The sequence below is a fragment of the Hoplias malabaricus genome, chromosome Y, assembly GCF_029633855.1.
Source record: "Hoplias malabaricus isolate fHopMal1 chromosome Y, fHopMal1.hap1, whole genome shotgun sequence".
NCBI classification, from domain to species: Eukaryota; Metazoa; Chordata; class Actinopteri; order Characiformes; family Erythrinidae; genus Hoplias; species Hoplias malabaricus.
The window spans coordinates 18,628,439-18,740,782 of NC_089820.1; the positions used below are offsets into that span (position 1 = coordinate 18,628,439).

Here is a 112,344-nt window from a genome sequence, read left to right on the forward strand (position 1 = left end):
ACAGGGAAAACACACCAAACTCCTCACAGACAGTCACCTGGAGGAAACCCACGCAGACACAGGGAGAACACACTACACTCCTCACAGATAGTCACCCAGAGGAAACCCACGCAGACACAGTGAGAACACACCACACTCCTCACAAACAGTCACCCGGAGGAAACCCATGCAGACACAGGGAGAACACACCAAACTACTCACAGACATTCACCCGGAGGAAACCCACGCAGACACAGGGAGAACACACCAACTCCTCACAGACAGTCACCCGGAGGAAACCCACGCAGACACAGGGAGAACACACCAACTCCTCACAGACAGTCACCCGGAGCAGGACTCGAACCCACAACCTCCAGGTCCCTGGAGTTGTGTGACTGTGACACTACCTGCTGCGCCACCGTGCCGCCCACAAATTTAAACGGTGCTCAAAAAACAAGAGAGGAACAAGCTCCCAGCCACATTCGAAAAAACATCCCAGCTTTAACACTGGAGCGTACTGGAGTCACTGAACTACAAGCGTCAAAAATACAAAAGCAATTGAATCCTAATAACTGTTCATTCATTTAAATTCCCATTGACTTTTTGCCATTTGGTTTTAATGTGGTACAACTTTAGAATTACAACTAGTTTTTACTGAATTTTTAATGCCATCTCTTCATAAGGAATTATTTTAGTCTTTAAAAATCAGACTAGAAAATTACTTGCGATAAAAAATGTGACCTAATCATCGTTTAAGACCAATATATAGGATATATTCAGCATCATTTCTTTAGCATACTACATTTAAAAATATCACATTACAGGCCCACTGATGTGAATTAGGGCTGTTAAACTGCAGCACAGCACTCTCTGAACTCTGCTGCCATAAGGAGAGCGCTGAGCTAATGTCTGCCTCTAAACTCTGTAGCTGGGCTCTGCGTCTGCTTTTTTTTTTTAATATGGTTGAAGTGCTTAAACTCCTCGGTTCTTTTCTGACAGTGTTTTAAAACATGAATTATAACTTATTCCCGACTGTCTAGAGCAGGTCTATCTGGGGATATCAGTCCAGGAAGGGGTCAGATGTTAGAGTTTAGGATCCTGAAGGGGGCTTTAGTGTAAAGGCTGTTATGGATAAATGAGTAGTGGTATCTTTTCAGAATAAACACTGAATAAATAAATACGATATGTGGCAAATGATTGACTGAAGAAAAAAGGCTTTGTTGTGATGAGAAGTGACCCTGAGAGAGAGAAGGAGAAAGAGAGAGAGAGAGAGAGAGAGAGAGAGACTCAGAGAGAGTCCAGGTGCCCACGTATCAACATGAATCATCAAAACAATCCTTTAGCAAAGGACAAGAGAAACTCAGGCCACAGTCTTTCTGAAGAACCCGGGGTGGTGGTGGTGGGGGGGGGGGTCCTCACAGTCTGACAGCTGAGGGACCATGTATACGGGAAAAGAGAAGAGGTGGAGCAAGTTTTCCGTCATTGGAAGTTACTGTGGTGTTTTCCCTTCCTCCCAAGATCAGGATGAAAATGGAAGCATTTCTCATCCGAGCTCATTAAATGTAAGCACAGTTCCCTGATTAAACCTCTACTGAATGGTTATGCTCTACACTCATGCAGATGCCCACGCTGCTATAAGTAAATTCTACTCCACAGACGTGAACTCATTCTTCGTTTCCAGGAGACAGGCCCCTCCTCCTGTAGCTGACCGCAGAATCAAAACAGGTAAGACCCTTTACTCTCCACTACACCACTGTCCTAAAGAGTCGTAAAGAGCTCTACTCTTCAAACGGCCATTCAGAAATAAACATAGATATTCAGAATGAAATTGTGTATTGGAAACTGCTGGTGTTCTCAGAGCCATGGCCTGGCCGCCCCAGAGCCCCGATCTCAACGTCACTGAAGGAGTTTGAAGTAACTTGGACTTGGGGACACAGAAATCACAAAAGCTACGGGCATTCTTGGGACAACCATGTGGAGATGGTGTGTGTCCTGTATTCTTGGCATGGCTGTGTATCTCTGTAATCAGCACAGAACATTACATGCATGAATGATTCCTCAACGTCCACCATCTGCAGTTATTTCACTCAGTCACCGGCCACGCGGCTAATGGCAGAGTGAAATGAAACATTACACAGCACAGTGTGACGATGAGCAGGCGTCGGTGGAACTGTCTGAGTGTCAGCAGTGTGTACAAACAGTGTGTTAGAGCCAAAAGAATGGTGGTCCTGAGTGGACAAATAAGGGCAATTCTGTCTCCCTGCCACAGGCCGGAATGAGAGCCAGAAAACAGATGAGTGTGTAGTTTTGCTGCAGGCTGGATGTGGTCCTGAGCCTGGTCCCTCTAAAGCTGTGGAACAGTGGAGTGACAGGTGGAGCTCAACCTTTCAAGTTTTATAGATTGGTGTTGGGGGATGTTATATTGATCTTGTTGCTGTGGGCTGGAAACCTCCTCTGAGGTCATTACTGTGGAATTGGGCGCTTTCAAGGTGGTCCAGCAGATGGCACTGTAAGCCTTGATTGAGTAGCGCAGGGCTTATAAGGTTAAGACTCTCACTCGCTGCGGAATTTTCCCACCCGTATTCCGACAAACTCCAACTTTATACCCTATGATTGGCTGTCAGAGTCTCACCTCCTGCTCTATGATTGGCTGCTAATTCCTCACCTTCTGTTCTATGATTGGCTGCTAGTTCCTCACCCCCTGTTCTATGATTGGCTGCTAGTTCCTCACCTCCTGTTCTATGATTGGATGCTAGTCCCTCATCTCCTGCTCTGATTGGCTGTCAGTGTCTCAGTTCCTGCACTATGATTGGCTGCTAGTTCCTCACCTCTTGTACAGTGATTGGATGCTAGTGTTTTACTCTCTGCTATATGATTGGCAGTCAGACTCTCGCCTCGTGTGCTATGATTGGCAGACGATGTCCCATCTCCTGCTCTATTATTGGCTGAGTGTCTCACCTCCTGCACTATGATTGGCTGCTATTTCTTCACTTCCTGATTGGCTGCCAGTGTGTCACCATTTGCACTTTATCTGGCTGCTAGTTCCTCATAACCTGCTTTATGATTTGCTTAGTGTCTCACTTCCTGCACTGCGATTGGCTGCTACTTTCTAACCTCCTGCTGTATGATTGGCTGTCTGTATGTCACCTCTTGCACTATGATTGGCCGGCAAATGTTTCACATCCTGCACTATGATTGGCTGTCAGTGTCCCACATCCTGCAATATGATTGGCTAACAATACACATACACACATGTAAAGTGAGCAGTTAGTCGCAGCTGTCAGTCACTGGTGTCAGCTGCCAGGGTCTAGCTTATGGAAGATGCCCAAAGCCAGTTAACAGCCACTGATTAGTTGTGGCAGCTGCCAATTAACAACAATATGTGGCACCTGCCAATCCACCAGTTTCTGCTGCCATTAAGCATTTAGCCAGTGGTCAATTGTTAGTGACTCTTGTTGAGTTGCTGCCAGTGGCTAACTATTAGTTGTCTTTGGCGACTACTTCTTGCTGCCAGCTGCTGTTTGGAGAGTTAAAACTAGTACTGTTTCTGATCATACAATACAATCACCCAAAACTCAGTGTCATTTTAAAAGAGAGTTAATGATAGAGCAAATGCTGGCCATTCAGAGAGCGGGTGGGCGTGGCCGGGCTTAAAACGGGTGGGATGAGAAGAAACAGATAAATAATAAAAGAATATTATTGCCACTCACGCAGAGGTGACAGAGCAGGCAGCGAGGAGGCAGAGGGACCACTCGGGCTCGTTTTCCGGCACGTTTCAGCTCTCCTCTCGTTGTTCTAAGTGATGTAAAGCTGAGGTAGTGTCTCTAAGGGGTGGTCAGATGTCTGTGAGCAGGCTCATCTCAGCAGTGTGTTAAAGAGCGGAGAAAACGACGAGAAAACGAGGAGAGCATGAGGAGAAAGCGCGTGTGTGCTTCACTCAGAGCCGCTGGTAGAGGTGTATAGGAGTCGAGGTGATGCCGACCACACTGGCCTTAGCGGTGGGCTCGTCCGGGCTCTGGGCTCGTGCTCTCTGTCCGTCTCTGTGAGGAGGAGGAGGAGGAGGAGGAGGAGGGAGCAGTGCAGAGGACAGTCCTCAAAGGAACCTTACCTCGGGCTTTTTGGGGAAGATGTGTGGCGCTTGGCTCGCCAGCACAAGCTTGATTTACAATGATGGGACCGCGCACTCAGTCAGAACCAGGTAAACACCACGGCGTCCAAACATGTCGGGGTCTTATTTAGCTTATAGACAGCAATTCAGCACACACCTACCACTGCACTTACACCACGGGACTCAAAGTTTCTACACACCTCCTTTAACGGGGGATTGCAGCTACTTTAAGGTGGTACTGAGACACGGGGTCCAGATGCTTTGGGATGAGTTTGAACGGTGTCTATGATCCAGAACTAAACATCCAACATCAGTACCTGACCTCGCTGGTTACTTCTGCAAGAGGAGATCTCCTTATTGTTGCTTTATTTCAGAAGAAACATCAGGCAAGTGAGGGTCTACCTAGGTTTTGGTCGTAGAGTATTACAACTGATATCCGCTTTATCAGCCCTTGTTCATTACAGTATTTTTTGTGTATTCCCCTAAAACTTCACATATTTAATGACCTGGATGTATCACAATTATGTCCTAAATCTGAATTGCATTATAAAAATGGCCCCCTCCATATTGGGGACCCGCTCTATGGAGCAGAATAATAAATAAAAAAAAAAATTCCAATTTTTTTTTTAAATTCTCAATGTGGATATTAATGTTTAGTATAATTTTATAATATCACAAATACAATCAAATTGGAAAAATTAGGAACTTTTATGGCCATGTAACTGCAGCTATGTATCTATAACTGTGTCTATTAATTGTCTTACTGACATCAACCATTAAACAACTGTCAGCTACAGACATTTTTTTACATCCTGCCCTAACCCCCCCCCCCACCCCCCACCCCCATAGAGTATATGTGAAGTATTCTTCTCCTCACGGATCTTTGCCCAAACCACACATCATTAAAAAATATATAAAAGTGTATTTTCTTTTATTATGATAACGTTTACGTTTTTTATTGGTCCACTCAAGAGTCCGCCTGGAAATGTAAGTTGGAGACCCTCCGGTGACTGACTAAACATCTCATTAGGTGTCTGCTCATTAGGAATATTACATCATCATTAGTAGCTTTCCAGGAAAGAACTAAATTGAAATAATTGATTCTGCACAAAATACTTACTCTTCTATTTTTTTTGTTTCTTTCCCTTTTTAAAAGACACTTTGTAACAATTTTATTTTTAAAAATACTTCATGTTTTATTTGATTAAAGCAGTGTTCTATGTTTACAGTGTGAGTGATTAGTTCTCCTGTCTGTGTGCTCAGTATATGGAAACTGGGCTACAAAAAACAGCTCATTTTAAATTTGCATCTTTGTGATGTCACAAAACACATCACAGTTTTGTTAAAAAACACATTCCGTTTTCATGATTTCACTTGTGATTTCAGTGATATACACTGGGCTTTACAGAAAAACAAACTCCACATCAGTGCTCTGTCAGTTTCTGCAAAAATTTAACTGCACTGTTTCTATTAATCGGTTCGGCTTTAAAACAGTGTCATCAACCCACAGTAACAAAAGTCATCTCAGCTGAACAAAGCATAACTTCTAGTATATTCATTAATTCTGTTACACACATGTGCATTAAAATGTGGAGATGTGGGTTATTACTAATATCATTAGATGAAATGCACCTCATGAAATTGGGTTGTAACTCACTCACTCACTCATTCACTCACTCACTCATATACTAACACGTTCACTCACTCACTCATATACTCACACGTTCACTCTATCCCTCACACATATCCCTCATGTGGATGAAAAGGTTTTGTTTTGATAGTTTTGCAGTTGTTGGTGTCTGCCCTCAGAGCAGAACACAATCCACACAGTGCTTTTCACTCTTATTTACGCCTTTGCCATTACAGCCGCCCTACACCCACTCCTCTCTGATTTACAAACTAATAGCAGTGTGCAGAGAGCACACACACACACACACACACACACAAACACACACACACCTGAGGGTACTAAAAGGAGAGCATAGAGGGAATGTTCTAGTTGATATAGGCTGGCTGCTGTGTTGCTAGGTACATCGTGTCACAGAGGAGGTGTAATAACAGCGGGAATTTGGACGCACTTTTTTTTGCCCTTAAGGTTGAGCTTAGAACAAATGACTATAAGTGGTCTCTTTGACATTTTCTCATCTGTTAGACTGTCCTTTAAGTCGTATCTAGAGACGATGGACAGTAAAAAGCAGATGATCTGCTAATTGCAGGTGGTTCAACGGCTTCATATTTGCCTAGAAACCGAGATAGAGGCTGACTTCTGCTTCAACACACTGGCCCTGGCCAGAAGACACGGACGTGTCCTTTCACAATTTAACACTTGGACCAAACATGGAATAGATCTGATCCTGCATCTGAAGGTGTTTGCTTGGTTTATGAATGAATGAATGGCTGTTAGTGTACCAGGCACGGTGGCGCTGCAGGACATGTTGTTCCCACACAGCTTCAGGGTCCTGGGCTGAGATCTCTTTTGGGTCTCCGTCGGTGAGGAGTTTGATCTGTTGTCTCTGTGTGTGCATGGGTTTCCTCCTGGGGCTGTCATTTTCTCACACAGTAGAAAAACACACTTTGGTGGGTGGAGTGACTGTGTGAAACTGCCCACAGGCCTGAGTGTGTGAGTGATGCCTTGTCATGGACCTGTTCGGGGTAGGCTCTGGACCCTACAAGACCCTGATCAGGATGAAACAATTAAAGATGAATGAGTGAAAAATTGAATGAAGGAGTGAAAAAACATCCTCTTAGCTTCACGCTACGAAACATCATTATACTGATATTATACTGTTCCTAGTGTCCAGGACATTTCAAAGTGTATGTACTAAATTTGAAACATGTTTAAACATGGCTACCACATGTGGGGGGACCCACTCTATGGAACATAAACTGCTTCATTCTAGGACTGCAATGCACTGCATGCACCTCTGAGAGAAAACTGTAAATAATATTTAATAATCTGTAAAATTCCAGCTCACTAATGATTCTCTTTTCTTTCTTTCCCAATGTGGCTCAGAGGCGAGTATGACCCCTCCACACCGCTCCTCAAACCCTGCTGACAGGTACAGTCCCATTCCTGCTGCTTTCACATGACCTGTGAGTGCTCACAGTATCACACACAGCCAGTGGGCAGAATTCTAAACAACTGTTTACTTTTTTTTCTAACATTCAGGTTGAATTTTTTAAAATAATTCTTGCTCCTTCATCTGTAACATGATTAAAACCAAAAGGCACTCTGGTTAACGGCATCTGTCCAATGCAATGATAAAAATACATGTGAACAAAAGGGTTCTAAGCATCGAGGAATTGTTGTTAGTCTTTTCTAAAGAACGGTGTTTGTTCTGGAACACTAAGTTTATGCCAAGGACCTTTACAAAAGCAGTCAGTCATTTTCTCAAGTGAATCTTCTACATGTTAAATTTATTGACACCTAGGGGCCTGGATTTGTATTGAATTTTATTAAACATGGCCGCCACCATGCAGGGACTCGCTCTATGGAAATTAAAGTGGCTTATTCAAGGACTGCTAAATAATCAGATTTTTAAAATCTCATTACAACTGCACATAAAAGAACAAAAACAATAAAAATCACTTTCTCAAAACAGTGCTTTTGGAGGTGAATATTGTATTCTCTGCTGTGCTCCTTCAAGGATCCTATGTTTTTCAGAGTGTGGCTGATGTAGCAGCCAGGAGAAGGTTTCGTTTTTTTTTTCTATTTTGGAATACTGCTTCTCATTTGCATATTTTTCCTTAAGCATTTCAATTGGGGGGGTTCTCAACCTTTTCCACAATACAGTGCTTTATGGGGTGAAGAACATTTCACGACCCAACAATTGATTTAATAAGCCTTGCATTAAAGAGGAACTGATGAAATCTACATTGTAGGTCTAGAGCAGCAGAGACTGTTGTGCGAATATCAGTGCACTGATCAGAAACTGACCTGGTTTGGGGCTGCAGTACAGGAAAAAAACAACCTGGAAGGCTGGAATGAACACATGAAAACATCCACTGATAAAACAAGCACAGTTCAGTCAGAATGATTCTGATGTGGCAGGAGACAAACTTTTACAACAAATCAGCCACAATCTACCAACGCAGGAAACGTCTGCTGATGAGTCCGCTCATAAATCCCAGCAGTCAGCTCCCAGGTTCAAACCCCCTGTCATAAACATTATTAGAGCTGACCTCTGCAGTACACACATCAATCTGTTTATGAGGCGCAACTCTGTGTAAATGTGAATTTGAGCGTGCATTATCCAGAGGCTTTCCTTGATGAAATTGTGATGCAGTACAATAACAGAACATGGATCGATGGGAACTCATGTGCAAATACCTTGCCTCATATGTCACTGTCAGTTCCTGCACATGGTTCAGGCTGAGAATACAGAGCCCTGCTCATGCTGCACATACACAGTTTCTTCTCTCCTGCTCCCAGTGGCTCCTGTACTGCGCAAACCAATTACACACAGCTTGCCTGTGCACTCCTCGGTTAAGGATGTGGAAGTCATCCTTAATTCCGATTTAGGCAAATCTATTACAGTGATTTTGTATTAGAACGTCTTATAATATATTATCAGTATCATTCCGAGCCAGAGGCCACCGTTCATTTATTTAATTTCAAGTCAAAACAGCCATTAGGTTCAATTTATTCATTTTTCAGAAGCTGTTTCTGGCAAAATCCACTTGTATTAAAGCTTTCTCTGAGAAGGGAGAAAATCAATGTCCACTGTCCACACGTTTCTGTCCATCTGTCTGTTCTAGAAGCAGTTACTGGGGAAAAGGAAATGTGGAAAATTAATAATTAAATTGGAATTTAAAAACCTGCTGGTGTCCTCAGTGTCTTTAAACTTCTGATTTGATTTATGTTTTGTGTTTTACTGTGTTCTTACTGCACTCCATCTTTCATAAGTTTAATTTCATGTCTTAAAGGAACACTACGTAATATTTTCACCTGACTTTTACAGCTTTAAAACCACTGTGATGCTCCACTGAGCTGTAAAAGAGAGAGTGGAGCCTCTGTTGTTGCTACTTTGGGCTCAGCACTGCAGAAACTGCACTATGTGACTTTTGAAGGAGGGCAGGAAACCATCCATTTCTCTCCCCCTCTCTGCTGATTTCAGTACAGTGCTGTAAAACCCAAATCTTACCTAGTGTTCCTTTAAATTTTAACTTTAATTTTTAATTTTTGATTCTTATGACGCATATTCTCCTAGGCTTTATACATTTGTTGGAAGTTCAAAAACAATCCTAGCACGGCTATACCAAAGATTGATTAACAGCTTAGAAGTTGGTACTACTTCACAGTTAGATATTATTCAGCTAGAGCTGCTGTTCAGTGGGTGTAAATGAGTGAAACTGGCTGCTGGAAATCATTCGAGAAGACGTTCTAAGCTTTATCAACTCATGGAGGTTCTTAATTTGCTAGCATGGGGTATCCTAAGAATTGATTTCCAGCTTAGAAATGCCCTCAGAGGTGTCCTCAGGGTACTGGGAAACTCCAGACTTGAGTACAGACTCTTTGACTGTAAGTGGTCTTTTAATTGTAAGAATCTGTGCAAAAGCCTTTCCAAAGCGCTTAGATCTCAGGAATGTTCTAATGCTTTGATTTTACTTTAAACCTGAATAATTGTATTTATTTAAATCATCTTTGTTTTGTTACATTATCTAAGTATTTTCACATTTGTTAAGCACTTTGAATGACCACAGTGTATGAAAGGAGCTATACAAATAATATTGCTTTGCTTTGTAACGATGGACTGACCACCCCAGAGCCCACACCTCAGCATCATTGAATGTGTTTTGGATTATGCGGATAGTCAGTGTATCTTATATGATAATTCTGTACTAAACCAGGTCAGAACACTGTCATGTTTCAGTTTTTTCAAGCTTTTGCGATGCTCTGATCCCTGTCATAAAAAATGCCTGAATCCACTGACTGAGATCAGAGATGAGTAACTAGAAACTGTTCTGTGTGGGGTTACTTCAGGTCGTCTGTAGAGACCATCCAGAAGAACAGTGTCAGTAGCAGTAACAGTGGAGTTATACTGGACATCTCAGCACTGAAGATGACCGATGTGGACTCAGAGGTTCCTCCGCTACCTCCACGCTATCGTTTCAGAGATCTGCTGCTGGGAGACCAGTCTTTCCAGAATGACGACAGGTAAAGGGCTCTTCTGTTTGTTTATGGCTTTACACCGCTGAATATTACAGTGTGGTCACTATCGCCATGTCTGAGTGGAACAGGGTTTATCTGTGCTTCAGTTTTCAGTTTGCACAGGTTGATTAATATAAATGTGTATGTGTATTTTTGGAAGAGCATTTTATTTGTTCTGCTGTTGTACGCTGTAAAAAAACAAGGACATACAGCATCTCTGAATAGCAGTGCTTTGTGGAGCAGTTCCTAACCCCTGAGTAACAGAGTTACCTTGCAGATAGACAGGTGAGTGGATGAGTGAGAGAGTGAACATGTAAGTTAATGAGTGCATGATCGACTGAGGGAGCCAGTTCGATGAGGTGTTTTACATCTAAAAATATGTGTTAAAAATATCCCAGCAGAATCATCTCCAGTAGTTTTTTTTGCTTTTATTGATTTAGCATTCACTTAGAGACTGGATTATCTGTGAATTTACAGAAAATGCCTTTTTAATGTTATGCCATTATTAATTAATACACCTAAAGCAAAAGCCTTTTTAATGTACTATAAAACTACTGTACTGTCCATTCCATTATTGACTATTAGACTTCCTAAGAAATAAAACATAGCAGGCAAAGTTTCAGTGCAGTAATTACTTCACCTCACTGTTTTACTGCAGAGGTTTCGCAAACAGCCTCCAATATTTGTAAGAAAATAAAAATAGTAGAAGTCCATTAATGCCATGAAAATGAACAGAGTGCTTGTTTACAGAAGAACATCTGACTCTTTTTCTTACAGTGAGTTGTCTTTTACAACTGATCTTAGAATGATATTATTTTACACAGTTATAAAGTTTTGTAGGGGTTCATATCAAATTGTAATGCCTTTTATTGATCTAATTGCTTTAATATTAGCCAGTGCAGTTCTGTCTCGTTTAGTGTTAAATGTCAGTTTTGAAGCGTTCTGTTATAAATCAGTTTTATCCCCAGTTTGCAGTCAGTGGACACAGGGGAAAAAACCTTCTGAAATGAAGATTAATATTTGTTTAAGTACTTTTTTATCATGTCTTTGGACACCAAAATGTAATAAGTTTTCAGCCTGATGACATTTTCTCTGAAGTCTTTACACATACATCACAGAATTAACATTGTTGTTGTTGTTTAGATGCAAAGCCCCTCATTGAACTGAATTGTAACTAACTTTGTACACTTCCTGCAGCTCATACCTCAGGTACAATTTAAGCCACACCCACTTTATAAACCCTGGGTAAACAAAGAGACTGTTGACTTTTTTGTTTGCAGTCAGTGCTTTATCATAGTCACGTAAACAGTGAATGAGGACCGTGTGCCTGGTGCCAGGTGTGTTTGTGTAAGTATCTTATTACTTACTCCTGATACTAGAACTCATAAAGAAGAGTCTGTGGAATGATCATCGCTGCTGTGTGAAATGCAAAGCTGAATCTGTCTGAGAAAAGGCTTGAAAAATTGACTCTTTATAACAATGTATTTACAGCTGTGTATTGTGTGCTCCTATTTCTAAGGTTTTAATGCCCTTGTGCTTAATCGCTCCCATGTGCACTTTCCTCAGTTTGCCATTGTGCAAAGCTGAAATGTGCTCTGAAGGAGCTGTCCTCAGTGCTGGTGCTGAAATGTAGGAGAAAGAGGTTGAAAAAGCAGCAAGACTGAATAGAACAGCGTCTGAATGTACCTACGGCGTCTTGCTAAATGACTCAATCCTTTGTGACAGATTCAAGGCCATGGCATCCTGTCAGAACCGCCGGGGGCGTCCAAGACTTATCCAGTCTTATTTAAAAGCCTGAAAGCTCACGTACCTGTGATTACAGACTTTAAAGAGAAAAGGTAAAATAAGAAAAAAAAAAGAAGAAAAAAGTTTGGATTCAAGTGAGCATTAATATGAAGAAAGTCTGTGCAGCTGAACAGTGCTTTCAGATTTCATTACAATCACAAGTTCATTACCAGGCACAGCACTGTAAGCCATTCAGGTTGGTTCTGAATAAATGAGCGGCACGGTGGCTTTGTGGTTTGCCTCTCAAGCAATGGGTTTCCTCTGGGATCTCTGGTTTCTTCCCACAGTCCATAAACATGAAGGTTAAGTGAGTTAGTTTACCTGTGGCTGGATAACAAGTGAAGGCTATAGTTTCTGTGCCACACTCGAGGGCTAATGTTAGCGTTACGCTAGGTAGAGCGAGTTCAGGTTACCAATGTAAGATTACACATTTATTTGAAGCAAACACAAGCAATAAAATAAGAAATAATCACAGCAGATAAAGTTCCACTGAGGAAACCTCTGCCATTTCTAAGACGGCAAATCGTTTAAGGGATAAAGGATTCGACATGAACAGGTAAAAAGCGTTTCTGAACCAAACTTCTAACGGAGTTAATAAACAGGTGAAGTCTTGTTTATTTTTTATACCTTTCTTTTGCTGGTTGATTACAGTGATGATGTTTACACACTCCCAGGTAAATGTGCACTTCCAAAGCTGGCTGTTATCAGTTTGCTATCCATTTGGTTGCAAATGCCCTATTTAGAACACATTGCTGCTCTCTTTTTTTCTCTGATTAGTTGACCCTCTTTACACACCCTTGCAACACACACTGGTTTACAAGCATTTTTACTGCTCTTCTAGGACAGATCCCACTGTAGTTACAAACCCTAATACAGCCAGCATCTGCTAACTATAACACACTTGTTCTCTTACTATCAGTCCCACTTCTTAACAGCTCTTGTTCATTTCAGTTCGCCACTACACACTGGAACACACTTAAAAAAAAAAACAGGTATCAATTTCTATATTTCTGTTGATATTTATACCTCTTTATCCACCAGCTGACAGCATGGATGTGGCATCTACTCCTTACTTGGCTGCCAGTCTAAATGCAAATTTCTGCTTAAATACAAATGATCTGCCTGGGTAAATTAAAGGTTAATTAAAAAATCACAATAAAAATTGTGGAAGTGGCTCAGGTTCCCCGAAGATTTTACCCTCTGTTTCTCTGTAATTGTTTTGCTTTGTCTTTAGCTGAAACAGTGTCCAGTGCTCACGTCTGCATTATCCACTTATACTAAACACAAAAGGACATATTAAATATGTATACATTAAGTAAATGAGCAGTGCAGTGATTGCACAACATTGCCGTCCTCTCCTGGAGAGACTGCTTTACTCAAATTCCTGGGTGGCTTGTGCTTATGGATATCTCTGGGTATGCGTTGTGAACCACAAGTCACTGATAATTATCAGAGTCTGTGAAGATCCCAGCTCCATCTTCTCTCTGTTTCATGTGACTGCAGGGAGTGGAGAGCAGATGTTCACAGCGAGATTCATTACAGGTTTATTAACCAGGTTTAATGAACTAGCCCTGTTTATGACCCTGAGTTAATGACTTAGGTTTGATAACCAGCAAGTGGCGTAACATTCTCTTCACTCCAGGCAGATGGGCATTGTCTAATGTGGAATCATAAAGCGCAATGTCTGGGTTTGTGTATCACAAACAGTAAGTAATTGATCTTAAAACGACCAGTCTCCAACCTCCCTTTAACACTTTGAAATAAAAACGGGGTGTGGTTAAAACTAATCTATATAAATGACTTTTAATCTGATTGGCTGAAATGGACTTTCCTCACTGGAACACGTATAAAAGGGCAGAGATCATATTTATATATCATATTTCATATTTCATGAGAGTCTTTATTTCATAAAAGGAGAGGAGTCTTGTTCTTTAATTATGTCGCAGTTACACTGTTCCAGGGACCTGGAGGTTGTGGGTTCGATTCCCGCTCCGGGTGACTGTCTGTGAGGAGTTGTGTTCTCCCTGTGTCCGCATGAGTTTCCTCCGGGTGCTCCGGTTTCCTCCCACAGTCCAAAAACACACATTGGTGGGTGGATTGGCGACTCAAAAGTGGCCGTAGGTGTGAGTGAATGTGTGAATGTGTGTTGCCCTGTGAAGGACTGGCGCCCCCTCCAGGGTGTGTTCCCACCTTGCGCCCAATGATTCCAGGCTCTGGACCCACTGCGACCCGTAACTAGATAAGCGCTTGCAGATAATGGATGGATGGATAGATATTAAGGACAGTATTTCTCAGAACTGCATTTATTATCACTGCCTGAGACCTTCCCTGTGGTCAGAAGTGATCACATGACCACACACATAAAAGCATACTGCTGTCAGCGTGTTTCAAATCTAGCCTGCTCTCATCACTCCTGTGGTCCGGAGGGGGTAAATAATGTAGCTTGTCTTGCTTCAACTGAGCAGAGAGGCCTAAAAAGGCAAAGCCAGGTCAGACAGAGGTTAGGACTGCTCTCTGGAGATACAGGCCACTGTAAATCTGTGCTGTGACGGGTCAAAGGAAAGTTTTTCACTCAATTCAAATCCAGTGAGTTCAGTAAACTGCTCTGTGGCAGGGCAAGTGTAATCCCACAGTGGAATGAAAGGCAAAGTGAGTGACTGCTATAGTTGAGGCTTTTTTTTTTCCATAAGCATTAGCAAGAGCATGTGTGTGTGTGTGTGTGTCTGGTGTAATCAGCAGCTCATTGTGTGGTGTGATTATGGCTGTTTAGTATCATTATTGTCTGAGTCTATGAGGAGATGTATTCATGCCGGATCTTGAGTGTCATTAAGGTGGAGAGCACTTGACAATCATCATCCACAGTCGGGTTTCTGACGTCAGACCTATTAATATTTTAATGTTTGTGTGTGTAGGCGTCTTAAAAAAAAGGAATAAAAGAAAAAAACAAAACAACTTGCATATTTAAAAAAAAAAACTGTATGAATTCTGAATAAGCTCCGCTCAGAAACACATTCCTTCATAGAAACAGCTGCACGTTTTACAACAGTGACAAAGACATTATATTAGAATGATCAAACTGCAGATTAGATTACTTTACTTATTACCTGCCAGAAAAAAATGATCTCATTACTCTTTATCTCATTACGTCTACACAAGCCTCTGCAACTTCAAAACACAAGTCTGTACTAACTGGAAAGTCACTTCACCTGCAACCTGACAGTTAAGTCTCTTCACCCGCCACCTATTCATATTTAAAATTAATATAGAGTAATAATAATCTATAAATATTAAAATAATGAATGAGGGTGGCACTGTGGTGCAGCAGGTAGTGTCGCAGTCACACAGCTCCAGGGACCTGGAGGTTGTGGGTTCAATTCCCGCTCTGGGTGACTGTCTGTGAGGAGTTGGTGTGTTCTCCCTGTGTCTGCATGGGTTTCCGCCAGGTGCTCCGGTTTCCTCCCACGGTCCAAAAACACACATTGGTAGATGGATTGGCGACTCAAAATTGTCCGTGTGTGTGTGTGTTGCCCTGTGAAGGGACTGGCACCCCCTCCAGGGTGTATTCCCACCTTGTGCCCAATGATCTCAGGTAGGCTCTGGACCCACCGTGACCCTGAACTGGATAAGGGGTTACAGATAATGAATGAATGAATGAATGAATGAATAACTAAAATAAATAGAAACTTTTTTGACACCAAAACTAATGCCTGACTTACCACATACTGAAACCTGCTCCACAAGGGGGCCAGAATATGCTTCAGGCCTTCAATTCTGTTTATTAATATAAAGCAAACAAAAAAATAGTGAAAAATTATTTGGGTGAAATCAATTCACTTTCCGTTTGCTCAGGTGTGTTAAATTGGGAGGAAGTACAGTTTGGCAGAAACATTTTATGGATTCAACTGTGATCAGAAAAAGGTTCATGACATAATTTCTGGAAAAAAAGACAAAGTGGAGATGAAAAGAACTGAATCTTCCACCTTCATATCAAGGGTGTAAATGTGTGTTTGTAATGCGTTGGTAATCTTATAAAAATTCAAAAACGGGACAAAACAGATTTTTTTTCTGATGGATTTCACCACTTTCAGGCAGTTTTTTAAGACATTACTTGAACTAATTTGGAACAGACATTTGAAATAAGTTAATACCTGCTGCTTTGTTTTGTTCCGAGTGCATCAGCTCTGATTAATGTTGAGGAACACTGTTCTTTGTGCCCGAGTGATTTGGAGACGTTTTCAAGTGCAGAGTCTAGCTGCTCTCTCCACCTCTGCTCAGTTGGTGTGTGGGAGTTCAGAGAGGGAATCTCCACATGCCATTATGCCAAGTGTTCTTTCAGTGTGTGTGTGTGTGTGGTGTGTGTGTGTGTGTGTGTGGTGTGTGTGTTTGTGTGTGTGTGTGTGTGCAGTTTCTTCATTGAAAAGGTGAAGTGGATGAACTGAGGTGGGAGATGTCTGGTTTCGAGGAACGAGCAGTGTCCCTGAGAGAGAGAGTGAGAAAGAGAGAGAGTATGTGTGTGTGTGTGTGTGTGTGTGCGTATTTGGGATTAAGTGGACTGTGAAAAGCCAACCCCCATCCACTCACGCACACACACACACAAAACACACTTGGGATATAAGGCACGAAATGACTATTATTACTACAAAGTACCTTATACACCACATGTAAGTACACAGATATTTAATACATACAGAAGACACGAATGCCCCCACACTCTGACCTTGTATAAATACATGTGTGGTGTGTCTACTGTGATCATCTCCAGGGATCTGCTGCACAGACAAGTGGTTAGAGGTCTTTCCGTCTCCCTCCCTCTCGTTCTGTTTCTGTGAGGTCTGTGTGTATGTCTGTGTGTGTGTGTGTGTCAATGTTTAAGTGCGTGGGAGCTGAAGAGCCACAGAACTGAGGAGTGGAGAGGGAAAATCACTCCTGTCAAAATAACTCTGGGAACACCAGCAGCTTTTCTGTGCTTTCTCGCATCAATTAAATCAGTCCAAAGCACTGGGACATTATTCCAGCCAATCACGTCAGTTTTCTCCTTCTGAGGGTTTGTTCCTGAAGTGAAGCATCGTTTCAGCTGAGAGGACGCGGTGTCGTCTTTACTTTGTCTTGCCTTCAAAAGGAAATGGCTCAATCTTGCCATTGGGTTTGTGTTGAAAGGAATCTTTGCGCACAGAAGCAGGTGCTTGTTGGGATAATGATCCTGTAAGTTTGAAAAGTTGCCAGTGGCTTCATTTTCATTTTCCCATTTTATCAGGTACAGCTATTGTTTGCGTGCACATTGTAGGGATACAGTTAGAGATTGTACCCTGTAATCGATGACTACAAAGTGATCACACCTAAGCTCTTGTTTGTCAGCTTAAGGGACCACCACTGAGCATATTATTCCTGACTTATACGTCTACAATAATTACTGCATCATAGTGGGGTTACCCATGGCATAACATTTAGAGAAATGGGCTTAGCACTGGAAGGTTTCTGATTTGTTCCCCAGAAAATTATCCATATCTGATGTGCCTGAGCAAGGCCCCTAACCGTCAACTCAAATTTCCCAATGGGATTAATAATGAATCACACCTTCTTTTTAATAATAATATCATAAATAATGAGCTTAATCTATATAGAACATAAATAATACAGTAGAAAGTACAGAACGGCTCACATGAGAGCAGTGGTGAGAGTAGACAGACATACCAGCAAGCATCACTGTTCAAAGGGTTGAACAAAGGGTTCAAACATGCTCCCAAACTTGACAACCGCTGTAAATACCAGTAGTATTAGCTGGAGATAATTTCCTTCTGTCAACATTAGCAGCAGTGTTAGTGGCCACTAGCTGGAGAAAATCTCTCTCTGTTGACGTTAGCAGCAGTGTTAGCGGCCACTAGCTGGAGATAATCTCCCTCGGCTGACGTTAGCAGCAGTATTAGTGGCCGCTAACTGGAGACAATCTGCCTCTGTCGCCATTAGCAAAAGTGTTAGCGGCTGCTCACTAGAAATCTCTCTAATCTCCCTCTGTCGACATTAGCAGCAGTATTAGCTGCCACTACATAGAGACAGGCTCCCTCGGACAATGTTAGCAGCAGTTAGCCACCTGTGCTCCCTCAGTCAACTGTCTCTGGCAACAGAAGCACTGAAAGCAGGCAGGCAGCTGCTGTACAACAGTGAAGAAGACTGGCTCTCCTGGCCAACAGGCTCAGCCATTAGCATCTGTGATAGCAGGCAGTTGACATCCAATCTGTGATGAAGAAAAGGCTCAGCAAACTCCAGCACCAGATGAGTGGGGATATAGTCATAGATTATTAGAAAATAAACAAAAATTACTTAACAAGAAAACACGATTAAAACACAGGGAGAAGCATCAGTCAAACCGAGAGATGCAAGAGTATTCTCGTCTGGAACTGTTCTTCTTCTTGAATTATAGTTATTTTTCCTCAGTGCATTTGTTTCAGCTGAACAGTTACTCTGTACAGGTGATCCTTTGTACAACTTCTAAATGTACATTGCAGCTAAGAGTTAGTGTGTACTGGCTAAATGTTCATTAGGCAAACAATAACTTTTTCAGCCACTATGCTCAGTGACGGTCATAGGCCAGAGAATATAAACCCACCAGCAACTGGGCTCTACACTACACTTAACTCCTGTGACCCCAGGTTGTGCACTTAAATGGTAGGTGTTTCTAAAAGTGGCAAAAAGACATTTATTTGCCAACGATGTTTGTGCTTGACTGCAGTATTTCTTGAAGAAAGTTGGGCTTCTAAGTGACAGTGTCAGTGTCACTGAGATCTGCTGCACCACTGAAGCAGAATCAGCTCTCAAAGCTTGAGGATAGAGGAGCAAGTCTCCAGCGCTAGTCGTTCATCTAGAAAATCAAAATGACCACAGATGCGTGACGAGCCATGGGCTTGCTGCTGTCACTCAAAACATATTCCAGCAAATACGGGGTTAACAGCACCAATTAGATCCACTCCACTGAGCTTTACACTGAGACAATGGTACACATAATCCAAGTATCATTTCAGGACAGCTGGAAATGTGACTCAAGGCATTTAGACTGTGTTTGTCAGGTTATTATATTATAATTCATTCTCTTATTGTGTTGGGCCTGTGTTCTGGAGATGTCTGCTTTTTCTATAGATATAACTTCAGGCTAATCATCTCAGAATTGAAAAGGGATATGAACTCGATGACCCAACTCAAATGACAAGTCTTTAATGATTAAAATCAAGTCCTCGCTCTCAAGGCTACACTAGTGGGAAATAAAAAAAAAACATTGATTCTAGACATTGATTCTCATTTTAGATTGTTTGTTTTAAAGGAGCTCTGGTGTCCATGAGTGTGTGAGCGAACGTGTTCTGTGTGTGTAACCCTGTGAAGGACTGGAGCCCCCTACAGGGTGTATTCCGCCTTGAGTCCAGTGATTCCAGGTAGGCTCCGGATCCACCACATCCCTAAACTGGATAAGCAGTTACAGATAATGAATGAATGAATGTTTTAAAGGAATCTGTTTGGATGCGTCTCCACAAGCGTGGCATAGTAGTGTGAGTAGGTCCCTATGTGGTATGAAAACATTAGTTGCTTTATTTTTAGATGATTAAATATTCTTTTTTGTTTATTTCCTTTTTTCAGTAATCATTTTTCAACAGATACACAACCTTTAGAACCCACAGCATTGGCTTGTAGGAGTAGATGGATGGATAGAAACATCTGTAGATGTTTACCATTGACTCTCTCCCTACCTTGTGGAAGTGGGTTACATTATAACCTCTATGAATTTTCAAAAATAGACGTGAATATGAAATATCTGTTGCACAGCCTACAAGTTTAATGATGAGAAATATCTGTTTAATATCTACTTCTTCTGAAGTATTCCCTAGATTTGAGGGATGTCAGAAAATCAGAAATGTTATGAGAGTGATAAAAATTTAATTGTTTTTATTTATGACAGAGAATGCAATATTCATATCATGATAAGGCCAATAACAGTTTTAGGATAAAGGTTTTCAGACAGTTCTATAATTATGATATTAGCACTTTTTGTACAAAGGAAATGTAAGATTTGTAAAACTTTAGTTATGGAAAAAGGAAAATAAGAGGAAATATAAAACCTTATTTGTTTTGGCCTTTGACTAAACTAAACTGTGACTGGGGGCTCTGAAATGGATCATATCAAAAGATTTGCTTAGTTCTTTAACACAATGGTGCAAAATCTTATACATTAACACACTGCTGCCATCGTCACGTTAAAGAAAAACCTGCCAACTGCCAGCGGGCCACTAATGATGTATTCTTAAAAGTGATGCCGCGGGGCCAGACTTTGGACACCCCTGCTGTAGATGTCCCCTGCCATACCCACCCCCACCCCTCACTCAGTGAAATTCTAGCGGACTTGAATATCTGTCAGTAGCCATAACAGAACTGAGCAGTTAGCATTTCATGTGCTGAAATTGATCCTCCTGGTTTGGAGCCATGATGTTATTGGGGGAGACCTGTATGATTTAGGAAGCATTTAGCCCTCAGGCTCTCCCTGTATTTCTCTGTGTGGAATGTCACATACAGTGTGGATGTTTGTAAGTGTTTAAAATATATGTTTCTGGAAGTATTCTTTCAGTATATTTCACTTTCATTCTGGTGTTTAAACCCCTGTGTAGTGCCATATGAGACTGGAGGTGTTTAATGAGCCTGTGTGAGAACGATGCATTGCTAATGGGAGCCGAGTGGTCTGCTAGCAGTGCATGGCAGTTTCGGTGGTTTGTCATCTACTGCAGTCTAGACTAAAGGCCAGATTAGTCACTGATGTACAGTACAGTGAGTGGGTGAGCAACAGATCGGCCTCCTGTCAAAAAATCCATCTGTTGCTGTACGGCCACTGGCTACAGCCAGATCGCATAACAAGGGTGTTTTCAGAAATGAATAAATCAGTGCTTAGCATCACCGCCTGCAGACGGACCTCTCCCGGGACCTTCATGGCAAATCAATTTTAATTGTTTTGGTGCTGCACTGTGAGATTTAAAATATGGATCAAGGCTCAGTAAAGCCTCTTTCATCCATATGACTGACTGGAAACTTGGTTTGTCTAATTGCAAAAACTGCATTTAAGGAAAAGCTATGTCATTTATGTGGTGTATGTGATGATGGAGGTGTACGTCTCACAGATGCACAAACTTTTATGACTTTTTTTTACACTATTTGAAAATAACAGCTGTCTTTGACTAATTGACCAATAGAAATAATACAAAATGTCCAGGAATAAGTATCGTTACATTTGTACCATTGACCATTCTGAGTTATCACAACTTGTCATAGATTGTCAAAATTTCAGATACACGTTTTTTATTTACATGAATCAATAACTGCAAGTTTTTTTTACTCTCACTAAGGGATGTTACCATGGTAACTTGGGCATTTGGGGGCAGTTCTGCTATATCCAACGTGTTTTTTTAATGTAGATAACATGATACGGTCAGATCAGCTTATGAAATTTCTCTGCATGATATTTTCTGGCAGCGTCGCCAATGAGCCCTCAAGCCTTGCCTTGACAATTAAATTAGATGACATCAGTGAAGCTCTGGCTGTTGGGTGTAATAAGCCGGTTTAATGAAGGGAGAGATTCTGTGTGTGTGTCACTGTGCTCAGTGCAGTGTAAAGAGATGGTGTCTGGTGGCGGGGTGGGGGGGTTGGGTTAGAGCTGAAGATGGCAGAGAAGTGCAGGTGGAAACTGTGTCCTCTCATTAAACCAAACACCCACTGTCCTGTGCCAATCTCCATAGAAATCTGCTAATATCCTGGTTTATTCTAAACAGTATTTGTAACACTGTAGGTGTTGATGGCTGAATGCAGCCAAAGCTATTAAAATAATAATCAGAATGATGTTTTAGGTTCATAGCTATTTGCATGTCATTTCCATTGCCTTATACTGGCTCTATAGACTGTAGCACATTTACATGATGTTCTGTCAAACACCTGCCTACATTATGGCCAATGCATTTCAGCATGCAGGTTTTTTTTAGCTTTATGTAACATTTATTTTAATGTTACATTTTTATATTGGTAGCATTTTTAAAACAGGGATTTTACTCCGTAGCAACCCCTCGGAAACAAGCTGCAGGTGACATTGACAGGAAAATGGAATTCAGTAGTTTTTGTTGCTTGTTTATCCTTTGTTTGGTGCTCCTGATTATATGCACTGTCCCAGTGTTTAGCCAAGTACACCCTTTTGACCTAGCTGTGACTTACACTCACTGTTCTATTTGGGGGACCCTCACCACAAGGAAGAAGATTGGTGCTCAGTTAACTTGTGTGTCCTTTAGAATGGAGGAACATGTGAGTAAGTAGTTCCAAGGAAGGATTATATTTCGCTGTGCTTTGTACATTCTGTTCCTGCACTATACCAATGTTGTTCAGTTGCAAAAGACTATTAACATAAGAGCAGCTTCTTGGCATCAGACAGAAGAACCTCTGTACTCTGTGCATCATAGGAATTCTAAAGGGGTAAATAATCATTTTTCATAAAAAATTGTTCGATTGAAATCCGCCTCATGCAAAAAGGGTGGAATAGGATCTGCACTCTTCAATCCCCTCGTCCTATTAGACGAGGAAATGCCACTGAATTAGAGCAGACGTGGCTCGTTATTTTTGGGATGTTATGTTGATTGCTCAAATGTTCCAAGCCAAGCAATTCCCACTAAAATAATTAGCTGCAATCAACACGTCTGTTTAATATTCTCATTTCAGCAGCTTCCTCTTTACTCTCTGCCTCGAGTGCTTTGGTTTAGTTAAAAGCTCAAATAAGGGACCACCACCTGGATGGATCTGGCCTTGACTGCTGAGCAGTTTTCCACCTTGACATTCTTCGGAAGGGCTCCTTCATCGTTCTGTACTTTGATTTATTTCTCTGAGTTACACCTGGTCATTTGTGCTTGTATTGTATGTTTATAAAGTTCTAGGCCTTGAACATCAGGTTAAAGCCCTCAATGTAACTGCTGTACTGAGAAAAGTCCAGTCTAATAGAGTGGACAGTCAGTGGACATGGTGTGCAAAAACTCCAGCAGCACTGCTGTGTCTGATCCATTCATACCAGCGCAACACACACAAACACACCACTACCACCACGTCAGTGTCACTGCGGCGCTGAGAATGATCCACCACTTAAATCATACCTACCTTGTGGTGGTCCTGTGGGGGTCTTCATCGCCTAAGAAAAGGCTGAAATGGAGTGTAGAAACATGGAGGTCACTTAATGTTATGGTCACTTTACAAGAACAAGGAATTCAAAATGGACTGATTTTGCAGCTTCATTTCCTTTTAAAGGGCCCCTTATGTCAGAAACACCTTCCATGTCCAGGAGCCAATGTCAAGCTTCCAACAGCACAATGACAAACATGCTGAGACAGAAAATAACAGGATTTTTACCCTATTGTACTTTTAAATAAGCCCCCGAGCTCCTTAAAAAGCATGTTTTAGGCTTCCCATTATGTGGCCCTTATTCTATGTCTATTCTCTCCAATCAAATGCCGGCTGTGTGGAGGGACGCTCAGTGTGTGGGCAGTCTGGACATAAAACTGCCTGCTGACAGCTCAGTCCCCTGTTGCTTGACGTTGTCTGAGTGCTTCAGTGTGGCGAGGTACGTTGGAAATGAACCGTTTGTTTATGTCTAGAATTCTTTTTCTCACTCCTGGGATTGATATGTAAAACACGTAAATCAGCATTTACTTAAGAGGCAGGCGCTGTATGTATTACACCATTTTCCCTGTAGCCCTAATGAAACACTACATCACTACCATGACTTTCCATTTGCATAGTAATCATGCCTCCTAAAATCAAGCTGGTGGAAATCTGCTGCCATGTTAAGTCTTAATCTCCAGGGCACCTTTAAGGTATTAAACACTCCGGTCTTAGCAGCCGCTTAGCAGCTCCCAGGTTAGAAGAAGTTCATTACTCTCTGAGATCCGTTTATACTCTTTATCAGGAAAGGTCTGAGGAAATGTAATAGGGGACATATTATATCATTTTATACAAGTCTTGGGTCTTAAGGGCTGTGAAATGCATTGGCAAAAACACCACAAGGATCAAAGAATGCAGCACCATTGTTAACCTGTCTATACAGCCCTGGTAAGAAAGATTGATTTCAGTGCCTGTTCCTTTAAATAAGAATGAGCCTCTGTTTACTCACAGTGTGTGACATCCAGGAGTGAGGAGTGAGGAGCAAAAACACTGTCTTTTTTTTTTTTTGTCATGTTCACTTGGTTCTTTTTCTTGTCTGTTCATTTTTCACACACATTTAATCAGTAAACACATTTCTCTGCACTTTTTCTGTTTGTTTTTCGCTGTTTTACCTCATATTTACGTAAACACCTATCCTGCACTGTGATTGGAGAACCTTAGACTGCTCCAGTTCTGTGATTGGAGACACTAAAATGAGGAGGAGGGACAATACTAAGCTGCAGCACAAAATCAGAACAACTTGTTTTGGGCTGTTTTAGTTCACAGTGTGTGGGTTGGTAAGAGCTCCAGATTCCAAAGTTAATGTGTTAATGTCCTGGGTGAATTATTCTTTTCATAAAATATCCAGTTTAAGCCTTCATCTCCTGGGAAGACAAAGTCACTAACGCTTTCATACTGAGACAAAATAGCAGCTGTGTAATTAGGATAATTGCTCACTGCTATCATCGCTTTGCTTTTCATACATAAATAATGTGATATGCTAGTGCTCCTTTTAAAGGAACACAATGTAATTTTTTTTCTCCTGGGGCTCCCCCTAGTGTAATTCATATTTACAGCACTGTACAGAAATCAACTGGGACACCTGAAATTGTCGGGAGACTATATTATGTAGTGTTCCTTTTAAATAGCGACAGAAAATGTGGTACCATACAGAACACCTCCAGTTCCACTTGCTGATATGTTTCAGTGCCTGGTGTGAAATTGCATTTCATAGCTGTTTTGCTAGCATTTGTCTGAGCCCCCGTGAGGTTTCTGTGAGGAACATCAGGCATGAGAACACAAGGGGGGTCAGGTAATGACACTGGATGATGAGTTAGCATAAAAAAAAAATAATAATAAAAAACCTCACTTATTCAAAAATATACAGTTCCAAAGCTAGCGCTAAGCATGGTGACCTTTAGCTTGTCTGTAGCTGCATCACAGCATCCATTTCATTTCATGGTCTTGGAGATAATGCAAGTTCTGCATGCGCAGGTAAAAATAAAAATGGCTATAATGGATGCACCATTTTTTTATGATAAAGTGTAATGAAACATTCCCCCCACATATTAAATGTACATTATGTCTTTTTTCTTCTTTGAGAAAACACTCAAGCAATTCACAGGAGTGCATTTAAAAACAGCACAGTTTGTGGCAAGTGTCTGGAAGATTTGTGATTTGTACACCAGGCTTGTGTGTGTGTGTGTGTGTGTGTGTGTGTGTGTGTGTGTGTGTGTGTGTGTGTGTGTATGTGTGTGTGTATGTATTCTGGTTATCTTCCGTTCCCAAGCCTGCTTCTCTAGTCATCAGACCAAGGTTGCCTTTAGTTGCATCTGTGGGAAATGTTGTGCTTTGAAACTGATTTGAATCAGAGACCCTGCTCACATCTGGCACATTCATCCTGGGTGATCTGTGATCAGCAGGTACATGTGTAACGCTTCCTGGAGATGCATTGCAATCGGAACCTTCAGTGGTGGTCTGGGCCACATCAGACCCTGTCACATGTAGTGTGAACAGTAACTGCATCACTGCTTTGGTTTGTTTCAGCATCTCCTCTCCTGTTCTTTCGGAAGGTAGCCTGGCAGATCACATGATCAAAGTTCGTAACACTCTGCAGTGTGAGCAAGGATTCCTGGGTCGTTTCTCTCTGAAAATGCAGTGGAAGTGTCACGTTTGTGCTCAGCATTTTCTTCAGCAGAAATATTGTAGCCATATTACCACAAATGGTCTTGACAAATTAAAAAAAGCTATGTATTTTGGCAGTACCTCTTGAACACCCAAGACACACGTTAATGCCAGGTGTGAACAGTCAGATGAAACCACATGCTCATACGGACTGAACCTTAGTCTGAGGCTGCTGTTACACAGCAGTTCGGTGGTGACAGTGAAGTGGCTATTTCTCTCTGGACTTTCTGCTGCTGGCCATTGCCAGGCGTCCAGAGGGGCAGTGGCTGCTGGCCATGCGGGCATCTACCCGGGGCAGCCGCAGGGGCTCTGGGCCCTGAACTAATGCACAGTGACAGCAAAGCCACGACACAGCTCTCCACTTCCATCTGCCGTCTCCACTGGAGAACTGAAGCGTGACTGCTGATGCATTATCACACTTTCCACCCTCTGCCGCAGCTCCCAGCGCTTCTCACAGAGTTTACTGCTCTGCTGCTGGTGTGGAAGTGGTATGAAGTAGGACATAATAGGACATGCTTCGATGGTTTAGTGTAACCATTTGGGCTAGGCTCTGTATATTGGGCCTATGTATTTACATAGGGCGACATTTAAAGGGGACATTTGAATTCCTTTTCCACAATGCAACATAGTTTCTAAAACTTCTGTGACATGTTTTAGTCAAAATACCACAAGGCATCAGAACTGTAGGTTTCAAAGCCTGTTCCTTTAAAAGACAAGTGCAAGAGTCCAGGAGTGAGAAGAAAAAGACACTTTTCTAGCCACTTTTTGTGGCTCACTTTTGCACCATTTAAACTAACTTCTGCACTGCACTGTTTTAACATCAGCTTTGCACTGCACATAGTCATGTGTCCACTGCTTTGATTGAAGAGATTCGGATGAGGAGGCAGGACAGTTCTGAAGTGCCTGTCATCAGTGTAAGATGCAGCACAAAATCAGAAAATGTTTTTTTTTCTTCTCCCATGTTTTCAGAGATAGGCAGCCCACAAAAACTGACTGAGGTTGCTGTCGTGCAGTTTGTGGATTGGGAAGAGCTCCAGATCCCGCGAATAATGTGCTACTGTACTTCTTTAAACTGTTAAGGTTCTGAGTGATGTTGTGGTATTTAACGAAAGAAAATAAATTATTTGGGTGTAAATATCTCACTCTGTACAAACGGCTCAGGTATCCACATTGTGGGTGTTTACCAGGACTCACCTGTAAAAAGACAGCAGCTTAAAAGGCATAGGAAAGACAAAGGACAATAAGTGAAAAAAACAAGATGTTATTTGAAATACTACGAAGGATTAACAGACATAAGGACTCTGAGCAACAAACTGTCCACAACACTCTGGAAACAAATGAAACTTGTGAGAAAGGTGTGACATACTAGAAATAATGACGTCATATGGGATGGTATTTATTTTCTCCCAGACGCTGCACAATGCTTACGTTTCACTCACTGGCTGTTTAGACTGATATTGAATGAAGGGTGTTTGACAGCAGTGTCCTTATGTAAAATGAAGGGAGGGTTGCAGGGAGGGTATTTCTCGAACTGGCCACAGGGCGTCGCTGTGTGGTCTGACTTACGGTTCCTAGTGTCTTCACTTCGCTTCGTCGCTTCACACGTTACATAAGAACAGCGTTCAGTGCTGAGGCAGAGACACAACAGCATTCACACTGCACCCATCCAGATTCTCTCATCCTCCCAACCGCTACAGAACACACACACAAACATACACACACACACACATGCACACACAATTTTGTCATAATTACATTAAGGTAGTGGGCTTGCACTAATCTTAGCCCAGACCAGATCCCCAAATTAAAGTGCACATTCACAATAGCGCACGTTCATAATGTCTCCTTTATATATACAGCCCCAGACTAAAAAAAGTATCAAAATTAACAAATAATTTAAAAAATATATGTTCTTTTACATTTTTCAATAAAGTGCAGTCACATGAGATGGCCAATCAAACTGCATTGTTGTCTGTGAAAGAACCATATGCTTCATAGAGTGGGTCCCCAACATGGGGCCAGCCATTTGTAGTTCTTAGGACTTGTGCCATTTGTGCACAGTTTTTGTGCACTTCTGATATTACCTTTATACCACATCAAACAGTGTTTACTATGCCAGTGTTTGGTATCTTCTTTTTAGCTGTCTCCCTCCTTTGCGCTCTTTCTCTCTCTCGCCTCTGTCTGTCTCTTGCTTGTATTCAGCTTCTAGATCAGTAGATTACAGTCTTTTCCTGATTCTTTATAATACAGGAAATGGCAAAGATAGTACATTAAAGGCAATGCTTGTCCTATTCCATGTTGTACACTTGCATTCAGGCATGAGCACGATGTTGTTATCACATTTAAAGTGACATTAGGTAATAGTTTTACCTTAAAATTGCAGCTTCAAAATCAATGTGACATGTAATAGGAAAAATAGAGCGACCTGCTGTTGCTGCTCTGGAGTCAACACTGCAGAAACTGTACTATGTAAATTTTCAAGGAGGGTAGGAATCCCCTGCTCCCCCCAAACCCCGCACACCCACCCCAATTCTACATTTCTACTTTTTCCATTTCTGCTTTGTCTAACCACTTAAACAAAACCTAACAGAACTTGTACTTTTGACAGAAATGGTCAGCAATGCTAAACATGTCTCTTCTTGAACCAGTGATGAGATTTGATCATGCTGGTGTTATCAGCGACTCCTAAGGGTTAAAATGGTTTTAGTACTGAATCTCTTATAAAGCCAGGTAACTAGGTGTTTGTGTGTATATATATATATATATATATATATATATATATATATAATGGTTGTTTTGTAACATGAGGAAGAGCCACTGGAGAAAAGGGCTTATTGCTCTTTAAAGCCTACAAATGACCACAGTGTGAATCACTATTAAAGCCTTGTGATTAGCGCTAGTGTAAAATGAATGCACAAATCATGTTTATGGAGCCCCCTCTCTGCTTCTGCTGTTGTTACACTCTTAGCGACATGCTGCAGCTCCTAACTGTGGAAAGATCAGCCAATTCCATGGTAATACAACTTAAATGGCCAAACCTGCCTTTCCACAAGCTCTTCCTTCACTGAGAATTAGGTGACAGCCACATCAAGCTTTTCTTGGATGTCCCCTTTTAGACAGCCATCAATACACTTACACAGGGGGTTCCAGGGTGGGCAGCCATCTGCACAAATATTGCATTCAGTTTACCAGTATAAACTCTGAAAAAATAATTAAGCCATAGAGTCAGCTGGTGAATGTGAGAGTGAGTGTGTGAGTGTGTCGCCCTACGAAGGACTGACACCCCCTCCACGGTGTATTCCCACCTTGGGCCCAGTGACTCCTGGTAGGCTCCGGACCCACTGTTACCCGGAAATGGAGGAGTGGTTACAGACAATGAATGAATAGATGAATGAATGAATTCTTTAATATTTTCAGCTGTATGGCAGAGCAGTATTTGGGAGCTACCAGTAAGCAAATGCCAGCTGCTCCTAACAAGTTTGTGGCAACTGTTAATAGTTTAGTTGAAGCTACCAATCATACACTGACACTTATATTGACTATCTGGCAGACACTATGGGATGAATGGCAGAAGCCAACTGGTCAGTGGCTATTAGGTTGTGGCAGCTACCAGTCTTTCACTGCTACTGAATAAAGCCATCACTGACATTGCAGAAAGGGCACTGCATCCATTCTAAATGGTACCAGCTGACTGACAGACTGACTATATAGCTGCCAGTTACCAGTGAGTATCGGTGCCACTATCAGTAGCTGCCACAAACTGTGTAAAGCTACCAATAATTTAGTAGCAGCAGCTGTACCATTCATTCACTTACAGTGATCACCTAGTGATAGCTGCCAACTAGCCAGTGTCAATTGCTACTGACCACATAACTGTAGCTGCCACTGACGGCTCCACACTTGTTACTTTCTGGGAATATCAGTAAGGGCTGTGCCATATTGTATCATTTGCGATAATGTCTATAAATATTGTCGTAGTCACACAGCTCCAGGGACCTGGAGGTTGTGGGTTCATTACCGCTCTGGGTGACTGTCTTGGTATGTTGTCCACGTGGGTTTCCTCCAGGTGCTCCGGTTTCCTTCCACAGTCCAAAAACACATTGGTAGGTGGATTGGCAACTCAAAAGTGTCCGGAGGTGTGAATGTGTGAGTGTGTGTGTTGCCCTGTGAAGGACTGGCGCCCCCTCCAGGGTGTATTCCCGCCTTGCGCCCAATGACTCCAGGTAGGCTCTGGACCCACCATGACCCTGAACTGGATAAGCGCTTACAGATCATGAATGAATGATTTACAAAAAAACCCATATTGTGATAATAATATTTGAAATTGTTTACACAATGACACCACGAGGTTACACACAATACGACATATGTTCACTATGCAAATCATTTAGGCACAAGTATGGCTGAAGGGCTTGCTCCAAAAAGGGGAGCAACTTCAGTCGTGTGGAGGTGTTGTTTGTTTGTTTTTGCAAAATATCTGTTGTACAATAAACCATGGTAATAAGTATGAGGAAACTCCAAAATGCTGCATTTTGTAGAGATCCCTAAACCTAGCAGACTGACTACACTGACTCTGTACAGCATCTATTTTGTGTTTCTTTTGTTATTTACTGTGACCATCAGCTGTCAGTCATCAGTAGCAGAGAATGGTTGGAAGATTTTCTTGACTTGGCATTTCTTCATTGGCCGCCACAACCTGCTAATCCTGCTACCACCTACCAGTTAGAGATTGAACTTTTACAGCAATTCAACACATTTCGGTGTGTAAGGAGATCATTACTAGCAAAGGGTAGATTTACTTTGTGTAGTTCACTGAACAGCCATTACAGTAAATGTCATCTCAACATCCCCCTGCTGCGGGGAAACCAGCTTAATCGCCCTTAATGACCAGTAGATCCTATTTAAGAGTTACACAGTGGAAGCAGTGAAGTTTTAGCAGTGAATTAATGCCACATTAAAAAGAGGAAACTTAGAAACAGTCCTTTACCTGAGTCTATGTCTAATTACTACCTTGGCCTTTCATTATTGAGGAGGACCAAACTACGCAGATCATACTTCATTTTAAATGTTGAAAGGCCACTTTTTTTCACCACCATGATGAATTTATGGAGCATGTCAAAACAAACCACCCGAACTGACCTTCAATTGATTTAATTATGGAAAATTTTCTAAAATCTTTGAAGTTCTGTTTAACATACGATTATCACCAGTCCTGGAGGAAACATTATAAACTTTGAACATTTGCATGAATGAGGAGATATTCTGCTAAAATTAGGGCATTACTAACAAGCCATGTTTCTTAACTAGTTCACCATATTTCCATCTACAAAGCATGTGGATGTGAAGACTGTAATTACGGTCATGCACATGGGAAATGAGAGCATCAGAGAAACACATGAATAGACACCAGTCAGAGAGAGAGAGAGAGAGAGAGAGAGAGAGACTTCCACTCTTATGGCTTTTCCCTTAAGGCCAAAAGACCATTGAGACATATCTATAGATCCAGGCAGGTGTATGCTCATAAGAAGAGAAGTGCTCTGAGAAAGACGGAGAATGAAGGAAGAGTGGTAGAAAAGGATAGGAACTGCAGTATGATAGAAAAGAAGCAATAGATGGGGACATGCAGAAAAGGGAAGACAGATAGAGAAAAGTGAAGAGATGAAGTGAAGTTGACAGAAAGAATGGCATGAAAATGAGGCAGAAACAAAAAACAAGGTAGAGAAAGAGGCAGAGGAAAAAAATATGTATATACATATTTAAGAGGAGAGAGAGAGGTGGTAAATAGGATGAAAATGTGATGTACATTAAAGGAGACAGACAGAAAACAGTAAAAGAGCAGCACTGAGCTACAGTAAACAGCACAAGGTGGAGAAAGTGAAAGAGACAAAGTAGGACAGTGATAAAGGGAGAGACAGAGTCATCCTCAAAGGAGGAAGAGAGAGAGAGAGAGAGAGAGAGAGAGAGAGAGAGAGAGAGAGAGAACAGGAGATATCACTGTGATAGAGACAGAAAAGGAGGGGGCAGTAGCACTGATGGGAGAGAGAAATAGTAAAGGAGGGAGAAAGTGAACGCTACAGAGAAAGTGAGGAGAGAGGAAGGAGAGATAGAGATAGCGAGAGAGTGAGAGAAAGGTGTCTCTCTCTCCTCCTCCTCCTCTCTCATGGCTCGGTTCTCGGCGGTTTTCTTAGCTGCTCCTCGGCTGTGAGCTGTGACCGATGGCGGTGAGACTCAGCGAGTCTCCGGCGGATCCGGAGCCGGACTCGAGGAGCGTGAGAGCCGCGCCACCGCACAGACTCATGGGCTCCATCTGCAGCGACGGCGGACAGAGGTACCGCACAACCACCGGCCCCACACACACACACACACACACACACCCTCACAAACTGCATGCTCAAGCCCGCGGAAAAAAAAAAAACTGTCATGATGGTTTGGGACCTGCCACTTTTACCTCAGAGCGCAGCCACGCGCACACCAACATGGGCTCGTGCCACCTTTCGGCGCCAAAACAGCTTGTAAACACAGGCAGTGTGAGGTAGAAACAGAGCTAGTTTTATTAGCGTTTTAGCATCGGTTATTTGCTGCTGAAATTGGACTATTTATTCTCTCAGGTCCATAAGAAATGAGTTGAGACCAGGCACCAGTGCTAACCGCAGTGTTTTTAGTTTTAAACCAGCGCTGGTGCAGCTTCTCAGCAGCGAACCAAAGTGCACTGCACCACTTACACCACACACCGCCGTTATGAGCAAGACCTATAGTAACACTTCCGTACTGTTAGAACCACACTGCATATGTGGGCAATTTGGCTACTGTAGTTTACTGTAAGATAGAGGTGGGCAATATGGATATGTTATTGTTACCGTGATGCAGGAAATTATGGTACTGATGTACAAATGAGGAAGATTTGTCCAGTTTAATAGGATTGGGAAGATAGCACCAACCTCTAATATGATTTAGTAGCTGTCCAAAGAAACACATGTCTCCAAAATATTAATTTTCAAGAGAAGAAAAAAAAAACCTTTCTTAAGAACTGTCTTTAGAAGTCAATGTAAAAAATATATTCCAAATACTTTTTATTGCATTTCTAACGATCCATTTATCATACAATGTTTACACAATGTGAAAGACAGCTACACAGTAAATTCACCAGTGTTAAATCAACACTATTAGTGTACAGTGTTAAATTTAACACTAATAGTGATTTAACACTGGTGAATTTACTGTGTACTGTGCTCAAAAGATGTAGGAAACCTATAATCAACAAAAAGGGATATATAGGGTTTTCTTTATACATAGATGATATGCTCTAAATATATTGTAGCTCATGAAGCAAAAGGCTAGACTATATAATGAATTGCAGCATAACACTATAGGAATATTCTGAAATGTATCTAGACTGATTGAAAATGCACTGTAAGTAACATCATGGTTTTTTAGATATCATGTACAAGCCATAGTGTACTGCTGTGGTGTTATTTTTAATAGCTTTTATAAGCTAGACACATTCTAGCAGCAAAGCATTAAACAATTGCTAATGTGTTTTAGCATTGGAATTCGAAATCTATGTATGATCACAATGTCAGTTTTAGCTCAGTTATCTTCAGTAAATTCTTAATTGACCTGAACATATCTCTATTTCAGCCATTCTGTAAACGGCACTAAAAAGTTGCCTAGGGACAGTGATTGGTTTAGAATTTGATGTAGGTCTGCTCTCACACACTATTTCAGTATGTGACCAAAGGGGCAATGCAGGTCAAATGTTGTTTAGACACAACTGAGCATATCATCTACGTTTTTATGTGCTAAAGTAGAAACCTAGTAATGGTTAGTTGCAGTGGGTAGTTACCAAGCAACCAGTCTTCTGCAGAGTTATGTACTTAAATATGTGCTGTTAACAAACAATATACCTCAGCTAATCCTATTTTCCCTTCAGAACTCACTACTGTGATATATAAAAGTATATGGCACCAAAAAATTTTCATGGTATTACTATAGACCTTTTTATAAGTGGAAATGTCTGCATCTCTTTTCTCCAGCAGCTCGCTGTGATGTAGGGAAGAAAGTTAATAATTAATGATAATATGTTTGTGAAAGTTCTGAAATTAATATGAGAACTCATGCCAGGGGGTTGTTTTGTTTTGAACAGCCATAAAACAAATAGCTCCAGCAGCAACCTGAGTTCCCATTGCTTTATATGGCCGTCAAATAAGACGCTTGCTGACAATTGTGCTGTTTCCCTAGAGACAAGGGACACTTTTGCCTTTGCCAGCCAAAAAAACCTCACCATCAGCAATCACTAAATATATTTGTTACTAACAAATTTATATGATTTATATGTTTTCATCAAACCTCCAGCTTCTTCACCACATCACATCTCATATTCAGATATTGTTCTTTGAAATACCAGCCAGTGGGTTCATTATAATTGCACATGAACACAGCTGTACTCAGGAGAGCCTTGGAGCGGAGATATGTCTGAGGCTGACAGAAGTCATTCTGCATATTCATTTTGTGGTGGATATTGGTTAAAAAGTAATATTTAGGGTACATGGAAAATCTGTGATAACACATGTGGCTTTATAAATCAAATAACTTCTTGGGGAATTTGATTAGTATTTCAGACCTGCATAACTCAGTGTTTGAGATGTAAACATAGTTTTAAGCTGTACTGATGGACAGTTATTAATTGTTGAGATATAAAGGTTACATTGCCTTTCAGTGGTAGTTACTATGTTTACAGTGTAGCCATTTTATTATTATCCAAAATAACAAGCAAATGTGTGTTTTGATATGAAATGGTGACTGTGTTACATCTGAAAATAAATATATTTTATTCTGGATATTAAAGCCATATCTTTTATAATATTAAAGAAAAATATGTATGACAAACTGTTCAAAGTGCTGGGTATTTACAGTTCAGACTCAAGCCACATGCTGTTTATTCACAGTGCTGTTTTTCACTGCTGGAGGTGTGGGTTTCTGACTGAATCATTACAGTGACACTTTCTCAGCTGTGTGCTTATTTATCTCATCCTGATTTCGACCGATTGAGGACAGCTAGAAGGTGATTTAAGTTTGCTTTGATATTTGGTCCTCACAATGATACGAGTCATCTGCTGGGCTAAATATATTTGAACAGCTAGCGAGCTGTGTTGTGTTGTGTAATGATGGTTGAAGAGAAGCCCAGAGCTTCTCAACAGGAAAACATTGTGGTTTTGAGGCCTAGATTTTTAAGAGGTTCAGAGGGTACTAGATTATTATTAAAGGTTCCTATTTAGTGTCAAGGCTCTGATGATATTACAGCTGAATGCAGCTCTCTTAATGTTTGATTTGGTGGCGCTAATATAAATATTAAACAAGCAGCTTAGCTAAAAATATCAGCTTTCTTCTTGCATTTAAACTGGCTGTTCTCTCTAAGGCAACATCACAATTTTTTGTTTGTAATATGCAGCAGAGCCCTCAGTCTGAATGCAGTGTTATTTCATAGTGATGCGAGCATCTTGACCAATCAGTGGTCCAGATAAATATTCCTGTGGGTGTTTTAAGCCAATTATTCATGTATTCAGACAAAAGCAATTGAATCAGATAAGTATTTAAACATATCACGTTATTTTTGTCAGTAGAATACTCACCCTGTAATTGTGTCAGCAAGTCATCATCAATGTATAGAACATGTAAAATTATTGAAAATATTGCTCTTTCACATTTAATCCAGTGTTATATTTACATACATTTTCAATCAAAAAGTATCATACAAACATGTCATTAAAAACAGTTAATATTTTACAGTGTATAAAACCAGACCCATTCACAAGACACATGACCTTTTATGTGATCTCCTAACCGCCGTTTATGAGCTACATTCCATTTCCCCCTTAGAAAAGTGATGCACAAAAGCCTCTGCCCACAGACATAGGCCGGCACTTCGTATGTTGTGACGGTTTCTCAGGGCTTCATTGGCGCTGTTTGCCAGAGTGGATGAAATGTGATGAGAATTTTACAGGTCTCCAAGGCTTGGGAAGCGATAGATGATTGATTCTGCTGTCTCTTGCCATCGATCAGAACACACTAGCTATGTTTACAGTGCTAAATTATTGATACCGTTTATAATCATTCACTCAGGAGTTCCTAAACTGGAAACATTAGAAGCTCTCATGGGAGTTGATGAAAAACAAAACAATTAAGCATTCACATTATTGTCTTATTTGCATGTGTCAACCCAAATCAGTAAATGAAATGTTTCCTAAGGATCTGGCTGAGCTCTGTGACAGCATTATGGCAGGGCTTGTAGGCGTAGAGGGGGATGGAAGATGGAGGAATAAGCTGTACCTGAAACTTGGCTGACTGGATGCATGTCAGTGAAGAAACCTGGCTTGCCAAGGCTGTAGTGTCCAGCAGGATGTGAAATACCAACCCAGAGAAGGACATTTGCCTCAGGCAGTCTTAAGGGGAAACGTCAGCTCCTCTGGAAGAGTAGGGAAGAGGTCGTGTGAGTAGAAAACATCTCCAACCAATAAAATCTCACGTATTGATTAATCTGGAGCAATGCTATTGACCAACAAAATTCAGAGTTCTGAGTGAATGAGTCACTGTATAATGTCCTGTGATGGACTGATGACCTGTCCAGGGTGTGTTCCTGCCTTGGGCCTAGTAATTTGAACAGGAAAGATGTGGGATTTAATAATAAGAGTGAAAACCAATAAACATACAAGGGGCTTTATTTTTGAAGTGCTCATACATTTTCAGTCTGAAAGTTGTATACAACATGGACTGTTTTTTGGAGTTCGAAATTGCTGCCATTGTACTCTCTGTTGCGTTTCCTGTAGACTCGCTTAATTAAAAATTGCTGGCATGAACTTGCTTTTCCATTTGTTTGAATGCACTTGTTGTTTTAGTCGCTGGAAAAGTTTGTCTTAAAGCACTTTTGTGCAATTACTTGGATGATTCAGAAGTCTCTGAAAAATGTAATGAGTCACATCTTAGCTCCAGTGTCTCTGTGGCCATTAGTTGCTCCTCAATTAACTCGAGTGCTGTTGGACTTTGCAAAGCATTGTTTATTTGGGTTTAGCATCTTGCAGTTTGGAGTCCTGGGGGGTGACTTACAATCAACCAATGAAAAAGCAATTTAAACAGTATTTTCTCATGATTCAGTTCAGCCATTTTAAAATGCACCTGTTCTTTTACTGGTGCCACAGGAGACTCACTTTGGGTTCCATTAAGAACCATGTTTGTTTAAGGGATGTTTGAGTGTGAAGTACCTTTTAAAGGTTTAAAATCTCTCATGTGATTTTAAGGTTGTTTTCCCATTTAAAGATATTAGCAAATACGATTCTTTATGGAAGTAAAAGTGGTTCTTCTATGGCATTACGCAAGCAACCTTTTGTAGCACCTCTATTTTTAACTCTTAGTCGGCATGATCAATACTCATGACAATCTCTGTCGAAAGAACAGGCTCTATGTTTGTTTGATGAGGACAAACAAAGTAGAAATGGTGATATCCTTGAAATGTGATTAAAAATATAATTATCCCACATGAGTAAAATTAGGAAAAATGTATTTTTTAAATAAACAGGAAAAAAGTTGGTATCTATTGACTCTTTGCTTCAAGCTGAACACAGTAAGGCTGGTGTGGGATGGGGTGAACTTGCTGGAACAGAGAAAGATAGAATGTGCCAAAGAGAGACAGAACCAGGCATGGTTCAATGTGGCTTTTAAACTCAGAATTATACAAAAATGACCAAAATAAGCCAAGACTCCTAAGGGCTACGAGTGTGGTGTTTCTGATCCAGAACTAATCTGGACATCCATATCTGCCTGATGCTGGTGTTTGAATACAAATTCACAAATAAAGATACATATTTCTACTAACAGCAACACAATGTCAGAAAAAACAATTGCACTCTTACATATTTACAGTGAACCATTAGAGTTTAGCCACTTTCAGTCTTATTTGAGAGAAGAAAATCAGAGATTACAAATTGAAAAACCTCTCCCCATGCTCACAAATCTGTAAAATGTTGGTAAAACGGTTTTGTCAGCTCGAGATAAGTTCCACTGATTGATTTGAAGTGACTGCCTCGTAGAGCTGCTTCTCTCCAGAGCACTTAGAGTGTCCTGTCACATCTCCTCAGGGCTCAGGACTCAGGAGAGTAAAGTGAGGAAGAGCGCAGGTCCTTTTTCTACTGGGACTACACACACTAACCTTACGTCTCAAACTCTAAAATGCCATTAAGAGACAAATGATATGTAGCTAATCAGTGTTAGCCTTTATCTCTGTCATTATTTTAAGTAAATTGGATATAACATGAAAAAAAAAAACCCTCTACTGAGTCTGGAATAGCCCAAACAGCACAGTTTCCGGCATCAGTTCTGTTCTAAACCTGGTTTGTGTGCATTGAATTAAAATTAGAATTGAAATCATCTTAGTCATTTAAATCTTCCTCACATTCACACCTCATTAACATCAACGGGTATTTAACCCAGTTTTTCCTCCCCATTTTATAAATTGCAGGTTCCTCTCGCAAACCAGGGATAATAAGGGTTAGCACATGCTTCCACCAAGATTTAGAGCCAGCCACCACTTCTTTTTAAACTGCTGCAAACTCTACATAATTGGAGAGAGCGTATTACAATTGAAGGAGAACAGTAATTGTCTGATTCTTTTATGTAAGCCAACAAACATCTGCATCGGATTGGGCATCTCATCTCATGTGAGACTGAGCCATTTCAGAACTCGACCAATATAGTTTCACTGCAAGGTCCTTTAGGGAACTAGAAGTGGTTCCTCTATGGCATTTATTAAAGGATCTTTATATTTAAGAGCATGTGAATACCACCATATTGTGGGTCAGAATACAACTCCTCTTTGTGTGAAATAAAGAAGTGTGATGTCCCTCTGCCCTGTGCTTTCAGCTTTATGTGAATTGGCAGGTGTGCTGCAGTGTTGATCTAAACTCTGAGTGTGCTCTCACTGCCTCTGACAGTGGGAGGGTTCCATGGAGGAGAGAGAGGCCAGAGTGTGGGATGAGGGCAAGAGAGCACCGACTGAGGAACGAGGGGTTAGGAAAGAAACCAAAACACCACAAACTGCTTCCACTTATTTGTCCTAGTTTATTACTGTCTTCCTTCAGTTTTGTTCATTTTGTAGATCTTTGTTCTGAATGAGAACTTGTTTGAAAGTTGTTAAACTGACCATGCCATTTAAAATGATATTAATTCCAATAAATTTGTCTGATTTTCTTTAAGGGTTTTAAAGTTTTCTCATATTATTATTAACCATCCATGCAAAGCAGAAAGTCTCAGGAAATTGCATTTATAAATGAAGTACCCAGTTGCAATAACTGCTATTTGTATGTAATTTCTGACATTTTAAAGAAAGACCAGAGGTTCGATGAAATGCTACTTGTGTACTACCTGAAGTCAAAGTTTTTCAGTGTGTAACAGTGCTTTCTAGACAGGGTTAGTATATGTTAACATTCATTTGATTCATTATCTGTAACCGCTGTAATTTCAACCGCTATCGGTTAGAGCCTACCTGGAATCAATGGGCGCAAGGCAGGAATACACCCTGGAGGGGGCGCCAGTCCTTCACAGGGCAACACAGACACACACACACATTCACTCACACACTCACACCTACGGACACTTTTGAGTCACCAATCCACCTACCAACGTGTGTTTTTGGACTGTGGGAGGAAACGGAGCACTTGGAGGAAACCCACGCGGACACAGGGAGAACACACCAACTCCTCATAGACAGTCACCCGGAGCGGGAATCAAACTCACAACCTCCAGGCCCCTGGAGCTGTGTGACTGCGACACTACCTGCTGCAACACCGTGCCGCCCTTATATGTTAACAATACTATGACAATTCACAGGCGTAGATGACATTGTACATCAATACATTTTATCAGGTACAGGGTACATGCAAATAAATGATATTATCATTATGTAAATTGAGTTATGAAACACTTCAGTTACAGACTTGAGTGTTACAGAGCCTTGGGTTTACCTTGATGGCAGTTCTAGTAGTATATTCTTACATTTGAGACACCACTTATAACTAGTAGCTCTATGTAGGACACAGATGTTCTGTTGTAAATGAACATTTTTATCATTTTCATAGAAAAGTATGAAATGCAATGAGACGTTCTGTAATAACTGCACAATTCTATGGCCACAAAGCTGTATAACTCACTCCAACATTTAGATGTTGAGCAGTGACTCTGTGTTCTCAGGAGTGATACAGCGATGTTCAGAACCTTGGAGATGAGCTGGAGTGAAGTTAGTGATGCAGAACTCATCATTCAACATTGGGCCCGTTTTAACAATAAAATCCATTCCCTTGTTCCAAGCTGAGCACAAACTCATAAAATGTTAAAGCAGGCAGCTCAGAAAAGCAGGTGTCTCCCACACTGGCACTTTTCTTTCGACTGTGTAAACAGAGAATCAATAAAGAAGGAGAGGATCTAAGGACAGAGGTGAGAGAGAAATGCAGAGATGGTCCCTGATTTGCCAACAGAGTCTAGGCAGACTTCAACTCAGAGTGTGTTTTTGTTGTGGAGCTGTAAACATGGCTGCCCTTACAGAGTTTGTTGACTTCCAGCTCCTACATACACAGCACACGCACACACATATGGTCATCCCATATGGTCCTTCACACTCTGTACACTAATTGGTCATGTGCTGTTCTGCCCCGTGGAGTTTCACTGGCCTGGGACACGGCCACATTCTTGGCTTTGTAGTGTGTGAGTAACTTTAATCCTAATTAAAACTGGTCACATCAATAGGAAGCTGCTGTGCCTGGTGTACTCACACCAGCAGAAGACACACACACACTATCATATCACTGCTGTGACCGCAGTACTGCGAGTGGTCCACCCCTCAGATTATATCTGGTCAGTGGTGGTCCCTGTCCCTGTCCCTGGGCAGCAGTTGACAGGCTACCTGCAGTGCCTCTATATTTACAAAATTCAGAAAGGAAAATATGTATATAAAAATATAGGAAAAAGAACTGTGCGATCTGGTAGAGCACCACGTCCGTCACGATCAGATAAAGAGTCCGTAAACTGCCCGTAAACTGTCCGTAAAATTCTTGGATGAGCTTTCTTAGTCCAGCCTTCCCCTTTGTGAAGGACACTATGGGTCTGAAAGGATGTGTAGATATGCCAAAATGTCATTAAAAAAAAAAAGGGCAGCAGACAACAAAATATTGTCACTGTACAAAGAAAACAATGTGCCTTCAAAATAGGACATTTATAGGAGTTATATATTAATTTTGAATGGAAGTCAGGGTAAAAAGGTTTTATTCTGAAATAATTTTGCGGCAATTATATTTGTCCATTGATCAGGAAATTTTCACATAATGTGAAGGGCATATGCTCCTTTTAAATATTGTAAGTTGAAACTTGAAAACTGGGCGGCACGGTGGTGCAGCAGGTAGTGTTGCAGTCACACAGCTCCAGGGGCCTGGAGGTTGTGGGTTCGATTCCTGCTCCGGGTGACTGTCTGTGAGAAGTTGGTGTGTTGTGTCCGTGTGGGTTTCCTCCGGGTGCTCCATTTTCCTCCCACAGTACAAAAACACACGTTGGTAGGTGGATTGGCGACTCAAAAGTGTCCGTAGGTGTGAGTGAGTGTGTGTGTCTGTGTTGCCCTGTGAAGGACTGGCGCCCCCTCCAGGGTGTGTTCCCGCCTTGCGCCCAATGATTCCAGGTAGGCTCTGGACCCACCATGACCCTGATTTGGGTAAGTGGTTACAGAGAATGAATGAATTAATGAATGAATGAACTTGAAGACTGAGATACTTCTCTTTGGCAAGAGATATATACTAAAGAAACTGCTAGAGTTCTCAGAAAATGGACTCCATGCCAGAGTCAGACCTGTGACATGAGAAGAAGGGAATACAGTCAGCGTCTAAGACTGAACTTAAAATATCTACGCACACCCAGTGAGAAGAACTGAGCTTGTAAAGAAGTGATAAGGGATTAAACATTATGCTACGCTACATGTAATTGTTGCTATGTTGATGATTGTATATGATGCTAAACTTAGTTGAGCGACTGTAGTTGGGGGAAGGGGGAAATGATGTAAATGTAAAGTTTAGCCGGACCATCTCTGTGCCTGTTTTCTTTTGCGACACTGTTAAGCTCTGGCCCCTACAGCAGAAAGCGAAGAATAAAGCCGGAGATCCAGCCTGGTGATCGTGAAATGTCTTGGGGGCTGCTTATGTAGCAGTGGTTCCCAGTCGCAGTTCTTGCGGACCCCTACTTAGAGTTTTGTGTTTTCCCCTCTCCAACACACCTGATTCAACACATCGGCTAATTAGCCAGGCCTTTGTGTGTTGAATCAGATGTGTCAGAGCAGGGAAAACAAACAGAAAACACTGCGGCCCAGGGGTCCCTCCGGCCAGAGAGCCACAAACACTGATCCGAGACCTGTTTTCCTTACTTAGATAACTATAAACAGGACATGGTTTTGTCCTAGTTCTGCCAATCTGGAGTTCTTCTTTTCATGTCCCTGTCTGCATGTCCTCAACTCCACAGCCTTCTTGGAGAGATTAGCAGAGAGTGGACTGGAACGCAGCAGGGGGTCCAGTGTTCCGTGGGACCCTTAGGAAATCCATCTTCAAGCTGCTTGCCTCTGTATCCCACGTAACTGAGAGGAAAGTGATTTCACTACCTCAGCTTCTGCATTTAAAACATGTTTGAAGAAAAGTATACATGTGATTTCGTTTATTTCAGCTTTCTTGCATCATTAGTCATCACCTGTTCCATCCGTTAGCTAGCAAGGACTTCCCCTGTCACACTCAAGGCCACCAACCAGGGCGGGTGCTTTCCTTTGAGACGTGAAACTCGCCACCACCTTTTTTCTGAACTAGAGCTAATGAAATGTCAGCGAACAGACACCCACACTCACCAGCACCGTGCTTGTGTGACGGGGGAGAAGTGGTTCATCCTACCCACCCAGAGTGTACGGCCTTATAGGTTAGATAAATTACTTTTACTTAATCAGTTCATGGTCGTGGTGGGTCCATAGCCTACCCGGAATCACTGGGCACAAAGTGGGAACACACCCTGGAACATGCCAGTCCTTTACAGGGCGACACACACTCACACCTATGGACAATTTGAGTCACCAATCCACCTACCAACGTGTGTTTTTTGGACTGTGGAAGGAAACCAGAGCACCCGGAAGAGACCCACACGGACACAGGGAGAACACATCAAACTCCTCACAGACAGTCACCCAGAGTGGGACTCGAACCCACTGTGTGACAGCGATATGTGCTTGTATGAAATCAAATACAATTTGAATAAACTCAAAAACATAAAATAAAAAAGTAGTAGTAGATGCATTGTGAGCGAGATGTTCTCCAGATGTTCTCCTTGATCCTATGAATCTGTTAAATGAACAGCACGCTTGATTTAACATAATAAAGTATTTATTAACCAGTAAAAGATAGGTATGTTAACCTCAAATAAAACTGCTGCCATGAGGAGAGATTTGAAAAGAGTTAACGAACGATGTATACAGAGCAACCAATGTACTTCCATCTGTAAGTGTAGAACTACAAAGAGATCTTGTGGACAGTGGAGTCGAGAGAATGGACAGTGAATGTAGAAACAAGTAGGTGGTCATAATTTGATTTTCACCACAGATATGACATATGACTATATTATCTTTGGGATTACCATATCTTGGTTCTCCATATACAGCCACTTGCTTGCTATGCCTGAGTTTCCAGCAGAAGTGAAAGAAAATGTGGGCTGGAGGTGCAGGTCTGACATTTCTGACTTTTCTAAATCATTGCAAAGAGGTTAATCTCTTCTGCTGACGTTAAAGTATATGTTCATTTCATGTGCGACAACTCTCTTACCTCTGAATCAGCAGAAACACCACTTATAGACATTCAATTATTCTGAGCATCCTCCAGAAAGAAGATCTATGGGGGATGAAGCCATGGGCTCAGTGATCTTTACCCTCATTACCAGATAATGAGAAGAGCTCTGTTTCTCCATCAAACTAATTGCAGTCTCAGAGACAGAGTTCAGCTCTTTGAGAATTTTTAATGCTATTCGCCTCAGAGAAATGGAAGCTGTTCATTGATAATCTTCGTATTTTGGAATTGAATGGAAGAGCTCTTATCTCCAGCGTCCTAGTACAGAGCCATAAGGAGAAGTACTAGAGAACTATAAAGTCCCTCTGCTGATTAAGACTTATACCCCTATATACCCTCTCAGATATAGCGTTAACAGAGCATAGCAATAAAACTGTTTTATCAGCTCCACTGACCATTAAAGAACACTTTATATTTCTGCAATTACAGACTGTAGTCCATCTGTTGCTCTGCATACTTGGTTAACCCCTTTTCATCCGGTCCTTCACAACACATGATGGATCATTCTCAGCACTGAAGTGACGCTGACTTGGGGGTGTGTCCATCAGGTATGGGAGGTATCCACATTTTTCATACCGTCATACCATCTCAAAATATTACTACGGTATACGGTATTTCCATGAGGTGGGGGTTGGGGGTGTACTGTCGGGATGCCTGAGCCTCATATCTGTGACTGTAAGTCGAGTAAAGGGTTTTCGGCACTGTGCAGTTCAGCTCAGGGCAGCCGGACAGTGTAGACGATGCACGTTGACGATAAAAAAAAACCTTTACTGAGAGCAAATGCTGTATGTAGGGCTAAGAATGTTTCATCAACCAAAGATTTCTCGTGGTCATGTGGAGGTACATTGAGGAACAAAAAAAGAAGAATCACTGGGCGCAAGGCAGGAACACACGCTGTATGGGCACATCCAATATCACTCTGCTTTAAACTACACATATGGAGTAGTAGATCTTTTATGTATATATTGTTTCAGTCTCAGAGCCATAGCTGGTATTTGAGCCTCTGAGACAGGGGTAGAGAAACCGCTACACTGGACAGAGCTGTGGTCACTCAGGATTTTTTAGCTCTGTTTCAGAGTGCTGGCTCCTAATGGAGAGGTAGAGTGTGTTTTTCCCATGTGGTTAGGTTGTGTGTATGTGTGCTTCTCTGGATGAACAGATGCTTTAATGAAAGTCATAGATTTCTTCAGCCTGCGATTTTGGTGGGAATCCACAGAGTGTCTGTAAACTGGAGATAGCCTGTAATACTGTAGACAATTTATTAGACAAAATGATTGTATAATAACTATTGGACCGATGTATAGGGCTACTACACTGGGCTACTATCTTAAAACATTTATTTTACTAATGTTACTATTTGAAAAGGACATATAAACATTAAATGTTGGTAATGCTTCTGTGGGTGGGTGTAGTCCATTTCTAAATATTTCAACATATTTACGTATCAGCATGGGCATAAACATTTATGTCTGCATTTTGGCCTCCCATCCACATGAAAACAGTGTTTTAGGTCAGGGAAAACTAAGGTTTTCAAAAGCTCTCTCCAAGGTTGAGATTTTGAAAATTGTCACTGTTTTCATGTGGACGAAAAAAAAAAACTATTGTCTCTGGCTGAAATGCAAATACCTCCTCACTCCCTACATAGTAAAGTACATAAGTCAGTACACTACAATGTACATGCAACTAGTACTAGATTTCAGATTCCCACATATGAATAAATGATGATGCTGTATTAGAAATATATAAAGTACTATTAAGATCTAGATTCAGTCAGTTCATGACTTGCATAGTGCACTACATAGGGAGTATGGAGTGTTTTGGGATAAACACCTCTGTTTCTCTACTGCTTGGTGGTGTTTTGGTGCCACTCTTTAAGAGGTACTTGGGTACTATGGCCCCCCACTGGACTGGCATGGTAATGCAGCCATTTCATACTCGTTTGGACGGAAATATTTTCAAAAACGGAAATCTCTATTTTTAAAAATAAACATATCTGTGTGGATGGGGCCTAGATCATATGAATTTTTCCTGTTGGACCTTGTGTAAAAATAATCCCGTTCAACTGGATCAAAGAATTTCTGTTTTTGAACAGAAGGTAATAACCTTGATGCCTTGCTGCCCATAATGTTTCATAAGTCTGCTTTAGAATGCATGGTGATGGATTCATGTTAGAGAATTGCTTCAAAGGCAGCAATGAACTACATCATGATGGTGCCAGTCATGATAGCTACCAGTCAGTTAGCTACATCAAGTATGCTAACAGTCATTGGTCAGAATACTTACAGCTTTTAGAAATAACAGTGAGAATTTTTCTGTTATCTCTTTTTAGGAGATTTCTGCTCAGAAATAATACATTAAAATAAAATTAACTTAAATTTGCCCAGAAACTTAACAAGATCTCTCATATTACTGTTAAATGCTTCCACCATTCTCTGCTGACCGGTGCTGCGTACTTTGCTGACCCACAGGAGGATACATATTCAGTGTCCTATAAAATCCAGCCAAACCCAAGAACCTAAGCCAGAATTATATACATTAAATAAACATTCAGTTCAGACACAACTCTGTGCCTTCCTTCCTCAGAGACCTGCCTGTAGACAGCATTTATGGCATTTCAGACACAGTCAGTATTACATTGGAATAAGAATAAAGGGAATTCAGTGGCCGATCTCAGAAGACTACGATGATTACAGCTCTTTGTGAAATGTGAATACCCAGTTTCATGTTGTACAAAAATAGCCAATTTGTAAGTTACATTGTTATGACGAAGGAAACACAGAGGCCATATATTCTCTGTGATAGTCTTAGCAGGCACAACCTGCCGAGCCCAGAGAAAGCAGTGAAATTGCTTTGAGCCACTGAGGCCCAGCTTCAACATAATGAACCTGTGTTATGCCTGGTGTAGTTCAGTGGGAATATTTACCACGGTCGTTGTCTCAGAGCAGCGTGCTGGACTCAGGCCATTCAGAGAGAATATTTGGTTCAGGAATTCAGAGGGAATATTTAGTTCACACTCTCCACAGAAGGAATATTCATGGAGCTCTGTCCTGGGGATCTATAATCTCTCGCTTGGTCATTAAAAGTTGTACGGGTGGCTGTTTATTGCGCAGCTGCTTCTACAGCCAGGACATGTCTGTTCTGGGCTTGTGCCTGTGCCAGGTAGAAGAAGTGCAGAGTGGGAAGGTGTGAGGTGGCAAACCTTATAATTAGGCCCTGTGATATTCACAGCACTGTGCAAATCCAGAGTCCACGCTTAATTTATTTAATTTCCATTCAAAATGGGCATTAAGTACATAAAGTTATTACCACTTTGCAGAAAACTCTACCCAGCAGACAGAGTACTTCAAGAGTCTTAAAAATATTAAAGAGAAAATACACAGCTCTGGAAAAAACCTTGTGTTTCAAAGGCTCAAAATGAAATATTTGTTAAAACAAAATCACATTTTGAAAGAGTGCAAAGAGTTCCAGTTTTCAAATCTCAAGAGCTGCAATTTTAATTCTAGCCTGCATTATCAAGAAGAGTGTTTATGTTTTAAATTTAGTTTCTGTATAACAGTTAGACCAAACAGACACAAATTGGACAAATTGGACGCTCTGGACACACTGCGACCCTGAACTACAGCTTCAAAATCATTGTGATGCTCTGCTGACCTGTAATAGGGAGAACAGAGCCTCTGTCATTGCTACTCTGGGCTCAGCACTGCAGAAGCTGCACTATGTAACATTTGGAGGAGGGTAGGAAACCACTCGCACTTCCTCCCCTTTCTCCCTTAAAGGCTAAGCACCACTTAATGGACCTCCATGAATATTTCACATTATTGTAGTTACTGACATATATAAGTATGAATTAAAATGAAAATAGCAGCTTAATTTGCTTTAAAACTGACAATTTTATTAAATTGACAGAAAAACCTGAGCTCGCTACGGAAATTCTTGACCATGACGTCACTGGTGGAGAACAGCTGAACAACGCCGTGGTAAAACACCGTTATGACTGACTGTTATGACAGTATCTAGCTAGCTAAATAACCAACATTATTCATGACAATAGCCTAGTGAATTACACACTGCAACCGTAGGGGGAGCCCAGGAGCAAAAATACCAGTTCTTACCTAGTGTACCTAGTATCTTTAAATTTCCTAAATTGTTCAGTCCTAGACACTCAGAACTTTGGGTGTGAACGAATTTATAATGAATCATCTGTTAATGAGGAAAAGTCACAAACAGGAAATCAAAGGATGTGGTTTTCTCAACACTGGGTTCAGCAAAACTGTTCTAGAGAAGTAGAGAACGTCTAAGTTCGCACAGTGATATGTGGAAAGATGTTCCTCAGGAAGAGAAAAGTGAAAGCAAGTTTCTTGAAATGGATGGAAGCTGTAATGCATTAAAATGTACTTGTAGATGTAAATCTACACTTTTGCCTTCATTCACTATGTGCAGATCTATGAATAAGCAATTGGTTTCTGCCTCTTTACCCACTGCTCCACTGCAGATTAAAACTCTGTCCCGTAGGTTGACAGGGCTGGTTCCTTGGGTTTATGATGTAAGAAATCCTGGCTGCTTGAATTTGCCCATTTGGGACACTGCAATTTTAAAGCATAAATGTATAAACACATAAAATCTTCATTGAGTGATATTACTAAGTTTAAAATGCGTGGGATCTCTGATATTTGCAAAGTACACTGTATGTCTGCTGCATATGTAGTATAGAGTATTCTTATCGACAATAACATTGACATATTTGCCTTTACTTATTAGAGGAACTGATCATTGACTTCTGACATAAATGTGTAAAGAAAGAATGGAAGGCTTTGAACCTGAAACACCTGCCCATTGACTTCTATTATGAGTGTGTTCTGAGTCAGGAGTTTCCTATTCTTCTCTCGGTGCCGACAAATTACACTCGGTAGTAATAGATCAAAATGCCACAGATGATTCAGATAGAGATTTGGTTGAAAACAAGGAGTATTCCTTTAAATCATCCATCAAACGCCCATCATAGCCCTTACCTGTGACCTGGCTTTGATAGCAGTGCTCATAGGTCAATCACCTGACACCCTCAGCTGAGTGCTGTTATTATGTTGCAGCCAACAAAGAGATCCAGCCCCATGAATCACACTCATTCTCTCTCCAGCATCCATCCATCATCACATGTGCAGTTCTGCTTACTGTTTTCTGTGGTTTTCATTCTCACATTTCTTTTTCTGAGTATGTCTGCATGTGTTTACCTCAAGGCAAAGTGTCTTCACTTCAGAACTTTTATTAGCAACACACCAATGTAATTGAGTTATGGATTATTCAGATTCGCCCCCTCCAGGGTGTGTTCCCACCTTGTGCCCAATGATTCCAGGTAGGCTCCGGACCCACCGCGACCCTGAACTGGATAAGCGGTTTCAGACAATGAATGAATGAATGAATTATTTAAATTCATAACTAAACACCTGCCTGCTTCTGCACAACCCAGCACAAAGCAGAGATTCAGAAGTTTGGAATCACACTTTTTATGTAATAAAACCACTTTGGGTGTATATATGTTTCTAGTCTATTATGGTGTTTAACTTCACATTAATCCGGACCAAGTTTGGAAACCCTCTCATTATCCACAAGCTTTCTAGTACTTTGCAGTCAGTGGATTCAGATTTACTAATATTTTCACCAGTGCAAACCCTATTTAGGTGTTAAACTGTGGCTGTTATGAATTTCTAAACAGACACATCAGTGCTTTAATGCCCATAATAAGATCAAAGTGTCAGTCCTTGCTATTTTGTGTTTTTGCCACTTTGATTATGCATTTGAAGGACTCTCCCACCCAGAGCTCAAAATAATGACAGTATAATGAAGGTCCTCACTTGGACCTTCTGAGCATAAGAGTACAGAAAAATAGTGTGTTTTTAAATGTATTATATAATTATGATTATAGGGCTGGGCAATTAATCGAAAATGAATTGAAATCGACATTCAGAACTTCTAATCAACATAATCTTGTCTATATCGATTATATTGATTACTTTTATTGTGTTATGTCCTCACTGTGTGTTCATGTACTGTCCCCTTAGTACCATGCTACCAAGCAGTAGTCACGTAATTCTGCCCCCTATCTGCCACAGGGAAGCAAACTAAACACAGCCCAGTAAACAAGGAACGTCCCTGGACATCAAGGACATTATTTTAAACGTCATTGAACGTCCAAAATCCATCTTAATAAGTTAGTTAAGTGGGGACCAATTGATAACCTCAGTGGACGTCCAAAACGCGTTTTATACAAGTAATTTATTTCGGGACCAATTAATAACGTCAATGAACGTCCAAAATACGTCTAATAGTCGTCTTTTCAATGTCTGTGTTTGGACGTCTTTTCCACTTTCATTTTCAACCTTAAGAGAACGTTGATTAGACGGCAGTCATTACGTTATTTCAACGTTGAATCAATGGCTAATTATTTACTGGGAGAGGCCAGCTGAGCGAATCAAGCCGTTCGTACCAAAGAAAAACACAGCATCTGTGGTTTGGACGTGTTGTGTTTTGACTATATTTAATACGACACTGAACAAAAATAAGTCAAATGTAAACACTGATAAAAAACAGTTTCAGCGATCAAAGCACAATCACACACCAAATATAAACAGTGCTCAAAAAACAAGAGAGGAACAAGCTCCCAGCGACATTAGAAAAATAGCCCATATTTAATACTGGAGCATATTTACAGCACAAGCATTGACACTGAACTATGAGTCAAAAATACAAAAACAAAATAACTGCTCATTAATCATAGTCGTGGTAAACAATTAATCGTGATATTGATTTGCGCTCATATCGCCCAGCACTATATGATTATATGTATAAACATGATAAGTATCACTACTATATAGTTTGTAATGCTATACCACTAGTACCCATTATTTATCATCTTGAAAATTAGCATGACATATACAGTTGTTAGCGCTACTGTGTTACTTTATCCACAGTTTATTACAGGAACAATAATGAATCAGGACTTATTATCAATTAGAGTTTTATGTGTTATAAGTATTATTATATTATTACACACATATTTCCTATCTATAAAGAGAGGTTTTTATCCAACATAAATAGATAAATAAATAAAAAGGTAAATAGGCTCAGCACTGCAGAAACCACACTATGTAACTTTTGGAGGAGGGTAGGACACCTTCACCGCCCCCCACCCTAGCCACTGTATTTCAAGACGGTGCTGTAAAAGTGAATTATACTCTGCAACTGAAGGGGAAGCAAATCTCACCTTGAGTTCCTTTAGTTGTTATTGTATGTAATAAAAAAGTGATTCCAAACTTTTGAAACGTGTTATACTCTATTCAGGGAATCTCAGTTCACACCTCCCTGGCATGTGTAATGCATGTGTGCTGCCTCTGCCTCTGCATGAATCTGGAACCATAACCTCTCTCTGTCCTCTGCTGTGTATGTGCACGTGTTTTGTGTGTGTGTGTGTGTGTGTGTGTATGTGTGTGTATGTGTGTGTGCTCTTCCCAGGTATTCTGAAGAATACAGCATGGATTCCACTAACGCACAGTAAGTCCAGAAAACACAGAGCTGGATTATTGTCATTATGGGCCAGTGATCCCTGACTGGAAGCCCACCTCTCTGGAAATGTCAGCTATTTTTTCACTAAGCTGTTATGTTTTGTAGCCTTCAGAATAAATCCCTGTGGAGTGTTCAGCAATTGATGTGTAATAGCTTGGAGTGTCTCAGTGTGACTCGGCTTTGTTTTGTTTGTGATCTGGACACATAATGGTGCACTACAAGTCACTGTAATATGACAAACTAGCAGCTAGAACACTGACATCCGCTACACTGATTGTTCTCTGTGTGTGTGTGTGCATAGATCAGAGCTGTCTGAGTATTTATGATTTCTGTGTTTTGACTTTGAATGTTGAAATTATATGCTATTTTTTCATATATGTTTAATTACAATCAGTTATTGTTCTGTTGTTTTTAGCTCAGGGCGGCACGGTGGTGCAGCAGGTAGTGTCGCAGTCACACAGCTGCAGGGACCTGGAGGTTGTGGGTTCGATTCCCGCTCCGGGTGACTGTCTGTGAGGAGTTGGTGTGTTCTCCCCGTGTCCGCGTGGGTTTCCTCCAGGTGCTCGGTTTCCTCCCACAGTCCAAAAACACATGTTAGTAGGTGGATTGGTGACTCAAAAGTGTCCGTAGGTGTGAATGTGTGTTGCCCTGTAAAGGACTGGCGCCCCCTCCAGGGTGTATTTCCGCCTTACGCCCAATGATTCCAGGTAGGCTCTGGACCCACCGCGACCGTGAATTGGATAAGTGGTTACAGATAATGAATGAATGAATGTTTTGAGTGGTATTGAGGGGCTGAGTGTGAGTGTCCACCCCCTGCATCTCATCACAAACTAAGCCCAAATACGGACTGTTACCTTGCTCCTTTCTGCACTACACCCAGTATAAACTATACCTATTCTCACTATGGCTTTGTCTCCATCCTTATGTTTATCAGAGCTTATTGTTAATGTTAATTGTATGGCAAAACATTTTCTTTCTTTTTGTGATTGTAAATAATGAGAGAGGTTTTTTTTAATGTAGCAGCATTAGCGACATATTAATCTTTGCCTCTGTGTAGACAGTGTAGCTATAGCTAGTTTATAGACTGTCAGACAAACCTCTACATCCACTTTACCTATAGCTCCACGCATATCAACAACCTACTGGTTCACTGAATCCACCTCTTACAAAACTCCAGAGTCTCCAGAATTTACAAAATAATTCAGTACCACACTGCCATCTTAGAAAACAGATTCTGTAGAAATGTACATTAGAAAGCTGCCTTTAGAGAGTTGCTACATTGTGTTCTAGATTACTAGACTAGAATCGGTCTTGTCTTTGATCATTTTGACTGTTTCAAAGACAATATTGACTGACGTGGGTCAGACTGTCTGATCTGTTCTGTAGAAGATGTTGGTTCAGGTTCTTTTTTCTAAAACTGCTACTGTGTGATTGAGCCACTAATCTGATTTGAATTGTTTGGTCCTGTAGACATGAATGTGTTACATTCCAGGAGGGGTGTTTGTGGTGTTGTTTAAGTACCTACTGTCCTCATATCCCTCTTCCTGAATTGTGTCCCCAGTTCCTCCTCATTCCCATGTGTTTGGGCATGCATTGTGTGGGACAGTTCTATACAGTGTTATTGGATGCAGTTAAGACTGTTCAGTGTCTAGTGATGTGCCCAACATCAATATATATGTAAAATGCGTTCCCATAAACATTCCATTCGATCATTAATTTTAACGGTAAAGTTTGGCATTGCTTTTGTAGCATTTCATAAGGAAGTCATCCACTGCTTTCAACCACTCAACAGCTTGTGTGGGGGGTGTTCCAGTCTTTAAAGGACATTAATATGTATGTATTTTATACTCGCCCTATCACGCAATCTCACAGCTTGGGAAATGTGAGAAAACCTCTCAGCTGCATCTGCATGCATTCAATTATAGATGAACGTGTAGGATTTTAAGTAATGTGTTGCTGGATGTTGCTTTATGAAAAACATTATTGTACAGTCACGCTCCATAATCACCAATGTATGTGGTTCTTGGCCTGGATGTGTGGTTCTAGATAGAACATTAATTGTTTTAAAATCTTTACATTTATTTTACTTTATAAAATAGCTCCTTAACCCATGTGTGTAGCACCGTGCAAAATCAGAGACCACATCATTTATTTAATTCCCACTCAAAGTGGCCATTAAATATAAGTTATTCATTTTCAGTGTGTGGAAAAAGCAGAAAACACTGTACGTTTTACAGAAATTACACAGAAGCCTCTAAAATATCTAACAAATATACATAAATATTCATATAAAAGTGTTGCTTATTTCTTTTTCCAATTTTCTAATTTATTATAGATTTCTTTTTTTCAGAAAGAATCAAAGGAATCTACAAGGACATTTTCTGCTTCTACTGATCCAGATAATGCTGAACACAGGGCTCTGGGGAGGCCATTTTGAAACCGTTACTCTGAAATTGCCAGCCTCTTTTCTTGATTTGTTTATTTTTTCTCTTTGTTGTCTATTTCCTGTTCTTACTTCTTGAAAGCTCCTTATCCATTCAGAACCATAGGGTTATGGATTCTTCTGACAGGGGCAGGAAGGACAGAAACACTTGTGGGCTTCTTTCCTATGACTCTCAAATGCATGTCCTGGGTGATTGGGGCATAAGTGGCTAGCACTAAGTGCAAGTGTGAGCAGGGTTTCAGTGGCTCTCAGAAACACACTAATTCATCACTGAAAAACCCCCTCGGAGGTGATCTGGGACACATTAGGCCTCATCACATCTGTAGTGTGAGTGGTCTTCTGATTCCTCTATTACAGCTACATAGTACTGCTCATATCAACTGCATGACTGCCCTCGTTTCTTTCTCTATCCCCTTTCACACATCCACGGCAACCCAGAAATATCGTGGAGTTTACCCAGAGAGGCTGTAAGTGGGAATACAAACATCTTGTATTCTTTTGCCCAGGACTTTACACTGGCTTTATTCTGTTAGTATCCTAGTACAAACTCCATTAAAGATCGAGTGAGTGCGAGTGAAATGTGTCTGAATAGAGCTCCTGGAGAATCATGCTGTATTACTTGTTGGATTTTCCCTTCTTTATGCAAGTGAATTACTTTATATCTGACTCTCATAGAAAAGGGAGTAACCTGTGGTTAATAAATATTTATATATGAGTAGTTTTGTGCACAGTTCTGCATTTCATTTACCAAAATAATTAAAAAAAGAACCCTCCACTGAATAGGAAATTACAAGTGCACTTTTTTCAATGGATTTGCTCCAAAGAAGTGTGTTAGGCACTGTTTTGTTTTTAAGAGTGCAAAAGAGCACCTTCACCCAGTGACTAACAGTGCGCAGGTATTCAGACCGTGCCAAGAGAGCTAGTTTAAAGTTTGAAGTGTCATTAAAGTATGAATACTTTGCTGTAATTATTGCTTTCAATGGCAAAGTGCTGCCGTTGGCTCGAATTGAAGCCAGAGTACAATAGATTCTGTTCTTTAATGACAGCGTAGGCTCAGCTAGCGTCACCCTTCAGCGCTAACTCTCTTTTTTCCTCAGCTCTAAGGCTAAAGTAGGTTGACGTGCGCTTGCTGATGGGAGAGTGCTCCACAGCTTCAATATTCATGTCCCTAACACTATTTATAGAGCCTGCACTGTATCTGCCTGGTGTTTCTCAGCCTTGTGTGGGTGGGATGGAGATATACAAAGAGCTGTTGTCATCAGACGAAGGGTTTTTTGAGGATACTGAGCTAAATTGAGAAAACCCAGTGTTACCTGTGAGTAGCAGTAGCAGATAAAAGCCAAGGTGTTTTGACTCTGTCACTTTTGACCTGTTATTGGCTTGTCTTTAGCATGTTTCTGGCTTGTTTTGACGGGATCTTGACTCCATGTACTTCAGTCTTATTCAGATGGGATTGACTTGAGGATCCTGGGGTCTTGTCCTCTTAGACAGCTGCTCTACTGTGATATTTTTGCCTTATGTATGAGACATGTCCGTTTTTCCTCCTCTGAGAAATGACTACAGCATTTCACCAATCTCAGTGGTACTCTGGTGATTTTAGACCTGTCCAGATACACACCTGCCTCCTGTTGGAAAGAATTAAGAGTTTTTTGATAGCTAGCTGCTTCAGCTTTATTTAGTCTTCCCCTATCGCCAAATATTAACATTTGCAGCTTGTATGCGGCTCATTTCTGGCTCATTTGTGGCTTATTTTGACCAGATCCGGCCTCCATGTTGTCGAGAGCTAGAGTTCAGTGTGCGTTTCACATGTGTTGTTCCTGCTACTTTGACAGATGGAGCTGAAGACTGGCTGGAGCTTTGAGAGATTGGCAGATCAGCAGTGATGCTGTAACGGCTGTGTGTGTTGGTGTGTGTGAAGTCTGGTGATTAGCAGTGTTGTAAAGTGCCAGCCTCACATTTCAGTTGTGATTTAGTAAACTTTCCTCCTGAACTCTCAAATTTCACCTCGACTGGTTTTGATTTGATTTGATTAGTTTAGCATTGAATAATATGAGCTTAAAAAGACACTGGATACAAAAACCTAACAGTGCATTATGAGCAATAAAAAAGGTTTATAATCAAATTTTTTGCCCAGAAATCAGTGTATACTTCAATGAGTATTTAGTAAAAGTACAATCTGTGACTGAAATATGACCTGTAGTTAATCCTGTGTTCTTTTGATTTTCATTAACATCTGATGACAAGATGTGATAGACATTTCGGGGTCGTGTTTTTTTTAAATCAGGTGTTGTGATGTCAGTGGATCCTAGCTGCATGGCCCAGGCACATGCTCGGCAGCCAAAAGATGTCTTTGTAAATGTTATGTTTGCGGTCGGCTGTTACTTAGACTTGCAACTAACTTCGAAGAACTCTGGTGGTGTAAAAATAAAAAAGTCTATTATAAAGCATAGAAGCTGTATACATTCATTCACTCATTCATTGTCTGTAACCACTTATCCAGTTCAGGGTCGGGGTGGGCCCGGAGCCTACCCGGAATCACTGGGTGCAAGGCAGGAACACACTGTTCACAGGGTGAAGCTTTATATAAATATCGAATAAAAATCTTGATATGTATTCCTGCCTTGCGCCTCATGATTCCAGGTAGGCTCTGGACCCACCACGACCCTGAACTGGATAAGCGCTTACAGATAATGAATGAATGAATGAAATGATATTGCTTCCTCACATTTTCCATTCCTGATGCTGATTAAAAAAAATGCTGTTCCTAATGGCGGTTTAAAAAGGTGAATCTCCACCATCAGATCGATGCATTCTGATTGGTCTGTGCAGTTTTACTCATTGTGTTTTGTGTTTTTTAAAATGACCTTTAATGTAAAACAGGCTGAGATTATGTGCTGCAGTAGTGTTGCTACTGTGGAATGTTTATATGTGCCACCGCTGCATGGTTTTTAATGCCATCACCATAGTGACAGAGAGCAGGAAAATGGGAAATCTCTCTCTTTCTCTTTCTCTCTCTCTCTCTCTGGGTCAAATCTACATCTAGCCCACATCTGGCTCAAACAAAACACATGCCATAACCCAAGTCAAGCCCGGCTCATGACTGTTAGCCACCATCCAGGACACAAAACTGGCCAGTGCCATAAATGAGCCATAACTCTGACTCTCGTTGGTTCATATCGTCAGTCGGAATAAAGCAATTTGACTTTGTGAAATATAGCTGTGATTTATTGGAGTATACAGTATGTTTTGAAGTGAACAACAATGTGAGTCTTTGAACAATTGACTGTATCGTGAAACACAAGCAGATACAATTATAAAAACCAACAGAGTACCATTTGAAAAAGCTCATCAACTGTAGACGTACAGTACCCACTGCTGTAGCATTTATACCGTACTGAGTGACACAGAGACATGAGGTTTGTCCTGCTGTGTCGAAAAATAATCCTGGTTTGTTTTCACTGTGTTTAGGGAATGTTGGAAATAAAATCCATGAGGAGGCCATGATTGTATGTATTTGGAAGATGCTGGTTCAGTCTCTTGAAGAACAAATGGTTGACACTGTATAGTGTTATATGCAATTAAATATATTGCAGTTCACATGTTTCTTTATTTTATGCTCTTTTTTGGGACACACCACTCACACACCCTTCACACTCACTTTTCACCCTCCTACCATATGGAAAAATGAGTCGGATTCGGGCCCTCACATACAGACTGTGCAACAGCTTCTGAAACTGACGATCAACTGCTATTCCATCTGCTGCTAAATTACTATTTACACTAGTGTACCAAGCTCACATATTTGTTCCCTCTAACAATGTGAATATAGTACACTGCATTTCATTTCACTAACATTACTCTCACTGTGAATTGTGATGGGTCTAAACTACATGATTTCCTCTCTCTAGTATTTACTGTTGCTTGTTATTGTTACTCAGTCTTGCACTGTTACACGTTTGTACTGGTGTATTTTATGTAGTGTTTAGCAGGCGAGTCGTATTTCATAGCACCTTGGTCCTGGAGGAAGGGTGTTTTATTTCGATTTGTACTGTATACGCTGTATATGGTTATAATGACAAATATATATATAAGACACTTGTTTACAAGTTTACAAATGTTTAAACACTCATTTCCTCAAAACTTGAAGAGAAAACTCTCTTTTAAAATGAAAATCAGCGCTCAAACCCAAGTTCTCTCTTCCCATACCTGATTCTTCCACCAGAACAATGCATGAAGAACACATGAAACTATCATATGCGGTCATATCTCTCACAGAGCATTAAATAAACACATAAACACTACTATCAGAAGTGTTTACTATCATTTATGTTTCGGATCTTTGAGGCCATGTTACATTTGCACAAATGCAAATGTGTTTTTTTGCATTTACAGTACTATATTATGCAGCAGAAATGTTACTTATTTTTCTAAGTATGTATCACAACTCATCTGGGTAATAACTAGGGTTGGCCCCAAATATTTGGATATTTGGATATTACTTTGTAGGGTACGTGTTCAGGATTGAATTTTGAGATTGTATTATTTATTTTGAGGATAAATTTAGGCTATCAATAAAGGAAACGCTTCACACTGCCGATATGTTTGCTCTCCAGCCTTTAATAATGTAATCCATCTCTATTCAGGTTTGTACAATTCTTGTATGAATGAAACCTAAAACAGCTTGTCACATTATAGCAACCTAACACTCACAACTAAGCGTGGCAGAACCACAGTTCTTTTTGTCAGCTTCGTACCAGAAATTGGAACACCTCCACTAAGATGTGGTTAACGCTGACTGAAGATTCTAAGCCCTAAAATGGATGTCGTCACAGCCATAGTAAGATCAACGAGAAACACTACATTGGAAATCAATGCTAAGGTTAACAAAATAGATTTTCATTCACTGCAGTAAGAAGTTTTCAGCTGAAATAGAATATAATGAAATATATATTTAAAAAGAATAAGTAAAACACAATGAAACAGATCACTCTGCATCCTGCCTGCTGATGCTGGTAAAGCCAGAGGACCTCATCCACATCGACTGTGATGTTCTCTCCTCCCTGGCCAAAGCAGTGGGGGAAAAATGCCTGGTATGGAGGATACATCCCTGGCACCCTTCTGCATGGATATCATCACATGCCTCCTCCATTGCCTGGAGCAGTGCCACACGCTTGTGGTGTCTGCCTTTGAACACTTTCCACTGTCATGCTGAGAAAAGTTTCTCTATTGGATTTAGAAATGGGGAATATGCTGGAAGGTGCAGCGCTACAAAATGTGTGTCGTTGAGCAGAGTGGCCTCGTGGAATGGTACCTTCCTCTTCCTGTTGGAGGATGATGGCACGTTTCCAGGTTGGTCTAGGAATGTTATAGTGTAATAGGGACCAGGTTCTGCATGGTGTTGAATGACCCCCACACTGACCTTTAGCAGTGCACATGGTGACATTTCCACCACGTGCCCTAGGCATTTTGTCAATGGCACAGTTGCCAGTGATGTTCCTCCCTGCCCCGGTCCTCTGCAGGTTGGACCCTGCCTCGTCAGTGAAGATATATTCATAGGGGACAGCACTTGATTTGCACTCAAATGAAACATGATATTGTTGTTTCATCCTCACTCAGCTGGTGTTGATTCAAGACACGATCGATTGTAGACTGCCTGACTGTAAGTGCTGTGAAATGGACATTTCTTCCAGGACTGGCATCTACCACATTTGCTGACCATCTTTCTGTTCTGATATACATATTGTGTTTTTTTGTTTGTTTGTTTGTTTTTTGACAATCATTTGAATATATTGATATTTGTTGAATAATAATTTGAAGATGAGAACTATGACAATGTTTTGTTTTTACTTTTTTTTAAACAATAACGTTAAAAACTGCTTTATTTCTGATTTGAAAACAGAAAATTACAACAAAAAGTTGTAAAATATTACAACTAAAATAGTAAAACTATAAAATACAGATTAAAATTAGTCTTTTTAACTCGTGGATTAGTTGTAATCGACTCAAACTCAAATTAAAGAAACAATATTTATATGACTAAACTAATACACATTTAAATCAAAAGACTCATCCTTGCCTCATTGATTTCAGAAGAACCCATAGTTTCAGAAGAAATCTCTCTCTCTCTCTCTCTCTCTCTCTCTCTCATGGTAGTAATTAGAGTCTTGTCCACCATATTCCTCAAGCTATTAGGTCATAGGCGCACACACCACATATATATACTTTTTTGTTTTTATTTTTAACTGCAGCTTTTAAAATTAAACCCAGTAGTGTAATAACATCCACATGAATTATTCATTATTCATCATTTTTATGCAGAATACACACAATTTTATCTTTATTCAGTGTTCTCATCACTGCATGCATAATGGATAACCCCACAATGATTTTATCTTTCTAGCATTTTCTTAGAAAGCCTGTGTTTGTACATAGTGTCCCACTGATCTGATTTGCAGAGCTACAGGGCATGTTCTCTATGATTCTATCACAATAAATTACTATAATGTATGAGGTGAGAAGCATGAACATAGCTGAGCAGGGCACTTTATACATTCTCTATGTTACAAGCACACTCTCGATCCCACAATAATACAGTGCCCATTAAAAATAAAAGCACAAGACCATAGCACACTGTACTGACCATTCAACCAAAGACACATTATCAGCTGAAATATTTATGCTGAAACCACAGAAAGCTGCTGTAGTGTTTCTCATACATGGAGCACAACTGGCTGTAACCTCTCTGACTGGTCTAAAAAGAGCTGTCTTTTCTCCCGTGATTCTTCTTCATGTTACATGAGCAGATATTATACTGAACGCATACATATTATTGACTTCATAGTGGTCTGGATGTATTAGAGACTCTGCCGCTGTGTGGTGGCACCTTCTCTGTACTGAGAATGAACCGGTTCATTCAGGGACTACAGAACCCTTTGTTTGTTTATCTCATGTGAGTTGCACTTTAAAGAAAATACCAGCACAAATGTTTTGGGAACAATTTACTTGAATTCTCTGGAGTAATGGGTCTCTATCCCTTACGTTTAGAATGATTTGGGGTGGTCCTTGTGTTTTAAAACTTATCACTCCACTTCTGTGCTTTTCTAACGGATTTTTCATGACTAAATACAATCAGACCCTTACAGCTTTGTTCCAACATGTAGTGTAAAGACTACACAGACAAGCAGAGGCTGTTACTGCAGCAAAGAGTGACAAAATCCCTGTTAAATGCAATAATTTATTAATTGTTATTAAAGCGGTATCTTCATTTCATAAGAAAGTTGGCTGATCTGGTGTCCACAAATCTCTTGACATGTAATGAGTGAGTGAGTGAGTAAGTTAATGAGTGAGAGAGTGAGTGAGTGAGTGAGTGAGTGAGTGAATGAGTTAATGGGTGAGTGAGTGAGTGAGTAAGTAAATGAGTGAGTGAGTGAGTAAGTTAATGAGTGAGTGAGTAAAAGAGTGAGTAAGTTAATGAGTGAGTGAGTGAGTAAGTAAATGAGTGAGTGAGTAAGTTAATGAGTGAGAGAGTGAGTGAGTGAGTGAGTGAGTGAATGAGTTAATGGGTGAGTGAGTGAGTGAGTAAGTAAATGAGTGAGTGAGTGAGTAAGTTAATGAGTGAGTGAGTGAAAGAGTGAGTAAGTTAATGAGTGAGTGAGTGAGTAAGTAAATGAGTGAGTGAGTGAGTAAGTTAATGAGTGAGTGAGTGAGTAAGTTAATGAGTGAGTGAGTAAGTAAATGAGTGAGTGAGTGAGTGAGTTAATGAGTGAGTGAGCGAGTGAGTTAATGAGTGAGCGAGTAAATTAATGAGTGAGTGAGTGAGTAAGCTCATGAGTGAGTGAGTATGTTAATGAGTGAGTGAGTGAGTGAGTGAGTAAGTTAGTGAGTAAGTTAATGAGTGAGTGAGTAAGTTAATTAGTGATTAAGTTAATGAATGAGTGAGTAAGTTAATGAGTAAGTGAGTGAGTAAGATAATGAGTGAGTAAGTTAATGAGTGGGTGAGTAAGTTAATGAGTGAGTGAGTAAGTAAATGAGTGAGTAAGTTAATGAGTGAGTGAGTAAGATAATGAGTGAGTAAGTTAATGAGTGAGTGAGTAAGTAAATGAGTGAGTAAGTTAATGAGTGAGTGAGTGAGTATGTGACAGTAACGCCTGCAGCTGCTTGAGTTTGGATCTCCGTGTCCACTCACTCTCCACTCTGTTAGACATACCTACCCCTTTGGTCCACTCTGTAGGTGTAAAGTCAGAGACAGTAGCTGCACAGTTTGCGTTGATCATCCTTGCGTTGGTGGTGCTTCATCAGTGGACGCAGGACGCTGTTGGCTGGATATTTTTGGTTGGTGGTCTATTCTCAGTCTACTATCCTCAGTGACACTGATGGTTTTAAATACTCCAGCAGCACTGCTGTATCTGATCCACTCGTACCAGCACAACACACACTAACACTAACACTCCCACGTCAGTGTCACTGCAGCACTGAGAATGTTGGTTAAGTTGTTGTCCACAAACCTTTGGCGTTCTGTTGTAGTTCCTGATTCTAGGGTAAATAAGCATTCCACCCTCTTAATGCATCCACTTTATTGTGGTGTGAATTCCTTAGCAGTGTTTCTGAATTTGCAGCATGTTTTCTTAGTTCCTGTGTTTGGTGTTCTCACCTAAGCACCGTATAATACGCATCATTCTGCATTTTAAAAGAGCATGCGTGAATCCTAGTGTTTTTCAAGGAGACATTCATTTAATCTCTGTGTATCACATAGAGTACATCAGTGATTTCATCTAACGCAGCTCTTTCTTGGTAATTACACAACAGCAGCTATGCTCAGCTGCTCAATGCCAGTAGGCTCAGCATAGTCAGTGTCTCTTTCTGAGCCTTATCACACTCACATAAAAGGTCCATTAGGTTTTATTCCTCTCAGGGTTTTTTTTTTCCTTAGCTCAGTGTCTGCTCAGCTGAGAGTTTGCAGATAGAGCATTAGCTGTGATATTATGCAATTATGTCTATTATATTATGAGTGGAAACAAAGAGAGAGTGAGTGCTGAGTGTTGAGTGTGTACAGTAGAGGAAGGCCTCCAGAACTGAATCAACTTTGTTAACGTATGAAATGTTCCACTCTTCAGTCTTTTCTTCTCTTTTAAAGAGGCACTGGCTGAAATGTTGCACCATGTTTAATCTGATTCTGCTGCTGTGACATGGCACTATATGTATTTTTCTTATTCTGATTTACAGAGATATTACAATTAAAGTGATTATGAGTCACACTCAAAAATATGTAGTGGGGCTATGCATTTAACATGTACTTTTTCAAAGAAAACGAAACACCCAGTTGGCTGAGTGTAAAATGCCAAAACAATTGGTGAAGTGAATTTCAGTCTTGAATATTATGAGAGATGTAAATATTGAAAGAGGTTGATGTGATTGATTGTGTTCTAGAGAAACATACAGATTTATTCACAGGGGTGGTGATAAGCACCAGACGTCACCCTCCTGTAAAAAGCGAGTGTTTTATTGCGTGAACGTGTCTGGTATGGTGTTGTTTATATGATACAAATAACAACTTTCAAATTTCAGTGTTCTAAAAATACTCTGAAATGGGCAGATTCAGAGGGCCAGGGTTTCTTACCTCATAACCTTAAGGAGCCAATCAGCTTTCTACCTGCAAGTTGGCAGTGGATGACTGGGTGGAGATCAGTGAACACTGAATGAAAGTAAAGGAGTAAAGTTACATCTAAACTACTTTTAAGGCATTAGGCTTTTTTTGTGGAATAAATTGTATGTAATTCTTATGAACAGAGATTGGATTTTCGAGGTTTAATTGATGACTGAAGGGGGGGGCATTTAATCCTTTTAATCTTCTTACTGCACGGCCTGGGCCCACTTGAAGCATATTTATAAGCTTTTTTATTGCCCCAGGATAAAGATATTAAAGACATTCCTGGTTTACATTTATTCCAGTAAGATCTGTTGGAGTTTAGAGGAGTTTTTAAAAGCTCTTCATTCCTATACCGATACAATCAGTAGTGACAGGTCTCATTACATTAAAATCTGTGTATATGTGTCGGGGAAAATGACTGAGTGGTGTTTGTTTGTCCTCACAGGGTGCAGGTGGAGTTCTATGTGAATGAAAACACGTTTAAAGAGAGGCTGAAGCTCTTCTTCATCAAAAACCAAAGGTCAAGTAAGTGTAACCTCCTTCTGAGCTTATTCCATTACAAATGGCTGTTAAGAAGAATCCAATACCACTGCACTGATGGAGTCTCTAATAAATGCTCATGGCTGTTATTGACTTTGTTATTGACTTTATCGCTGCAAAGTGTCCACCTTATGAATTCTAGCAAAACAAGGGTGGGCTGTTGTGAATCCAAGGGCACAAGGTGGTTATAGGGATTCATTTTGTCATATAGTTGCTGACATCTTAAGTCAGTGAAGTGGCTGGTGTGTGTGTAAGTGTGGGTGCATAATATATATGTGTGTGTGTGTATTTGTGAATGTCTATGTGTGTGGTCTTTTCTGTTTTCTGCTGTTCCTTTCTTCTGGGCTCACTATAATTAATGGGTAGGGGTTGTGATTAATATAGAAGTCAGGTCTGTCATTTATTCCATAGCTCAGTGCCTCTCCAGCAGACGCCCCCAACCCCTGCCAGAGCTGCTCAAATGCCACGAACAATGCCTGCTTCTTCCAGCATTTATCAGTCCACCTGTCTCTGGGCAACTGAACACAGTGTCAGATTCAATACTGTTCAATACACAGTAGTGGTCATTAAACAATCCACAACTAGCCACCTTCATGGCGTTCTCCCTTTAAGCATTCACTGTTGATAAGCATACATTTAAGCACAGTCTGATTTGACAGATAGGACCCGCAGTAAGAGCATTAAAGAGATTTGGAGATTCACAGCTATTGAGGGGAAATTAAATTGGCCCCTCTGCACATTCACTTCACTAAAGGCCCAGAGGGTTTCACTGCCTTTATTCTCACGGTGTACCAGCAAAGAGGAAAAGCAGGGAATATAACCCTCCATCTAGCATTTCTTAAGAAATAAAAAGTCAGAAAAGTCAGACTGCACAGCTCTTATGTGCCATGGAAAGGTTTGGTTTTATATAAAACTCTCTTTGAATTATTTCGATTTTCTCAAGTTTATTTTTCATGTTCTGTTTTTAACAGCAGCTGTTGTGAGAGTGGACACATGGCAGAGCACAGATAATAACCCCAAACAGCTTAATGAAGAACTGTGTTAATATTTCTTTAAAGGGGACATTATTATTTCCCTTTTTCACAAGTGAACACAGATCTGGGGCTTTGTTCAAAATACTTCAAGGATCATGCAACACCACCCTGTTCTCCCTTTGTCTAAACAGCACTGTTCAAAATGACCAGAGCCCAGAAGTGAGGAGCAGAGAGCAGAACCTCTGGATTTTAGTTATTTTCTCATGGTTCTCTTTCTTCTACAGTCTAGTCTTCACTGTTTTTACTCTGTATTCTTAATTCTACACATAATTTGTCTGTTTTACTCCTTTTAACTTTGTCTTTGCGATCTCAAATAAACATGGGTCCAATGCTTTGTTTGGAGACACTTAGACGAGAATCTGGGAAAATTCAAAAGTCTCTGCACTTGACGAAGGAAGCAGAGCAACATCAGAACAGCTCATTTTTTCCGTAATATTTGACATAATCAGCTCAGCAAAAAGAGACTGGGTTGTGTTGTGTCTTGAAGCTCAATTGAAATATATCCTCTTTAAACCTGTTAAGTTTTCACTGAAGAATCTTTCACTTTAACACTTGTACACTCAGTTTGTCAATAAAATTTTGGAGAAATGTGTAGTTGGTGGCAAGTTGACTTTTGTTCTTCTGTAAAACTAGGACAAGAAACTCCTAGAAGACTTTTAATATATTCACCTCAGAATGTTGTCTTGTTGCACATTTGTTTTGGATGCAGTTTATTACTAGACACTGTAAAACATACTACATCTTTCCCTTTGTCTTTCAGGCCTCAGAATACGCCTTTTCAACCTCTCCTTGAAACTGTTAACGTGTCTCCTTTACATTCTGCGAGTGTCCCTTGATGACCCCACTACTCAAGCCACATGTGTACGGTGAGTGGACCTCACACACTCTGTTCTCTCACTGTGCTTAAGAGCTAAATAGAATTAAAACAATCTGAACGTCAGTGAACTGCTTTAAAAAGTGTATATAGTTTTATAATAGAGAAAATGAGGCTATAGGCCGCCCTGAGGCCAAACAGTCCATTTCTCTTTTTTTAAATTTAATAGTAAACACTAAAGGTTTTAGGGGCAAAAGAGCACTCAGGGCCAGATGTATGGAGCAGCCATGAGTACAAATGTTTTAAGAACCAAAGAAAACTGATTCCATAACCAAGAAATCAAAACCTGTAAACAAGAGCATGGTTATTTATATCAGGAGTCTAAAATAAATGGTTTCATAAACAGATATCAATCAATTATTGGCTACTGAACAAGCAACTGACAAGATCATAAAGTAAATCCACCCAGCCGCAGAATAAAATCTAAACATCCCACCATTTCAGGGCCTCTACCCACTTAAGTATTCCACACTGTAACACATTTACTTTATACTTTTCTCTGGAGATTGTACAAGCTATCTGTCCACAATGGGTGTGTTTTAATGCAGCAGAATTCACTAATTATAGTCTTTTTACAACTGCTGGACATATAATTTGTTAGTCTAGTTAACATACATTTTTTAACACATTTTCAAGACTTTCGCCTCCATCTCACACCTCACTTTCTAAACACACTTTTTGAGGTTTATGACCTGAAACTAGGGATACCGGAAGTCTGTGCTAGCGTTTCTCCTGTGGTGTTGCTATCACTGTGTGAAGAGTGGGAGAAAAGGGTTACATTGACAATCCAACACAATGGGCAGCACTTTGAACACATTTTATAAGTGGTTAGAAACTTGCAAATAACTCATGAAAGAATAAAGTTATGTTAAAACCATTGTTTTTCTTGTGAATTTCCCAATAAGTTTGATGTGTCACATTACCCTCTTCCCATTGAAAAAACAAAAGTTGCATCCAAAATGATCGACTTCAAAATCACCAACCATTCCTGTTTTATTAAGGTGTATCCATATAAATGGCCCACCCTGTACATGCTTGGCTAATGTGGCACTGTCTTGCACAACACACAGAATCCAATTGATGTCTGAATTTGCAGCAAAAATCTCAGTACATCAGGCCCTCTGTGTTTTTGCTCCGTGTGTGTGTGTGTGTGTGTGTGTGTGTTAGAGATGGAGATAGAGAGAGAGAGAGAGAGAGAGAGAGAGAGAGAGACAAAGAAACAGAGACAGAGAGACTGAAGGAATGAAATGCAGAAGCGTGCTATTACAGTACACATGCTGCTAGCAACTGTCAAAAGATGGAAGTGCTCTCATGTTGCCATAGAAACCAGAATCCCTGCTGCATGGCCCTGCTTGTAGTAAATGTGTTAGGACGTGCAGAATTTAAGCAGAACTAAAAGTTTCTGTCCCATGTTGTGTTTACAGGAAACACTGCTCCAACGTCACAGACGCACTCTGCAGTAAAATATGTCCAAATCAGACAGCAGATCCCACCCAGATCAACTGGTGAGCAGCAAAAACATCACCAGATTACAGATATTTTCACTGATGTCAAAAGCCTAGATTTAAATGAATTGTTTAAATGATCTGCCCATCATCGCATACTGTTTTAATTTACATTAAATACAACATCCCAGCTTTTTGGAGACAGATATATACATAAACCTTTCATAGCAACTGACATAAACCTACATACATATTGTCTAATGTTTTTATGAAAGCTGCTACCTTTTGGAATAAGGGTTTCTTAAATTTTATGCAGGTCTATATCTTGTCATTAAAGCTTATGTAGGTGTTATGTGGCTTTAAATGAAAAAGGAGTGCACCTGTCTGTTAAATATGTAAATATAGTGTGTTATTACATTGAAAGGAACACATACATAATATTTAACTTTAAATTACAACTTCAAAATCACTGGGAGGCTTCACTAACCTGTAATAGGAAGAATAGAGCCTCTGTCGTAGCTACTCCAGGCTCAACACTGCAGAACTTGCACTAGGTAACGTTTAGACGCGTGTAGAAAACAAACCCCTACCCTCTGCCTGTTGATTTCAGTACAGTGCTCCAAAAATTAATTACACAATGAGGAGCCCCTGAACCAAAAACAAACAAACAAACAAACAAATAAATAAATAAATAAAAATAAGAAGTGCTTCTTTAAAAATATCTTGTTTGTAGGCTAATTATATGCAAAATACTAACAGCTATGCACTAGGGTTAATAACAACAATTTCTATAAATGCTACCCATGTAGCTAACAAAGTTGTCATGGAAATAGAGCACATTTTGTGCCATTATCTTGATTTGAGGTGTCTATCGAGCCCTGATAACACTGCCTTCATTTTTGTGTGTGTTCCTCTGCAGGGAGTTGATATTCTGGGTGAACAGAAAGGTTCCTGTATGGGCGATACAGGTTTGTAATTTTCTGAGAAAATGTGCTTACAGCAAGAATCCTTAATTACCTCAGCCTTAACTTCCTGCTTGTAATTGCTCCCTGAAAAACATAAGCTAATACTTTATTGTCAAACCATGAAATCAACCGTGTCTATTTTCTCTGATATATTTCCCTATGGCCTAGGTGATCGTGGCCTTAATTAGCTTCCTGGAAGCAATGCTCTTGACATATCTCAGCTATAAGGTAAGTGCTCTTTCTGTTGTCCTCTTGGGATTTGGCTCTCTATTGATCTATATGAACTCTGAATGTTGTAGGACATATTAGTGGCTTTAGTTACAAGGGGTCAGTGAATTGCATAGTCTGAATCTTTTAAAGTATTTCTTTTTCATTGTTTACTTAAATTTCAAGCTATGATTTGAGCTTCATTATCTGTTGTCTTCCCCATTTGGCAATAAACACAAACTATTCTGCTCATGGGGCAAACGGTAATCATTTCTCTAATTAAAGTGACATTACCGCTTCAATATTAGCAGAACCCTGTTACGTAATCGCCATCATGGGAATGGTTAATGATGGCCTGGTCTGTAGTAATGGAAAATGGAGAGTGGTTTAAATTATTTTGTTAATTTCTGCTCTGTTTCAGGGGAACATTTGGGAACAAATATTCCAGATCTCCTTCATCCTCGAGATGATCAATACAGTGCCATTCATAATCACAGTACGTGGCTGATATATTACAGTTCAAACATATTAGATGGGATTTCACTGCCCTTATGAGATCCATAATATTCTTAAGATCTCTGCTATGTCCCAATCCAGGCATGAAAAGTAATTATTGCACAGATGATGCAATTAATCAAGTAACAAGTGGAACTAAGCCTGTTATGCAGCCAGGAGTGAGTTTGACAGGGAACAAATGACCGGGTGTACATGTACACCTGCAGATGGCAAGTTATTCCTTATAAACACCCACAGCAGTGGCTGGGGTAAACACATTTAGACACAATACCCTCAAAATGTGTTAACTAATTTATTTTTATAAGCTTTGCACTCTACATAAAGGATCCAGGTAAAAACCTTTAAAAGTGCCAACGTGGGTCAGTGTGTCAGTGTCATGTTTTAATGCCAATTAGACATGACATGCAAATGCTGCTACTCAAACTCCCCATATGATTTAGGATTGGGGCATGTCTAGTTGTAGTTTAGAGTCAGTTTAGAGTTAGGGTAAAGGATAGACTCTGTGTTGCGTTATTGTAGCAGCATGTGCAATTCACACTTGTGTGCTTATGGTGTACAGATATGTGTTTTTAGCAACCTATAAGTGTATTTCAAAACCTTCTCCCAGTTCTTTTGTCATTTTATCTTCATCTTTAAATAATCTAAACCAAAAGTCACACATATTTTGATGCAATATCATCCCCAAGAACAGAGCAAATTAATGCACATGCTTTTGCAATGCTTTTTCTTTGATGGAGCTCAACAAATTTAGTGCTGGCCATTTTTAGGTTAAATTTTGTTGAATTAAATTACAATTGTCATTTTTAGTACTATGCAACAGTTACCATAATATGACAACAGTGCAGGTGAATTTTGAATTACAGTTATATATTACAAATACATACACATATTCTTTTATGTGCCTAATGACTGAATGACTGTGCTCCCAATAGATGAATCATGTCATCAATTATAATGTGAAATGTTCACTGTTTCCTGCAGATATTTTGGCCCCCATGGAGGAACATTTTTGTCCCTGTGTTCCTCAACTGCTGGCTTGCCAAGTCTGCACTGGAGAACATGATCGTAAGTAACTAACAGCCTGTAGATTTTATTAGCTAATGGAACAGTATTCAGAAGAACACATCTGCTGAAGTAACCATGCTCCAGTCATCTCTACATTCTGAGCAGTTCAGGAAGCTGTGATGCTAAATGCCATTTACAATCATCCAGAAACATGAGCGTGAATCATCAATGATCAGTATTTGTGAATGTGCCAGAATCATCTCTCCTGGCAGATGGTTGGGTCAAATGGCCAAGGAGAACTTGGCAGGGAGTTGTTCCCATTTTAAAACCCAGAGCTGTGGATACTGGTGAACCACTAAGGCCAGCTATTAACTGGAGAAATTATACTTTGATAAAATACTTTGATGTAATTTGAGTTATGTAGGTGAGGTTAAGAAAAGATCATAGCTGTTAGCTTTTCAGCAACACAGTACAGAAATATATTCTATATCGATATCTATATATAGATGTTTAGGTGAATTACTTATTCAGGAATGCAAGAAACAAAGAAAGCCAAGTATTAACCCATTCGACACAACACACAATTCTAAAGCACACAGCATTTAATAGCTGGCCCTACTTCTATCCCATTGCTGTTTGAGCTATAATGTTGTACTGACAACTGTTCAAAAAAAAAGAAGCATTGAATGGCTTCACAAGTTTTAAAGGAAGCTAGTCTAATGCTCCCAGCTGGGTGGCATTGTGTAAATTGGGGAGACCTGTCTAATGCATGGAATTGAATATGACTTAAAATTAGTTTTAAAAAGTGCGTTTCCAATTTAAAGATGTTTTTGGGACAAAGATGAGTAAAAAAACAAATAGTGTTCTAATCTCTTTCACAGAACGATCTTCACCGTGCCATCCAGCGCACACACTCAGCCATGTTCAACCAGGTTCTGATACTCATCTGCACCCTGCTGTGCCTGGTCTTCACAGGGTGAGCTGTCTGATCTCAGATTTACTCTTATCCTCTAGGTCTCTGACAAATCGTTATATTTCAGTGAACAGAGAGGTGCAAGAAACCTCACAAATCATCAATGCTAATTCAGTCAAGTCCAGTGAAATTAGCATAATATTAATGTCACAAAACCATAAAGGTTCAAGGAACAGATTCCATCAGCGTTAATGTGTTGTTCTGGAGGAAAACTGCAGTTTAGACTTTCATTTTGCAGCTAATGAAAATGAGACTTGCCATTTTGTGGAAATGTAGCTGAAAATCAGATAAAGCAGGGCCTCAGTTCCCTGTGTCTCAGTACCAAGTGAACTGAATACACAGGCGCCATTTGATTTACTGTTTTTTTTTTACTTACTGATGTTGTGTTTTGTCATTTTGTTCTTCTTGTAGATTGAGTGTTTGGTATTTGGAGATTAGCATGTTAGCTTTGTCTGCTAGCTCTTGGCTAATTTGTTAGCCAACATTTTAGCTTGTGCTTAGTTGTAATAATTCTCTTACTGAACATAACTTGGGCAATGTTATTAAGAGGTGCTTAATGATCACTGATTTAATCTCTGTGTAAGTGCCTCAGTATACTATTCTGTATCATTTAATTTAAGCTAAAATCTACCTACATTTCTTTCTATATAGAGAGCAGGGAGCAAGGCAACACAAAAGCTGTTGAGACATACCTTTTATTTCTTTTACCAGATTTTACCAGATCTTTTTTTAATGTATTTAGAGCTTGTGGGATTCAGCACCTGGAGCGGGCGGGAAAGAACCTCTCTCTGTTTGATTCTCTCTATTTCTGCATTGTCACCTTCTCCACGGTGGGCTACGGAGACGTGACCCCTAGAATCTGGCCCTCACAACTGCTGGTGGTCATCATGATATGTGTGGCACTTGTGGTACTGCCATTACAGGTACTTCAATAAGATGCCCAGTGTTATTGAGGAAACATCTATAAACTAAATAAACTGTTAAATGTTCTTTAATGCAATCCTTCAGTAAATATGTTTTTATATTAGCAGATACCATCGGTCCTTGAAAACCCCTTTAAAATATGTATTAGTGTAACACAAAATATTTATACTGGATTCTGATTAAAACATGCATGCATTTTTAACAGTAAATATCAGACAGATATTGCTCAGAACATTTCATAAAAAAGGCAGTGTCTCCAAACCTCTGATAAGCAGTATATAAATGCTTTACATATTTTCATTTGTTTGTTTTGTGTTTGTTGATATTGTGCAGTTTGAGGAGCTGGCGTATCTGTGGATGGAGAGGCAGAAGTCTGGAGGGAACTACAGTAGACACCGAGCTCAAACAGAGAAACATGTGGTGCTCTGTGTCAGCTCCCTTAAGATCGATCTCCTCATGGATTTTCTCAATGAGTTTTATGCTCATCCTAGACTACAGGTACATCTGGGAAACACCAGAATCAGTCCTTTATTACCTTCAACATTTTTAACAAAACTGATTATTTACTATTTTTATTTTAAAAGTGCAATTCACATGAGATAAGGAACAAATTGCTTTTTTCTCTAGGTTTAAAGAAGAATGATTGCAGGAAGTGATTTGAAATTACTGCTACTGTGTAATAGCCTTGTCTTGATGTAGACTCACTTCTTTCTGGTTAGTGATGTTGGTCTTTTAAGAACCACTTAAAGTGTGTTTCTGTTTTGTAGGATTACTACGTGGTCATCCTTTGCCCCACAGAAATGGATATCCAAGTGCGGCGGGTTCTGCAGATTCCGCTGTGGTCTCAGAGGGTCATTTATCTGCAGGGGTCAGCACTGAAGGACCAGGACCTGATGAGAGCCAAGTAAGTCAGAGTGCTTCCCTAGGGTAATGGAGCATTGTGATTTAATAATGTATGCTGAGAACAGTGATACACTATACTAATAAGTGGGAGATAATATGAAAAAATAAATAAATCTGCAAAGCACTATGGGATTTGCAATGTTGTGTCAGTAACTAAGTAAATGTAATTCGTTAGTACTTTTTTCATGTATCTGTATTTTACTGAAGTGTTTCCATTTTGGGCGACTTTTTACTTTAACTCCACTACATTTTTTCCACTGCATTATTAAAATCTGCTGTTCCTTTTGGTTTATGTGTGACTAAAGCCAAAATCTCCCTGCTCTCCGTGCGACACACAGTGGCATCATTGCTAGGAGACAGCATTAAAATCTATATTCACTTTCATTTCTTAGAATCATTATGAGTTAACAATATGATTTGTACCATTTAGTGTTTGGCTGTATTTGACAGTAATTCATATACATGGTTTACAGATCTGTAGATATCGTAAAGTGTTTTGGAGAGGGTGAGATTGTTTTGGAGATTTATTAAGCACAATAGGTGAAATGAGGTCAAAACCAGAAGAAATATTCCAAAACCCAAAAATCAGTACAGAGAGATAAACATACAAAAAAAGTCCAAAAGACAAAAACAGCCACCTGTTTAAAAAAAATACAAACAGGTGTCTCAGAATTGCAGAAATAGCTCAAACTATACTCTTCAACAATGTAGACAAAACAGAGAGCTTAACTATGTAATGTTTTTACCTGAAAATTACAGCTTCAAAATTATTGTGATGCTTTACTGACCTGTAATAGGGAGAATAGGGCCTCTGTTGTTGCTACTGCATTATGCGTTGGTGTCTGCATCTCTCTTTTGGTTTGGAGGAGCAGCACCTTGTGTGTATGTAATAGTTGATATAACATCATTCATTGTATGTAATCTTTGGCCATGTCTGTTGTTTTCTTAGTGACATTCTGTTAAAAGACTGGGGAGCCAAGAGTGACATGAGTCTTTTCACCTGCAATGTGTTAAACATGAGTTTTGTTACAAAAATGACGATAGGACATTAGAGCCATAATACGTCATGGTACTTTTACTTTCGATACTTAAGGACATTTGAACGTAAATACTTCTGTACTTTTACAACTAGGACTTCTACTTTTACTGGAGTAATATTTTACCCTGAGTATCTGTACTTTAACTCAAGTACATGGTTTGAGTACTTTGTCTACCACTGGTGTCACATATATTTGGTTTTCAACACTGGATTTAATACTACATAAGGCACCTCAAGCTTAGTCACAGACAGGTGTGTTACAACAGGTTAGGCTTAAATTTTGTTTGATCTGTGGTCATTTATCCTCAGGTCAAATCTATTTAATAACTTTTGGTGTAGTGCCTAATACCTCTGCCCTCCATAAAGGGCATTTTCTGCTGGGACAATACTATGCTACACTAATAAACGAATAAACGCCTTTGGTCAAGACTCCTAATACTACATTCCTCTAAACAAGTCCTCTGACAAAAATGTGTTACTGTGGTAAGAGCATCTGCCAAATACCTAACTATAAATTACACTGCTTTAGACATTTGATCACATTATGTAAAACCTTTAATGGAGCGCAATAAAGTACATTTTGTCATTGTACTTCTATTTCTGAATTGAAGTTACTTAATATTCAGCCAAGCTCTAGGCTTCAGTTTGTTCCTGAAGGTTTTGACACTTGGTCTTTGAAATGCCAGTTGGGAAAGCCCCCCTGAGGCTACTGTTTGTCAGACAGATCTAGGCAGTGAATCTTGATGGGCATTAAATGAAGCTCCACGTTAAGAGCTGTAATGTGCCCAGCAGCTCGTCGGGATTATTCCACTATTAACCTCTCGTTGAGAAACTCAGGCCCTGAGGTCAGATCATTTGGGGTGTCCCCAAAGCGTAAGAGATTAAAATCTGGTTATTTGACTGTCTTTTAAAGGATGAAGGTCTGTAGGCTGATGAGTGGGTCTGCTTGCTAAGAACATAAGACCATGTCATAACTAAAAGATAAAGAATATGACTACTTTGAAAGCATAGTGGAATTTGTACAGTGCTACAATAATAAGTCTTCAGGGGCACATCTATCAAACTAATTTCTGCCTTATAAATTTGAGAGTAATAAATAAACAAGACTACCCTATCCTAGCCATCCTAGCAGTCATAAGTTTGGAATCAGCATTATATCAGTCATATAAAACTGCTCTGTACTTTAAATGCGGGGATAAAATCAATTCAGCCTTTCCAGATATTATGACTGAAAGAGTTGATAATTACATTAAGTAAAACGTGTATTCTATGGCATCAAATAGGAATTGTAATATTACATTAAAATACTTTAATTTTAACATCCAACAGTACCTTATAGTTTCTAGTATTTTTAGTTTAAAGCTTTCAAGTAACTGTGAATTTTCGAATGGTGCTATAACTTTGTGCGTGTGTAAAATCAGTGTTTTCTTTGTTGGAGCTGGAGTTAAAATGAAAATGAAAAGTGTCTGGCAGGCTGAGTAGCTGCAAATCGATGCCCTGGGTGACATCCAGCAAGTGTTTGATATTTGAATTATTTGGAGATATGAAACCTCAGCCAAAAGAAGGCCAGTGAGGTTTATACAGTCACGACCCAGCTCTTTCCTTTTGCAATATTAAACTGGCACTGTCACTTTTATGGTTCTAGCACAATGCCAAATGCAAGGCGGACACAATAGGAAGCCTCTGATATCCATCACTTATGAATATAAAGCTTGCCTGGCATGATGTATTGACCTCATATGCTAGCATTTACTGTTTATTCCTTTTCAAATCCTGCTGGATCTGCCATTCCATCCCCGAAATGTAATGGCTGCTTCAGCATTGGAGTCCCGGGGCTTATGTTAGAGTAAATTCATGAAGCAATTGCATTTCTGTCATTCTGATGGACTTTGGGGCAAAAATTCATTCCACTCTTTTGGACTGGGCTGTCCCAAGTTTTCCTTCCATATGACGGCTGTATGTTTCAGGAAGTAGGAAAGCTTCATTACTCGGCCAAATCAATACATTTTACATCAGTGTTCTGACCAATCCAGACAGCTCTGGTCAGTGATAATAGGAAAGAAGACAGAATGATGCTGCTCACAGCCCTATCAATAATTTTCAATCTCTATCATTCTTAGTGATGTGTCCCACTCTGGCAGGTGCCACATTAACTGTAGCACAGTGAAGGTCTTGATGGATGTCTGTGTGAAGGATATGGACCTCTGTTTCCTCTTGGCCCTCAGGACGAGCCATTACAGTGTGAAATTGGCCTTCTCTGCAGGGACTGTACCTCCTAGGAACCGGAGCGTAAATTACCCTGGAGCTCGAAGGCAGAACATGTTTGATCAGAGTTGTTCTCAGATACACACTGCCCATTTAAGGATACTTTGAATTGTTTTTCTCCCTGTGTTCCTTCCAGCTTGGTCTTTGCCCATTCAACACAGTAGCAAGATTCCCCCACTCACACAATGCACCCTTCGTTATTGTGCAAAATAATATAATATATACTTTGTGCACTTTGAAGAGTTTGGTGTGTTCTCCCTGTGTCTGCATGGGTTTCCCCCGGATGCTCCAGTTTCCTCCCACAGTCCAAAAACACGTTGGTGGGTGGTTTGGCGAATCAAAAGTGTCTGTAGGTGTGTTTGTTGCTCTGTGAAGGACTGCCGCCCCCTACAGAGTGTGTTCCCAGTGATTTCGGGTGGGCTCCAGATCCACCGTAACCATGAACTAGATAATCGGTTACAGACAATGAATGAATGAATGAATGTCCCCACAGTCTTCAACAATGGGTTCACAACAGTAATTCATATGCGATGATAAAAATAATAATAATAATAATAATTATGCAGCCCAATCTGAGTTATTATTACAAATGTATGTTTTGGGACTCTGAAAGGTTTGACTGTTATAGTATAATATCTAATCAGGCTGATCTTGTCTCTATAGGATGGATGATGCAGAGGCTTGCTTTATTCTCAGCAGCAGAAACGAAGTGGACCGCACAGCAGCTGTAATCAAACTTATAATATTTGTACAAGCAAACATATACACACACACACTCAGTAAAGCTTGATGATGTCGGTTAAGGAGTAAGGATGTGTGTTGAACTAAATCTCAGTATGTATTTTAAATGAAGTGCATGAAACATAAAGTAACCTCACTGCAGTTTCCTCAATCTTTGCTGAGTAGAAAATGACATTGTGTCTTTTGTGGTCTTTAAGGATCATCAGACCATCCTCAGAGCCTGGGCAGTGAAGGACTTTGCTCCAAATTGTCCACTCTATGTCCAGATCCTTAAGCCTGAAAACAAGTTCCATGTAAAGTTTGCCGGTGAGTGTTTTCTCCTTCATTGCTGTAGTAGTTTATTAGTGTATTTTCATAGGTCTCTATTGGTGCTCTCATCTTTGTAAAATCCATTTTAATAAACACTTCGAAGACTAAGAGGTCACCTAGACACATTTAGCTGTTTTAACTGTTAAGTGGTGCTAGAGTACACTGTGTTGTATTCAAATTCAGAAAAATAATAATAAATAAATAACATTATGATTGCCTCCTTGTCTCTACAATCACTGTCCATTCTCTCAGCTCCACTGACCAAACAGGAGCACCTAGTACCAAGAACACACATGGTGGTGTGTTAGTGTGTTATGTGCTGGTATGGGTACGCTGTGTCCACTCACTGTCCACTCTGTTAGACACACCTACCTTCTTGGTCCACCTTGTAGATGTAAACCAGAGTCAGTAGCTCATCTGTTGGCGCACAGTTTATTTTAGGCATCCTCTAGTTTTTTAGCAGTGGTCAGAGGATGTTGCCCAAAAGTCACTGAGGGGTTTAAGAACTCCAGCAGCTCTGCTGTGTCTGATCCACCCATACCAGCACCACCACCACTACGTCAGTGTCACTGCTGCGCTGAGTATGATCCACCAGCCAAGTCATATCTGCTCTGTGGTGAGTTAACAGTGTATACAAAGCAACAGGTGGACTGCAGTCTGTAATTGCAGAAATACAAAGTGCTCCCAGGGCTGTAAAAATGGACAATGTATGTAGAAACATGGATATAATGTTATAATTGATCAGATCAGGGGTAATTTTCTCTGTTATGAAATATTTTTTAATATCTGCTGTAGTGACCCATAAAACTACTTTGCATTACTTCTTCCAAAAGTAAAGTGGGTGGCACCTCTTCCCCCAACCCCTTTGCACTAGTGCTTGAATGTATTTGAAAGTGTTGTTTGTCCAATTATACAACTTCCACAAACAGATCATGTGGTGTGTGAAGAGGAGTTCAAATACGCCATGCTGGCTCTGAACTGTGTGTGTCCGGCCACGTCCACCCTGGTCACACTCTTGGTCCACACTTCTCGAGGACAGTGAGTATTTGTGCAGGGATCTGATCTTCATCATTCCTCATATCGAGCTGTGATTGTTTGCACTGTTTTCTCGGTCTATGCTTTTTTATATCCTCAATGAACTGAGAGGAAGACTCACTCGAAACATTTTAATTAAAAGTTGAAAAGAGCAAGTAATGGAAGGTAAAACTCTTTGCCCTGTGCTGCTGGAAATATATCATTAGTGGAGAGCACTGCTCTTAATTCACCTGGCTTCCATTCAGACGACTGTTACCACTGTTCCTTCAACAGCAGAAGAGTGATAGTCTTCACACAGCTTTATTTAGCTGCAGAAAACAACACTTTCTCTTTAAGTGCCTTATATATATATATATAGAGAGAGAAAGAGATTCTGAGTCATCTATTGACTTCCATTGCAAACTACTCTCAGCACAGTCATTAGATTAAAACTTGGGACAAAGACTAACGACTTCATGCCTCACCTGCCACTACTTTCATCTCTGTGTGTCTCCAACAAGCAATTATGTGCCAGAGGATGTGCAAGTTGAATAGAAGAATCCCATTAAAAATATTTGGTGGTCATTTTTCAGACTTCCAGCCCATCTGAACTTATTAATCAAGACATTTAAAACACTGACATTTAAAATTAGCATATTACACCCACGAATGCTAATGTGGATAAGTCAGCAGGGACAAAACAGCATAATGCATTTGTATATTACTCACAACTTTTGAATACATTGTGGTGGAACTCTTACTTCTAATGAAAAAATCCTATACAATTGTAAATATGTAAAAGTGTCATTAAATACGAACATTTATGGTATTGTAATGTTGGACAGGGACGTGGGTGTATCGGGGGTAAAAAAAAGAAATGTTGACATGCAAGAGGAACAAAAGGCTAATGAATAATCCAGTGACTTTAAATTCTTGATATATAAGTTCTAAAATATTGTATACAGAGGGTCCTCGACTTACGACATTGTTGTTGTAAACCGATTTTCGGTGTAAGTCGGAACATACGTACATACTGTACGTAAATAACATACTGTAAGCACTTATCCTATCCTAACACCTATCCTCCTCGGTCCCGAGCCGCGTAACTGTGTATTCTTCCGCCGCGCACACCACACATGAAGTTCGCGTTACGACGTTTACGACGCAAAACCACTTAAGTCGAAACAAGGCTTTATACAGTAAATGGGAGATGTGTCGTAACCACGAAACATCGTAACTCGGGACTGACGTAACCCGAGGACCTCCTGTATTATTATATTTAACAAGTGAAATGCAGTCATACATTTATATGCCCAAATGACATTGTTTAAATGTATTTTGTATTTTATTATTATAATTTTTACAATACTGAAAAGCGAGGGGTTCTGCAGCACCCTCATCACCCCTTCCCCCTAATGTGTCCCTAATGTTCAATGTATTTTTGATCAAATATAATTGTAGCATATAAAACACTGTATGAGAGAACTCTATTTATATAATTATTTATTTACATTATGGTTGTTCCACGTACTCAGACTCTTTTCTTTCCCTTGACTTCCCCCTCCTTATGACAAATGATTATCTTATATGCAAGATCTCAGAAACATCACCTCACTAAAAATAAAAACTTTGTACTTGTGCATTCTGGCTGGACAAGAAATAAACAAAAGTTGGTCTCTGACATTGCACAGCACTGTAAAGCACAGAGAAATTATTGGTCATTATAATAATTAAGTGATGCGGAACACATATAATGAATACTTCTGTTCACTCTACATGCTCTAAACTCCAGGCTGTGTTGTTTTGTGTAATACATTCCTGCTATTCCTGCTAGGGAGGGTCAGACGTCTCCGGAGCAGTGGCAGAGGACGTATGGCCGTTGCTCGGGAAACGAGGTTTATCATATTCGCTTGGCTGACAGCAAGTTCTTCGGGGAGTACGATGGCAAGAGCTTTACCTATGCCTCCTTCCACGCTCATAAGAAGTGAGCCTACATGGATTTACTGTTCTGCTGTTTGTTTTAGGAATTTTAGTTTGGACCAGAATACTGTTCAGTTTTAAGCCTGAATATTTGATGTAATCCAAGTATATCTTCTGGACAGCGCTGTTATTGTATTGTATTCTTCTTCTTCTGGACAACCTTTACTCGCCACATAATCCAACATTCTACGGCCATCCATTTGTGGACACTTGCTCATCCAACATTCTTCTGAATCCAGGGATATTATCAGGGAGGTTGATTGTTCTCCTGTTGTTCCAGTAGCAGCTTCTGATCTTCTGGGAGTGTTTTACACTGGGTATTGGAACCTTGCTGTTTTGATTTGCAAGCATTCAGCCCCAGTCCCAAGGTCATCAGTGAAATGAAAAGTCACACCAACTGATCACAGTGGCATTGGATTGAGTTCCTTCACTTCAGAGAATGCATTTCCACTGCTCCACACACCAGTGTTGGCACTGAGCATGGTAGAGTTAGACCAACAACTGCTCCAAAGAGCTTTACTATAGAGATTATACAAGCTGGACATACACAACTGACAAGTTTGTGGCTGAATAGCATCAAATCCACACAGCAGTGTTCCAAGACGTAGTGTAAAGCCTTCACAGATGATTGGAGGCTGTTACTGCAACAAAGGTGTACAAACTCCCTGTTAGTAGCGGAAGATTAAAGAGCATATTTTGGATGAGATGATGTGTATATTGTATGTGTTGTGCTGCTGAGGTGTATTATTTCTCTAATATGAACGTAATGAAGCAGAATCTTATTAAGGCTGGTATCATTTCACATATCCACATAGTTATATTTCCTGCCAAAAACATGTGGTGTAATACTGATTTTGTGTGTGTGTGTGTATCTCAGATATGGAGTGTGTCTGATAGGCGTAAAGAGAGAGGACAATAAGAGCATCCTGCTCAACCCTGGTCCCCGCCACATCATGGCTGCTGCAGACACCTGCTACTACATCAACATCACCAAGGAAGAGAACTCCGCCTTCATCTTCAAGCAGGAAGAAAAGCACAGCAAGGGTCTGCCAGTCAGCGGCCTGTACGACGCCCCCTCACGCCTGCCCGTTCAGAGCATCATCGCCAGTATGGGTGAGTGATGAGCCCAAATGCGGGCAAATATCTAAAAGGTATCATTTGAACTTTTGCATATAGCTCTAGCACTGCTGGTGCGCACTGTCTGTTCCAGCTTCAGGAAAGAGTAACACTGTTTTGGAAATTGCTTTATTGCCCCTAGCCAGTACATAGCATGAAAATAAGTGCATTCAGTCCAATTAAGTCTCCTCCAGGGGAGCGTAGGATGATCCGAGCCAGGGGGAGGAAATATGAGCTTGTTTTAAAGCTTAAGTCCAGGTGCGGATATTTTCCTTAAATGAAGATCACCCTAATTACAGCATGTGAGATGTAAGTAGATGATTGGTGTCTCTGTCTCTTTCCTAGGCTCGAACACGCTGCCTAAAAAAAGTGAAAGCAATCAAATGTGGCAAGTCTTTCTTGGTCAATTCCAAAGCCTTAATTTGCCAGAATCAGTGCAAACATACTGGGAGCAGTTGGCATGGACCAGTTCTCCATCTGCGACGTGCCATATTTTTGTCCTGACACTGACTTATCGGCTAATTAGGATGATTACACAGATGCGTTCGTAGCGGAGAAGAGAGAGGGATGAAGTTTATAATGCATGCACAAGGACTTCAAAGCTATGTTTAGGTAGCAAAGCTGAACACTAACAGAGAAGGGTGCCAGGAGACTTAACTAATTCTGCTTTAATAACACTTGTGCCCTTGTTTGATCAAACACAACCCCCTCCCATAATGTATCGTATTGGTGTGGAAGTATTGAAACAACCTGGGTGGTGTCACTTTCTTTTACTTTACACTCCTCTGGGTTCTAGATGTTAACCAGATAATTACAAGGTACAATCTCCAAAGTGCTTCGTAATTTGGATAAAAATATGGTTTGCACAAACTAAATCACATTTGAATTGGACACCACCTAGATAATAAGGTGATAATTGACACAGTAAAATATCTAATTAAAGGTACAAATATACCCCAGTAAACTTCACTGTAATGCCATGTTAATAGGGCACTATAAACTGGTTTATGGGACTGTAAAAGAAAGTGTTACCATGACCTGTGGGTGTTTGGTGTGGTGTATTTATGTGAGCTTGAATCACTGGATTTGCATGAGTGCTCTGATGGTGTGGGCTTCTGTTGTGTCTTGGCTGATGTTGTGTTCTTTGTTGTTCATTGTTTCTTTGTCTTTGGTTTGGTAAAGTCGATCAGTCTACTTCCTATGGTAAGTCTGGGCATGCAGCTTCATTAGCATCACAGTTGAGGTGATACCATGAGGCATTGGTAAAGGCCAGTGTTTCTCAGTCCCAGACCTGCTGACTAAATCCATTACATAGGATCCCAGTGCAGCGACTGAGAACCACGGGTCTACAATGTCAGGGCGTTTTCACACTTTGGCTATTTCAGTGTTTGAGGTTTGAGGCCACTTTCCTGTGGTAAGGTAAACATGACAGAATATCCCAGAACGTCTCTAAACGGACCCATTAACAAACTGAACTCAATACAGGTCATTTGTGTTTAATTTTGCTTCATGAAGTGCACTAAGGAAGCAGAACAACCCCAGCTCAATTATATTTTGCCCAATGGTTAAAGAACATTGAATTGCAGCCTTCCAGAACTTAACAGGTACAAAGTTCACAATGCTCTGAACTATGCTCATTTACTGCTGGTTTCTTTTCAGGTTCACATTAGCAGAACAGAATTTGGTTCCTTTAAAACAAACTCTGTGAAAACACCCTCATCAGTGGAAATGTTCACAAACACAAACCCTTTCTCAGACTGAAGCATTTTGGAGCTAATTTGAGTCTTGTTTTTCATTTCAGCAGTGACTATATTTTTGTCAGAAATTAGTATGTGTTTGAATGTGTATCCAATTCAAGGGTCTATGCTCTGCCCACAAATCACTTTTCTTTACAAGTTTTACAGAATGCTGGCAAAATCTCACTCAGCCTTAATGTCTGTGTTTGGACGTCTTTTCAACTTTCATTTTCAACCTTAAGAAAACGTTGATTAGACGGCAGGCAGTACGTTATTTCAACGTTGAATCAGCGGCTAAATGTTTACTGGGTTAGGCATATGACTGCATTTCACTTGTTAAAGTGTAGCATACAGTGGGGTTTTATATTTAGAGTTATTAATTTCAAATACAGTGGAACCTCTACTAACGAACGCCTATACTAACGAACTTTCCAAGATACGAACCAGGCATTTGAATATTTTTTGCTTCCACCAACGAACCATGACTCTAGAAACGAACCCGAGCCTCCTCCGACCCGGCGGCTGGAAATGGCCACTGACTTGAGTGAGCTTTTAAGATTAGCAAATTGTAGTTTTAGCAATTTATCATTAGTGTAAATAGCAGACATTGAAATTCGTGCTAAGTTAAGCCGTATCTACACTTCGTCTCCCCACATGCCCCCGCCTACTCTCCGTTATTCCACCCACCCCCACCTCCCGTCATACAGCCAGTCGTCACTTTAAAACTTTATTAGTTCTTTTTTATTACTGTTACCACCATATTTCTTTTTTATTTTTAGTAACGCTACATGTATTTTTTTTACTAATTTGAGAGTGTTGTAAACATATTTCAGTGCAAAAAGGGTGACTTTCGGGGTGGGGGCTGGAACACATTAATTGCTTTTCCACTATTTTAAATGGGGAAAATTGACTCGAGAAACAAACTTTTCTACTTACGAACCGGGTCACGAAACAGATCAAGTTCGTAGGTAGAGGTTCCACTGTAATTAACAGAGTTAATGGAGACATATGAACAAAACCTTTAATTCTGAGCATATCTGCATTAATTTGGGAATCTGTGGCTCCTACCAGTAAGATTTAGAAAACATGGGATCGAACGAGTTGTTCTGACTTTATGACGCTTCTTATGTAGAGTGCAGACACTTCAGAATGGTCCAGTCTTCGTCTGAGTGTCTCCAATCACAGCAATGGACCTCATTCAAAGCTGAGGTTAAATATAACAAAACAAATACAGCAACATTAGAGTAGTGATATAATACGGCTGTTCTGAACATGGCTGCTTAGGGTGTAGAATGGTGCTGTGGTGTTTGATCTCAGAACTATGTTCACTTGTGGAAATGAGAAAGACTTTGCCATTTTCTACAGCCTTGATTTCAGGCAACGCATTTCAATTTGGTTGTTTAAATTGTGTAATAGTAGTTTAAAATGTAAAACTCACATTTGCCTCTAAATGAAGTTGTTTGACAAATTCCGAGGAATGGGATAGTAATTCTCTTTGGGTTGTTAGTATTCTGTAAAGCTTTTTATATTTTTTAATGTCATGAAAAAAAACAACAATTTTTATTCTGCAAAATTTTGTCACTTGGTTTTGTTGATTTTTATAAATGAAAAGTACACGTCCTACAAAGAACTACACTGAATGATCACTGGATTAGGAACACCTAACTTGTATCTACATTCATTGTCCATTTTTAGCTCCACTGACCATACAGGAGCACTTTGTAGTTCTACAATTACAGTCTGTAGTCCACCTGTTTCTCTGCATTCTTTCTTACCCCCATTTCACCCTGCTGTCCAGTGGTCAGGACCTGCACAGAGAAGCTACCATTTGGATGATGGATCATTCTCAGGGCTGCAGTGACACTGATGTAACGATGGTGTGTTAGTGTTTGTTGAGCTGTATGAATGGATCAGACACAGCAGTGCTGCTAGACTTTTTTTAAAGCCCTCAGTGTCACTGCTGGACTGAGGATAGTCCACCAACCAAATGTATCCAGCCAACAGCTTCCTGTGTCCACTGATGAAGGACTAGAGGATGACCAACACAAACTCTGCAGCTGAGCAACACAAACAGATGAGCTGCTGTCTCTGACTTTACATCTCCAAAATGGACTAACGAGGTGTGCCCAACAGAGTGGACAGTGAGTTAAAACAGTGTTTAAAAACTCCAGTAGCACTACTCTGTTTTATCCACTTGTATCAAAACAACGCACACTAACACCACCCCGCCACAAAAGTGTCAAGGAAGCACTGAGAATGATCCACCACCAAATGTTCAGTGGGGGTCCTGACCATTGAATAACAGAGTAGGATAAGAGAGTGTTCCTAATTCAGTGATCATTCAGCGTAGGTTTATTAATCTGAAGCAATTGCACACACATCTGCCCTGTGCCTGTGGAGGACATTTTCCTATATTTTCACTTAGAAGATCAGCCAAACATGTAATACGGTGTTCAGACCTTTATATACGACTGTCTATACTGGTTCTGAGTTTGGACCCTTGAGTACAAACACTAGCTGTAGATAAGGAGGTATTCTCTTGCATGTTCAAGCAGTTAACCATGTGGATTCATGCATCAGCTTATAGCATTTGATTCTAAGCAGCGTTATTTAGGTTATAAATAGAGAGACATTCTCACTTCTTCACATGCAGATTTCAGTTGCAAAGACCTTGTCAAATGTGATCCACACACTTGAATGTATCATGCAGCAAAACAATTTCATGCCCAAATTAAGAAGCAAAAAACCCATCTGCGCTTCTCCCCACTCCACTGTTTGTACATAACCATCTTTTCTGTTAGTAGCTATAATCGTATGCACAAGTCTAAATCCTCTGGTTAAAGGCCATGTTTTGTTGATTTTCATAATGAAAATAAGTAAATTCAGTGGAGCTTATTCACCAAAGTTACTTAAAAACAAGTGCACATTTGACGTAAATGAAATACAATCTGTTCATCGTCTGATTTGTGGAACTTTGGTACAATGGGGAAATAAGGAAAGATTTAAGTGCAGTTGATGGATCAGCATTTTTTTTTTTTTGGTGAAATTAAAAACCAGCACCACATTTACTTATCATTTACACACCCTAATCCATATGGATGATTTGGTGGTGAGCCAATGAAAAGATGAAGTTTAGAGGCTTGTGAATCAGTGGCTTTGGGCAGAGGTTGAGGAATTAACAAAATTTTTTGGAATTATTGAAGATGGCAGAGTGATTTTGTTATACATTATTCCACTGTATAAGATTTTTCTCCTGTGCTAGCAGTGCTCGTGTAGCAGGTAGTGTCGCAGTCAAACAGCTTCAGGGACCTGGAGGTTGGGGGTTCGAATCCCACTCCGGGTGACTGTGTTCTTCCCGTGTCCGCGTGGGTTTCCTCCGGGTGCTCCGGTTTCCTCCCACAGTCCAAAAACACACATTGGTAGGTGGATTGGTGACTCAAAAGTGTCCGTAGGTGTGTGTGAATGTGTGTGTGTGTCTGCGCCCCCTCCAGGGTGTATTCCCTCCATGCGCCCAATGATTCCAGGTAGGCTCTGGACCCACCGCGACCCTGAACTCGATAAGCGGTTACAGATAATGAATGAATGAATGTTATATGCTTTTAAACAGAACATGGAGTAGGTGCTGAATGTTTTCATATAACATCAACTTTTGTACTGATCACAATATTCATTCATTCATTCTTTATCTGTAAGCGCTTATCCAGTTCAGGGTCGTGGTGGATCCAGAGCCTACATGGAATCACTGGGCACAAGGCGGGAATACACCCTGGAGGGGGCGCCAGTCCTTCACAGGGCAACACAGACACACACACATTCACTCACACACTCACACCTACGGACACTTTTGAGTCGCCAATCCACCTACCACTGTGTTTTTTGGACTGTGGGAGGAAACCGGAGCACCCGGAGGAAACCCACGCAGACAGGGGGGAGAACACACCACACTCCTCACAGACAGTCACCCGGAGCAGGAATCAAACCCACAACCTCCAAGCCCCTGGAGCTGTGTGACTGCAACACCTACCTGCTGCACCACCGTGCTGCCCCTGATCACAAAATTATTTTTAGAATTTTGCTCAGCTTTGATGAATAAGGACCATTATCTAAAGGGAATAAAGGGTATATATTCTAAAAATAAAACTTTAAATAACACATGTAAGTTCTGTGCAGGCCACGAGTGTTAAATACATCCAATATTTGATGAATACTCCCCCCATAATTGGAGTAAGATATGTGTTCGCTATAGAAAATGTGTTATTAGAAACTCAACAAAACATCATTTTACCATGCATGTTCAAACCTTTGCATGTGACAGTACTTACAGAAAGCAGCGCTATAAGAAAGATTTAGTCCCTCCTCTCTCTCCTTCTCTGCTCTCCCAGTCTGTCTCTCTCTCCCCCCCTTTTCTTATCTCACGGTCTCTCAGTGTGTCCCCTCACAGGCACCGTGGCCATAGACCTTCAGAACCCAGACCCCCCAGCAGACAGCAGCAAGCTGACCTTACCCACAGAGAATGGAGCGGGCAGCCGGAGGCCCAGCATAGCCCCCGTGCTGGAACTGGCCGACTCCTCCGCCATCCTGCCCTGCGACCTGCTCAGTGACCCGTCAGAAGATGAGAACAACCAATCGGACGAGGAGGGAGTTCCTGCTCCAGAGTGAGTGACCACAGGGTCCAGCTTGGGCTTTACAGCTTAGGCTCTTTCATTTTACTTGAAAACAGCTGAAACAAGTGCAGAAATAACATTAAAATGATTTTTTAGTGATGTAGTGTGCGGAAAAGAGAGGGAGTGAATAGAATAAATGATAAGACTGGAGAAAATATACTGACGCTTATAAATGGGTGAATTGGGGACATCTCTTGGTTTTATGTATTCTGCAATATCTCTGTGAAATAAATCGGTTCATGGTGATATCCCCAAGCATCTTCATCCATTTGCACCCAAATTTGATCCACTGCTTTTGTTTGTGTTTCTTCTTCATAAGGGCAGCACTGCAGGACATGTATCATGATAGAGTAGTAATAAAAAGCATCAGTGCAGCAGTCAGGCAGCACAGCGTAGGCTTACCTCACACAGGGTCAGCACACACCTAAACACACACACACAAACACCACAGTGTTGATAAAAGTATTCCAGGCTCTTATGGAGCCTTGCTGAGTGCTCCTGGCCTCAGGCAACTCTTCTGCTGCGGTGGATACCTGCTGACGGAGACAGTGATTTTCCCTGATCTCTGACTGAGGGACTGCCTTTACACAAACCTGTGCCCTGCTGTCCCTCAGAATCCACTCCCTTTGCAAACAGCACTCTCTAGTGGCAACATTCCCAAACGTCTTGTTATTTTTTTCTGACGGAATCTGAAGTCTTTTAAGCCTGTTGGGTTGGGTGTACTGTTACTGCATATGGTCTGTTTTTGTCTAAGACCATCACATTGACTTTTTGAAGGTTGAGGCTAGTGAATGTTGAGCATAGACTGAGACTGAAAAGGCTACGGCTGTATGTTCACAAAGACCTTCATTAGTTGAGTTAACAGTGTTTAATTTAATTTCACAGAAGCCGTGCTGCCTGAGAATCCAAGAGTCACACAGTGTTCTCATGTTAGCAGCATTGTGTTAAAGTTTTATTGACTTTTTCTATCTCTTTCTTCCTGTTGGTTAGATATGTAAAAGGGTATCCTCCCAATTCTCCATACATCGGGAGCTCACCAACACTTTGCCACCTTTTACAAGAAAAGGCGCCCTTCTGCTGTCTGCGACTAGACAAGGTGAGTCATGTTTATCAGACCCTTCTTCAGTTGTTTGAATAAATCAAGCCCCAGAGGGAAAAGAAGCACAAGCAGAATGCTTTTTCTTTGACAAGCACAAGGCTCTTTGGTGCAAGTGTCAACTTTCTTATTTTATTGTAAAGCTGTGCTCTGTAAAGAGTGGTTAGAGTTTGCGAATAGGAATGTTGGCCACTTTAAAATAGAACAGAGTGTGGAATTAAAGCTTGCTCTCGAACACAGTATTTTCTATCAGTCTATTAAAGAAGCAGCATGTTACCAAGAGGATTTCTGATACACACAAGCAAATTAAGATCAGTAAGGGCCCCCTCCAGTGTGTGTTCCCACTTTGCGCCCAGTGATTCTGGGTAGGCTCTGGACCCACTGTGACCCTGGATTGGAGCAATCAAAAATTAGGAATCTGAAAAAGGAATTTTAAGGGGTTTTTTTTCTTTACATGCCAGGATTTAACATTACAAATTAAGGAAGAAGTACAGTACCGCAAAAGGAGGCCCTACACCATACTAATAAACTATTGTGGTCTAAAACCAGGTGTTTCAGTTTCATTGTCCAACCCCTGTATATGTTATGAATTAAATATATTTTATTATTATTATTATAATTAGGAACACAGTTCTTAAAAATATTTCAATTTTACATTTGACAGTGAGTGTGTAACCTTCCTGAGCCTGATCTAACTTCACAATGTCATTCCCTCAGGGCTGTCGCCATAACAGCTTTGAGGACGCCAAGGCGTACGGCTTCAAGAACAAGCTGATCATCGTTTCTGCCGAAACAGCAGGAAACGGGCTCTACAACTTCATCGTTCCACTGCGTGCCTACTACAGACCCAGGAAGGAGCTCAACCCCATCGTGCTGCTGCTAGATAATCCGTAAGAAAAGTGGCTCATCAGAATTTTGCATTGCAGAACTGTACACGTGACACAAAAAGCAGAAATCCACATCAGTACTGGGCTTTATTTGCTTTGACTTTTTGACTTTGACCATTGTTACAACAGAACTTTCTCCAAAGACATTCATTCGACTGCGAGATGTGGCAGAGTGATCTGCTCTTGTTTTCCTCTCACACCAAGACAGTAAATGAGATGATTGTTATGGCCTGAGCCCAGGATTGTTTGGGAGCAACACAAAAGCGCACAGGACCCTGGGTAGATAAGCAATAATAGAACACACTTATCACCAGAGTTTTTTCTTTTTTTTTTTTGCCATTATCTATCAGTATGTTGTTGTCGTAAAGCAGAAGGAGTTCCCACTCGTTATGTTTGACTCTTGAGTGTCAAAAGCTTTCCAGAACACAAGGTTTCTACTCCCATGGCCCAAATCACATTTGCAAAGGGGACAGTTGAGGTTTAAATGAGGAGAATGCAGGTTTTCTGTGTGTGGGTCTTTCAAGGCGAGGCTCTGCCGCTCACAGCCACTGCAGGAGGACGATGAAGTGATCGAGAGATTGCATTGTTCAAACTGCTCTTTTTCTTCCTCCAGACCGGATAATCATTTTCTGGAAGCCATCTGCTGTTTCCCTATGGTCTACTTTATGGCCGGCACCATAGACAAGTAGGTGTTTTTGGTTTGCCAGTTATTTCTGTCACACATGCTCACACCAGCAGTCAAAATGTTGTTTATCATCTGAAGGACATTTTGATCCAAAGACTTATGCTTAAAAGCTTAAGATTTGTTTTGAAAAAGACAAATATAATTACTGAAGTTGATGCCAATATTATTCACCCCCCCACCCCAAAAAAAAAAATAATAGAAAACACTATAAATAAAACTTAAACTAATTATTAATTTCATTTATAGTTAAAGTAGCCATTGAGGACAGTTGACTCATTTAAGGTATTTCAGAGAACAACAGCTATAAATAATATTTGCCTTAGAAAGGTGAAAGTAAGATTTCTGATCTGGAGTTCAGGACATTTGTAGAAAAAAAATCCACAGGTTTTCTGTCTCTCCCTGAGTGAGAGAGTAAGAGAGATGTGTCTGTCTTTTATTGAGAACAGGAAATCAAAAAGAAATAATGAAAATAAAAGAGAGATTGAGTTTGGTGGCTTCACTTTGTGTGTTGTTTTTGCTTTTGTAGTTTGGATAATTTACTGCAGTGTGGAATTATCTACGCTGATAATCTGGTGGTGGTGGATAAGGAGAGCACTATGAGTGCAGAAGAGGACTACATGGCAGATGCCAAAACTATTGTCAATGTTCAGACCATGTTTAGGTAAGCAGCCATCTTCAATCTTATATAATATAATCGTCGCAGTCCAAAGAAAACATATATCTCCAAAATTGTAACTATTCAGGAGAAGGAAAAAATACCACTTCAACCTTTTTAATAGACGTTACTGTAAAAAGATTTTATTCCAGTAAATTTTGGAGCATTACTATTGGTCCAGGGGCGGCACGGTGGTTCAGCAGGTGGTGTCACAGTCACACAGCTCCAGGGGCCTGGAGGTTGTGGGTTCAATTCTGGGTGACTGTCTGTGAGGAGTGTGGTGTGTTCTCCCTGTGTCTGCGTGGGTTTCTTCCAGGTGCTCCGGTTTCCTCCCACCAACGTGTGTCCAAAAACACATGTTGGTAAGTGGATTGGCGACTCAAAAGTGTCCGTAGGTGTGAGTGTGTGAGTGAATGTGTGTGCGTGTGTGTGTTGCCCTGTGAAGGACTGGTGCCCCCTCCAGGGTGTATTCCCACCTTGTGCCCAATAATTCCAGGTAGGCTCTGGACCCACCGTAACCCTGAACTGGATAAACGCTTACAGATAATGAATGAATGAATTAACTATTGGTCCAGTCATCATTCAAATTTTCACACAATCGGAAAGAAGCTGTCATGGTAAGATAAACCAATAATCCACAAAAATTGAGACATGTTTTTTTTCTTCGGACAGTGATGATATATGAAAACATAGTTTAATGAAAATGGCAGAATAATGAACTGCTTTTGATATTTTGGATTTAAATGTCATAATGATTTTGTGTTTGTCTCTAGGCTATTCCCCAGTCTCAGTATTATCACAGAATTAACTCATCCCTCCAATATGAGATTCATGCAGTTCAGAGCCAAAGACTGCTACTCCCTGGCTCTCTCCAAACTAGAGAAGGTGAAACAACTTCACAAATAATGCAGGTTTTCTTCGCTTTCCACATGTATTATTTATTACATTTATTTATAGTCAACAAGGCTGAGGTCTTCTCTTCGAGGTCCATGTTGGACGTTAAAATTCAAAATTAACATTATATTTATTAAGATGCTATAATAGTAATAAACTTAAAAGCCATAACATGGGAACACACAGAAAGAAATATTGTGATATTGATTGTACACTCTATCAACAAACACTTTCTTTAGTTAATCAAAGAAATGTATGCTGCTAGAATATATGTATGCTACAGAATATATTTTTGTGAATTGCATACACTGTTGGTGCAATCTCCTCCTTAACATATATCACAGCCATGTACAAGGTTATTCAGATTGATTATGTGTATCTATAGTACACGAGCACGAGAACAGACAAATTGTAAAAGATGTAGCCAAAGGCTGGAAGAGTGATTTCCATCTGTTCAGTATAAAGACCATAAAATCCATCAACAAAGAGTTTGCTTGAGGTAATAAAAGAAATAAATCCTGATTATTAGAAGAGTAATATGTATATATTTTTTTAAGATTCAGGAGCTGTGTGGGTTCAATTTGCTTCTAAACATACATCACAGCAGTGGGTGAGCTGCCTAGCATTACTTAGAGTGAGTGTGTGAATTATACAGATTTGTGTCTATTTTGTTTTTCAGATAGAGAGAGATAAGGGCTCCAATCTTGCCTTTATGTTCCGCCTCCCCTTCGCTGCTGGCAGGGTGTTCAGTATCAGCATGCTGGACACACTACTCTACCAGGTGTGTAAAATGTAGCACAGTTGAAACATTCTGGTGCTGCTCTATAAAGAAAACAGTGGTTAGACAGATGGATATAGTGAGATAAAGGCTACTGATACTGGTGTAGATTTCCATCCATCCATTATCTGTAAGTATACACCCTGGAGGGCGCAGTCCTTCACAGGGCAACACAGACACACATTCACTCACATCTACGGACACTTTTGAGTCGCCAATCCACCTACCAACGTGTGTTTTTGGACTGTGGGGGGGAAACCAGAGCACCCGGAGGAAACCCACACAGACACAGGGAGAACACATCACACTCCTCAGAGTCACCCAGAGCAGGAATCGAACCCACAACCTCCAGGTCCCTGGAGCTGTGTGACTGCAACACCGTGCCTCCCTGGTGTAGATTTAGTTGTTGTAATTTGGAAAAAAAAAAGTCATAGGAAGTTTTACAGGACTCCAGGGCTCACACACAGAATTATGCATCAAATGCTTTTGAAAACACTATCATAGTCCAACAAGTTACAAGATGAGCTGTTTTGACATGGAATGTATTATTCAAAATCCATGTTTTAAGGTGGAAAAAAAAAAATATATATATATATTATATATTTCACTCACATTTATGGACCATCCAACAAGGAGTTACTACAACACTTCACCCTTTTGTTCTTGCTTATTTACTATCCCAAACCACCAATATATACACAAGGTTTTCTGCAGCTTCACTTGTGGTTTGGGATAGTAAATAATCAAGAACAAAAGGGTGAAGTGTTGTAGTAACTCCTTGTTGAATGGTCCATAAATGTGATTGAATGGTGCCACCTTGTGGAAAATTCTAATCTCACAGTGAGTACAAATGTGAACGAGTTAAAAAGTGAGTTTCAAGCTTGTTCCTTTAGGTGCATTTCATTACCATTCTATATAATAAAATCAATATGTAATTATCCAGATACCTGTATATAGAAATCAGCGAATGTCCCTTTTAAGAATCTGCACATTCAGCATGTGTATGCCTTTTTATTTCTTTATTCACAACATGGAAGGCACCTTGGCAAAGATCCTGTACTTCCAGCAGCTTTCAGGTTCAGAGCTTGTTACTGTCCATGGGTAGAGGGTTCAGACAGAGAAGAAGTGTTGATTTACATGCTCTTTAGATTATTCCATGTGCATTTTCTCAGCTTTGTTTCCTGCCTTGCTTTCTTCATCCCTTTCTTTTAGTCCTTTGTGAAAGACTACATGATCCCTATTGCAAGACTTCTTCTAGGCCTAGACACAACCCCAGGCTCGGGCTACCTCTGCGTAGTAAGTCTGAACACACACACCTACCTAAGTTGCATTAGGAGCAGAAGAATATTTAAAATGTTCAGGGGCAGGGTAGTAGATGCATTTGGGCCAAATCTGTCTCACCATTGGCACTTAAAGCTCAGCTATGGCACTGGCAAATAATGTGTGTGCCAGATGTGAGGAAATGTCACAAGCAGAGCAGGACTTGGCTTACAGAATGTGGTGTGTGGCCCAGATTTGTTCCACAACACAACCTGACATCTGCCCAAATAAGGTAGACCTCTGGCCGAGTCGAGGTAGTCAGACTCACCCTGAATCTACACTGACACTCAAGGCCAAATGTGGGCTATAAGAGAATTGCCAATGTGCCACATTTGGACCAAACATTCATTGCTACCCGGGTAAGAACATTCTCAGCTTGATACTATGAGAAACCCTTGCAATTGATTTCCAAGCCAGAAATATCATATGTCTCTTACGTTTCTGACTCCATTTTAAGTGAACATTAGTTTGAGGAATGCTAATTTCTCTGGGTACTGGGCTATGACTATATTAACAATATTAGCAACAAGTTAGCTACTAGTAGAGCGAACACCAACATCTTGAAAAAAGCCAAAACATGCCCTCAGTGTTTAATTAACTAATTAAAAACCAACGCAAGAGCCCTAAACGATAACACTAGAGCCCATTAAAGCAACTAAAATCTCTGCATTGTGCAATGTTCTAAATTGCTCTTACTTATTAGAAGTCAAAAGATTCATCCCCATGAAGCACAGGTTGAAATAAAGGCTGCAGTTTTGAGAGTGCATCCATAGGCCCAGATGCAAAATCAGTCCAAAGACCTTCAACAGGTACAAAGTACATTTGAGCATAGAACATTATGCTTACCAAAAGATCATCAGCAATATTTTTCTTCTTGCCACAAACCAAAAAATACAAAGGTTTCATTGAGACCTCTAGTGGTCTCATTTGGAATAGCACAAGGCCCATTACAAACTGCTTAAAGCTCAAATATATAAAAACAAATATATACATTCCTTAACTAGTTAATTACGACATTTAACTCACCAAGATGGACAAAAACAGAAGGAGTCATAAAAGTTATTATATTTTAAACTATGAATCTATATTATAATAAGTGTGTGTGTGTGTGTGTGTGTGTATATACCAGATCTGAGATGGTAAAAAAGAGGACACGTCTCACTAAAGCGAACCAAACGGAGTAGGGGAGGGCGGGACTAGTTTGTGAACGAAACTTCTCGAAATTCTATGTAAGCTCTAGAAAAACAACATCCCGGACGTTTCTGAAATTCCGCCCGGACGTTTTTTTAAGTCTAAAAAAGTCCGGGTAAAAGAGGACGTCTGGTCACCATATATATATATATATGAAACTAGGCATGGTTGTTTTTAATGATTTTTCAACTTAAAGAAAAAATGTTAGAAAGTTTGATAAGTGTAAATCTGTTTATATTTTTCAGTTTCCTGTTGCTTACATTAGCCTTGTATCTCCACTGCAAAACTTAAGTTTTCATTATACATGGCTAACTGATTACATTTGGGGTGTTTGGGAAAAGTATAAATCTGATTATTTGTCAGACTTCAGCATTGACATAAGAGTAACTCCACAAAGAATTGCTTTAAAAGAATATTTTGTTACCTGCACGATAAACTAATAAAGCTTTGTGACTCTGAACAGATGAAGGTAACAGAAGAGGACCTGTGGATCCGGACCTATGGAAGACTTTTCCAGAAACTCTGTTCATCCAGTGCAGAAATCCCAATTGGCCTTTATCGCACAGAGTCCCATATGTTCTCATCGTCAGAGGTAAAACAGTATTCCCTTTTCTCTCTGAGTGCTAACATGCTAACAGTGCTTTTTGTGATTACTTGGCTGAAAATAGCTCAGTAGTTAAAGGCTGCTTTGTCCAAACTGCTTTTTGTCTCATTACTTTCCTGCTGCTTTGTGTAGTCCTTCCAAATCTAATCATTCCTACTGTCTCATTTTATTCATTTTGTCCATCTCAGTTCAAGGAAATTTACAGACAGGTAAGAAAATGCCATTTTCACCCACAAAAAAAAAAAAAATCACCCTCATTTCCTGACTTGTACTAGTAAGCTACCTGTGCTTTTCTCATTAAAGCTGCAGCAAACAGTCTCATACAACTGTAACCTACGTGGTCATGTGTGGATAACAGGAAAAGATATCCAAAAGAAAAGAGAGGACAATAGATATAGCTCTTTGCAGTGCATTAGCATTGGCATGCTAAATACAGTTTTTTTTTGTTTGTTTTTTTGCCTTTTTTATATCATATTTTAATGTGATAGAGACTCAACACATTATCCTGTTAAAGTAAAAATAAGTGTCTAATTCAGAATGAAGTAGGCTAATTAGAAAGATTATCAGAGCAATGCATCACTACATTAAAAGCTGGGTAAAGTTAATGTTATTCAGTGCTAGAAATGTGCTGTATTGAAATTAAGAGTCTCTGAATATAAGGCTTAGGCTACTGTCTCTAGAGCTGACACATGAATAGCTAGTAGTTACAAATCTTAAGAGCAGTTAAGGAGAGTGCCTCAGTTGAAAGAGTTAATATATCCAGACTTTATCATGGAGAACTTGCAGTTCAGGTCTGGGAACATAAAGCTATAATTTCCAATGCATCAAATTCATTGTTGTTTCTTGGCTTCTCTACCACACTCAGCATCACAGTAATTAACCGTTGATCCCTGTTGCCATGGCAACAGTCTCAGGTGTCCGTCAACGTGGAGGAGTGCGAAGAGGCACGGGATCGGAGGGAATCTTGGAAAGAGAAAACCGCCCACAGGAACTCGACTGGCAGTGATCAGTCGGAGCATCCGCTCCTGCGGAAAAAGAGCATGCAGTGGGCTCGGCGTCTGAGCCGCAAAAACACAAAGCCTCCCAGCCGAGCAGAGCGCATCAACCAGCAGCGCCTTAACCTCTACAGACGCTCTGAGAGACAGGAGCTCTCAGAGCTGGTCAAGAACCGCATGAAGCACCTGGGTCTGCCCACCATCGGTTACGGTGAGTTTACTTTTAAAAACCCTGCAACTTAGAAACAAAAAGATACAAACCTAAAGTTTTGAACACTGTCTGTTGATGTTTTGTGCACTTTTTTATTCTCACATATGTCATATGAACATTTATTGACCTCTTTCATGAGTGAACATGTTGTTTGCCAAAGATTGAACACCGCAGATCATATGAAAAGTTGATTTTCTTCATCAAAATGCCTTAAAACACTCTGGGTCTGAGTCTGAAATTTCTGCAAAATGAAGTGCATAATTTCTGTATCCAACCTGTTCTTTAAAATAGGAGAGAAATATTTGTATATGTTTGTTAATTAATTCACTTCGTTATACTCTTCCATACATTATTCCATTTTATAAAACAAGGGCTATTTTATCTCATTAATATAAAAAAGAATCCTCATTTTAATGACCAAATACAATTCATAAAATGCATGTCATTGTCGCTTACATCTCTCAAAGTATCTGTGTGTTAATAAAACTTGTGTGACATTATATTTCCACCTAAATTTCAGTTTGACCCCTGACTTCTTCAGTCTTCCTCGCATCACCTTAAGCTTCATTTTCTTTTCATTTTCAGCATTGTTTAGTTTCATTAACCTCACCCTTTACGTTCATAAAAAACAAACTGATGAAATAATGAAGATAACACCCTGCTGTGTTTTTGTGAAGTGAAAGCCCAAATGAGCTGGAATACAGAATGTGAGAATGTGTTATTGTCAGAAAGTCAAATAGGTATTCCACTAAAGCAGGGAATTTGTGGCTTCATTTGATTTTTTGTGCATGATAACTACTCTGCTGCTCGCCTCGCCTTGCTTGACACCTGGCTTTTTCTCTTTTCTTTTTCTACTTTGCTTCTTTCCCCCTTGTGCTGTAGAGGACGTAGCTAATTTAACCGCGAGTGATGTGATGAACCGAGTAAATCTAGGATATTTGCAAGGTAATACAACAAAACCTCACACTGCCTGTTGACACGTAATCCCATTACATTATCAGTAATCAGCACAGCTGGTTTTAGTTCAATGAAATGCATTCCATTGTTGAACAAGACAGTTTTATGAACGTGTATATAATTAAAGACATGCTCCACCATATTTCAATATGTGTCAAATACATATACATATGTTATGTATGAGCAAAGATATCTGTTTTAATAAAACAAAACTGCTGATGGGGGGCTATAGTAACCACATTGTACTGGTGTACATCGATCTTGAGGAGGTGCGATCACAGTAAAAGGGTTTTTGTCTTCTGTGTGACTGTAAGTTATAGACATTATATTGAAAAATGGTGGAAGTCTTTACCTACCTTGTTTCATGTATTCACATACAGACAGCATACCAAAACAAACACTGCCCAGTATATGGTTTCATTACTTTTTAAAAAGTTATTTTCGGTGGTTCTCTCAGTGGTTATGGCACCATCTCAGCTCAAAGAGCTTTAGCAAAAGTTTCCTTGAAATAATGTACTTTGTTTGAGTATGCTGCTGTATGTCAGTTCTTCAGTACTATTACACTTAGGTAAATACATTTGCTTTTACAATACGAAAGACAACTTTGGTTCCCAAAGGACTCAACCACCATGCTACATATTTTATTTAATAAAATATCATATCATTTAATATCATATTTAATTATTTACCACACACAAATGAGAACAGGTTTTTTTCTGCCCTTTTTTTTAAAGAATATAAAAGTCAGTCAGGTGACTGCTCACAGTCCATAATGATGCTGTCCATTTTTGCCCACTTTTCCCTCTTAAGACTAGTGATGTAGTTGTGTTTTTCTCCTCTGTATGGTACTACCTGAAGAGGGTACATACATGACAGAGGGTACAACAGGTACATGCCCAGTTTTAGGCACCTGATGATGATGATGATGATGATATGACATGTCTAAGGGCTTTGGTTTCCAGGATATTTTGGACAGAGTGGAGTAGAAAGCATTTTGCGTGTGTTGGGGTGGAGGGTGGTTCTGTTTGGAGCAGCCTAGTTTTACTTTACACAACCACATACTTTTCCGTCCGCTTTTATTTCATTTTAAAGGAAACCGCTGGGACACTGGTTACACAGTATTTTAACAAACAGCAAGAAGAAATGAGAATTCAGACACTTTTGTTTCTGTTTTTGTTTAAACGGATAATGTCTTTTTTATTTATGAATATAAAGCAGGACGGTGGCAGGATGGTGCCAAACAGGTGGAATGGGAGGGTTGAGTTAGAAAAGGTTTCTAGTGTAAATCCTGTGCCCAGCTGCCTATGTGGATCAGTTGATTTATGGGAGCAGAGGAAAAGGAGCTACAACAACCATGAAAACTTAATTAAAAATTAGGGGTGGCACGGTGGCGTAGCAGGTAGTGTCGCAGTCACACAGCTCCAGGGACCTGGAGGTTGTGGGTTCGATTCCTGCTCCGGGTGACTGACTGTGAGGAGTTGGTGTGTTCTCCCTGTGTCTGTGTGGGTTTCCTCCGGGTGCTCCGGTTTCCCTCCCACAGTCCAAAAACACACATTGGTAGGTGGATTGGCGACTCAAAAGTGTCCGAATGTGTGTGACTGTGTTGCCCTGTGAAGGACTGGCGCTCCCTCCGGGGTGTATTCCCGCCTTGCGCCCAATGATTCCAGGTAGGCTCTGGACCCACTGCGACCCTGAACTGGATAAGGGTTACAGATAATGAATGAATGAATGTTTTCATAAGCATGAACAAAGATTATTGTAAAAGACATTGCCATGGGATGAGGGTGGGAAAATCATGATAATATCTATTTCCCCAATAAAAAAAAATGACCCACTCTAATTGGGTATTGGGTCAAATTTAAGTCAAAATCTAGGAAATTCAAATGGGTTCATAAACTTTCAAGCACCGCTGTAAAAACTTGACCACTCAAGATAAAATTTCCCAGTTTCTCAGATCAGCAAATCTGACTAGCATCGCAAAGAATATGGGTGCAAAAAATAACTTCTAGATCTCTCTGTAACTGCAAACAAAGTACTGCTGCTGGTCCTTTGTGGCGTCTGAATTCTTTATTCATGCTCATGAATACATACTTTCATTGATCACCTTTAGTACTAAATCAGAAGACATTAGATGTGTACGTTTGTGCTGGATATACATGAATTAACAAAAATGGAAGTGTCTGATGACTTATTTCCCCTCGCTGTAAATACTTCAGTACTGTTTTTTTTTCTTGCGCTCAGTTCAATCCCACACTACTAATGTATTTTGCTTCACTCTGATTGGTCGAGCTTTGGCTTGGTGGGTCTGAAAGATGCTCTGAGCATGCCTCTATCTGTTTGTCAGTCTTCATGTATGTCTACTTGGAGGCTGCGTGTCTTGGCATGGCAACCTGGCAACATGCGTGAGGTGGTCTTTTGGAATGCCAGTGATGCAAAGGGCAGGTGTATGGGTGAATGAAGGGCGGATGGATGAGTGGATCGGTGGATGTGTGTGGATCGATGGGTGGCCGCAGATACGTCTGCATGCTTGGGCGCATGGGAAGCGCTTGCAGCTGCATGGGCGTCCGTAAATGCAGCCGTGTGCGGTCAGTAACGGTCAGCCCTTTTCTCTCTTTCACCCGGCCTGACCTTGTAAGTGGCTCAAACAGGTGGGTTTTGGCGAGCAGAGGCACTTTGTCCCCAAGCTTGAGCCCCCCCATCCCCTCTGCCCAGCATCACACTGCTCAGTCATTCACACACAGGTAAAACACACAGCGCTGGCCCAGAAACCCAGTCGGTCAATCCAGTACAGCCTCACTCTGCTTTTCCACACAGTCAAACATGTTAGCCTTTGATTACATTGTTCTTTCTCGGCTCTGCACACAGGTGTTTTGTTGAAGCCACTGTTTTTACAAAGCTTAACAGAACATTGACAAAGTTCCCCTACAAGCAGTTTAACGTATAGCTTGGTTTTGAGAGTAAATGTCCAAATGTAGACGTTTATAGACTGAATAGCCAATTTTAGCATTAAGATTAATAAACTTGTTTTTAAACTTATTTTGTTAACCCTTGTTTTTCTTGTGAAATTCCCAATGAGTTTGATGTGTCACATGACCCTCTTCCCATTGAAAAAACAAAAGTTGGATCCAAAATGGCCGACTTCAAAATGGCCACCATGGTCACCACCCATCTTGAAAAGTTTTCCCCCTCCCATATACTAATGTGCAACAAACAGGAAGTTAATATCACCAACCATTCCCATTTTATTAAGATGTATCCATATCAATGGCTCACCCTGTAATATCACATAAGAGCGCATTGTAAAGACATCACCTTTGGCTTTGTGAGTGTTTACATCATTATACAGGTAAAATTACATTGTAACATAGACCTACACAAAGTAACAAGCTAGTGTGTGTGTTGGTGTTCTAGTCCGTCATTTTGGAACAACTTGCTTGGGCGGATCCAAATGACATTAAAAAATTGTAATCTATTATAATAGTTTATTACTGTTGAGTACACGTGGGATTGTGCTTACACCAGTGTTTCTGAATCCCAGCCGTGCTGATATTCAGTATAGCAGCGATCTTTTGGTGTTATAGTGCTTTAATGCTGTGTATGTTGTACACATATTTGAAAAAGTTTATTTAGCTACAGCTTGGTTTAAATTAGAGTGAATGCTGAATTTGTCAATGTTCAGTTTAGTTTTGTCTGAACTGAAAGCAGTTCCTATGAAAGAACACATTTGAGGCAGAGCATGGATAAATGAATTGAACTGGTACTGGGATTCACAATTAATACACACTGTATTAGTCTAGTTTCAGACTTAGTCTCTATCTAGACCTGCTCTCTCAGGAGAAGCTAAACCTTCGTACTTTTATTAAGCCTTTTATTGGATTTTAATCTTTTTTTTATTACTCAAATATATATATACCACAAAGACAGTACTTATTTTAAAGTGTTAATAATACAAACGTTTTTTATAGTGCTCATTATTTATTATATTTGACAAGCCTACTGGTCTCTCGAACACTAACAGAGCTTCTTTTCTCTCCTTTGCAGATGAAATGAATGATCATCAGAACACACTGTCCTATGTGCTCATCAACCCTCCTCCAGACACCATTCTTGAGCTCAATGATATTGTGTAAGCTTCCGCCGAAACATATTATGTTTATAACTAAATCTAGCACACCCTCTGTCCTGAATTACTCGTTTTAATGTAATGATCATGCACTGCACTCGACTGGTACCCTGTCCAGTGTGTATTCAAGCCTTGTGCCCAGTGATTTTTATGTGCGCTCCATGACCCTGATGAGGATGAACTGATAAAATGGTTATTAAAAGCAGGTTTGTCAAAATGTTGAAAATGTCCACTCTGCCGAGGATAAGATGCTGAAACCAAGAGGCCTCCTTTATTGTAGATAGAAATTGCACAACTTTGCAAATATTTGACTTTTCAGATGGTAGACTTTGTTGAATAATTAAAATGAAAACTTTCCATGGGCTCCTGGGGTAATTCTCTCTTTTGCAGTTGTTCCTCTGTAAGTTTATTTCCTTCTGAATCAACCATATCTGTGTTTCCCCCCGTGTCCTCCGAGAACTGTTCTGCTGAATTATCTACTCTATTTCAGCTGTTATCTGATGTATTTGGTCCTGCCCAAATCCAAATCCCTGCATTTTAACAGGCAGATCTCACCTCTCATGGGATAAAATAGGAGTCTGGGCACTGCTGTGCAGCGTATTACTGCGTGTTTCCATAGAAACACCCAAGACGTATTTCCAGAGAAGTGAAACAATATGAAGATGGAAGAATTACTGAAGCAGTTACTTGTTGGAGGTGTTAAATGTTCTCTTGACTTCACCTGGGACAGCATTATCTAGGTTCAGCAGGAAAAAGCAGTAAGTTAAATGGTTTTCGAAAGCACCCAAATTTTATCACAGAGGAGGCAAGTCGTTTATATTACAGCCGTCTCTCTGAAGAACTAACCCAATATGAATGTGGTTACAAGGTCAAGTTCTGAACTTAATCAGCAGAATTCAGAACTGGCCAAGAGTAGTGTGTTTGAAGAAGAGGAAATATTAATATTCCCAGTGGAAGGCCACACTGGGAACTAGACCGGAGCATGAGGCTTTGTTTATAGGGTAAACCCGGAAGACTCCGTATCCTTTAGAAACATACGGGGCATTATGACTGTTCTCTCTTTCAGGTACATCATCCGTTCTGACCCCTTGGCCCATGTGCCTGAAGACCTCCCCGTGGGTCAGGCAGGTGCCCGGCTGAGGCAGGACTATGGTGCAGAGACACGAGGAGAGACGCATCTCTGAGTGCTGGGGTTCAGCTGTATGTCCTGCAGGCTGCTTCAGCCCGGGAGCATGAAGAGTGCCTCCTGACCCCAGGCTAAACAACCCACCCACCACCACATTACACCCATCCAAACACACTGCGCTCTGAAGCTACAGGGCCGCAGCTACTTCAACACTCGCAACATCGACATTTAAGATAAATATTCATTTACGACCCATTGTTTGGAAGCTGTAGGCACGCCAGAGCCGAATGGGATGTGGTTACTGGACTTTTTTATTTTTATTATTACTTCAAATGATTCAAGAGGTGGGTTGAAACGTGGAGTTGTTGTGGACCAAACGCACTTTCACTGGGCTTTGTATCAAACAGAAAGGGATCATAACCCTGCCAGTCAGAGAGTGGCATACGCACTGATGAGGGGGACAGAAGACGATTTCAAAAAAAGACATTCTACAGTCCCAGTACTAATGATCGATCCATTTTGTACATACATGTAGGTACATAACTGTTTACATGCTCACTGGTTCTGCAATATTCATAGAGTTATGTTGTATTGTTTTGTCCTTGAAGCACAAGCCTTTAGAACTGCCCAAACTCCAGTGAAAATCAGACGTCTTTAATTATTATCAAGTGTTAAATTATGAAAAGAATCAGTATCAACTTTTACCTTTTTTAGTATTAAATATATCACATTTTAGATTATCGATCCAGCTGGGATCTTTTATCATCACATTGTTAACTCACACCACTAATCACCTTTATAAAGATTGAGTTGTTATTGTTTGTATGAAAACCTTCCCTTCCACCACACAACGATTTGTGACTTGTGAAGATGGATTGCACATAACGACAGGGCGGAAAGTACTGTCACGGAGATCCTACAGAAGGGCTGCTAACAGGAAACGGCATACATCGTCATGTTTGATAAAACAGAATGTTTATAAAGAGCTTACACAAGCACTGAAATCAGAGATTACAGATAATCACTCCAGATTTTGCTTCCTTTTTTGTAATATACTTAGCTCCGGCCTCCTGATGGGTACAAGATGGGTTTTATCACGTATTAAGGTTTTGAAACTTTTTTTTTCCCCCAGTTCAGAACATGTCTAGGATCTGTCAGATGTTTTGCACTATGCTCTGCTGGTTCTGGCAGGGTAGCCTAGTACAGCATGACCCTTTAACCCTAAACTACATAAAGAGGAGAGAGTAGTGTACACGTCAGAGAAGATTACATTATAAGCATTTTCTTTTTCCTTTTTTACCACAGTCTACCATTTCCTACATGTTGCATGTGATTTTAAAGAGCGGTGGGGAAGGTGAAACACAGAAAGGAAGATAGTTTAGTTGAATAGTTTTGTGACTTTTCAGGGGAATTTTTAATAACAGATGTCAGAACTGCAAAACGTTTTTTGTAACAAGCACTTCATGAAGGAGTCTAATAATGACTAATATATATTTATGTAATTTTTCAGACACCTAGTTGTAGGATGTTAGTTTACAGGCTTGTCGTAACTCTCCCCAAAGACTATTGACCTCTGCATTAGTTCACCCTGAACAGAAAGCCAAGTCCATGGGGATCCTCCATTGATTGGACACCAGTCGGTTGAGTCATAGTTACCTGGTTGTGCATCTCAGGTCATCCAGGGAACAGAGCAGAGCTGGCAGGAGGAATGATCATACAAAGAGTTAGTGATCCAGAATGGACAGAGGAAATGTCACTATAGATCAGCCATCATAAGAACACGAGAGCTCTTGACCATTTATCTTTTGTATCCTGTAATCATTCAGTATCACATCAGTGTTTTGTGGTGCTGAAGAAATCCTTAAACCCCTGTTTACACACTTTCCCTACAGCGACTGACCAGAGGATGGTTAACTCGTCTCGTCTACCGTTACCTCAATTGTCTTGCTCATGCTGACAACCTTGAGTCAAAGTAAAATCATTGGGTGGACTGTTGATTTGATGCAGTTTCTTAAGCTCTGCTCTCATTCGTAAAGGATCTGCATATTGTGCATGTTAATCTAGCCTACTGACTAACTTTTTAAAAGTTCCATGTTCTGTTCCATTGCCAAACCACTGACCACTTCCAACAAAGTGGACCTTTGCCAGATTACGTAGAGTTATGTGAGCATTTCAATAGAGGTAGAAGACAAACGGACCATGCATGTCCTTATTATTGCCAAACCTATAAGAGGCCCATGTTTACATTTGCTGGCTCCTGTTTTATTGTGCAGAAAGGTGCATTGTAAAGAGGAACTGATCCATTTTTGTACAATTTCTTATATGAAGTCTGTGTACTTCCAGTATGTATGAATGATTCAATAAATGCTGCATGCAGCCAGAACGTGTGGTTTTTCATTGTTAACAGCTGCGCAACTAGGTTTGAATATGTTGTACCTGGAGCAGAGGTAAAGTGAAAAGACTTTCACATTTTGATTTTGCTTCAGTGGGTTAAAATTTAGAAGAAGATTCACTAAAACTATAACATTATATATAAATAAAATTTTATACATAGTTATAGTGAATCTCATACAAAGGTGTCAAGAGGATTCACATTCATTACTCAGGTAGAAGTGTAGATGCTAGGGGTTTAAAAGACTTCTATAGAAGTTGAAGTATCAACTTAACCTTTTTACTCAAGTAAAAACTACTTAAAGTATAAAAGTAATGTAAGGAAAACAAATGCCAAAATCATAGGCCATGCCACAGGGGCCTAAAGTGCACTACCCCACCTCCCCAAAAATAAATTTTCTAAATGCCCTAATGACTATAATGTTATATAAAAATGTTAATGTTGAAATTAAAATTTTGGGATGCCCTAGGCGACCTGTTTCAGCTGCATATTTGTCCATTGAAATGAATGTGTTTTAGTAATATCAAATCTATTAAAGGACCATATATCTGAGTATTAACATGCGTTTCATGGAGTGGAAAATATGAGTAGTTGCCTTTAAGGATTGTAACAGATTGAGATTAGTATTATATTTCTCAAACCAAAAGCTCAGACTATCTAAGACTTCTGCTGTATTAAATGTCATGCTTGAAGTTCATAAATGAAGGTGAGACTACACGTTTCACTTGCCTATGGAATTATGTTCAGCAGACCAGAATATTGCCACTTAAAGCTGTTGTAGGTCCACAAGTATGGAAGCAAATCTGTCTCATCAGATTTTGAAATATTACCACCTTTGAATTTGTGGCACTGATTTTTTTTGCACTGAAATTATTTTTGAGACACTTTGAAAATAAAGAGATAATATCCGCGGAAGGAAGCTAAACGTGTAGTTTTTCCAGGGTATGGAAGTTGTGTTCGTATTTCGCCATCTAGCGGCGCTGCAGGTAGTGTCGCAGTCACACAGCTCCAGGGGCCTGGAGGTTGTGGGTTCGATTCCCGCTCCGGGTGACTGTCTGAGTTGGTGTGTTCTCCCTGTGTCCGCGTGGGTTTCCTCCCACAGTCCAAACAATCCAAAAACACACGTTGCAGGTGGATTGGCGACTCAAAAGTGTCCGTGAATGTGTGTGTGTGTGTTGCCCTGTGAAGGACTCGCGCCCCCTCCAGGGTGTATTCCCGCCTTGCGCCCGATGATTCCAGGTAGGCTCTGGACCCCCCGCGACCCTAAATTGGATAAGCGGTTACAGATAATGTCGAATTTGAGCTACTTTAAAATATATTGTTAGAATTTTTTATCTGAATTTATTAACCTTGAATAATAACAGTGAAAACGTGTTCTTGAAAATTCACGAGTTCCATTCAAGAGCAACTATATTCAGAGGTGGAAATCTGAAGACTTAAATTCAAAGTTGGTATTTCAGAATCTGATGAGACAGATTTGCTTCCATACACAAGGAGTTCTACACTAGACTACATAAGTCTGCCATGTCCTTGCTGGAGTGTGACGTGACATGTTTTTTTTTTTAATAGGAGTAACGAGGCCATTTTTAAAATGTAAAATGTAGTAGAAAGCACAGATATTTGTGTGAAAATGTAAGGAGTAGAAGTAAAAAGTCGGCTGAAAAATACTTACTCCAGTAAAGTAAAATAACCAAAATTTCTACTTAAGTAAGGTAACAAAGTATTTATACTTCGTTACTTGACACCTCTGATCTCATACATACATACATATCAGAGGCGATTGCTCTAAGACTGCAAGGGAAGCTCAGCTTCCCCTAAAATGTCAGAAAATAAGTGATAAAATATATACTGTTGTGTGTACATGTCATTGAATAAATATGCACTACAACGCGCTCAACTTTTGTTCAGAATCAGCTTCTTATCACTGGTAAAGACGCGGCTTTCCTCTCAATCAAAGCCTCACGGTGCTTTAAACAGTCTGGACGCTGAGTGTCCAGAGTTCAATAGCGAAGCAGCGAAGTGCAGCGAAACGAGACGAGTCATTGGATAAATGCTGGGCTTTGTCCCGCCCATCGGACACTAAGCGTCTCTGGGGGTCTATGGGGCAGTGGGCTGGCCTCGGCTGGCCCAGATGCTCAGCTTCTGCATGATGATTGGATGATCTCTGAGGCTGAATCCCTTTTTGATTGACAGCGAAATGAGCAAATCAGCGATCCTTTGGTGTAAAGATCCGAGGGAGCATTACGTTTTCATTCTGTTCTGAGTTGAACCGGAGACTTTCTTAAACCTCTTAGCGGCATTTTCTTTGTTAAAAACGACTAGCGACAAATCGAGCTTCTATTTCTGGTGGGTTTTTTGTAGCTGCTTGTGTTTGGAGACTTACTTCTATCACTCTTTCTGACTTCTATCGCAGTTTCTGTCCAGCGATCATAAAAGAGTTAGTGATCCAGAATGGACAGAGGAAATGTCACTATAGATCAGCCATCATAAGAACACGAGAGCTCTTGACCATTTATCTTTTGTATCCTGTAATCATTCAGTATCACATCAGTGTGTTGTGGTGCTGAAGAAATCCTTAAACTCAGCTTTCAGGCCCTGTTTACACTTTCCCTACAGCGACTGACCAGAGGATGGTTAACCTGTAATCCATAAAAACCTTATGTAGCAGAGCTTGTAAAATAAGATGTAAAACTGAATATACATTACAAAGATGTTGCGATACATGTCAAATTTATTTTTGACAGCAAAGAACAATAATGAGTTTTTTTACATGAAAAAGTATGTTTTGATGAATCTGTGCAATAAACACTTTGGCCTCTTGAATACAGGAGAATACCTCTCATTGTCTACCTGGTAGAGTCTGTTGAAACACTTACAAAAGCTGATATGGTGGGGGTTGTACTTTGGTCTGGCTCTCACTGTGACATGTATACGCTACAACATTATCAGTGCTATGACCAGAAAGAGTGAGCAATACAATAAAAGGGTATGAATTTAGTAATATACACATACAAATCACTAAAAATGAAAAAGTATGAATGACTAAAATATAAACATTTGTCAAAACACATTTTAAACTATTCGGTTATTGTATGTTTACATTAACAATTATAATTAAGACTAACAAAGCATTCACTATAAAAGAATAACGTGATGCCATATTTAATAACAATTCACAAATGCATAAGACATATCGGTTCCATAATGTTTTCCCTCTCTGAATTTCTGTTTTTATCGGTTAAATACAAAACACTAATCAATGTAAATAGCTGTATTGCTTCTTTAGGAAGGCACATCTAATTACTCTTTCCTGGTGGTTTAAGTTTTTGCTTGTTCATTTGGCTTTGCCTCCACCGCTCCCGAGTCCAGCGCCCATGGTTCTCCACCACTTCATGCAGAAGATCTATGAAGGCATATTCATTATCTACCAGCAGGTGGTCATCAGTAGGTGAACCTCCAGAAGAGGGCACCTTTGAGCCAGAACCAGACTGATTCCTGCGTCTTCCTCGTCGTGACTTCTTTCCTTCTACCCTTTGTCTTTTCCTCCACTGCATCTCAGACTCACGTAGGTCACTTGTCAGAATTTGGTTTGTTGCTTTTGCCTTGTTGCTTCTTTTCACATTCTCATTGTCTTCACATGGAGTCACTGATTCTTCACTGTGCTTCTCCTCACACCGTGGCTTGCTATGAACCCAATCAGAAAGCACCTTACTCCTCAACTGAGAGTTCTGACTGATACCGCCAGACTGTGCATACTCCTGAGCTGAGATGGGCAAGTTTTGGATGTAAGAATGAATGGCTGACTCACACATTTCCTTCAGTGACTCCACACTCTTAATATCTGTGACTTCTCTCTGTGATTTGTGTACCATTTCTTCACAGCAACTGTCTTGTGAAGTCTTTTCTGGCCTGGCTGAAGAGAGGCTACTTCCTAGTGTGTTAATCTCATTTTCTGGGCTGACTTTAGAGGTAATGACTGGAAAGGTATCCGTTTGATGCTGGCTTCCAGTGACAAAAATTATCCTAGGGAAGACACTGAGGACCTGCTGGTGTTGGGCCCACTGCTTTTTCCACTGTATTGCTGTAGGCGGCCAGGTCAGTACCCTCTGGAAGGGTCTTAATGGCACCCGTCTTAATGAAGCTTCAGTGGGCATCTGGGAAGGGTTTGGGTTTTTGCGTTGGTTTCCAGCGTCAGTCCCAATAGTAAGGTAAGGTATGTTCTCAAGATCCTCCAAAGACCTGAGAGCATCACTTGTACCTGAATGGTAGGGGTCATGCCTTGTTGAACTGGAGGTTAAATGATCATCTTCTAAACAGAGCACAGCGTTGTCATCGTTGTACAGAAATTCCTGTTTTCTTGTGTTTTCCTCCAAAGTATTTCCCTCCTCTTCTTCACCTTCCATAATTAGGTTTTCCTTGCACTTCTCATGTGGTTCTAACATGGTAATAAACTCATAACTGCCATCTTCTGCAGTCCCAACTTGCAATTCCTCATCACTTCCACACTCTTGCCATTTTTCCTTTGTTTCCAATGTCCCATCATCCCACCTTCCATCTTCTGCCTCTTCCTTCCCAGTTCCCACACAATTAGAATATACTTCAACATCCTTCTCCTCTTCCATCTCAGTCTCCAGCTGTCTACACAGTACATTCCTGGAAAGTATGGGCCCTGCTGATTTGGCTCGGTTACTAATTCTGTTACTCTGATGTATTCCTGTGCCATAAATCTGGCAAATTTGTGACACCTTCTCAGTCTCAATTTTTGTCTGATCCAGCCTTTGTAAAACTTTTGTTGTGTACAATATGTTCTTGTTGGAGTCAGGAACAACAGATTCTAGATTGGTAGAACAGTCTTTGGCTTCCCTACAGCTTGAAAGGGGACGTTTTCCAATTTTTGGCTCCTCTGGAGAAGGTCTGATGGTCTGTAGATGTTTCCGCTCTCTTTTCCTATGGTACAAAACTGACAATACACAGATGACAAGTACCAGTGCACAAAGTACCACTGGTAGAAGATACTTGTTAGTTTTCTGGTATTTTGTGGCATGGTATTAACCAACAATAGTGCTTTTTATAACAAATAAACAAAAGATTAAGTTAAAGTTGTACAGCATGCAGTATTTACACGTGATCTTGGGTATGGTGTTATTCCAGTGCAGAGGATCACATACCTATCAAAACTATAAGAACAGACCAGTTGATCTGTGGTTGAACTGCAGCTGGTTGTAGTGTGTGAATGTTTCCAACTGTAGGATCTGCAGCTGTGCTGGGTTCTACACATTCAGATATGTTCCACACAGGCACTCCTCTCAGACATGGTGGACTGTCACAGGTCACTTCCATATTGTTCTCCAGTAGAGAGGCTTTGTGTAGTCCTGCACACCACACACAAACATTAGCTCGGCAAGACATTAGAGAATACACTGGGGTAATTATTTCAAGTGCATTTCTGCTGTATTGAAACATTTATCAAATCAGTTTCTGAATTCTGTTGCTACCTAATGCCTTAATAATGGCCCTTAGCGTCTAGAAAAAGAAATGTGGCCAGAAAGTATATATGATATGTACAAAATAACTAACTAACCATTCAGCTCCATGCACTTTTGTCAACAATAATTACTGGATTCTATGAGCTATTTCATTAAAAATGGTAAAATAGCACAGAATTAACCATTATTTTGGAAAACGTATAAATAGCAGATAACATGCAGTATGCCATAAAGAGATTAACTCAAAAGTCAAGCAATGTACTTTAACAGCAGAGTGAGGCATTATAGTCGACAGATAAGCCAACAGACAGCACAGACATCAGACATTTTCATTATTCACCTTTTACGTAGTCTGTAAAATCAGTGTAGGAGCAGTTCCATGGGTTTCCATTCAAATAGACCTTAGTTCTGTTGAGTGGATAAAGTGTGGCCACCCTCAGATGACTTAACTTATTGTTGGAGAGGTCCAGGTAACGTAGGTTACTCAGTGAATGAAAGACATTGGTGGTAATGTTCTGTATCTGGTTGTTTGAGAGGTTTAGTTTGGAGAGTCCAGAAAGGCCATGAAAGGCATCGTCATTCAAAGCTGAAATACTATTACTTGACAAGTTGATGTTCTCTAGAGCCTCTTTATGGGTGAACCAAGCTGAGGTGACTAGGGTGATATCATTATAGCACAAATTCAATGTCTTGAGGTTTTGAAACTTGTCAAAGGCTCCTGGTGATATAGCTGTGATTCCAGCTTTTTCCAGTACAAGACTTGTGACAGAGGCTAGATTTGTGTGGTTGAAGACCGTTGAATTGATCTCTCCCACATTGCTCACCCAGAGCACTAGAGAGCTCATGCCAGCAGGATAACCTAGGAGAACATTCAAATGAAGGTGATTCATCAGATGTGTATAAAATTCAAGAGCCCGAAGATAGATTTGACGAGCTGATCTGCAGAATACAGTACATTTTAGAGGGAGAAAGTATTTGAAATTTAAAAACATTAAAAATGTACCACATAAAAAGTAACTTACTAGTTGGTATCTCCTTGCACACATTGCCCAGACAACTTCCACACAAGACCAAATGCAAATTACGCAACAGTTCCAAAACAAGGACAAAAGCTATGAAGAAATAAGGACAAGGAATTTATATTTCATGCCCAACACTTACTTAAGTCTGCTTTCTTTCAACAGAAATTGGAAACAAATTTAAACTAGGCACTCACCTCTCATTTTTCTCACCGTCTGATTGTAGTATCC

The 112,344-nt window shown here is 40.3% G+C and overlaps 1 protein-coding gene across 3 annotated transcripts; it reads left to right on the forward strand.

Moving 5' to 3' along the window:
• The first annotated feature begins 4,076 nt into the window (after positions 1 to 4,076).
• LOC136678003 (potassium channel subfamily T member 1-like) lies at positions 4,077 to 105,568 on the forward strand. Of its 3 annotated transcripts, XM_066655749.1 has the most exons (33): positions 4,077 to 4,177; positions 7,101 to 7,146; positions 10,071 to 10,244; positions 63,890 to 63,969; positions 65,779 to 65,884; positions 67,317 to 67,397; positions 68,257 to 68,305; positions 68,471 to 68,530; positions 68,931 to 69,005; positions 70,007 to 70,090; positions 70,912 to 71,006; positions 71,746 to 71,926; positions 72,261 to 72,425; positions 72,695 to 72,831; positions 76,798 to 76,861; positions 77,073 to 77,181; positions 78,114 to 78,222; positions 80,033 to 80,182; positions 81,056 to 81,291; positions 87,472 to 87,685; positions 88,685 to 88,790; positions 89,508 to 89,680; positions 90,291 to 90,362; positions 90,889 to 91,023; positions 91,791 to 91,902; positions 92,591 to 92,692; positions 93,902 to 93,985; positions 95,664 to 95,792; positions 95,993 to 96,013; positions 96,713 to 97,010; positions 97,893 to 97,955; positions 102,009 to 102,093; positions 103,157 to 105,568. In XM_066655749.1, the coding sequence occupies exons 1-33, from the start codon at positions 4,147 to 4,149 to the stop codon at positions 103,272 to 103,274; spliced, it is 3,744 nt and encodes a 1,247-aa protein (XP_066511846.1). In that variant the 5' UTR covers positions 4,077 to 4,146; the 3' UTR covers positions 103,275 to 105,568. The 3 variants fall into 3 exon arrangements, with proteins under 3 accessions (XP_066511846.1, XP_066511847.1, XP_066511848.1); XM_066655750.1 differs by lacking the exon at positions 95,993 to 96,013; XM_066655751.1 differs by lacking the exons at positions 95,993 to 96,013; positions 97,893 to 97,955.
• The last annotated feature ends 6,776 nt before the right edge of the window (positions 105,569 to 112,344 follow it).

Bases quoted from the DNA above. Each gene is read 5' to 3' on its own strand.
- LOC136678003 (XM_066655749.1), top strand. From the start codon at position 4,147: ATGATGGGACCGCGCACTCAGTCAGAACCAG. The intron at 89,681-90,290 runs GTAAGAAAAGTG...TTCTTCCTCCAG, and splicing joins GTGCTGCTGCTAGATAATCC to ACCGGATAATCATTTTCTGG. The intron at 93,986-95,663 runs GTAAGTCTGAAC...GACTCTGAACAG, and splicing joins GCTCGGGCTACCTCTGCGTA to ATGAAGGTAACAGAAGAGGA.